This window comes from Pseudorasbora parva, chromosome 21 (assembly GCF_024679245.1).
Source record: "Pseudorasbora parva isolate DD20220531a chromosome 21, ASM2467924v1, whole genome shotgun sequence".
In the NCBI taxonomy this organism is placed as follows: domain Eukaryota; kingdom Metazoa; phylum Chordata; class Actinopteri; order Cypriniformes; family Gobionidae; genus Pseudorasbora; species Pseudorasbora parva.
This window is the reverse complement of record NC_090192.1, coordinates 10,162,270-10,306,448: the sequence shown is the minus strand read 5'-3', so window position 1 is coordinate 10,306,448 and position 144,179 is coordinate 10,162,270. Positions and strand designations below refer to the sequence as shown.

The 144,179-nt window shown below is 36.7% G+C and overlaps 6 protein-coding genes across 9 annotated transcripts in view; 2 read left to right on the top strand and 4 right to left on the bottom strand.

Moving 5' to 3' along the window:
* The window catches only part of smarcd2 (SWI/SNF related, matrix associated, actin dependent regulator of chromatin, subfamily d, member 2), a 20,700-nt gene extending 505 nt beyond the window's left edge, over positions 1-20,195 (top strand). Inside the window, exons 2-13 of the mRNA XM_067429487.1 lie at positions 880-1,076; positions 3,491-3,533; positions 3,767-3,889; positions 5,060-5,179; positions 5,819-5,914; positions 6,320-6,421; positions 9,741-9,902; positions 11,312-11,409; positions 11,744-11,879; positions 18,573-18,695; positions 18,793-18,894; positions 19,000-20,195. Coding sequence (XP_067285588.1) covers positions 880-1,076; positions 3,491-3,533; positions 3,767-3,889; positions 5,060-5,179; positions 5,819-5,914; positions 6,320-6,421; positions 9,741-9,902; positions 11,312-11,409; positions 11,744-11,879; positions 18,573-18,695; positions 18,793-18,894; positions 19,000-19,053 — 1,356 coding nt within the window. The 3' untranslated portion in view covers positions 19,054-20,195. The remainder of the gene's footprint in view (positions 1-879; positions 1,077-3,490; positions 3,534-3,766; positions 3,890-5,059; positions 5,180-5,818; positions 5,915-6,319; positions 6,422-9,740; positions 9,903-11,311; positions 11,410-11,743; positions 11,880-18,572; positions 18,696-18,792; positions 18,895-18,999) is intronic.
* Positions 20,196-22,170: 1,975 nt separating this feature from the next.
* psmc5 (proteasome 26S subunit, ATPase 5) lies at positions 22,171-31,045 on the top strand. The gene is made up of 12 exons (XM_067429867.1): positions 22,171-22,256; positions 22,773-22,844; positions 23,020-23,089; positions 23,198-23,295; positions 23,385-23,441; positions 25,915-26,145; positions 26,258-26,384; positions 27,362-27,552; positions 30,208-30,306; positions 30,446-30,556; positions 30,687-30,773; positions 30,899-31,045. The coding sequence occupies exons 1-12, from the start codon at positions 22,224-22,226 to the stop codon at positions 30,950-30,952; spliced, it is 1,230 nt and encodes a 409-aa protein (XP_067285968.1). The 5' UTR covers positions 22,171-22,223; the 3' UTR covers positions 30,953-31,045.
* A 9,776-nt stretch (positions 31,046-40,821) lies between these two features.
* On the bottom strand, positions 40,822-97,836 carry mpp2b (MAGUK p55 scaffold protein 2b). 2 transcript variants are annotated; one of them, XM_067429141.1, is made up of 13 exons: positions 97,490-97,836; positions 85,427-85,500; positions 59,395-59,495; positions 55,778-55,930; positions 55,523-55,678; positions 54,840-55,067; positions 49,395-49,526; positions 48,673-48,775; positions 45,499-45,567; positions 45,014-45,175; positions 42,493-42,695; positions 42,166-42,294; positions 40,822-41,777 (listed from the first exon to the last, which is right to left on the bottom strand). In XM_067429141.1, the coding sequence occupies exons 2-13, from the start codon at positions 85,455-85,457 to the stop codon at positions 41,601-41,603; spliced, it is 1,644 nt and encodes a 547-aa protein (XP_067285242.1). In that variant the 5' UTR covers positions 85,458-85,500; positions 97,490-97,836; the 3' UTR covers positions 40,822-41,600. The 2 variants fall into 2 exon arrangements, with proteins under 2 accessions (XP_067285242.1, XP_067285244.1); XM_067429143.1 differs by having other exon boundaries at positions 45,499-45,552.
* Positions 97,837-99,076: 1,240 nt separating this feature from the next.
* pyyb (peptide YYb) lies at positions 99,077-109,283 on the bottom strand. 2 transcript variants are annotated; one of them, XM_067429144.1, is made up of 4 exons: positions 109,148-109,283; positions 101,852-102,039; positions 99,456-99,533; positions 99,077-99,334 (listed from the first exon to the last, which is right to left on the bottom strand). In XM_067429144.1, exons 1-4 carry the CDS (start codon positions 109,169-109,171, stop codon positions 99,313-99,315), a joined length of 312 nt encoding a protein of 103 aa, XP_067285245.1. In that variant the 5' UTR covers positions 109,172-109,283; the 3' UTR covers positions 99,077-99,312. The 2 variants fall into 2 exon arrangements, with proteins under 2 accessions (XP_067285245.1, XP_067285246.1); XM_067429145.1 differs by lacking the exon at positions 109,148-109,283 and adding an exon at positions 102,266-102,323.
* Positions 109,284-115,478: 6,195 nt separating this feature from the next.
* Positions 115,479-130,860, bottom strand: tut1 (terminal uridylyl transferase 1, U6 snRNA-specific). Its single transcript, XM_067430096.1, has 10 exons — positions 130,655-130,860; positions 129,836-130,026; positions 126,852-127,052; positions 126,653-126,767; positions 125,912-126,036; positions 125,580-125,806; positions 125,346-125,455; positions 123,710-123,832; positions 121,642-121,734; positions 115,479-116,936 (listed from the first exon to the last, which is right to left on the bottom strand). The coding sequence occupies exons 1-10, from the start codon at positions 130,728-130,730 to the stop codon at positions 115,792-115,794; spliced, it is 2,406 nt and encodes an 801-aa protein (XP_067286197.1). The 5' UTR covers positions 130,731-130,860; the 3' UTR covers positions 115,479-115,791.
* A 752-nt stretch (positions 130,861-131,612) lies between these two features.
* On the bottom strand, positions 131,613-143,699 carry ndc80 (NDC80 kinetochore complex component). 2 transcript variants are annotated; one of them, XM_067429563.1, is made up of 17 exons: positions 143,577-143,699; positions 142,936-143,045; positions 142,718-142,798; positions 142,088-142,214; positions 141,514-141,686; positions 141,253-141,355; positions 139,558-139,647; positions 139,338-139,431; positions 137,307-137,407; positions 136,549-136,693; positions 136,180-136,385; positions 134,229-134,375; positions 134,032-134,121; positions 133,181-133,273; positions 132,901-133,031; positions 132,718-132,820; positions 131,613-131,896 (listed from the first exon to the last, which is right to left on the bottom strand). In XM_067429563.1, the coding sequence occupies exons 2-17, from the start codon at positions 143,022-143,024 to the stop codon at positions 131,771-131,773; spliced, it is 1,899 nt and encodes a 632-aa protein (XP_067285664.1). In that variant the 5' UTR covers positions 143,025-143,045; positions 143,577-143,699; the 3' UTR covers positions 131,613-131,770. The 2 variants fall into 2 exon arrangements, with proteins under 2 accessions (XP_067285664.1, XP_067285663.1); XM_067429562.1 differs by having other exon boundaries at positions 143,459-143,666.
* Positions 143,700-144,179: the final 480 nt, after the last annotated feature.

The window sequence follows — 144,179 nt, the reverse complement described above, 5'->3', positions numbered from 1 at the left end:
TCATTAGCAACATTGACGATTTATTAGCAGATTTATGACATTAAAATGTTGGAAAATAATCTACAAGGATGCTTCTTTACAAAACTACGAATAAAAATGTTGTTAAAACACTGAAAGAGCGGTGAGGCCCACGAAGAATAAACATATCTACTTCCGCATTTGGGTCAACCATGAAGAAAACGCGCGTGCTTTACTTTGAATAACTCGACAACTAACAAAAAAGTTTTGTGGTATTACTATTCCATTTTGTTATATACCATGGTAATACGATTTTCCTTCGACATGTAACATGACCAGAATGTTTGAACATGATTACCACTCAAGTCAAGTGCCATTTAAATGAATATTAATTTATTAAATAATTCTTTCAGTTCAGTTAATTAATTAAATAACTTATGGGAACTTGTTTAGTGTAGCAGTGATGATATCAAATAGCTTGTCACGTGCCATTTAAATGAATATTAATTTATTATCTCATGATATCCAAGTTAGAAGCTATTTGATATCATCACTGCTACACTAAACAAGTTCCCATAAGTTATTTAATTAATTAACTGAACTGAAAGAATTATTTAACATTACTTACAAAAAAAGTTTTTCAAATCCAACAGTTAATGTTAGTTCATTTGCTCGGGTGCATGAAATAATATTAATATACAACTTGATTTTAATAATTAATTATTACATGTCAAAATTAACTAACTTCATTTAATTTGCTATGTACTCATTTTAAAGTTGGAATGTTGAATTGCCATAGGCTATTTTAGTCATGAAGTCCTACATGAAGTTTTTGCATTGATAAACTTTACCTATAGCAGTCTGTTATTTGTGAGTGTTAAAAGAAGTAATAATATTTCAATCCTCCAATTGTACCCACAGCGCCCAAGTATGCCACCCAGCCGAGGAATGCCAATGGGAGGCATGGGGTCTATGGGTTCCCCTCTCCCTGGTCCATCTTATAGTGGAGCCATGCCTATGCGACCCGGGATGCCTCAAGCCACGATGGACCCCACCCGGAAGAGACTTCTTCAGCAGCAACAACAGCAGTCCGGGGGTCTTATGGGTCCAAGAAGGGGGTTAGTTAATTTAGTAGTATTGTTTGTGCATGTATGGTCAAAGTATTTGACGTTACAGTAGCTTCACAAATCTCTGTCTGGGTTATGGGCCTCATGAACAAAGGATTGTTTTATTTTTAGAGCCCCAAGTATAGTTTTTTTAGATGATGTTTAAGTCAGTTAAAGTAATTTATCATTTCATTTTAATGGAATATTGCAGTATTTATTATAAATTATTTATTTTTGTCCATCATTATTTTTTTATTTGTGTGTAAATCGGGCTGTTGCAGTAAAGGAATTTCAATATCGCTATAATGTGATATCGCTATATAAGTATTTTTTATTATTTTGCTATATAAAGACGTTGGCTGGGCTAATCTGGTTGAACAAGACGCTTTTTTTTAAGTTCTAATATTTCAGAAGTATACTGACATGTTGCCACAAGATAGTCTCTGGAATCCAAAGGCTTCTTTGTCCTTTTAACTCAGAGGCTTATTTGCTTTACTTTGCCAAAGAAATGTAGCATAGCTGTAAATTTACAACATTTTAGACATTTTAAAGTCTCAACCATGGGGCTGATGAATTTGTTATTACTGATATTTGCTTAAGCATTTTAAACAAAACCGTATACTATCTACTAGAACAGTGGTTTTCAAACCTGTCCTGGGGACCCCTCACCACTCCACAATTTGTATGTCTACCTCATGAGACATACCTAATTCAAGTCTTGCAGTCTACTAATAAGCTTAGGAGTTGAATCAGGTGTGTTAGATGAGAAAGACATGCAAAATGTGCACTGGTGGGGGGTCCCTGGAACAGGTTTGAGAACCACTGCACTAGAGCCCTCAACCATGGAGCAGATGTATTTGTTATTACTGATATTTGCTTTAGCATTTTGAACAAATCTGTTTTAGTTTACCAAAAAATGAAAATGTATTAGTTACCCTCATGTCGTTTCCAGACCTACATGGCTTTTCTCCTGTGTGTTGTTGTTTGTTCAAGTGCGAAATGGAACTCGATTCTGTGCTGTTTGTGTGCATGAGAATGATGGCGGTTTTTCTGTGCGCGTTGTGTGTGTGTGTGTGTGTGTGTGTGTGTGTGTGTCAGGGTGTGTCTCAATCAGCTCCTACCTTCCTAGGTCATGAATCAGTATATTGTGTACATGAATCTCTCTCTCTCATTAGTATTTGCTCCCAAGGGCCCTCTGCGCATCCTGCTTCATACCACCGTAATGTTAATTAAACTTAAATACAGTCACTCATTCATGAACACGGAGTCCCGATTCCGTCTGATTCCTTTCCATCGGCTGCGGAGGTTAAGAGTCAAGACTAGGGATGTCACAGTACCAAAATTCTAGTAGTTGGTACCAATACCATCAAAAATTTGACAGTACTCTGTACCTCCTTATGGATTCAACGGGTACCACTCATCTCCACTACAAATAGGAAAAAGAAGCTACAATTGACACAAGCTCACCAAAATTGGACAGTTGAAGACTGGGAAAATGTTGCCTGGTCTTATGAGTCTCGATTTCTGTTGAGACATTTAGATGGTAGAGTCAGAATTTGGCGTAAACTGAATGAGAACATGGATCCATCATGCCTTGTTACCACTGTGCAGGCTGGTGGTGGTGGTGTAATGGTGTGGGGGATGTCTTCTTGGCACACTTTAGGCCCCTTAGTGCCAATTGGGCATCGTTTAAATGCCACGGGCTACCTGAGCATTGTTTCTGACCATGTCCAAATTGGTTTCTTGAACATGACAATGAGTTCACTGTACTAAAATGGCCCCCACAGTCACCAGATCTCAACCCAATAGAGCATCTTTGGGATGTGGTGGAACGGGAGCTTCGTGCCCTGGATGTGCATCCCACAAATCTCCATCAACTGCGAGATGCTATCCTATCAATATGGGCCAACATTTCTAAAGAATGCTTTCAGCACCTTGTTGAATCAATGCAACATAGAATTAAGGCAGTTCTGAAGGCGAAAGGGGGTCAAACACAGTATTAGTATGGTGTTCCTAATAATCATTTAGGTGTGTGTGTGTGTGTGTGTGTGTGTGTGTGTGTGTGTGTGTGTGTGTGTGTGTGTGTGTGTGTGTGTGTGTGTGTGTGTGTGTGTGTGTGTGTGTGTGTGTGTGTGTGTGTGTGTGTGTGTGTGTGTGTATAAATAAATATAAATATTTCTGATTATAGTTTAAGTAATTCAGTATTTTTGCTCAATAAACCTTAAAAAAAATTCATCATTTTCGAATTTTTATTAAAAATGATTTTCACTGTAAATCTTATGAGGAAAAAGTTTGTTGGAGGATAATTATGTGGCATGCACTTTAGATCGGCAATACTCTAAACTTTGCACTCTGTAATTGAAATAATAGTTTAAAATATGTTTGTGTTGAGTCATGTTTCTTACACATCTGCTCTACATTTTCAGAGTGAAGAGGCGTAAGATGGCTGACAAAGTGCTCCCACAGAGGGTGAGTTTAACCAGAATAGTATAAATTGTGTGTGTGTGTGTGTGTGTGTGTGTGTGTGTGTGTGTGTGTGTGTGTGTGTGTGTGTGTGTGTGTGTGTGTGTGTGTGTGTGTGTGTGTGTGTGTGTGTGTGTGTGTGTGTGTGTGTGTGTGTGTGTGTGTGTGTGTGTGTGAGAGAGAGAGTGAGTGATGCGATGCCGAAGTACATAGTTTCTCATGGTTTTGGTTTTCCTCAGATCAGGGATCTAGTCCCAGAGTCTCAGGCTTACATGGACCTTCTGGCCTTTGAGAGAAAGCTGGACCAGACCATAGCTCGCAAACGCATGGAGATACAGGAGGCCATTAAAAAGCCGATCACGGTAGATGTAATAGTGAACTAGCATTTCAGAAATGAATTCATAGTTTAGCTTGGTTTAAAGGGATGGTTCACCCAAAAATGAAAATTGTCATCATTTACTCACCCTCATGTTGTTCCAAACCTGTATGAGTTTCTTTCTTCTGTTGAACACAAAAGAAGATATTTGGAAGAATGTTTGTAACCAAGCAGAAAGAACAGCCATTCACTACCATAGTAGGGGAAAAAATACTATGGTAGTGAATAATTGCTTTGTATGTTTTGTAGAGTCTGACAGGACATGAAAGTTTGCTTTTCTGAGGTGAGAGACTTTTTATTTCGTAACAAGTTACGAAAATAATGTTAGAATAATGACATTGACATACAGCCTGACCGCAGATTCTAAATTGGGACAACAATTTTTTCTTAGAAATTCTTTACTTAAAGGTGCATTATGTAGTATTTTGGCAGTAAAATAACCACTAGGCCAGTGTTATATATTTCGTGCAGTTGAGTACTTACAATATCCCAAATGTTTTCAACTATTTGTAAATTTTGAGAAAATTGGTATTTGAACCAAGAAGCCATGGCATCTGAGGGATTCTCCTGTCAGTTGTCATATCTGCGTCAATCTCGGTTTCTGGTTTTATTTGGCAGAATAAACGGCAGCTGCTGAGCGAACGCACAGAGTAACGTCATATTTAAAATGCATTCAAATCATGTCCCAAGATGCTGCGCTCAAACTCGTCATCAAACTACACCTTTCTTTTGAATCAACCCTCTAGCAGACAGAAAAGTTGCATAGTGCGCCTTTAAATTGCATCTGACAAAAAAAAAATACAAAGGCTTTCATGCACAACTTTCAAAATAAAAGTCTTGCATGATGAATACACAGTTATGTTTGTTGTTGTTTCGTGCACACTCCACGACCCAATCATAACACTTGCGACCGACCAGTTGAGAAACTCTGTTTTAAAGAATGTTGGTAACCAAACTGTTGGTGACCTTTGACTTCCATTTCTCAAAATATGTTATTTTGTGCTCATAAAAAAACTATGTTTGGAACAACAACAAGGCGAGTAAATCAGGGCAGAATTTTTGGGGGGTGAACTAACCCTTTTTGCTTCAGTATTTTCTCTATGCCAGCATAAATAAATTAACCAAATCATCTCAATGGGCTTTTCTACTCATCCAGCAAAAACGCAAACTGAGGATCTACATTTCAAACACCTACACACCTGCCAAGCCAGAGGGAGAGGAGGCTGAAAAGGTGTCATCCTGGGAACTTCGAGTGGAAGGCAAACTCCTGGAGGATGTATGTATTGATTTTCACTATGCTCACATGTTGGCAAGTATGTGAACTCTAGGCAAGGTTGGGCGATCACACAGCGGAGTCCATTTCCAGTGTTTCATGATAAGTAACAGCTCTCAGGACAATCTGAATGTGTCGCCCTTATACTTAATGCTTTTTATTTGGCAGTCTTGAGTCTCTTGGTCTGTTGGCCAGCTTAACTGCACTGGCTCATGTCCTCAGCTCACTCCTCCAAACCAGATGTGCTCTAAGCTGTTCCATGTTCCCAGACTTAAGGAATGGGAATTGAAACTTTAGCCTGTTTTGTGAAATTAGTCAGTTAACATCTAAACATGTATTTGCCAGCTGAAGACCTTTTGTTGTTCTGCTGCCACATGAAAATAAGAAATGATTATTTTCTTCACTTTTGTCTGCCTGAGATGTTATAAGTTTTGTGGTACTGCAAGGGAGGAACAGGCAAGGCATTGCGCAAACACATGCTGGCGCAATAGCTGTGTGCTGCCTCAAAAAAAAAAAAGAACTCCAGTGCGGTCAACTCCAAACAATGCAGCATCAATCAACGGAATGAACTCATTGAAAAAGATCTCATGTTCTCTCCCCCTTTCCCTATTTCTTTCTCTCTATCTTTCTCACTGTCCTTAGCCTGGGAAACTGAAACGAAAGTTTTCATCCTTCTTTAAAAGCCTGGTCATTGAACTGGACAAAGAGCTTTATGGCCCAGACAACCACTTGGTGGAGGTATGACATTATAGTGTTGTTATGATAATAATGGGGGAGGGGTATTCATATAAGTATTAACTGACTTTAATGGCACATACATGAGATAATAGTGCTCCACAAAAGCTAAATATTCACAAGTTACATCCCATAATTACTGGCATAAAAATTAGGATGGGGTGTCAATATTTCCTAGGCGTGATTATAGTAATTGCAATATCTGGATAATAATAACTAGGTACTAATTCTGAACTGACCCATAAACCTAACCTTAACCTATGTAGTTACCTCATATTACCCATTATTTTCTTAGAGAAGTACACTTAAGTACAGGTACTGTAAAATAAAGTACAACCTATAGATGTACTATCTTGCAGTAAATCCAGTCATTAAATCTGAAGTCATATCTTTTTCTGTGTGTCTTAGTGGCACAGAATGCCCACAACTCAGGAGACAGATGGATTTCAGGTGAAGAGACCAGGAGATGTGAATGTGAAATGCACTCTCCTTCTCATGCTTGACCACCAGGTATTACATACACATCTCACAAGCACATACACTACCAGTCAAAAGTTTGGAATAATTAGAGGGATAGTTCACCCAAAAATGAAAATTCTGTCATCATTTAGTCACCCTTAAGTTGTTCCAAGCCTGTATGAATTCCTTTCATCTGCTGAACACAAAGGAAGATATTTGAAAGAATGTTTGTTACAAAGCCGATCTCCGCAGCCGTTGACTATCTTAGTATTTTTCCCCCCTTATGGTAGTGAATGGCTGCAGAGATCTTCTTTTTTTTTTCTTGGGTGAACTATCCCTTTAAGATTTTCTTGAGTCTAAGATAATTAAGTCTCTTAAACTCACCAAGGCTGCATTTTTTTTGATGAAAAAATGCAGTAAAACAGTGAGAAATATTATAATTTAAACTAACTGTTTTCTGTTATATAATACATTTTATAATGTATTACATCTCCAGCATCACATAATACTTCAGAAATATTCTAATATGCTTGATTTTGTGCTCAACTTTTATCAGTTATTATTGGTGCTTAAATATTAATAATGGCTCTTATCAAAACAGTATTGAAAACAGTTTTGGCTGCTTAATCTTTTTATGGCAACCATTTTGGAGATTTAAATTTTTTTTTAAATAGAAATCTTTTGTAACATTATCAGCCGGTTTCACAGGTAAGGCTTAAACTTAATCCTAGACTAAAATGCATATTTGAGCTGTCTGAAATAAAAGCAACTTGCACAGACATATCTTAAAATAGTCAGTGTTGTCTCAATATGCACACCAGTATTTTTTTTATTTTTTTTACTAAGGCACATTTATAAAAGCTACTTAAAGGGGTACTTCAGCGCTGGGAAGCTGAATCTGTATTTAAACTGGGTCATCAATGTTGTAGAAATGTGAAATTATTTTTGAATTTAGTGCTTTCTAGACTGAGAAAAGACAGAAAATGTACTTTTGTCTCATGGGGATGAAAGACTACAATTCCCAGAATGCTTCACTGCCCTACGAGGCCACTCCCAAAGCCACCGCTACTGAATTACTGTGACTGAGTTGGAGAAGACACTTCAATTGAATGCTGAACGTGTCTATTCAATATAATGAGTGAGTCACCGAGCGAGTGTCACAGCACTAACACTGCAGGAGTCAGATTACATTTAACGTCATGAGCTGATGAGCTCTAATGATGAGAGCTGAGGTAATCGCGACCACATTCGCAGCATACATTCACAATGCCTGTTCAGTCTGGCGCGTTTCAGTTCATGCCTTTGGAAGCTTAACTTTCATAGAAATTTGAGAAGTTAAAACGCATTGCTCAGCATAGTTCATTTTCCATGAATGCCTGCAGCTGCGAGCTGAGCTGTGAGTGTGATCTCCCATCCCCCATGCGTGGGTTGAAAACATGTGGGAATAGCTCCCTCTGCTGGCTGTAGTCTTTAGCCTTTGGCCAAAAATTCTTCCAGGAATTTTTCCAGGAATAAAATGCATAAATCTCTTGTCTCTGGGATATGAGAGGGGGGAGCACAATCAATTGAATATACTCCAGGGTTTCTACTGATACAAAGCCATATGCTAATCGCTGAAGTAACCCTTTAAATGTCCTAATTGAACAAAGGCTTAATCCTGGTTTAATCTAAGCCTTGTCTTTGAAACAGGCCTATATGTCTTTACTGTCACTTATGATCAATTGTATGCATCCTTGCTGAATAAAGTTTTTTGTACTTAACATTTTAATTAAACAGCAGATAAGTGTGTTCAACATTGATAATAATAAGATTCTAAGGCAGCAAATCATCATATTAGAATGATTTCTGAAGGATCATGTGACACTGAAGACTGGAGTAGTGATGCTGAAAATTCAGCTTTGCATTACAATAAAAATAACATTTTATGTTCAAATAGATTAGAAATACAATAACTGTTCAATGTATTTGTATTAAATAATTGCATGACATAACATAAGACAGTAATTATTCCAAACTTGACTGACAGTGGGTATATAAGTATTTTTTCATTGACACTGTTGTCTTTAGTTTACACAGAATCATTCAATAGACTTTTAAAGGACAACTCCGGTGAGAAATGAACCTAGGTGTAATTAACAGATGGTTACAGAGTAGATCGTTCTCTGGGATGCGTTTTCATGGAAGTCGAATGTAAAGAGTTTTATCTCTAAAAACAGATTAGCTTATAACGCTAGTCTATGGAGCACAGGGTAGTGAAATTAAATCGCTAGTTAATGCCACTAACAAGGCTAAAAATAGCCTCACACTAACACGGTAGCATTATGAGGGTCCCTACATGCAAACCAAAGCAATGAGAACTGTGTAAGTGTACAAACAGTTTAATAAGAAGATACTTTATAAAGACAGTGGATTACGCTAAGGCGCCATCTTGGAAAACTGGAAAAAAATCTTGACAAGTCGATCCACGAGCGCACTGCTAAGTGATGAACTGTGACTTGGAACCTTATATGGTCCGTTGTTTCCGGAAGAAAACACTGAACGCAACAGAGAAAATAAATAAATAAAAATAAAAATGTCCATGTTATTACATTTCACAAACTTAATTCCTATCGACCACCTAACTTAGAACAGCACTCGTGGATCGACTCGTCGAGACTGTTTTCCAATACGGCGCCTGTCCGTGAACACGTATTGCACTGTCTTTATAAAGTATCTTCTTATCAAACTGTTTGTACTCTTACAAAGTTCTCATTGGTTCGGTTTGCATGTAGGGACCCTCATTATGCTGCCGTGTAAGTGTGAGGTTATTTTGAGCCTTGTTAGTGGCATTAACTAGCGGTTTAATTTCACTACCCTGTGTCTACCCTGTGTCCTATAGACAAGCGCTACAAGCTAATCTGTTTTTACAGATAAAACTCTTTACATTCGATTTTCATGAAAACGCATCCCAGAGAACGATCTAGTTTCATCATATTAGAATAATTAATCATCTGTTAATTACCCCTAAGTTAATTTCTCACCGGAGTTGTCCTTTAAGGTTGTAAATCATGCTACTACCACGTGATAGTCTGAAGCAGGTGACATGGTTAGATACGCCCATGAAGCCAAGATGCATAATCGTTATTTTTTGTTACATTTTCCCTTTACCTTAAATTTTTAATTTTAAAGTTTGTTTTGTCTACTTTTAGGAGAACATATTCCATATAGTCTTAAAGCTTATAGACATGGACTAAAAGCCAAATAACTAAATTAAATAAAAGAAAAGAAAACTTCAGTCTATTATTTTCATAAGTTTGTTTGTTACAGAATATATGGTTGTCTTTAATGATATGATGATTTATCATCTTACTTCTCCTTCTACTTGACCTAGCCTCCGCAGTATAAGCTGGATCCACGTCTGGCTCGACTGTTGGGAGTCCACACTCAGACCAGAGCCAGTATCATGCAGGCCTTGTGGCTCTACATCAAAAACAACAAGCTGCAAGACTGCCATGAGAAAGAGTACATTAACTGCAATCGATACTTCAGACAGGTACGCAAAATGGTTAGCACTCCTAGAAGGAAATTTCTGATCTCACCAATTTTTTTTAAATCCAGTGCCTGGTTGCAACAAACCAATTAACACAATTTTTTTCAGTTTCACCGTTTTTAATTACCAATTAACTATCACTAAGGTTGTTGTTTTTTGTACTTAATAGGTTTTCTGTGACAGCCTGCAGAAGCTCAGTCTAAAACTAATTAGAATAGAAACACTTCAGAAACCCTAGTATCTAAGCTCTGTATTTGACACTGTCTGCCACAACATGCTTTCACTTGCCTCTAAGCCATTGGTATTACTGGCACAGCTATGCACGAGATAGATAGCATTTTTTTCTTTTTTCCAGAAATAGTAATTTTCCACTGCCCCTGACCTGTCAACAAAAGTGTCCCTCAGGGCTCGGTTCTTGGCCCAATTTTCTTTGTAGTCTGTATGCCTTCACTAAATTGTAGTTCCTTGAAACCAATGAATTTATATTACTTGGTTTAATTTTCCCACTATGCTGATGACACTCAAAACTGCATTATCTCTTGTTACTTCCGTCCTTCCTGTTAATGTCAGATCTCGCTTCAAACTGCCCATGTATACAAAGAAGGAGAGAACCAATACAAATGTAAGTTGTTTGATTATCATGAGGGGCTTTCACACCAGAGGAACCTTTTCATAGTTTCTATTACTATTGGCAAAAGTACCCGGATTTTGGCGTGCATGAACTAGGAACGATTTTAGTTCTAGGAACTCCTTTATGGGGAACTAAAGTAGCCTTCACTTCAGAGTATGGTCTAACCCAGCACAATAGTAACTACCACGCTAATTGGCCGGACACACATGTAACACCAGCACCCACCATTTTATTAAAAAAAATGTACACACAGATTACAGCCTTTATATTTACACCAAAAAACTAACTCTACAAACATAAAAAAAAATGATAGACGGACATCTCAACCTTTACACTAAAGAGAAAGTCCAACGAAAATTTGGAGGGAACCAAGCAAAACATGTTTATGTATTTATGCTCAGCTGGCTACAACGGGCATCAGCCACACAATGCAACGAGTAAAATGGCCTTAGGGGTTCCTTTAGTTCTTAAAAAAAACACCCTGGGGGTTAGTTTCTAGAACTGCCTGGTGTGAAAGGAAGCCCCTATGGTTTGGGCCCACCTTGCAATGCCCTTGTCAACAATTCAGAAAACCTTAGCAAACATACAGAAACACCCTGCATAGTGTCGGGGAGCTTTTGCACAGGGAAGTGCCACTCTCTTTGTCTTTTGCATTAAGTTTAGAGCTTAATCTGAGATGTTTATAGCATGCTTTGTGCAAAGACAACCAAGGGATAGGTGATTGACCAAGAACTCATTGGTTACAGACTGAGCCATTTGTCACTGACCTGTAATCTTGCAGATTTTTGGATGCCCCAAGATGAGATTTTCAGATATTCCCATGAAGCTCGCCAGCCTCCTTCAGCACCCCGACCCCATCGTCATCAATCATATCATCAGGTGTGTGGTTATTGTTTCTGTTTAATTTCTCTTTTTTGATTGTTTTTAATACAAAATGCAAATGACTTATTTAACCTACCAAACCAACATTTTATCACACTAATGTATCTGAATATAGATTGCACCTACAAATTAATTTCTCAGTAAAACTAAAATTGTATTTATTTAAAGTGAGTTTGAGGGAAAGAAAAACTGCCAACTCGTGTCCAGCATTGATGATAATTTTTTTTTTTACACAGTTGAAAATGTTCAATGATATGATATTCAGTATATCTTCTTTTCCACTTTTCTTAAATGTATTTGATATTGACCAATTGCTGTATCATTTTGTCAGTGTGGATCCCAATGATCAGAAAAAGACTGCATGCTTCGATATCGATGTTGAAGTGGACGACCCTCTGAAGGCTCAGATGACCAGCTTCCTGTCATCCACAACCAATCAGCAGGAGATTGCTTCCCTGGAGATGAAGGTATGTGTGCAGGAACGTAAATAGTAAATTATTCTCCATTTATTATGATGAGTTATATATTTTTTAAGTTTAATGCGTTAAAAATATTTAATGCAATTAACGCATCTGTTTTTGTATCATCCTTTGGCTAGCATTACATTATATGTGACCCATGCTGGCAAAATGAGTCAGAGTGCGCACAGCCTAATTACGAGCTACAGAAAAAAGTGAAAATGTTATTTGGGTAAAATTTGAGCTTTTTACCAAAATTAGTTTAATAAGACCTTGTCTAACAACCCCAAATGTTCCAAATGGCAATTAAACATTTAAAAGTATCTTTATTTGTAGCTTTTTTCAGAGTCCATGAAAAATGCCATTTTTCTCTGCTCACAGCGACTGTGATGTTGGTGTTGAGCAGAACAACATTCCAATTTTACGTCTCATTTTGCCAGAACTAGTCACATATGATCATGTTCTTATTCATGATAATGCTTTAAAAACCATTTAAGCATGACAAGACCCAAGAGAATCCTCCTCCAGTATCGTGTGCACCAGAATCGAGTTCTCTTTTGCGCTTGAACAATCACACCGATTTGTGTCAAAATGGCCGTTTTGTCAAGTATTCGCACAAGCAATCTTAATTTAGTTAAATAATGTCTTAATTGATTCGTGAGAAAATGAGATGTGCATGATAGTGCATCATATACATATGTGATAGCGACACATCTTAAAGTGACAGCAGTCTAATAAACCTGCTGCTGTGATGTCTGTCATTAATGTTAATGTTAAAAAACAACGGTAACAGAGAAAATTGTAGCTTTAATTAGGATTAATATATATTTCATTTATAATTCATGCAGTTAAGAAAAGTGTTTGATAACTTTTCATTTTTGATAACTATACAATTTCTGTCTATATATATGTCTAACAGGTAGGAAGGCCACAGGTAAATATGACATTTATTATAATGGATTTATGTGAAGATTGTTTTAGGTTCACTTAAATTAAAGTTATTTTTTAAAGCATAATAAAGATAGCTTTAATGTGTTGTAATGTTGGATGTGTTTCATTAGTTGTTTTTTAAAATGTATTTCATAGAGAAATCAGTAGCAGTATTAGTATCAGTGATTTTGGCATTGATTCATAAAACGATGCCATTACAACAAATATTTTAAATTTACTGTCTATAAGTTGTTTCTACATTAATTTTGAGCGTTATTGAAATTATTACAATATAAAAAAATGTATTTACATTTTTGCAATTAATCATAATTTATTACAGATCAAATGTGCAATTAATTAGTTTGTGTGTGTGTGTGTATATATATATAATATATATGTATGTGAAATATAAAGTATGAAGAGAGTTGACTCAGGAACCTGCCTCTCCTCACTTGTTTAATTTACTCCGAATGAATATTGTTAAATACATATCGTGCCTGCGGAACGTTTATAAAGGTGACGATTGCTAGAAGGATCGAGTGAATGATCTGTGAGCAACATATCTATATTTGTATTTTGTAATGTAAAATAATATTACCCTTTGTCATTAGACAAACTATTTAGTTTTGTATGGTACTTGGAGTTTCCTGTTGTTACTATACTAGCATCTTGCGTTATCTAGACAATGCGGTCTCTCTAAGAAACTTTCAATTTAATCAGAAATTGTTTAAACAGTCAATAAGTGGATAAATCTCTACTTACTGCTTGCATGAATATAGTTGTATTTTACCCTTTCTCCAGTTTAAGACACTCAGCGAAGCTTGCTTGAAATGGGCCAAGCAAACAAACGATTTTGAATTAAATTGTTGTGGTATCCGATTATAATAAACATCAAGAACCAAGACTGTTGACATGTTTTGTCTGTTGGAAGGGTATGAAAAGTCCTCACGTCTGCTGCACAGCCTGGAACATGACACTTGTGTCCGTGAGAGTTGCCGTTTTGCTATCCTCCAGTGTCGCTTGTTCACCTGCAGTCCCGATGATTCGGCTCCATCAGTTCCGCCTGACAATGAACATGTTCGGACATATGAAAATGTTCGGTGCGCACATATTAATGATCCCAGCGACTGCATCACAGTTGCCGTTATGTTGAGAGTCATTTATTTTTCCGTGGTGTTTTTCATGCATGAGATTTACATGATTTTTTAAACAGCTAGACAATAAGTGCATAAATCACGACTTACTGCTCGCAGGAATACAGTTGCCCCTTTCTTCAGTTTAAGACGCTGAGTGAAGCTTGCTTGAAATGGGCCGAACAAATTAACGATTTGTTGTGGTATCTGATTATAATAAACCTCAACCATGACTGTTGACATATGAAAAGTCCTCTCCTGCACAGCCTGGATCATAATGTGTGTCCGAGCTGCCGTTTTTGCTATCCTCAAGTGACGTTTGATAATTCGGCTTCGTCAGTTCCGCCTGCAAATGCTGGGGGCGTGCATATAAATGATCCCTAACGCTTGCGTCACGGTTGTGTTTATGTTGAGAATCACTTTTTTTTTCCATGGTGTTTTTGATTCATGAGATTTACATAAGAAGTAGGAGGCAATGGTGTTTGAGACTCACAGTATGTCCATGTACTGAACTCTTATTATTTCACTATGGCAAAGTTATTTAAATGTTTAATTCTAGGGCACCTTTAAGTAGGGATGAAACAATACAGTATGTCCACGGTTCAATACATACCTCGGTATGTAGACAGGAACAGAAAGAGGTTAGGGAGAAAATATTGCAATACTCTTTCTTTATTTTACATAAAAGACTTGGAAAGCCTTACTTAAACTTAAAACATTGTATACATTCCTAGTGTGCGCGTGTGTGTGTGTGTGTGTGTGTGTGTATGTTTGTATATATATATATATATATATATATATATATATGATTTACAGTTGCTGCTCAGAGATGTACAGTAGCATTGAAGTAAGTTTAAGTAAAATTAAAACTACATAGTCTTTAATATCCAATATACATTGATTAAAAGCTACTGTATTAAAGTTTCTTTTTTAAATAATTATTAGTCAAGAGCAGTGATGGATTTCTACTTGTCTTTTGTTTATTAACATAATTTTAGCGGTGAACTGTCCCTTAAGGTCGGTGTTTTCTTTTGGCTGCGCTGCTGTCAATTTAAGACATTATCGCATCTCATATACAGACACACGATTTTACTTTCACTTTAGACATTACCGACTGTGTTTATATACGTTAACCTTGTGTGTATTCGACAGTATTAGCGCCGACTTAGTCCAGTAATCACATGTGTTTGACAGGCTTTTAGTTTTAGTTTGCGCATTCAGCGCATGTAAAACAGTGCATAGCATGCAAATTAAATGTTTAACACTCAAGGCTTTAGACATCATTTTAAAGGCTTTCCATCACACATGAAAATAATAAACTTTCGTGATTGTGAAAAAACTGTTTTCTGTGAGTATAACTCTCTGACACCAGCATTTCAAGCGTGGCTAAACACCCCCTAACCTTAGTGCATATGATTGGATATATGCTTATATAACCGCGTAGACTCTTGTAAATAATTAACTAAATGCAAAACCGAAAAAACTACTTTTTGTATTGAACCGTGAATGCTGTAGCGAACGGTTCAATATTATATTGAGCATTGTGGCATCCCTAAGACCGAAGTAATATTATAATTTTCTGAAATACTGAATTTGGGATTTTCCTTAGTTGTCAGTTATAAGAATCAAAATGAAAAGAAATAAACATTTTAAATATATCAGTCTGTGTGTAATGAATGAATATAATATACAAGTTTCACTTTTTGAATAAAATTAGTGAAATAAATCAATTTTTTGATAATATCATGTATGTCATCATGTATGCAATATCAGTATGACCAGCGCACGCACGCACGCACGCACACACACACACACACACACACACACACACACACACACATATATATATATATATATATATATATATATATATATATATATATATATATATATATATAACAGTGAGGAAAATAAGTATTTGAACATCCTGCTATTTTGCCAGTTCTCCCTCTTAGAAATCATGAAGGGGTCTTAAATTGTCATCGTAGGTTTATGTCCACTGTGAGAGACAAAATCAAAAACAACAAAAATCCAGAAATCACAATGTATGATTTTTTAACTATTTATTTGTATGATACAGCTGCAAAGAAGTATTTGAACACTTGAGAAAATCAATGTTAATCTTTGGTACAGTAGCCTTTGTTTGCAATTACAGAGGTCAAACGTTTCCTGTAGTTGTTCACCAGGTTTGCACACACTGCAGGAGGGATTTTGGCCCACTCCTCCACACAGATCTTCTCTAGATCAGTCAGGTTTCTGGCCTGTCGCTGAAAAACATGGAGTTTCAGCTCCCTCCAAAGATTCTCTTTTGGGTTTAGGTCTGGAGACTGGCTAGGCCATGCCAGAACCTTGATATGCTTCTTACAGAGATACTTCTTGGTTATCCTGGCTGTGTGCTCTTCGGGTTATTTTCATGTTGGAAGACCCTGCCTCGACCCATCTTCAATGCTCTAACTGAGGGAAGGAGCTTGTTCCCCGAAATCTTGCAATACATGGCCCAGGTCATCCTCTCCTTAATACAGTGCAGTCGCCCTGTCCCATGTGCAGAAAGACACCCCCAAAGCATGATGCTTCCAACCCCATGCTTCCCAGTAGGGACGGTGTTCCTCTGGATCATCAGAATGGTCATTGGCAAACTTACGACGGGCATGGACATGTGCTGGTTTAAGCAGGGGAACCTTCCGTGCCATGCATGATTTCAAACCATGATGTCTTTGTATATTACCAACAGTAACCTTGGAAACGGTGGTCCCAGCTCTTTTCAGGTCATTGACCAGCTCCTCCCGTGTAGTTCTCGGTTGATTTCTCACCTTTCTTAGGATCAATGAGACCCCACAAGATTAAATCTTGCATGGAGCCCCAGTCCGAGGGAGATTGACAGTCATGTTTAGCTTCTTCCATTTTCTAATGATTGCTCCAACAGTGGACCTTTTTTCAACAAGCTGCTTGGCAATTTCCCCGTAGCCCTTTCCGGCCTTGTGGAGATGTACAATTTTGTCTCTAGTGTCTTTGGACAGCTCTTTGGTCTTGGCCATGTTAGTAGTTGGATTCTTACTGATTGTATGGGATGGGGGATCTATCTATCTATCTATCTATCTATCTATCTATCTATCTATCTATCTATCTATCTATCTATCTATCTATCTATCTCTCTATTTATCTCTCTATTTATCTCTCTCTATATATATATATATATATATAATATATTTATAAAAGCAACTGCCCTGTGGTTGGTTGATTAGATAATTGCATTAATGAGAAATTGAACAGGTGTTCCTAATAATCCTTTAGGGGTGTGTGTGCGTGTGTGTGTATATATGTAATTTTTATTTTATTTTATTTTTTAACATACACACACTCTCACCTAAAGGATTATTAGGAACACCATACTAATACTGTGTTTGACCCCCTTTCGCCTTCAGAACTGCCTTAATTCTACGTGGCATTGATTCAACAAGGTGCTGAAAGCATTCTTTAGAAATGTTGGCCCATATTGATAGGATAGCATCTTGCAGTTGATGGAGATTTGTGGGATGCACATCCAGCTCCCGTTCCACCACATCCCAAAGATGCTCTATTGGGTTGAGATCTGGTGACTGTGGGGGCCATTTTAGTACAGTGAACTCATTGTCATGTTTAAGAAACCAATTTGAAATGATTTGAGCTTTGTGACATGGTGCATTATCTTGCTGGAAGTAGCCATCAGAGGATGGGTACATGGTGGTCATAAAGGGATGGACATGGTCAGAAACAATGCTCAGGTAGGCCGTGGCATTTAAACGATGCCCAATTGGCACTAAGGGGCCTAAAGTGTGCCAAGAAGACATCCCCCACACCATTACACCACCACCACCAGCCTGCACAGTGGTCACAAGGCAGGATGGATCCATGTTCTCATTGTTTACGCCAATTCTGACTCGACCATCTAAATGTCTCAACAGAAATTGAAACTCATCAGACCAGGCAACATTTTCCCAGTCTTCAACTGTCCAATTTTGGTGAGCTTGTGCAAATTGTAGCCTCTTTTTCCTATTTGTAGTGGAGATGAGTGGTACCCGGTTGGGTCTTCTGTTGTTGTAGCCCCTCTGCCTCAAAGTTGTGCGTGTTGTGGCTTCACAAATGCTTTGCTGCATACCTCGGTTATAACGAGTGGTTATTTCAGTCAAAGTTGCTCTTCTATCAGCTTGAATCAGTCGGCCCATTCTCCTCTGACCTCTAGCATCAACAAGGCATTTTCGCCCACAGGACTGCCGCATACTGGATGTTTTTCCCTTTTCACACCATTCTTTGTAAACCCTCGAAATGGTTGTGCATGAAAATCTCAGTAACCGAGCAGATTGTGAAATACTCAGACCGGCCCATCTGGGACCAACAACCATGCCATGCTTAAAATTGCTTATATCACCTTTCCTTCCCATTCTGACATTCAGTTTGGAGTTCAGGAGATTGTCTTGACCAGGACCACACCCCTAAATGCATTGAAGCAACTGCCATGTGATTGGTTGATTAGATAATTGCATTAATGAGAAATTAAACAGGTGTTCCTAATAGTCCTTTAGGCTTATATATACACACATACATATATACATATGTATGCATATGGGGCAATTTTTAACCAAACATTTACATTCTCCATAAGATCCATGAGACTATTGAATCCATCAACCAGTTGAAGACCCAGAGAGACTTCATGCTCAGCTTCAGTAACAACCCGCAGGACTTCATCCAGGACTGGCTCAAGTCTCAAAGCCGAGACCTCAAGGTACGCTGAGAGCTTGTTCCATGATTTGGATTTCCCTCATTGGATTTGGCCAATCTGAATTTTTTTCCATGTGGATGTTTTGCTTTGGTTTATACAGTTGATGACGGACACTGTGGGAAATCCAGAGGAGGAGAGGAGAACTGAGTTTTATCACTCACCCTGGGTCACAGAAGCTGTTGGACGCTATATATTCTCAAAGGTGAGTGCTTGGTATTTCTTTCCATTACAAAACACATCAGATGCTATAGCATCTTTAATACTATAAAAAATGTATATTTATATAAATGTTTATTTGGTTTTTCAGGTCCAGCAGAGGAGACAGGAATTGGAACAGGTACTGGGAATCCGACTCACTTAAGAAGATCCAAGGAATTAACTCAAATACAGATGAGAATAAATACCATCGGTGTACGGGCCCTAATAATAAAGTATAATAATAATAATAAAAAAGCCAATAGAGGCACTTCATATAGAATTTTTAGGTGCTAGAATATTTTGGTATTTTGCACTATCATAAACGTCTTCTCAGCTGCAGCATTTGCAGACTGTACCATAACAGACACCTGGTCACATACAATTTCAAATGCTGTTACGTTAACTGGAATGCTTCTGTATGTATCTTCCTTTGAATTCAATCTCTAATCTTCTCTTATATATTCTGAAAATGTAATATGAAAATAAGCCATCCAGTCCATTTTCTTCATCATTCAGTTTTAGACAAACATCTTTACTTTTATTATATCCTGTTAATAGGGCTCTTTTTTTGCATATTTTACAGTAAGAAATACTGTACTGTAGCTAATTGGCTAAAACCCCTATAGGTAACAGATGCAACACAGCTTCTACTTGTTAATTCATTGTGTTTATAGTTCAATAGTTAATTAATGAATAATATAGTTAACTATGAAGTTAATAAATTAGGAATTGCTAAATTCTGTCTACATTTAACTTTTGTTTCTGAAATGTTTTAATTCTCTCCGCAAAGACTGTTTTCACAAATCAATTGCACAATTTTGAGTCATGATGCAGTAACTTATAATTAGGTTGGCTAGTAATGAAAATGCGATTGTTTTTCTTCTTTCAATATTGTGGATTTTTCCATTTGGACTCTCAGGAAAATATGTGCTGCACTGAGTTCAAGAGCCATCTTTTTGTGTTTCCACCCCAACGGGAACTCCAGCACATTTGGTTGTCCAGCTGGTTTAGTTCATTTTACCAGACTTTCTGTCTTCATCTTGTTAGTGCGTTTACAAAATTTCTTTAGCTGTTTCGTGTTCTTATTTAGTGTTCAAAACAAGTCTGCTGAAGTGGTTCAGACCGTACAGCAGTAACTGAATTTGTGTGCCAACCATCAGCATATTCTTTATTTTCAGGTATTCAAAGCCATATTTTTTTCTTTTTAATAAGTAGTTCAGTTCAGTGTGTACTTCTACATTCCAACAGCTGATGGAAAATTTCTTTTTAAGTGGGTTTTAATGTTTTCATTCATATTGGTGTTAAGTATATGTGTTAAGTATATTGATGACAGCAGTTTAATTTTCAAATAAGGAATATAACAGGTTCAACATCTGTGATTAGCTGCTGATCACAGAAAATTACTTTTGACTTTCCAGTTTAGAAAGTGGTCAAAAACTAAATGTGTTGCCAGTTTTGTGCTTAAAATGAGATTGTGACTTGTTGACTTGTCAAAACAGCTGAATGGTTTCATTTTGTTTATAGCTGAATTGTTCAGACAGTATTAATGCTGATCTGATATGCAACAAGCTCTTGTACTTTTGATTTACTTTTGAGTGGATTGAGCCTTTTTTGTGTAAGTGCCAATTAAGTTCTTACAACTTAAGTTCTGTGTTATATTTTTGTATCAATCAAATGCTTACATTTTGTACTTTTTTTTACTGGGAAATTGGAATATTTTAAACAATAAAGTTGTTTCCATAAAAGGGAATTCACATGTGACTGAATATAAAGTATGTTATGATCAAAAATACAATGTCTGAAGAAAAATGAATTAAGAATATGTGAAGTCTGAAAAAAGGAAGAATCTGATATGTCTGTCTACTAAAGGGTAGATTGTTTGATAAAGCCAAACACCAGTCAAGTTGATGCATGTAGTGTCTGTTGTCCTGGTTAGTCTGGTAATACCGGTCTCCATTCGTTTTTTTTTTTTTTTGTGATTTCTCAATGTGCGCCTTACTTTTTCAAATCTTTTCACACTGTTCTAACCAACTTTCATCTTGTAACAGCAGGTAATTTCACATTCAAAATGCACTTAATCTACCAAAACATTTCATACAGGTAGCAAAGGTTTTAGGAGGGCTTCGGCAGGCATATTGTACAATATCAACAGCAACTAGAATGTATGTTTCCTGGAGGAAATGTGAGTGGTGCTTGCAATGGCAAAAATCAGCACGGTTGCTATAGTGTCTGGCTAGGCTACACAGTTACCATGGTGATATTTACAGATGGGTTTCTCACAGGAAACAAAAGAGCACATTCCCATGTCTGTACCATGTTCTGGTGCTGAGATGTGGCTTATTCATGTGTTTGTATGGTTGCTAGGGTGTGCTTATACAGTTTATGGTAGGGGTGTCAAAACTTTTTTCGAAGGGGGCCAGGGGGGATGTTTTGGACACACTTGGGGGCTGGTTCCTTTTCTATAGTGTGTGTGTAAGTAATATAATATTACATTGTTTTTTGAAAAAACAAAAATCTTGAGCTGACAGTATAGGGACACAGATGTAAATTTAATACACAATGTAAAAAAAATAATAATAATAAAGGACCTTGTTTTTAAAGGGTGAATGTTTGTTTAGTTAGAACTCTACTTTTATTTAAATAAAGAAGCATCAAATAGAATATTATATTTAGATCACCACAGGAAAAATATTGTAATATCTTGTGTATAGTATTGTTTCTTTATCTAGAATGGCTTAAATTTATGGTATTTTGTATGAACGCATTTAATATAAATACAACATGCACAAAACTTGGAGCTTATGACAAAAAAAGTTCTGTAATTTGGCCTCTATTACTCATTTAGTACATGTCTACAGTCATACTAAAATATATAGATTAAGAACATTTCTGACAAGATGCCAGTTAGGCTTACAGTTACCACAGTAAATTTATAATAAATGTTGAATTTTTGGTTGAAAAGTATTCTAACTTCACCGTTGTGGCTCAGTGTTTCTCCTGGTTAGTGTTGATTAAACCAGCACTGTTTCAAATTAAATCTTAAAATATGGCTTGTAGGCTTCAATGTTGCTTTATGGTTGCTAGGGTGCTCTAAACGGATGTTAGGGAGTTGCTATGAAGTTTTTATCTCTCTACTTAATGGCTGCTTGATAGGCCGAGTCAAAAGAGCCCAGTCTCAAATGTACATGTTCTCTACCACGTCACTCATCGCGGTTAGATGTAATGTGTCTCTCTCCAGCCTGTCGGTGGCGCTAGAGATCACATCCTCTTCAGCCTGCATCACTCCCGAGGAAAACAAGGCGGAAAAAACGCCGCTGACGGACGGAAGTTTGCATGTTCAAGATGGCGTTGGACGGGGTTGATCAAGTAAGTGTTTTTTGTGTGTGTGAAATCTTCTAATATGAACAATATAGTTCAACTGTTCGCTGGCATCGCACATTTCATAGATGGCACCTGCTGTAATTGTAGTGTTTAGAATTATAAGATAAAATGGCTGGATTTAACGCGCCTTCTCCGAATGAAGCCGAGTTTGCTGTCTCATTGTGTCACTGAGACTGATCATAACATTGGATAGCTGGATAATTACATGACAAATTATGAATATTCCGCTATTACATGCAAAATCACTGTTTATAACAACAGACATCTTTCATGACTAATAATAAATTAATATACTTCTAATATACATCACAGAAATGTACTCTAGAATTATAACGTGAGGAATGTTTCGTAATAACGTTACTTCATAACATGGTAATTGTATAATTTAAGAACCTCGTGAATCATCACTTTAACGTTACTCCACCTTACACTGTTACATTACCTGACCGTTAATAACCCAACTGTATGTGGTATTGATATTATTGTTAATCATTTTTGCAGATGGATATTGAGGAGAGTAAAGGAGGCTCTGGTCTCCGACAGTATTACCTGTCTAAAATCGAGGAGCTTCAGGTGAGAACCATCAATTGTAACTTGGTTGAATTGATTACATTTTTTTTGGACTTTCTATTATTAAAATACACTTTAAAGATTTGAAGTCCACTCCAAGTGCACATGCAGTACAATCAAGCGCACTTCTTTTTCACAAAGGTAAGTTATGTCTAAATGTGCTTGTCTCTTTACTCAGTTGACAGTGAATGATAAAAGCCAAAATCTCAGACGTCTGCAGGCTCAAAGGAACGAGTTAAATGCCAAGGGTAAAGCTCTACCAACTTTATTATGAATGGAGATCAGATACAAAAACCAAATATCTTATGCTAAAAATATGATCAGTATGGCATGACAGGCTCTTTTGTTTCCTTTAGTGCGGCTCCTGCGCGAGGAGCTTCAGTTACTGCAGGAGCAGGGCTCTTATGTAGGAGAGGTGGTGAGAGCCATGGACAAGAAGAAAGTGCTGGTCAAGGTTTGACAGCCATTGTTTCCTGCTTTTCTCATGAGTATGATCAGTGCTGAGATTGTTTATTCATTTGTGTATTTATGCTTGGTTTTTAGGTGCATCCTGAAGGAAAGTTTGTGGTGGATGTGGATAAGAACATTGATATAAATGATGTAAGTGTTTTTTGGGGGGTTTAACCAAGGCTGCATGATAATGGTCAGGCTGTTAATCACGGTTATTTTGCTCAAATTATAATCAATTTTTCTCATTTGAGAAATTTCCTTTAACTTCATCAGAATTATTGCTGTTTCGCATAAGAACAAAAGGCAGGGTTTATTTTACCTCTGTTAACTAGTTTGTTCTGTTTTTAATTATTCACATCAGCATACTCTTTACATTATAAAAACTGGTAAAAAAGTAAGAAGCTTCTCTCAAAAGCTGAAACTGAAATTCCTAATATTAATTCTGAATTCTGTTTCTATTAAAACAAAAACACTGTTTTGTGGCCGAGAGGTTCAGTAAAGCTAAAGTATACGAGTAAGCGGGGTCTGCGTATAGTGTGCAAAAATTTGTCACCAAAATAGTATGCGCATACTGTATGTTACTGTAGATAAAGATGGAACTTTCTATTTTCTGCATTCGCACTAGGGTTGTGTCGGAGAATTACCATCGTGATGCCACGTCCCCCGTTCCGAGTGTGACACACACTAATCCTAGTCTCTTCTATAGTTAATCTAAAAATTTAGCAGGGATTGCTCTGTAAATTAAATTGAGAACATTACTAATGCATATATGCTATTTTAAATAGTCTATGCCAGAGATGTGACGTGTAAAGGCTGATTTATACTTCTGCGTCGGACCTGCGCCATAGCCTCTATGCCTTGGGCTACGTGTCGATATTCATTTCTTCTTATGCGTCCTTGTCCACATTGACATGCAGTACACATGCAGAGAGAGCATGTATACCCTGAGGGAAGGGTTCTGGCAGACCAATCACAGCACTTGCGGTCCGTGTAGAATCGACACGTTGTTACATTTTTGGAGAGGTGTACGTCATAGGCTACATGTGCAACACACAGTCTACGGTGTTGCTACATTCGACGCAGAAGTATAAATTGGGCTTTAGTCTGTGAAAATACCTTGTCTGGGAAACACACAAATTTCCATCTTGACATTGTTAGCCTCATGTCTTATGCTGTACATTTATCTTAAAATATTGAATTTTGTACAAGAAAACAGCCCTTATTAATGAATTATAAGTAGTCTATTGTAGTGTCTCAGGAAATCTTGCTCATTGTCAAAGCTCTTCTGTGGCTACTGCACTTCAGTGAACGTCAAATAACTTTTGTCTGGTTAATGCTTTTAAAGACAGTTTGCCTTTAATGAAAGATAATAATGAAGCCATAATGAAAGAATGAAGGTGATTCTGATAACAGCCATCTATTAAAAAACAGAAAAACAATGAATAAAGAACAAGATTACAGGAACAACTCAGACAGAAACTCTGGATTTACATTTTACTTATAATATAGCACAATTCACTTTCTGTCGTGCAAAGCATAGCATAGGTTACAAAATAAATTATGCTATTGAAATATTGTAAAGTGGTCATATGAACTACACCATTGAATGTTTAAAAAAACAATATGCGAAATCAAATTTGAATATCTCCGTAATGGATTGGGAAAATTGCATAAGGTCTAATATTTTTCACCATAGTCCATGTTTAAATTTTGATATTTGTTCAATGGAAAGCCTGGGTGAGTCATTAGTTGGGTTAGTAAAATAACAAAATTATAGTTTTAAAGTAGAAAATAGGGTTTAGCTAAAGAGATGTTTTACTGTAAACATTGTCAACTGCCAAACTGGACATCGCCCAACGCTTGTTCGCAAGATTATGTTTGACTGTACATATATGCTAGTGTGCAAGTAAAAAAAACAGGTATACTGTGGGCTTAAGTGCATTTGTTCAGCAACTACAATCAAACAGTATAGTCGAGATTCATGTTTGGATGTATTAAAGTTCGTCACTGAGAAGGTTTTCTTGCAGATTTAGTCACGACACATAGCACAATCTGCTTCTTGAAGAAACATTCTGCTCTAATGAAATGTAACACAGCCAGTCAATCGATCTGCAATGGATCTATTATTTTATAATAGCTAAGAATAAAGTCTCATTTATTAAAGTAATATTGTGAATTTATATATTGTAAATATATTTCAAAATGTAATTTATTTCTGTGGCAAAGCTGAATTTTCAGCATCATTATAAAGAATAAAATAATAATAATGTTCCAAACTTTTATCATATTTTCTGATAATCAGCTGTGCAGATATTTTAAGTAAAACACTAGGCAGAAAAGCTCTGATTGGGGGATTATAACTCTTGGCATATGGCAACACCAAACAGGAAAGCTTATGACCGATGTAAGATCATGGAAATGTCAAATGGGGGAACTAAACACTAGACAGTTATGCTTGCTTAATTGTAAGAGGCAGAAATTGTGATGAAAAGTAGGAGTACACCTTAACCTGAGGTGTCGTTCATGACTTAAACCAAGGGCTGCATGATTACAAGAACTGCAAGAACAATTAAATTGTGCTTAATCATGCAGACTTTGTAATGTAAATTCTCATTTCCACTAGGTAACTCCAAATTGCCGTGTAGCACTTCGTAATGACAGTTACACGCTTCACAAAATCCTGCCAAACAAAGTGGACCCACTCGTCTCGCTGATGATGGTGGAAAAAGTGCCAGATTCGACATACGAGATGATTGGAGGGCTGGACAAACAAATTAAAGAGATCAAGGAAGTGATTGAGCTTCCAGTCAAGCACCCAGAATTATTTGAGGCTCTAGGAATTGCACAACCTAAGGCAAGTGATAGCATTGCACATTCTTATCGGGTCAATCATGTCATTTAAAAAAATGCTACCTTCTCAATAGTAGGTCTGTTGGGCATTATGTAATGTGTGTGTTGGTCTGCAGGGTGTGCTGCTGTATGGACCTCCTGGTACAGGAAAGACCCTGTTAGCCAGAGCCGTGGCCCACCACACCGACTGCACCTTTATCAGGGTGTCCGGATCAGAGCTGGTGCAGAAATTCATAGGAGAAGGTTGGTGGGCTTCCAGACAAATCAGATTTTACTAGCTAGATGTTTTACATGGAATGTAAGAACAAATGAGAAACTCTACATAAATATAATATAAAATATAAATCAAAAATATAAAGATATAAATCAACAAAATCAAACGCTATTGAAGTCAAGTAAACAGTCTGTAATAAAATAAGAGTAAATAATCAAACTATAAGCACTGGCATGAATAAAGAGAACAAAGATGCAAATGAAATAATCAAATTTAAAATAACACTGCTTAGTCTTCATTGTATAAATTGTATTTAAAACAAGCTTATTTTGGGGGAAAACTCTTCATTTAAATGTGCTTGTGATTTTATTATGGGTAGCTGCTAATTTAAAATGTACACTTACACAACTATCTATAACAAATTACATTATTAGGGCCATAAAGTCAACACTCATAATTCATAACGAGTAAATTAATTGTTTGGCATAAATGCACAGTATTCATTAATTGTGAATTGCTGTAAAACAGCGAGCCTGTAAAACTTCATTTGCAAAAGCTTTATGTTTTTACTTTGAATGTGCAGCAGCGCTTACATTTATTAAATTAAATGAATCATAGTTTTTTGAAGTTTAATATTCACATTACAGACTATTGAAGAAATGTAATAATTTTAATTTCATTAAAATTAATTAAGTTCATAACTTTTTTTACTTACAAATTTTTTTGTATTTACACATGCTCCATAATACAATTTAAAGTTCGCACGCATCTAAATGTGAGTGAAGTGCTCGTTCGGGATGCAGCGATTAACCGATTTCTCTAAACAACACGGTTGACTAACCGTAAAGGCTCTGCTATATTGAGTGTTTCTTATGTATGGAATGGTTGGAAATGCAACTTGCGCAAAACAAAAACAAGTTCTACTGCTAGAGCTATATCGGTCTGATTTCTAGAGCTGGATTCCTTGTCGTAATATGACTCAACATTCTCTCTGTGTTGATTCCAGGAGCTCGTATGGTGCGTGAGCTGTTCGTCATGGCCAGGGAGCATGCGCCCTCCATCATCTTCATGGATGAGATCGACTCCATCGGCTCTTCTCGGCTGGAGGGCGGATCAGGAGGAGACAGTGAGGTGCAGAGAACTATGCTGGAGCTCCTCAACCAGCTGGACGGATTCGAGGCCACCAAGAATATCAAGGTGAGCAGCAAACATCTGCACAGAGAAAAGTTTAAGATTGCAAACTGTCAGTTGCTAATTTTATTACGGGCTAAACACTGAAATGTGCACCCAGTGGTTTTAATTGTTTGTTTGTTTTTTTGTTTTTTAAAAGCTTTCTGATATAGCAAACATTTTCCGTGGGACAGTCCCATTTGAAATATTATTATTATTAATTTTCCAAGGTTTACTATACATCTTGTACAGGGATGGTTAAAATGCAGGCAGAATGACAGAATCCAGTCATACATTTATTTACAGTAAAAAGTGGAATGTCACAGAATTTGTCACATTTTAGATGAATAAATCAAAAATAGAGCTGTGTGTCTATGAATGCAAAAAGACTACACTGTGTGTGTGTGTGTGTGTGTGTGTGTGTGTGTGTGTGTGTGTCAGGCACGTCCAGAGGGAGCTTTAGGTGCTCGAGCCCCTGACCTTTTTCAAAATAAATCAAAAGTGCCCCTCGGACAAATATCAATTATAATATTTGTGTAACATGACAATGTGTACAATAGTAAAGAACGGCTCAAAAGTCGGAAAATGTCTGTTTATTTTTTCTTATCAGTCGGTCTGAGGCGTTGCCATAACGTGTTGCGTGAAGTTTTACTGGACGATTTTCCACAGTCTATTCGGAAATGGCTCTCAAGCCATATGTGGTTCTTTCAGAGAGTGTCTGTGGCTTTACGGGGAAAAGAATAAACCAAACATTTTTTTTCATCAATAATCAAAGCTACATTTAAACAACGTACATTTAAACAGCTACATCAAATATCTCCATTATATAATATTAAATATTACATAATTCATAAATGCACGTCATGTATAATAACATTACACCAACCAATCGTGATCTGGCAAAACAAGTTGAAACAAATCAGTTGAAAATTTTATAAATCAAACCGCATTGCTGACAAACAAAAAAACGAACTGCATAAAACCATGCAGCACAAAGTCGCATTAATGGTAAGTAGTGTTACTTGTATTTATGAATATTGATACACTGTTTACTATTTGAGGAAACTATCAAAGTTACTGAAGCCCAAGTGCCACCGGCACCTACAGGCCTGTTATGTAAAGTGTAGGCTGGAGAAATGGTGACATAAAAAGACTTTATATTACCATTTTTGATAATTATGCAGCATTAAGAAAGAAGTCTCTTATGCTCATTAAGCCTGCATTTATTAGATCAAAAACAGCAATATTTTGAAATTTTATTAAAATAATGTTTTTCTATTTTAATAGACTTTAAAATATAATTTATTCCTGTGATCAAAGCTGAATTTATCATCATTACTCCAGTCTTCAGTATTGATCCTTCAGAAATCATTCTAAAATGATTTAATGTCAATGTTGCAAACAGTTGTGCTGCATAATAATTTTTTATAACCTGCTGTAAAGCTCTTTAAGATTTTTTGATTACTAAAAAGTTTAAAAGAATATCATGTAATAATATTTCACAATATTAGGCAACTACTTTTGATTTTTAATTAAATAAATGCAGGCTTGATGAGCATAATAGACTTGTACGTATAGTTACTATTAAAATAAAATAGTAGCCTATCCTGTGTGTGCATGTGTGTGTGCGTGTGTGTGAGTGAGTGAGTGAATGAGTGGCGGCATTTTATCCCCTAAACTTACTCAAGCATGTGACACTCATGCTGTTTTCAGTGCCTGCCGTCTCACTATATGAGTACATGAACTTCATCTCCAGAGCTGCTCGGAGAGTCACTTCACCTGCATTTGATAAAACAATCAACATATAAAACACAACCAGAAAATCAAAGATCTTCATGACAACCGGTCAAAATAAGTTTGGTTTAACTTGAAGAAATTGTGACAACATATATTGTACAGTAGAATTTACATCTAAAAGTAATAATAATAACAATTGAACAAAAACAAATATTTAAGGAATTTTACAATTGTACCAGTAAACTTCTGTTTGCAGCACTTTGTTTGGCAAAAAATCTTAATTTTCATTTGATTACATTTTTAAAAGACTAATTAAATTGTTAGCCTTTATTTGATTACCACTGTTTTTGATGATCAATTTGTATTAAATCATAAATCCAGACCAATTAAAACAGACAACCTACAATTCATAAAATAGAATTAAATTAGTTATCAGATAACTATCGAGTAACATCATTGCATGAAAGTGAAAATGTGATGTGGCTTAGTGTGATTATCAAATTGCAAAGATTGCGATTTAATTTTTTTAAATAGTCTGGTGTGCTGCACATGAAGAACGGTACTGTGTTCTTTTACATCCCTCCTTTTTCTGCCTAAAATAAAGCTCTATGGTTTAAAAAAAGTGTAATTGTAATCAGTAAGTGTTGTAATCTTAATGTTCAGTAAAATTGTCACATTATTATTATTATTATTATTATTAAATGCTCAGTTTTTTTTTTTTTTTTACATTTGTAATAGTAATAAACTGTATTTTTATATTTATATTTTAATAAAATAATACATTTATAAAATAGTATTTGAACTGCCTTTCCAATCATCACCACCAGGGGTGCTTTGACCAAACAGAGCTAATCACATTCATGCCATTGTTGTGCATTGCTATGTTTTTAAAATATTTCTATAAGAAAAGTATGAATTCACTGAATATTTTCTTGTTTCCTTCAGGTTATCATGGCAACAAACCGTATTGACATTCTAGACTCTGCACTTCTTCGACCAGGCCGCATTGACAGGAAGATTGAATTTCCCCCTCCCAATGAAGCGGTAAGCTGGGATTGTTACATACGTTTAAATTATCTATATCATCTTAATGCTGAAATACATCCTTGTATTTGTATGACTCTCTAATATTGAAGGCATAAATACTAGCAGTAGCCTCATAGTGTTATGTTGTTCTCTGCAGGCCCGTTTGGACATTTTGAAGATCCACTCCCGTAAAATGAACCTGACGCGTGGTATTAACCTGCGCAAGATTGCAGAGCTGATGCCAGGAGCGTCTGGCGCTGAGGTCAAGGTGAGGTCAGGGGCTCAACCTGTACGATCATTGGCAGTCATTTACGGGCGTCTCTGCGGCACTTGTTCAAGAGAAGCAGTGCTGAAATCAGCATCAATGTAAGCTGTTTTTATCTGTGCTTGTCTGACAGGGTGTCTGCACAGAGGCAGGGATGTACGCCCTGAGAGAGAGGAGAGTCCATGTTACCCAAGAGGATTTTGAAATGGCAGTGGCAAAGGTACTAAAAAAACTTTTTCTATTTGTGCTATTAGTACCAATCCTAATATTAGAGCCATTTGTTTTCATGCATATCTCATAATGCATAATTGCATGCATAATTTATAATTGACTATATTTTCACAGGTGATGCAGAAAGACAGTGAGAAAAACATGTCCATCAAGAAACTCTGGAAGTAAACATTAGACTCTGTAATCTGCAGGTTTTTTTGTCTTTAAGTTGCTTTATTGTCATCACCCAAATGTATTCAAAAATAAATTGTTTCTCACTTAGCACAGTCGTTTTTCCTTTCCACTTTGTAGAAAATAGACCTCTGTGAAAGCTTGTTTCTGTGACTTTTTCACGCAATGTATACCTCACTATTTGGACTTTAACTCGGTTGCTATTCTGATTTTATGTTTTGCAATTGGGAGTTTATAACTAATAATTCAGACTAGTCTCAGGATCATGAGATACAAAACTTGTAATTCAGTCCAAATTGGGATATATAAACTAGCAAAGAAATAGTAAGATTTGTGAGAAATAGTCACACTTACCTTTTTTTTATTTTGTGGTGGAAACAAGTTCCATTAACCTGTACTCTAAGTGCAGAACTGTACATTTAAGACAAAGGGCAATGATAAGAATAGCACAGAATCTTTGAACCGAACGTAACCTTGACCTAATTTAGAGTTCTTTTGAGCAAAGAAGCTTTGAAACAATTTCATGATTATGAATCTTATGTAGAGATTCTTTTGTCAATATTTTTCAAGTTTTGGTTCAGCCTGCCCTGTCTGGGACATTGATTTTGGAGTGGTGCATTTGATGGCTTTCATATGAACGCATCAAAGGGTAGATTTTAAATTTACAAGACAATATATGTACATTTGAATGAAATGCGTCACATGCAGACTGGGATGTTTAAAAACAAAACTCATTGTGTTAGTTTTGTGGTAAAGTGTTGACTGTTTTTTCCCTGGTATCTAGAATATTTTTTTCTCAACTGATGTTTCATTAAAAATAAGTTCAATACTGTCAAAATCATTATTAAAGAATTCAAAACTAATTTTTACATGGAGCCCCAAAAATGTCCACCACTTTGTTGTCAGATATCAAAATAAATATGCAATATTGATTGCATAATGTATGTAGATTAAACTGGAGCACTGTGGGAAATTAATTCTCCTTCCACCATGAGCCAGCCCATAAACTGACACTATATTGCCAAAAGTTTTGGGATGCCTACCTTTATGTTCCCACCCTTTGCAGCTATAAAAGCTTCAACTCTTCTGGGAAGGCTTTCCACAAGGTCTAGGGAGTGTGTTTATGGTAATTTTTGACCATTCTTCTAGAAGCACATTTGTGAGGTCAGGCACTGATGTTGGAGGAGAAGGCCTGGCTCACAGTCTCCGCTCTAATTCATCCCAAAGGTGTTCTATCAGGTTGAGGTCAGGACTCTGTACAGGCCAGTCAAGTTCCTCCACACCAAACTCTTATCCATGTCTTTCTAGACCTTGCTTTGTGCTCTGGAAGGGGCCACCCCCAAAGTTGGGAGCATGAAATTGTCCAAAATGTCTTGGTATGCTGAAGCACTAAGAGTTCCTTTCACAAGCAGTCAGGTAAGTTCTGTTCTCCTGCTAACCGCCAAACTCAAGACTCATCCATGGGATTCTCATCCAGTAGCGGTGTACTTTACACCACTGCATTCGACACTTTGAATTGCAATTGGTGATGTAAGGCTTGGATTCAGCTGCTCGGCCATGAAAACCCATTTCATGAAGCTCTCTACACACTGTTCTTGAGCTAATCTGAAGGCCACACAAAGTTAGCTATTGACTGCAGAAAGTAGCCAACTTCTGCGCACTGTCACATGCGCTGACCCCACTCTGTGATTTTACGTGGCTGTTGTTCCCATTTGCTTCCACTGTTATAATACCACTAACAGTTGACTGGAATATTTAGTAGTGAGGAAATTTCACAACTGGATTTATTACACAGGTGTCAACCTATCATGGACCATTCTTGAATTCACTGAGCTCCTGAGAGCGACCCATTCTTTCACAAATGTTTATAAAGCATCTGGATGCCTAGCTGCTTGATTTTATACAACAGGGGACATGGAAGTGATTGGAACACCTGAATTCAATGATTTGGAGGGGTGCATCAATACTTTTGGCAATATAGTGTATATAGTTACAAATTTTCAGATTGAAACCGATTATTAATATAATTAAAAATTAAATGTATTATTTAAAACAACAGCATTCCATTTTGATTCTAATTCTGTTGATCATAATTGAAATTAAAAATCTTGTGTGATGTCTCTATTAAAATTGAGGAAATTAACTGGAATTGAAAAGTCATTCTCCGTTCTGAATGCCGTAAATCCTGGTGTTTACAAACCCAACCCCGGATGACTGCTGCCAGTAAGTGTCCAGCTCAAAGTCCTCTACGGGACGTCAGGCAGGGGCAGTTATAATCACTGTCAGAACACACGTACAGCCTGACTGACTTTAAGTTCCACTTTCTTCAGGTTTGGGTCTGATGACATACATTTGTGAGTATGACATTTCTTTAAGAATACTATGTGAAAACAATTTTGTCTAAACTAGTCAAAGTTCCTGGAAAATAATTAAGATGAAGTATAACTTCAGTGGTGGTTATGAAACTTGCTTAAGGTTACGTAAAGCATGTTGGGATACATTTTAAACAAATTGATGGTGTTGACATGGAATACTTGATGGCTGCTTTTCCCTCGCAATCCACTTCACCTCAATTTCTTTTTTAATTAAAAACTTGTTTTGTGTAGCAGTTTGTATGTAGCCATAATTTATATTTCTCTACAAAAGTGATGTTGATCATGTAAGATGAGCCTTAAGAACAAAGGGTTTTTTAAGATATTGAAAGACATACATTCAGTCCTGTAATTTAAAAGAAAGTTACATTTTTATTATTTAAAAAAAAAATCATATATTTATTATTAATATGATTTTTTTATATTTTAAAATAATGAATTATATATATTCTATTATATATAATGCTATTTAATGTGTATTAAATACACAAGGGCGAGATGAGGGATTGTTGTAACTGTCAATTTGACAAGTCAGAAAAGAGCAATGGTGATGTCATCAATATCATACACTCCCATCACCTTTCTGATCTCATGAGATGTAAGGTTTAGAAGATTTTTTTTGTCTAACAATCATTGTATTGCAGATAGCTGTTTCTCTAGATTAATTTGATGTTTTGTATTCATGCTAACTTCAAACTTACATGCTAACACTAACATTTAGCTATGTTTATGGCTGTTATGGGTGGGGGATAGTTGTAACCGTTTATTAAAAATGTTACAACCAACCCCTTATGACGATTCCAGTAATCAATCACATCCCCTGTTTAGACAAAATTACACATTTGACAACCTGAACACTACAGGGATGAAAAACTACAACACAATTGTTTTTATATGTGTTTATGCTATTAATTAAATCAATAAAATAATAATTAAACTACATTTAAATAATTTAAGTAATTAAATAAACAATACATCTAACAGTACAGTAATAAAGTGAGTAGGAAATAATGTAATATTGTAACTAATTTTGCTCTGCAGACATCCCAGGCCGATTCAATGGCTGATTATATATACTACTATCTCCAGTACGTACAACGCGCTGGGACGGCAAATCACCACACACTTCATAAAATCATTCTGAATGTAGGCAATGCATCAAACTAACAGATGTTTGTCTCATGATGTGTAGGACGTTGCTGACGCCACTGCTGGGGCTGACTGTGGGTCTGTGTATACTGAGGTACTGCTGCAAATTCTGCAGCAAAGTCTCAGACACTGACTCAGATCTGGACCTGTCAAACAGCGACCGTGTCTATGTGATTCCAAATCCCATTCATGTGAGAGAAGAGAGAGACGAACGAGACGAGACAGACTCTAATGGAGATTCTGAATACACACCACCCCCATATGAGCTGGTGTGTCCACCACCGTCATATGCAGAGGTACAATGATCTGTCTCTCCACCCATCCGTCAGTCTTTTCATTCATCATCTGTCTCTGTCCGTCAAATCGTCATTTATCTGTCTGTCATTTAATGTCCATCCATCATCTATCTGTGATCTAGCCGTCTGTTTATCTGTCCATCATCTTTCTGTCTGTCTATCTGTCTTTCTGGTCTGTCATCTATCTATCCATCCCACCGTCTGTCCATCCATCCATTTATCTATCTATCCGTCCGTCCATTCAGCCATCCATCCTCGATCTTTGTCTGTCCGTAATCTATTTGTCTGTCTGCCCATCATCTATTTATCCTTCTGTCCGTCCTTTCATCATCTATCTATCTATCTATCTATCTATCTATCTATCTATCTATCTATCTATCTATCTATCTATCTATGTTCGTCCGTCCGTCCGTCCGTCCGTCATCTATCTGTCTGTCTGTTCGTCATCTATGTGTCTGTCTGTTCGTCATCCTTTTCTCTATCTGTCCATCCTTTTCATCATCTATCTATCTGTCTGTCCGTCCGTTCGTTCGTCCGTCCGTCATCTATCTGTCTCTGTTCGTCATCTATGTGTCTGTCTGTTCGTCATCCTTTTCTCTATCTGTCCATCCTTTTCATCATCTATCTATCTGTCTGTCCGTCCATTCGTCATCAATCTCTGTCCGTCCTTTTGTCATCTATTTATCTGTCAGTCCGTTCATCATCTATCTATCTGTCCGTCTGTCATCTATCTATCTGTCTGTCCATTCGTCATCTATCTATCTGTCCGTCTGTCATCTATCTATCTGTCTGTCCATTTGTCATCAATCTCTGTCCGTCCTTTCGTCATCTATTTATCTGTCAGTCCGTTCATCATCTATCTATCTGTCCGTCTGTCATCTATCTATCTGTCTGTCCATTCGTCATCTATCTATCTGTCCGTCATTTTATCATCTATCTATCTGTCTGTCCGTTCGTCATCTATCTATCTATCTGTCCGTCATCTATCTGTCTGTCCGTTCGTCATCTATCTATCTGTCCGTCATCTATCTGTTTGTACGTTCGTCATCTATCAATCTATCTGTCTGTCTGTTCATCATTTATCCGTCTATTATTTATATATAGACAGTCTGTCTGGTCTGTCATCTACCTATCAGTATGTCATCTATCCGTCCCTCCATCTATCCATTATCTGTCTGTCCACCAGAAAAGAAAACAGCTGGGCTGGTCTTAGGTGGTCTCCCAGCCTGTTGGCTGGTTTTAATGCTCTTTAGATGGTTGAATGGACACTAGCTTGAACCAGCTTAGGCTGGTTTTATCTACGGAATGTAAATCTCTGTTTTTAACTCTTAATCATGTTTTGTTTTACAGGCCAGCTTTAAATTAGATATTTCTGATGTTGGAGTGACTCCAGACTCAGAGATGGAGGCCTCCCACATGCCTCCTCCACCATACAGCCCACCTTTACCATCATAGTCATCCAGCCATCAACAATAGACTAGATGTGTGTGTGTTAGAATAACTTAACTAATAGAACTATTACGTTTTGTCTTTACATATCTGTAAATGAGTTTGTGAAAGTTCATAGCCAGAAGACAAAGTCTGACATGATTACTCAACAATCCCACAGGAGGAGCTTTATAGTTTTACGTCAGAGATAATTCTTATCTTAAGAAAGAAAGTTTACTGCTTTTGTGAACCATGCCAAGAGGCATGGCTGAAGTAAAACTCCTCACATAGTTCTTCTAACCAACTTTCAGCTGGGCACAGTAGTTCATTTCACATTCCAATTTCAGTAAAACTTCCAAACCACTTCATACATGTCTCAAATCAACTTGCTCTTCTACAACACTAGCTGAGGTTTTCAACCAACAAGCACACTCATAAAACAAAGACCTAAAAACACAAACAACAGGCAGCAGTATACAATGTTTTCTTCTGTAAAAAAAAAAGAAAAAAAAGATTTACTCTCCCTATTATGTTTATAATTCACAGCAATATGTTACATGGGCCATGTTTACAAAATTACAGTACAAAATTATTCCTAAATCTCCCTTTTGTTAAGATGGCGATGAAACTGAAGTTCAGCTACATCTAATTGTTTTGATAGTATTTAATTTTTTTAATATTCAATATATTTCAGTATTGTATTACTGTAGAAATGTAGCAAATTGCTGTCTATAGTTTTGTATTAAGTTAAACAGGTTTGAAAAGAGTGCAAACATGCAAATTGGCCTGTTTATAGTTTAGATGGTGGTTGTGTAACAATAATTGTAATTTGTAGTTATTGAATGTATTTGGGGCCAAAGCAATGATAAATGATCCAGTTTAGCCGACAGACTGATGTTGTGCTCTCTGTGTGAAGAGTTTTGAAGAAGTGACTTTAGTATTGAGAAATGGTCCTTATGATTTATTCCAGGACTAAACGTGCTTTCTCCTTATTAATTATTGTTCCGCTTTAGGTTGTTTTATTCTTTATCTTGAATGTCTGACTGCATAAAACACCCATACTGTAACATATTTCAACTTTTTTGACACAAACACACACACACACACACACACACACACAAATGATGTTGGACTTTTGTAGATGAACTTATGTTAAACTGCTATATAAAAAAATACTACCTCATGAAGTGAGATACGATGAGAATAGAGATGTATTGTGGATAATGATGCTGCATATTAGCTCCACTGAATATTTTGAGATCATTGGTAAGACAGGGTCAGCTCAATGCTCCCCACTTTACAATTTGAATGTACAGCTGCTTTTCAATAAAACATTGAAGTTTCTGTGTAAATTGTACTATTCTTTTTCTAGTACTCATGATGCTTGATGCAATACCAAACCTCCTGTAAATCACCCATTCATAAAATCTCAAAGAATTTTGGGGGGTGGGGGGGGGGGCACTGTGTACAAATGAGTACACAGTGTATTTTGAGATTCTACAAATTATTTATATAATCTGATATACTGTACACCAGTAATTAAAGACCAGTAAAAAGATTTTGTAAAAAATGTAAAAAGCTTAAAAGGGGTAGTTAATTGAAAAATGAACTGTCATCATTTACTCACCCTCAAGTTGTTCCAAACCTGAAGGTCTTTCTTCTGCTGAATAAAAAAGAAAAAAGTTTGTAACCAGGCCCCTTTTGGGCACCATTTACTTCCATATAGGAGAAACAAGACGTCAATGGTCCCCCAGGACTGGTTAGTTTCACACATTCTTCAAAATGTATTCCTGTGTTCAACAGAACAAAGAAATGTATACAGGTTTTGAAAAACATTAAGGTGAGTAAATGAGGATTGTGTGAATTATCCCGTACGTTTAAATGCCATTTTAAATCAGCGTAATTTCAACAACAACAAAAAAGCAAACCGCAAACAGGGTAACGTTACATAAGATGCCCTCCCTTCAGAGCGTATATCCGCCTCAAACACACATGAACGCGCACAGCAGTCTGTAGTTAAACTATCCTAAAGTTCATTACAATAATAATGAACGTAAACAACTTACAGAGCCATTGTCTCTCGTTCCAGAAGAGTTTGGACGTGTGAATATCCCAAAATGTCCCACTTAAGACCTCCGTGAGTTCCAGGCAAGAACCTTCACGTTCACGCCACACGATGTCGCCACCACACAAGAGCATAAGATAAAATCGCTTCGAAAACAGCAGACGAAAAGCAAAAAATTACGGTATATTACATCAACTTAATTTCTAATGTTAAAGTTTGTTTTTATGTTTATGCTCATTGGAAGCAGGACTTGCTGACATCTTGAAAGTGACGTCAAATGACGCGACTCAGGGTTGCTCGATGTAACTTACCCCGAGTTCACACGCTAGACTTTGAGTGGCGTTCCAGACGTTATATTCTAGAAGGAGGTGAAAAAATAATCCAAATTCCTATCTAATTGGAACACAACAAGATTGTTCGACTTCAAGCAGCTGCATGCCAGATATAAATTTTGTTCGGCTTGAGGCAGCGCCAACGCCACCAAGTGACGTGACTGTAATGTATGCCATCAGTGCTGAGAGCAGCCGGCTGGTACATTCTGCGCAGGTTCTTTCTTTCTTTTTTGTTAAATCTATTTATTGTTTATTGCTTTTAAAACAACAGTTACATAACAGTAAGGAGGCTAGCTTCAAACAACATTTCGTTGCAGTGTAGGCCTACTTGTACATTAGCAATGGCAAATAAACTTCTATCTATATAAAACAAGACAAAACATAAATAATTAAGAAATTAAGAAAAATCCCAGGTTTGAGCATACACAAATATAAAGCACAAGAAAGTTAATACAAGAATAATAGACCAAACAAACAATTCCACGGTCAACTGTTAGTGTTATTAGAACAAAGTGGAGGATTTGAAGTATTTTAGAACACTCTTCAATTCCTCCAAACCTCCAAACTTTGTGTGGCCTTCAGATTAGCTCAAGAACAGTGTGTAGAGAGCTTCATGGAATGGGTTTCCATGGCCGAGCAGCTGCATCCAAGCCTTACATCAACAAATGCAATGCAAAGCATCGGGAGCAGCATGTAAAGTACACCACCACTGGACTCTAGAGCAGTGGAGACGAGTTTTTTGGAGTGACAAATGCTTCTCTGTCTTGCAATCCAATGGAGGAGTCTGGGTTTGGTGGTTGCCAGAAGAACGGTTCTTGCCTGACTGCATTGTGCCTGCATTGTGCCAAGTGTAAAGTTTGTTGGAGGGGGAATTATGGTGTGAGGATGTTTTTCAAGGGTTGGCCTTGGCCCCTTAGTTCCAATGAAAGGAACTCTTAATGATTCAGCATACCAAGACATTTTGGACCATTTCCTTTTCCCAACTTTGTGGGAACAGTTTGGGGATGGCCCCTTCCAGTGCACAAAGCAAGGTCCATAAAGATATGGATGAGTGAGTTTGGTGTGGAGGAACTTGACTGGCCTGCACAGAGTCCTGACCTCAACCTGATAGAACACCTTTGGGATGAATTAGAGCGGAGACTGTGAGCCAGGCCTTCTCCTCCAACATCAGTGCCTGACCTCACAAATGTGCTTCTAGAAGAATGGTCAAAAATTACCATAAACACACTCCTAAACCTTGTGGAAAGCCTTCCCAGAAGAGTTGAAGCTGTTATAGTTATTATAATATAGCCAACTCCTACGGAATAAGAATGTGATGCCATTAAAGTTCATGTGCATGTAAAAGCAGGCGTCTTTAGACACAATATAGTGTACACTCACAGATGCATGCAATTACGTCGTGTTGGCTATATTTGCTGAACCTGGTTAAAATGATTACATTATTCATAAATGAAACTAGCTTTTAAAGGTCCCGTTCTTCGCGTGTTTTCGAAGCTTTGATTATGTTTACAGTGTGCAATATAACATAAGTTCATGTTTCGCGTGTAAAAAAAAACAGTATTTTTCACACAATTGACTTATCTGTACAGCGCTGTTTCTTCTGTCCTAAAAACGGCCTGATGATTTCCTTGTTTTATGAAGTCCCTCCTTCAGAAACAAGTAACGAGTTCTGATTGGGCCAGCGCTTCCTGTGTTGTGATTGGACAGCAGCTTAAGCGCACTTTGCCCGGAAAGGTCCCGCCTCTTACCATAACGGGGAGATGCAAGCTGAATGCGCGCTCTTCTCCACGCCCCCTATTTTGCTTGTTCTTGTGGGCGGAGGGTTAGTCAACAAACTGTTCTAGTGACGTCATTCCTGAAAAAAGTGCAGGGATGTAGTCCAAACCGGCCGTTCGCTGTAGGCTTTGAAAGGGAACTTCTGTTAAATAAAATATCTCGCTTGGCATTGAACTTTGAGCTTTATAATTTTACAGGTATTATTTATGCTCTAACAGCAACATTACACACTAACTAAAGTTTGAAAGATGGAATCGCGAAGAACGGGACCTTTAAGTCACATTAATATGTGGTTATTTTAAATAAATAATTTTATTTAAATTAATAGTAATAGCAATTGTATTTAATTTCTTCATTGTGATACAAATGCACTGCATTTTCGCAAACTTTAAATATTAGATTATTACATTGAGTTACGCCAAATAAATAAATGGACATGAATTATTGATTTGAGTTGACATTATTTTATTATGTGAGAAGAAAGCGTGAGGAGTGATACGAGAGACAGTGAAACTAGTACATCTGTAGGAAATCACTTTTCTTAGGGCAACTGTCAATTATATAGTTTTGAGTCATTATAGAAAAATATATGACTGCAGAACACTGCGACTGATCGGTCACAGTGAAGTATTTTAGAATTATTGGGATGGGATAATAAAATTTTAATCTCTGAACCTTTTATAATGCATACAGTCTAATCCATTTCAAACCACATATTTCGCAAAAATATTTGGCTGTTATTTTCTAAACTGAAATGGATTTTATACTAACAAATGTTACAAGAAAAGACCAACAAATCAGAACATGCAGGAGAATATGACACAACCGTAAACACGCCAAAAAACTCTTCAATTCTGCTTTTAATACATCAAAACTAAACAATCCCTGCAAAACACTACGTAATCATATAGCATTGATACATCCAACGTGTTTCTGAATATCTTCATTGTAGGGTGCTAAAACATATTCTACATTTTCTATACAAATATACAGCCCTACTCTCACAGGAATAACAAACATACAGCACTGTACAGAACTCCTTTAAAACAAATACAGATATACAGATCAGTTTCGTTTCTTTACAAAATAATAAACTAGCTTTGTATTGTCATGATTTTTTGTGCAAAAATCTAAAGAACAGGCAAGTTCACATAGATTACAGCAGTTAACTAGACTCATAGCCGCTGTGAGAAACGCGGACCGCAGAACCTAACTGGCGAATTGCTCTTAGAAGACCCAGCTGACAGGAACCCACTGGTGTTCTGTGTTGAGTCTGTCTAGTGCCCTCTTGAGGTTGCGGTACGCTCCGTCTAGGTTATCGTTCACAATGCTCAGGTCAAAATAGTGACTGTACGCCCTCTGGATCCTTTCGCTCTCGTCCACTGTCCGTTTGAGTTCTGAGTCCTAGAGACAGAGACCATCAACATTGAGGGAACTAAGAATTCTTAGGATTCTAAGTGTTCCCCTTTTTGTCTAGATTGATAATGACATTGAAGGACTAACATCTGTGTAGGTGTTTAGCTACATTTAATTGCTTCGATTGCATTTCATTTTTTAATTTGGAATATAATTCTATATGATATTATTGTAGAAATGTTTTGAAACAATTTTGTAGACAACATGCATATTATATCTAGAATTTTGGCATTGTTGTGTTTAAGTGCGTAAAGAATTCATGTACTTTGAAAGACGTATAGTTATTGCATGCATTTTGTACCAAAGCAATGATGGATAATCTACCCTTTAGTCCACAAATACTGCTGTTATGCAAGACCGTAAAGAAAGAAATTACCGTCATCTGTTTAGTAACAACACCAGCCTCAATGGCAGATCTGTTCATGTCTTTCAGAACCTCAAAGTTTGGGGCTTCGATGAACACCACATATGGAAGAAACTCAGCTGTTCTGAGAACTTTGAGAGCCTGTAGAAGAACAATGTATGAAATTAAAAGTATATTAAAATGGGGTGATAACTATAAATGGAATATTTATTCGCATTGCTGGAAAATTTCCCAATAGTCTAGACTTCAATTGAAAGCATCATAAATTAGATGTATTCAGCCTAAAATATTTCTGTGATCAATCATTGTAAATATGACATAGAGCATTTCAAAGGGCACCTGTGGATTGACATCCAGAATGCAAATCTTGCCGGAGTCCACAACCTCATGGATGGAGTCGATCTTGGTTCCGTACAGGTTTCCATCATATTCCCCATGTTCCAGAAAACGGCCACATTTAATGTCAGCTTCCATCTCGCTGCGAGACATAAACAGGTACATCTGCCCTTCCTTCTCATCCACCTTGGGCTTACGAGATGTATCTGTCCACAGGGACAAAAAGTGCAAGGTTAATGAAATGCTGCATGTATCAGTGCAAATAATCTGATTTATGCAAACCAGTATATTCTATTTCCAAACAAATATATGTTAAAATTTTAGTGTCATTTTTGGATGGTTGGTTGTTTCTGATAGGGCCGTGTTCAGGGCATTAACACCAGCCAAATGCAGGTGTATTTGATTGATATATATTTAATTATATATATAGAATATATATAGAATATGACATATATTTTATATTATACATATATACAGGTCCTTTTAAAAAAATAAGCATTTTGTGATATAGTTCATTATTTTCCATGATGTAATGATACAAATTTAACTTTCATATATTTTAGATTCATTGCACACCAACTGAGAAATATTTCAGGTCTTTTATTGTTTTAATACTGATGATTTTGGCATACAGCTCATGAAAACCTCAAAAAAATTGCATATCAGGAAAAGGTTCTCTAAACGAGCTATTAACCTAATCATCTGAATCAACTAATTAACTCTAAACACCTGCAAAAGATTCCTGAGGCTTTTAAAAACTCCCAGCCTGGTTCATTACTCAAAACCGCAATCATGGGTAAGACTGCAGACCCGACTGCTGTCCAGAAGGCCATCATTGACACTCTCAAGCGAGAGGGTAAGACACATAAAGAAATTTCTGAACGAATAGGCTGTTCCCAGAGTGCTGTATCAAGGCACATCAGTGGGAAGTCTGTGGAAAGGAAAAAGTGTGGCAAAAAACGCTGCACAAAGAGAAGAGGTGACCGGACCCTGAGGAAGAGTGTGGAGAAGGACCGATTCCAGACCTTGGGGGACCTGCTTAAGCAGTGGACTGAGTCTGGAGTAGAAACATCCAGAGCCACCGTGCACAGGGGTGTGCAGGAAATGGGCTACAGGTGCCGTATTCCCCAGGTCAAGCCACTTTTGAACCAGAAACAGCGGCAGAAGCACCTGACCTGGGCTACAGAGAAGCAGCACTGGACTGTTGCTCAAATTTTGCATGTCATTCGTAAATCAAGGTGCCAGAGTCTGGAGGAAGACCGGGGAGAAGGAAATGCCAAAATGCCTGAAGTCCAGTGTCAAGTACCCACAGTCAGTGATGGTCTGGGGTGCCATGTCAGCTGCTGGTGTTGGTCCTCTGTGTTTTATCAAGGGCAGGGTCAATGCAGCTAGCTATCAGGAGATTTTGGAGCACTTTATACTTCCATCTGCTGAAAAGCTTTATGGAGATGAAGATTTCGTTTTTCAGCACGACCTGGCACCTGCTCACAGTGCCAAAACCACTGGTAAATGGTTTACTGACCATGGTATTACTGTGCTCAATTGGCCTGCCAACTCTCCTGACCTGAACCCCATAGAGAATCTGTGGGATATTGTGAAGAGAAAGTTGAGAGACGCAAGACCCAACACTCTGGATGAGCTCAAGGCCGCTATCGAAGCATCCTTGGCCTCCATAACGCCTCAGCAGTGCCACAGGCTGATCGCCTCCATGCCACGCCGCATTGAAGCAGTCATTTCTGCAAAAGGATTCCCGACCAAGTATTGAGTGCATAACTGAACAAACGTTTTGGTAGCCTGTCTGGTACAGCCCTGGGACTAGTACTATTACATATAAAAAAGACATTTTATTCACATAAGTCTGTTGCACCATTCCTGTCGGATCCAATATAGAAGGCACAATATTATGTCTGCAAATCCAGCACATGAGACTTGTTTACAAACGATTCAGCAGTGAAATGAAGCAAACACACAAACTTTCTTCCCCATGTGAGCTGGATCTTCATTAAAAATAAATGCAGTATCACACATTCCCAATATTATGATCCGAAGGAAGCTTATGCAACGACTGTGTTCTTCCACAATATCTTGCTATCTTCTTCCACATTGTTATTGCTGCTGGCTAGTGATCGACCGAACAGCTCCGTGAGTTGGTGGTCGGGGCTACTGAATTACACGTTCTGTAGAGGTGTGTTTTGTCATGCAATGACGTAAGAACAAAGCTCATGATCGTTTTCTAGGCCTGGTGTCTATAAAAGCTTTTCTTTGACTAAATAGGAAGTTTTCAGCTCTGAAACTTACAGGGTAATCTTATATTATCATGACCTTTTATATATCAAAAGCTCAAGGGAAAGTTGATTTCTCAATTCCTCACCCCTTTAATTTAGGTCAGTTTTTGGTGAACAGACATTTAATGTAGTGCAAGAAATCTCTCAGATTTCTTATGGGTTTGGAACGACATTAAGGTAAGTAAATTATGATTTTTTTATATATAAATATTGAATCAGAATTATAAATATGTACTGACAGGGTGTTGTGGTTCCATAGCGATGCGGCTCCGACACCAAAAGCTTATTTTTCAAGCTGCGGCGGCCCACACCCTGAGCTCCAATCAGAACCAGCGTCTTCCTGCGGAATGGAGGCACCTTGGCCACTTCCTCGTAGATCCTCAACTCATGTCGATCAAACTCTGGTGAAGTGAAAACATCTCATCTTTTGTTAGTCTGATTTAGTTGCTATAACCATATTTATTATTTGTCAGTTACAGTTCAGTTTTATAGAGGTTCAATGTACTGTAGTTCTCATTTTCTTTGAATAAACAAATGCATTTCCATTTATGAGCTTGGAACATCTTTCCTGAAATGGAATTGACTGCAAACTCATTACAAATGATTTTAGCTTGAAACAAACTCATAGAACTGACTTCAACAACAACAACAATCACAACAGATATCAAGAGATGACACATTCACTTCATCTGTTGCACTGGAAAGATGGAGCAGTCATCTTTACCAGCGTTCTTGGTGGTCAAGTACATCATCTTCTTCTTCTTCTTACCCCCCATCCCTGCACACAGAGCCCCTGCGGACATCAGCACACATCCTGGTAGTATAGACACACACAGCATGACTCCTGTCTACTGCAGGAGTCAAACACATTTAACCTCAGGCCACACTTATCAAACCTTTCAGTTGGTTCTAATGTCATTGCCAAGTGCAGACAGAAAAATAACAGCATACAGGTTTGGAATGACATGAGGATGGATGCATAACTAATGGCCTGGTCCTTTCTATCATCTACACCAGAGCATTCTGCTTTACCACACTGATCTTCCCCCGGGGGGACAGCGCTACTCTCAGTTCAGCATCGCCTTAGGCGTTGGCAGATCATTTCAAATCTGACTATTGAAGTCATGTTAGTGACAGTCTATGGAAAGATATTAAGGTCTTATTTTCTCATAATTTATTATATCATGAGAATGAGCTCATGCTCCTGCAAAAAAAAACAAAAAAACATTTTATTCAAAGGTCCAAACTGAGTAAAAATAACCAATTTGGTGCAGAAATTTGTATTTATATGGAGATATGATGCGAGATACAATTCTGATAGATTTATATATATACATTTATTTCTATAAATGAGATCTTCATAACACTATTGCATATAAATATCAGTCACTATATCTTGCTAAAAGTTTTAATTGTGGGGGGGGGGCGTATAATACAGTACAAACGATGATGACCATATTTTAACACTATTTTTCTGAAATTGATGTATGGATAATCAAATAAACCTAATTTGCTTCCGCCCAGTGAATATTAATCTTGTAGTATATAATAATAATATATCAATTAATCTTGCATTTACTTTATAAAAATCATTAAAGATTTCACAGCAAAAAGACATGTACCACAACCTGAAGTTGGCATTTTTATAATTATAATAAAAGTTATTTTACTAGCTTAAAAGTATCAACTATCAGTCAAATGACAGAAAGCATGTAGAAGATTGTGTACAACAGGTTTTAGAAATTCATGTATGGAATATGATACAGTAGGCTTTATAGGGTTAATAAACCACGACTGAGTCACTGGACATTTTTTGACAGTTACATTTATGTACAAAGTATATGTAAAACATAGGGTTGGGCATCGTTTTGATTTGAACGATTCTGATTCCGATTCCGATTCTTACTTTCGATTCCGGTTCTTTTCGATTCTCGATTCCGATTCTTTGAGGGGTGGAGTCAAAACATGTCACATCGATATTCAATGCTATTTTCAATAAAACGGGGGAAAAACGCTGCATATACTGTCAATTAGATGTTTTTTATATACATTTTTTTTTTGTCTGTCTTTTGAAAGTCTAGGCAATCAAACATTTCTTCTGAAGAGATCACTTTATATGATAAAGCTTTTAAGCTTTTTCTCATATATAAACATTGATCAATTACTATTAAAATATCTCACAAACATTTGTTAACTCAATGTATTTTTTACAACGGGGTAATTGTGTTGCAATAGTTTACACACAGCACAAGTAAGCTTGATTTTGAATGGTAAATTGAATAAACAAAGATACATATTACAAAAAATAGCACAAATAAATACAATAGAATAAAAGATATAAATGAAATAGACTGCTTTATTTTTTCAGGTAGGTCTAACATTCAGGTAAGAAACTGAATAAAAAACGCAAAGTGGCTAAATAAATTTAAAATAACATTGGATAATGTTTTTGCAAAAAATTAAATAGTTTCATATAAAACCATTAAAGTTAGACAAGTTGATCAGTCAAGAGCAGTATGATCGTTTGTCTTTTTGTAGTTTGACTTTGAATAACAAATGTATGTACACTTGTATGTCAGGGGCGGCTTTATTACGGTAGGCTATGTGTGTGTGTGCGCTTCAGATGTGAGCTTGAAATCTGCGGGGATTCGTAGAATTATGTGCAATCCCGCGCGAAATTCAGACCGATCACACACACTAACACTAACACGCTGTCGTAAGGAAAAGCCCAGCAGAACGCGCGTCCGTCGTGTTCAGAGGTTAACCGGCTGAATGAGAATATGCGGCTGCGTGTCAACTCGCTGACGGTCAGAGAAGGAGAGGAGAGGAGAGCAGCTGGGATCGATTGTGTAGGCTGAGCAGGCTATCGTATCTTTTCAGATATTTCAGTATCGATATTTTTGACAACACTAGTTGCACTGTGCCGACCCAGGCTTTTAAAAGTGAAATAAATCCACACTTCAGAGCCGCTTACCGGGCTTCCATGACTAAAAGAACAAGCGGGCGCGCAAGCACCGGAAATCAGGTGGCCATGGAAACCAAAACTTGCGCGCTTGGAACCGAAGATCGGAACCGAAAATAAATTTTCTAAACGATTCCAATGGAATCGTTAGTTTTTAAACGGTTCCAAGTTAGAACCGGTTCTCGATGCCCAACCCTAGTAAAACAATCACAAGTCGTAAGCTGAATGTGGTAATATACTATAAATAAACTAGCATTCAAAAGCTTGGGGTCAGCATAAGATCTTGGCTGCATTTATTACGTCACAAATACAGTAAAAAGAGTAATATTGTGAAATATTATCACAAATTGAAATAACTATTTCTATTTGAATATATTTTCACATGTAATTTATTCCTGTTCAGCCATTAATCCAGTCTTCAGTGTCACATGACCCTTCAGAAATCATTCTAATATGCGGCTTCATTATTCTTATTAAAAAAAAATTAAAAATAAAAAGCTGTGCTGCTTAATATTTTTACATTCAGCTTTGCCATCACAGGAATCAATTACATTTATTTAAATACATTTAAAAAGAGTTGTTATTTTAAACTGATATTGTAAATTAAATTATAACAAGCGGTGAAGCCTGAAATCTGCCCCAATGGCTTTCAATTAGAGCACGCTGCAGTTCAATTTTTCACCAAAGATTTCCATTGGATATTTGTGAGGCGCTGTAGAGCTTAAGAGGGGCTTCGAGATCAGCTGCCCTGCTTAGTATCATGATACATTTACAACTTCAATCGGTCTAGAATAATCTAGACACATTTACACTTTATTATTAATTCAGTGTACAGAGGTCTATATTTGGATTATTATTTTACAGACGAGCCACGGCTGAGACTCTTGTCTAGCGTGAACGTATTGTATATTTATTCTGTAGTCCCCTGTGTCCTACCTGTGCTAGTGAGCTCCAGGTCTCTCTTGACAAATGCTTTTCTCTTCTCCTCTAGCAGCTGACTGGGGATCAGGCCTGCACTGCCCCCTTCCAGATGACATGCCTACAGGTGAGGCCAGAGTCAAGGTAAGACCACCACAGAGAGTTAGAGGGTCATGGCTATTTATACACACACACACACACACACACACACACACACACACAAACACACACACACACACGCACGTTGTGTTTTTGTTAATTGGGGGGACTTTCCATAGTCGTAATGGATTTTACAAACTATCCCCCTACCCTTCCCCTGCCCCATCACATAAAATATTCTGCATTTTTCTTTAGTATGTTTATGAATCCATTTACATAGTGGGGACCGCTGGCTGGTGATCTCAGGTTTATATTAAATTGTGGGGACATTTGGTAAACAAGTACACGCACACACACTTTCCACATTTTATGGGGACTTTTCATAGATGTAATTTTTTTTATACTGTACAAACTGTAAATTCTGTCCCTTTACACTACTCCTGAACCTACCTATCACATACAACTTTCTGCTATTTTACATCTTCAAAAAAAGATAATTCTGTATGATTTATAAGCTTGTTTCCTCATGGGAGCCAAAAAAATAATAACCATAAGGTTAAAAATGACTGGTATTGCCATCTCTGTGGGGACATTTGGTCCCTATAACGATTACGAAATTGGGATTACCAGGGCACACACACCTGCCACCAGTTGGGGTCCTCCTGGTTGAAGATCTGAAGGATGTCTCCACTGCTGAATTTAAGTCCAGCTTCTTTACAGGGGATCAGGTTGTCATGAGTGGGGTCATAGTCAAAGTGACACTTTACAAAGGCCTGCAGACAGAGAGAGAGGGAGAAAGACAGACATACAGTAAAACACAGAAACACATTGTTCTTGTTACTGAATATGTCTATCCATCAGTGTCATATTGTCAGCCTATTGAAAACCTTAGTGGCACTTCCACAGTTAGCTATTCTTTACTGTCATCACCGGGCGGCTGACTGAAGAGTTCGGTGTGTATGTGTAGAATGAATGGAGGTGGGCATATTTGTATCTCTAACAAACATACACTCACTAATTCATATTTCATTTTTATGCTGATTTGAGGTCGATTGATTTGAGGTTTTAGTCACATGAAGGTCAGAATAAAACTTGTTTTGTACTTGTCAAATGTATTTTATGTTATATTGCATTTCTGTCAATAGAGCCTCATAAATACAACACACTGCATCTACTTAAAGGGTAAATTCACCCAAAAATTTAAATTCTGTTATTAATTACTTACCCTAATGTCGTTCGACACCCATAAGACCTCCGTTCACCTTCGGAACACAAAAGATATTTGACAGGCCTCCATTGACACCAATGTAATTTCCTCTCTCAAGACCAATAAAGGGCACTTAAAGACGTCGTTACAAAGCCCATCTCATTACAGTGATTCTACAATAATTTTATGAAGCGACGAGAAAACGAAATAACGACTTATTTAGTGATGGGCTGATTTCAAAAAAAAGTTTTGAATGTTATGGATCAGCGTATTGATTCATGGATTGCATTGTCAAACTCCTGAAATCACATGACATTGGTGATTGCCGAATCATGAATCAATACGCTGATCCAAAACGTTCAAAACTTTGTTTTGAAATTGCCCGTTAATTAGTTAAGTCGTTAATTAGTTGTTTATTTTGCGCACAAAAACTATTCTTGTTGCTTCAACAAAAAAAAATTGTAGAGCCACCGTAGTGAGATGGGCTTTGTAACGACGTCTTTAGTGCCTTTTATGGGTCTTGAGAGAGGAAATGGCATTGGTGTCAATGAAAGCCTTTCTGAGCCATCGGATTTCAACAAAAACATCATCATTTGTGTTCCGAAGATGAACGAAGGTCTTACGGGTGTCGAACGACATTAGGGTAAGTAATTATTGACAGAATTTTCATTTTTGTGTGAACTAACCCTTTAAGAAAACTAACAAGAAAACATTACAAGTTAAAGGTCCCGTTCTTCGCGATTCCACCTTTCAAACTTTAGTTAGTGTGTAATGTTGCTGTTAGAGCATAAATAATACCTGTAAAATTATAAAGCTCAAAGTTCAATGCCAAGCGAGATATTTTATTTAACAGAAGTTCCCTTTCAAAGCCTACAGCGAACGGCCGGTTTGGACAGCAGGAAGTGCAGGGATGTAATGACGTCACTAGAACCGTTTGTTGACTAACCCTCCGCCCACAAGAACACGCAAAATAGGGGGCGTGGTCTTGTTGCTCTCCCACGTGGAGAAGAGCGTGCATTCAGCGCTTGCATCTCCCCGTTATGGTAAGAGGCGGGACCTTTCCGGGCATAGTGCGCTTAAGCTGCTGTCCAATCACAACACAGGAAGCGCTGGCCCAATCAGAAATCGTTACGTGTTTCTGAAGGAGGGACTTCATAGAACAAGGAAATCATCAGGGCGTTTTTAGGACAGAGGAAACAGCGGTGTACAGATAAGTAAATTGTGTGAAAAATACTGTTTTTTTACACGCGAAACATGAACTTATGTTATATTGCACACTGTAAACACAATCAAAGCTTCGAAAACACGCGAAGAACAGGACCTTTAACACCTTTATATTCACATGGTGCATTTTAAAGCACTTACAATATGAGGGTGAGTAAAGGATTTTAATTTTGGTTAAACTATCCCTTTAAGACGAATGTTAGCGTTAGAGCCAAAACTCTGTTGTCATGGCAACTGTAGTCACCTGCAGTACAGTGGAATGTTGCTATTAGTGCTGGAACGTCAATGTCACAGAAAATATGCCTGGATTACAACAGTCAAAAAACAAGCATACTCCACGCATAACACATGCCAACAATACCATCTGCCATCACAAACACCTACAGCAGCAAATACATGAATATTCCCACCATGCAAGCGTGATTCACATTAGTAACATAAGACTGTGATGTCCAGTCCCATATTAGCAGCAGGCACAGGAAGCTGTTCGTTTATTTTGGGATCAAATTAAGACAGGCACAGATGGGACACTGTGAGCATTGCACCATATGGGCAGACAAACAGAACTTCACTCATTTCATTCTCATTTAATAAGCAGCAAAGATGAAGATCTTTGACATGCAGAAAGCGGGTGAGAACCGCTAAGAGTAAATAAGGGCAGACTTGAAGATTGTCTGTGTCTCATCTCAATTGCTGGGGTGGCACAGTGTCAAAAACAGGGAGGGCTTTGGCATAATTCACTATTAATCTCCCAGCACGCTCTGGAGTGGAGACAGGTGCCCAAACCTAGCAGGGCTAACCAAAGTTTAAACTCAAAGACGTCAATTTAGAGCATGTTGAACCAAGGTTATTACAGTAAATGTTAGTTACATGTGTGTTTGCATGTTTGTGTCAGCATGTATATTGAGTATTTTGGTCCCGTTACATCTGCTATTAACAGCCACCCGGGTGATCCAATTGACCTTATAAATGACTGACTGCCCGAATAGCCAATTGTCTGTCGAGCTTTAAAGCTTGCTAAACTGTCAGACACATTCAAACCTCCTTTTTTGGCCAATTCATTTAAATATGGTAAAAGGGTGGGGTTATGTCACATGTAATTTGGACACTAGGGACTAGATTTATGAACAGCTTTGGTCTGGATTTACTAAAGATAAATGTTTACAAAAGCTTTACTAGTATTTGCGCCATTATTTAACAGCCTTCCCCCATTTTACACTTGACATGCCTGAGATAGTTGTTGCTAGGAGGAGGCACCTAGAGAGATAGAGCACACTGTAGAAGAGAGAATTTTCTCCCCTCATGTTCATTTATTCGGGATGCCCAGGGCCAGCCTGCGGCATAGACAGAATAGGCAAATGCTAGGGGCGCCGCACATCCATAGGGATGCCTAAATCAGTGAAGTTTTTTTTATACTAATAGGGTACAACAAGATTAAAGGCACACCAGGGTAAAGGCGTATTTGACTTTATTCTCTTTTTAACCACTAGATGGGACAAAAATCCAGCTCAGCACTTTTCTTAAAGACCACCTGTGGTGAAAATAAAGTTTTGAATGTTGTTTGTATGTCTATGTGGTGTTTTAAATATGCTTTCAGACAAACTCACAAATTCACAAGTCAACACCATTAACCGAGTATTTCCTTCTTAAAGGGGTACTTCAGCACTGGGAGGATGAATCTGTATTTAAACTGGGTCATTAATGTAATAGAAATGTGAAATAATATTTGAATTTGGTGCTTTCTAGACTGAAAAAAGACAGAAAATGTATTTTTTTCTCATGGGGATGAAAGACAACAATTCCCAGAATGCTTCGCTGCCCTACGAGGCCACTCCCAAAGCCATCGCTATTGGTTTACTCTGACTGGATCACTTTCCCATCGCGTTCATTTGCATACAATCGGTTCAGTTGGAGAACAGACACTACATTTAAAAACTGAATGTGTCTGTTCAATATAATGAATGAGTCGCCGCGCGAGTGTCACAGCACTAAAGCAGCAGGAGTCAGATTACATTTAACGTTATGAATGAGCTGAATGAGCTCTCGTGAAGAGAGCTGAGGTAATCGCGACCGTGCTCGCGGCATATACTCACAGCACGTGTTCAGTCTGGCGCGTTCTGAGTTCATGCCTTTGAAAGCTTGCCTTCTTAACTTTCATAGAAATTATTTTGAGAAGTTGAAACACTCACTTTGCTGGGCACAGCGCGGTTTACAAGAATGCCTGCAGCTGCGAGCTGAGCTGTGAGTGAAACAACCCTCTTCTGGTTGTAGTCTTTAGCCTTTGGCCAAAAATTCCTCCGTTGACGCAAATATTGTCAATTTGCGTAATCAGAGGAATTTTTCCAGAAATAAAATGTATAAATCTCTTGTCTCAGGGGTATATGAGATGGGGGAAGCATGATCATTCAAATATACTGCAGGGTTTCTACTGATAGAAAGCCATATGCTAATCGCTGAAGTAACCCTTTAAAACATGCCTTGAAAAAAAACGTGGTTTGACATCACTGGTGTTTCTGATGTTACAGACTACCTTGTAACCAATAATGTCAACATGTGGGCAGCATTTAGCATATCATTAACTGTGCTGTGAAGCAGGGGAGTCTAAAGAGAAGCCATAAAGGTATATTTTTCTGTGGCTATGAAAAATCATGTACATTTAGCAATATAACAGGTAAATGTATATGATTTATATTACGATGTTATGATGAACTATATGCCTATCTTCACTGACATTCTAAGTTGTTCAAAGTGTTTCTTGACAGTGCGTTCACACCAGATGCGACTTGCGCAAATAAATCACGCTAATCATGCATAGTTAGACGCTCGAACATTTGGAGATGTGAATTCGCATCTTGAAAGGGAATTCCCGCTTCTATAAAGTAGGACTCATTCGCGCAAATCTCAACGCAAAATGTCTATTCACACTTTGCATTGACTTAACATGTGAATCACTCGCGCTTAACTCGTCATTACTTCCGTTAAGTAAGGTGAAAAATACACTCATCCAACCGATCCGCGCCATCCGCACAGGCACTAATAAGGAATATATATATATATATATATATATGATTGTATCTGATTATAATCGGCTCTGCTTGTCTGGGACCGAATTTGCACTGCTCTGGGTGGACTGCGTAGGTCGTTTTGGAAAGGAGCTGCCTGAATTTATGTTCTTTGATTTGTGCTTTTTCTGTAGAAGAACTGTAGTCGCAGAACTTTCCACTCCCATCGGCACTTTTAATGGATTGTAATCTCACACTAATTTGCCTTTCAGTAAATCTGGCCCTAGGTATTCAGAGTGGCTAGTTGATGGAGTCGCATTTGTTGCGTCCTCAAAATCAGCCAGTAAACTCAGTATGCTAAATGAAAATGGGCTTTATCCAAGATAGTTGTGTATCTATTGACTTTATCTTTTGTGTGGATTATTCCAGGCATGCTGAATGGACTCAAAATTAAATGGAACAAGCAAAAACGAACTTTATATTAAGAAAAACAGGTTTCCCTTTTCGGATATAAAAACCACATCATTTACATTTACAGTAGCATGTCTCAAATGTGTCTCTGTGACCAGTTTTAATGTGATTTTATTGAGAGGATAGTCTAGATGCATTTACAATTACTAAAAAAAGGACAAAAACATCTGAATGTTGCCCACCTGTCGAGGAGTGTGTGGTTCTTGGTAACTGGGGAGGATTTTGAGGACCACACTCCCGTTGGACTCCTTCAGCATGTTCTGAAGAACCTTCGGGTCGCTCCCGACCTCTTTTCCGTTCACCTCTTTGATGATGTCACCCACATGTAGCAGACCCTGCTGATCAATCATGCCCCCGTGCAGGATCCGAGCAATCACCAGCTCTCCGCCCTCCACCCGAAACGTCACACCCTGGCGGAGTAAACAGGATGTGATTCAGACAAAAGTGACACTATTTTCTTTTCTTTTTTTTAAATGCGCTAAGAGCTTCTTAAATAAAAATATCAACTTTATTAGACTAACTTACATTGATCAATCACTTGGGTTGAAGTGAAAGTACAAAATAAAGCTACAGAAGTCTAAAAGTGCTACAGTCCATGTTCCAAATCTGGAAATGTGAAAGGGCTCTATAGAAACAGTCGTTGTTTTTGATATTTGTTTTTGTTCTGTTAGTGGCAAAGAAATGGCACAATTCTTCTTTAATGAGAAGCTCACATAAAAATGCTCGTTTTATGAAAGCAAAATCCCGTCTCACTTATGAATATTCAGTTTCGGTTCAGTTTATTAGCATAGCGCTCACATTATTTACAGCTCCAAAAGAAAACAGCAAACAGTTTGCCAGGTTACTGCAGATTGTGAGGTCTTACCAGGTGCTCTCCAGACACTTTGCGGATGCCCACCATCCTGACAGCATCAGGGGGCACGGGCTGGTTGTTGAACGCAGGGTCCATAAACGCACAGGGACTGGGAGGTGGAGTCTCGTAGGTTTTAGAAGCTACAGAGTCATGTGTTTCAAGTAAAGACTGAAAAAACAGGTATTGAGGGAAACCACTTTAAAAATCTAAATGAAACACAATTCAAGTGATTGCTCTAGACTGAATCTCCAGCATTTGTGCATGTACCTGAAAGTGAGGCTCTTTGAGGATGCAGACGAGCTCGTGTGCCGCCTGACAGTGAGGTGAGAGGGTGGTAAGGTCTCTCAGGATGTCCTGCACTAACTCCAAATTATTGTCCCTCACTGCCTCCAGCTTTGGCTCTTCATAGTGCTCTCGAGACTGCGCAAACAAAACATTACCCGGTTCGGTAACACTTTATAATAACTACACACTTTGAAGCATTAGTTAAGCATTAGTAAATAGTCAATTCATTATTTATAAAGCATTAATATACATTAATGGGCAGTTTATAAATACAGATATAAATGCTTTGTGCTTGATTTATAAGCATATCTATAATGTGTTTAATAATTGTATTGTCCTACTTTATAAATTATCAATTTATCATTCCTAAATTAAGTATTACATTATTTACAGAGCAGTTATTTCGTTGTCGTCAGTGGTTCATATGATCATTTAGAAAGTGTAAGTAAAGGGTTAATAAACTATTTTAAAGCTGCAGTCCGTAACTTTTTGCACTCTAGTCGTTAATAAACAGAACGGCATGCGTCTTGTGGAAGAACATTGCAGCCGGAGCTACTTCTCTCTGTTTATGTCTATGGCGTAAGGGATAGGGACTGTGCTCCTCCGCAGCGGTACCTACCAGTCTGGCCTGAAATAGTCCCAATATAAATACTTAAGTGTACCATAATGATTCAGGGTAAGACAAAAACACGGTTTGGAAAATGGATTCATGTTGTACAGTCTCATTACACAAAAAAAGTTACGGACAGCAGCTTTAATGTACATTTATACATCATATTATTTAGACATATAGTAATAGATACTCAGTGTGTTAATAAATACTTTATTAACATGTATTCCTACTGTAGTTCATGATTAATTCAGGTAGTTATAAAACATTTAGTAGTTGTCAGGTAACTATTTCTGTGAGCTCATCTAAAGTGAGGACTATTTATGCCTCGTAAGGCTTTTACAAAGGCTCAGCTCTCTTTTGAACAGAAAAAGGATACAAACACAACACAGAGGAATATAGCACATAGAACTATTTATTTCAAAATGCAAAAAGGGAGACTGTACAACTAGTGATTTAATATCAAATTTAAATAAAACCTATTCAATGTCATAGAAAATATTATTCCTGTAGACCACCAGAAACCATAACTGCAGTCAAATGAAACTAAGCCTCTGCAATCTGATATAAAAATACATGTAAAGTGTAAATATTGCTGAATAAAAATGTACCAGTGGATTACACTGGATTACAGGAGTGGCAAATACAAAAAATACAATTATTATAATAAAATAATAAAATATTTTGCAGTGTCAAAACAGTACTGACTTTAAAACATTAGAGAACAGCAGTGCAGAAGAGAGCTGAGCCTTTGTAAAAGCCTTATGAGGCATAAATAGTCCTCACTTTAGATGAGCTCACAGAAATAGTTAACTGACAACTACTAAATGTTTTATAACTACCTGAATTAATCATGAACTACAGTAGGAATACATGATAATAAAGCATTTATTAACACACTGAGTGTAACTATTACTATATGTCTAAATTGTAAGATGTATACATGTACATTTAAATAGTTTATTAAACCTTTACTTACACTTTCTAGATGATCATACACTCTAAAAACTGCTGGGTTAAAAACAACCCAAGTTGGGTTGAAAATGGACAAACCCAGAAATTGGGTTGTTTGAATTGGTCCCTTCAATGGGTTCAAACAACCCAATTTCTGGGCTTGTCCATATTCAACCCAGCTTGGGTTGTTTTTAACCCAGCAGTTTTTAGAGTGTATGAACCATTGACAACTCCTAAATAACGGGTTTGCAAATAATGTAATACTTAATTTAGAAATGGTAAATTGATCATTTATAAAGTATGAAAATGCAATTATTAAACACATTATAAATATAACTTTAAATCAAGAATAAAGCATTTATAGTTGTATTTATAAACTGCCTATTCATGTCTATTAATGCTTTACAAATGATTAACTAATTATTTACTAATGCTTAATTAATGTTTCATAGTGTGAGTTATTATAAAGTGTTACCAAACGTTCTTTAATATGAAGAAAATGTGGAGTTTCAAACAGGATAGGGAAGATGATGGTGGGATTTTTTGCAAATTACCTGTGAAAGTTTTGAGGTATAATTGGAAAATTTAGACATGAATAGATACTTTTTTTGCCAGTGGTTTCTTGCCACTGTTGTATCTGGCTTGCTTAGTTGGGAACACATTCAGCGATATTGCTGATTTGGCTGTACTGATGCTATTGGATGGGAACTGAATTGAACTGGATGGTGACAATTTTCTACAGAGCTGCTTTATAGTTAAATAACTATAACAAACTATTGAACAGAATTGAACACTAAACTGACCTTAGCTTAACAATGACACTATTTTCTTTTAAGAGCTTCTTTATAGCAGAATTGAACTCTGTTTGTATCATTGAATCACTGTTTTCTTGTTATCTCTGTAAAGCTGCTTTACAGAGCAGAGCATCCTTTGGATGAGACGTTAAACCGAGGTCTTGACTCTGTGGTCATTAAAAATCCTTCACTCTAAAAAATTCTGGGTAAAAACAACCCAATGTTGGGTCAAATATGGACTAACCCAGCAATTGGGTTGTTTTAACCCAGCGATTGGGTTGTCTTAAGCAAATATTTAACCAAACCGCAGGATTAAAACAACCCAATTGCTGGGTTAGTCCATATTTGACCCAACATTGGGTTAAAACAACCCAACATTTTTTAGAGTGTAGGATGTCCTTCATAAAAGAGAAGCAGTTTAACCCCGGCATTCTGGCTCAATCATCCCCATATACTGTTTGGCTTCATCACTCTGTCTCCTCTCAGAGATCAGCTGGTGTGTGGTGGGCGTTCTGGTGCAATATGGCTGCCTTCGCATCAACAAAGGTGGATGCTGCACATAGGTGGTGATTGAATACAATATGACATAGTAGTTCCAGCCACCTACTGTAAAGTGGGGCCAGACGGGTTGTATTGTATAAAGCGCTATTTAAATTAAAGTGATTTGACTATTATTTCTAAGACAGAAATACATTTATTCATGTAATACAACATGCACTTGAAAAAAAAAAAATATATATATATATATATATATATATATATATATATATATATATATATATATATATATATATATATATATATATATATATATATATATCAGACTTCTTCACTTGCAAGAATTAAACCCTCAAGCTTTCATTTTGATGGAAAACTACAGAGGCCTTTTAAGTTCTTGTGACAATAGGTTTATAAATTATACTTATTACAGATCTATGTAAAAGCATGATACGCTGTAATTATCTGTCCACAAAAACATTGGAAATTGTGCAAATGTGAAATTAAAGCCACACACTAAATTCCAACTTGTGGTTAAACAGCACAGTAAAAAAGCCTGTACATTTTAGGCAGTACACTGGAGCATCAGTATTCTATCCATCATTAACTAAAACCGTTGTATAGGTTTCAGTTTTGATAAATGGATAAAATATGATAACTATCTCCTGACAGAGACCAAACTCTTAATTAAAGAAGGTTCATGTGGACACATGGACATCAAGTTTAAAAAGTGGGTGGCTCACCACTGGACTCTCCATGATTCCTTTCAGGAAGATGAGGTCCAGGTCATTGGCTGTGGTGGAACTGGTGCTGTCACTCAAGGTGTCCAGGAGACTCTGCATTGCTGAGGACAAGAAATTTTGGAACTGTTTATTAGGCAGTCTATGCCATTGCCCCATTGCCCTAAGGTTCAAACTGATGAAGTCTCAGCTGCAAATACTGCCTTTTTGTTCATAAAGGTAGTAATAACATCATTAAAATAGTCCATGTTACTCCAGTGGTTCAACCTTAATTTTATGAAGCGATGAGAATACTTTTTGTGCACAAAAACATACAAAAATAACGACTTTATTCAACAATTTTGTTCTATCCTGTGTGAGTCTCCTACGCAGTTTCCGTTGTAAACAGTGCAGCGTTTTCGAGTTCTTCAGCAGCCGATGCTGTTCACATGAGCGCCTTGATGCATGTGTAGGATGAGGATGCGGGAGCTGCACTTTATTTACAACGTAAACTGCGTAGGAGAATTAGGAACGAGGGTGAGTAAATATAATGACAGAATTAAATTTTTTAGGTGAACTAACCCTTCATGCTTTGAACCACAGCATGAGGGGACACTCAAACTACAGTTAAAATTCACTATACAAATGTTATTCACAATTCTTGTTTTTTTATGGAATATTGAAGTATTTATTATAAATGATTCATCAATGCAGACCAAGATTTTATTTTTTTAATTCACGTGTTCTCGTAATCTTTCATCAAAATAACCTCCTCTGACATCTTTTCTCCTCTCCAATGATACGTATATATATCTAATGATACGACTTCAAGAGTGTGCACACAAATGACAACTTCTGGAGGCAAGAAATTGTAGCGACCAAAATATTTATGAATAAAACATGATCGTTATATTTATAATTTCAGAAGAACTTCCCTATACACTGTTAAAATGAGAGAAATGTCGATGGGAAATAGATGTACTTCCCACTGATCAAAGTTCTTCATCTTCAGCGTGAAACAAGCTACTCATTATTTAAAGGAGCCTCATTAAAAGCGTCTAACATCATGTTCCCGGGCAGATCATTTATAGAGACAGCAGATGATTTATAGTCTTCTATAAGTCATTTTGCTAAAATAAAGTTTATAGATTTCTTGAATAGTAATAATTATTTATCAGTTGAAGTCCTTTGTTCATACTTAAGATGCTAAAAAAAGATATTTATTTTCATACTTGAGAAGAACTGAAATAACCATGAGATAAGATCAATGCAGTGGACAACCATCAAAGGTGAATCTCCTCATAATCAAACAGAGTTTATTTTAATTAAAAAAAAAGGTTCTAGAGAGATCCAAGAGACCCTTATATCTGCACAGCACATAACTCATTCATGTTTCCACTGTGTTCTCAACTCTTTCAACATTTTTCAGCCATGTTGCATAATCTGCTTTAAACCAAACTGAGTGAAACATGAAATACTGTGTGAGGGTAGCCAGTGTTTTGTGAGATTGGTAGTACTGGAGGAAACGGCAAAGAGATTGAAATATACAGTGAAATGACTAGGTAATATTTTACCCAAAATTAAAAAAGAAGAAAAAAATAAAGATTGTAAGATTTTGGATGAAAAGATCAAGCCTAGTATAGCACCATTAATATATTTTGCATTATGACATTACTGCCATGACATTTTTCCGCATTCATTGTTTGGTTTTAGGCCGTCGGCAGAGCTGTCATTTTGTTTTTAAACCACGAAATCAACAATGTCACTAAAGGAGTGTGTGTTTGGCTGTTTCCCAGTGTTAAGGAAACAGAGGATACATTTTTTTTTTCAGGAACAGCAACCGAGTTCTGCAAGTGTGTTTGTTTATTCCCGTTCCACACAAGTGCATATAATGTCAACAACAGGAACGTATTGTGATTCGAATTCAGAAATAATGCCATGATGTATTGTTTGTGGGCGTGTGTGCGTGTGTGTGCGTGTGTTTGTGACTCTTTAGCTCCGCCCACTGCATGCCTGCACAAGTTCGGCTGTTTTCGGAAAGAATGGGTACAGCGTATCTGTCTTTTATAAATATGTTAAATTTTATTTATGATATTTTAAAAATGTCAAAGACATCAAATCAAAAAACATAAACATACAGATACAAATCTGTGCGTATGCACGCTTCAGTGTAGAGTAGAAACCCCTCTGTTTAAGCATGTGCAGAATGAGTCCTGGCTTAGCAGGAAAGATGTCATCTTGATGGCAGTATAACCCTTTGTATAATCCCAATATACGTCTCCAAGTCAATGGCACCTTCACACATTTGCAAGTCACCCATGCCTTTGCACTGATGCACCCTCATACTATGACAGATGTTTGCTTTCGCACCTTTTGCTGATGAAAGTCTGGATGGTGGCTTTCGTCATAGGGACTGAGAACTCGATGTCTGTTTTCCATGTTCCAAAAACATTGCATTTCTTGATGCAGCGGCAGACTGTAGTGACAACGTTTTTCCAAAGTACCCATGTGGCTGTATTTAACACACTAGCATGATGTTTCTCATGCAGTGCCATCTGAGGGTTTGAAGGTCATGCATATTCAACACTGGTTTACTGCCTTGCCTTTTACAGGTTGCAATACTTTGAAAAACGTGAATTGAATTGCTTGACAACTCTTTAATGAAATTTGGCAGAAAGTGATGAGCCATGACCCATCTTTGATTGTCTCTGGTAGATGCTACTATTATCACAATACGCTCACCTTTTACCAGTTCACCTGCTAATTGTGGACTCTATCAATACAGTTTAACCTGGATATTCTATAATCTTTTCACTGTCCCAACTTTTTTGGAATTTGTTATAGCCATCAAAATCAAATTTCGTTTTTTAATAATAAAATAATTGTATTATTTAATATTTAAAAAAACGGTATTATTTAAAATGTATATAATTTGTTTATAATATGTCAGCAATGGAACACAGTACCGGAAACCATTAGAGAGTCTTTGTCATTCTGTTTTTTCAAAAAGAATGCAAAAAATGGCTTGTAGAGAACCAAATATGTGGACACAAATTCTTTCTGTGTGTATTTATATATTATATAACTAATTTACATGATTTGTATTTGCTAACCATAATGTATTATATGTAATTTTATTTTGTGATTTTATTGCGATTCTTTTTAAAGCAGCACTAGGTAACTTTTCAACCTTCATAATATATTTTTTAAGACTCTTGTGATGATAAATCGACTTACAATAGGTTGAATGACACGTCTGCCATAGCCTGATGGGGTCTGTATCGTTTTTAATCGTACTTTTAAACTTCGGGTTTCGGGTAGTAACCCGAGAACAAAAAGAACTACAAAATTCGACTGCTTTACGGCATATACGTCACTTCCACCAACACCCACACTTCCTTAAATTCGGACATGCGAGCCCAACTTTGTTCGTCGGATAATATAGTCATGTCCGAAGCAGCAGAGACAAATAAGAAAGAAAAGGTTTTGTTGGAGGAAAGCAATAAGAGGAAACGAGAAAGTGATGTGATTAAAGGCAGGACGAGGATCAACATGTGACCAGCGTTTGCTCGTCGGCGTGAGCTGAAGGAGGCGTGCCCGACCGATGCTGTCCTGCTTGTTACGGTGATTACCTACCACTCAAACATTGAACTGAAGTATCATATAGATTCTGTAAAACGGTAACGAGGGCAAACGTGAGCATCGTGATTATTTGGCGATTGAAAAAAATAAAACCCATGAAATTATATTCATATGACCCGCTGAAACATATGCCACTTACTGTAACGTTACCTGGGATGAAGACATTTCACACGCGACGCCAGAAGAACTCTGAACTCCTCTTGCAGTGTTCAGGGGAACTGTTAGTGCTGCACCAACCCGCGGCGCCACTTTTATGAAGTTATTTGGCCCGCACCGCACCACTGTATATATTTTTCCAACCCGCCCCGCACCCGCGACCATTAAATAGACATACGGGGTCCGCGGGTTATGAGACGACCCACGCATCACTAGTTCAGGGCTATCAGGGTTGTAATGTCAACAAATGCACGCACGATGGCATCCCCTGTTGTAGGATGACAGATCTTACGACAGTAGTTGAGGACATTATTTTTTCCAAACTGTAGGGGGACCCCGAGAGCAAAAGTTACCCAGTGCTGTTTAAGGTTGCCTTTCTGTACACCTGGCTATGGACTGCTGATGAAAATTAGCACTTTTGAGCTAATTTGGGTATGCTTACATTATTGTAATGTTGATTAATGTACATTGTCCTCTTTTAAACAAACAAACAAACAAAAATTTGCTCAGTGAAAACATTGAAATGTTTATCTTTGGTATTTTGTCAGTTAAATAAAGGTTCAAGAGAATTAACAAATCTGATGCTTGATTTTATTGCATTTTACAAAATATCCCAACCTTTCTGGAATCGGGGTTAAAATCGGTGCCTTTACACACACATTATAAATCAGTCTTTATACAATTTATATTATTTATATAACTCTATATGACTCATTTCTTTTTTAGATTCTTTTGTGAATGTTGATATTGTCCGTAAGCAAAGAGGATCAGTTCGCATAATTCTGAGAGAGTCCTGCGCCAGCCACACAACAACCTTTGAGATTAATGCGTATGCTAACTGATAGCCCACTCCAGGTATTATAGACCACTTTGCTATAATTAATACCACAAGAAGCTCTGTAATGTATATCTCTATGGAAGCTCATCCTACTGGTGTCTCTATGAACAGAAGGGTCAAGCTCATTACTATCTTAGGGTCGACATCCTGCCGAGACTTAGTGACATTTCAGAGGAAAGGACACACTAAAGAAATACACACATTTATTGAGTCTGAGCCCTGAGACCTTTAAGCTATGATTGATTAGAATTCCAACACGTTTTATGGAGAGGAGCTGTAAATAAGGTTTGTGAATAACTTATTTACCTTGCAAATTTACCTTGCCTTAAAGGGATAGTTCACTTTGAAATTAAATTTTGATATGTTTTAGCTTACCTCATGGGCATCCGGGATGTAGGAGTATTTGTTTCCCCAGTAGTTTCAATTTTGATCATTTTAGGTCAAACCGTTCTTGTCTGTACCTCACATAATGCAGGTCTATGGTCACCACCTCAAAGAGCATACACAGAGAAGTCCAAATTAAACAATCCCCCATCGTAAGTACACACTGATGGCCTAAGACACGAAACGAGCGGTTTGTGTGAGAAAACGTACAGTATTTATATCGTTTTTACCTCTTGTACACCACTATGTCCGACTGATCCGAGGGCGCGTGTGCGTGTTTCCTGTTGTGACATTCGCGTGTTCTGGCTTTAGTCTGCGCAAGCACGGAAAGCGCCGGAAGTGGATCTCTCGCGCGTGTATGTCTCTCATTGTTTACACAGAAATTTGGGAAGTGTTACCTTTCACTGTGAAGATCTAAACATATTTAGACGTACAGGACATCGCAATAGAAGAAGATTTCGATATATTAACAGACAACGTTGAATTTTTTCCACAACCATATTTATTTGAACCAGAATACACTGATCAAGAATGTGATACCACTTCCGGCGCTTTCCGTGCTTGCGCAGACTAAAGCCAGAACACGCGAATGTCACAACAGGAAACACGCACACGCGCCCTCGGATCAGTCGGACATAGTGGTGTACAAGAGGTAAAAACGATATAAATACTGTACGTTTTCTCACACAAACCGCTTGTTTCGTGTCTTAGGCCATCAGTGTGTACTTACGATGGGGGATTGTTTAATTTGGACTTCTCTGTGTATGCTCTTTGAGGTGGTGACCATAGACCTGCATTATGTGAGGTACAGACAAGAACGGTTTGACCTAAAATGATCAAAATTGAAACTACTGGGTAAACAAATACTCCGACATTTCAGATGCCCATGAGGTAAGCTAAAACATATCAAAATTTATTTTCAAAGTGAACTATCCCTTTAATGTTCAACAGGAATCTGTCACTGTATACTGTCACATTGTGTCTTTCTCACACTGCAGCACTGGTTAGATTCAGGTCACAGATGTCTGTAATGCTTATCTATATGTAAGAGATGCTGTTTATTTTCACAGCTCAGGAGTAGCGTTGAGTGTTTGGATTCTGACTAATTTCCATTCCACCACTGAGAAAGCATGTAGTATTCAGTCCTTTTCTGGAACTATTCTAACCTCCCCTTACACTCATACTGCTTGAAGCCTGGATGACAAAACAAATTAGGTTAGAATTTGGCATATTGCTGTAATGCTCATTTTCTCACGTAGAGCTCAAACTCTAACACTCAACTCATTTCCGAGAATAAACATGTGGCAAATTATCTCATATATTTCATATTGCATAAGTAACCAAACATAGTTTTTCATCATTAGAGATGGTTATGTAGCTAAAATAAATTCAACCATTCATTACCTCCATAGACTCGTATACGTTTGCAGTCCAAAATACATTTTTGCTAATTTGATTTGCTTAATGAAAGAATAGAGGACATTTTTTAATCTATGGCTGGCTATTTAAACTATTTTATAGTAGTATATATATGACCCCCTTTCGCCTTCAGAACTGCCTTAATTCTATGTGGCATTGATTTTAACAAGGTGCTGAATGCGTTCTTTAAAAATGTTGGCCCATATTGATAGGATAGCATCTTGCAGTTGATGGAGATTTGTGGGATGCACATCCAGGGCACGAAGCTCTCGTTCCACCACATCCCAAAGATGCTCTATTGGGTTGAGATCTGGTGACTGTCGGGGCCATTTTAGTACAGTGAACTCATTGTCATGTTCAAGAAACCAGTTTGAAATGATTTGAGCTTTGTGACATGGTGCATTATCCTGCTGGAAGTAGCCATCAGAGGATGGGAACATGGTGGTCATAAAGGGATGGACATGTTCAGAAACAATGCTCAGGTAGGCCGTGGCATTTAAACGATGCCCAGTTGGCACTAAGGGGCCTAAAGTGTGCCATGAAAACATTCCCCACACCATTACACCACCACCAGCAGCCTGCACAGTGGTAACAAGGCATGATGGATCCATGTTCTCATTCTGTTAACACCAAATTCTGATTCTACCATCTGAATGTGTCAACAGAAATCGAGACTCATCAGACCAGGCAACATTTTTCCAGTCTTCAACTGTCCAATTTTGGTGAGCTCGTGCAAAGAGTAGCCTCTTTTTCCTATTTGTAGTGGAGATGAGTGGTACCCGGTTGGGTCTTCTGCTGTTGTAGCCCATCCGCCTCAAGGTTGTGCGTGTTGTGGCTTCACAAATGCTTTGCTGCATACCTCAGTTGTAACGAGTGGTTATTTCAGTCAAAGTTTCTCTTCTATCAGCAAAGTGCCCATTCTCGGCCCATTCTCCTCTGACCTCTAGTATCAACAAGGCATTTACGCCCACAGGACTGCCGCATACTGGATGCTTTTCCCTTTTCACACCATTCTTTGTAAACCCTAGAAATGGCTGTGTGTGAAAATCCCAGTAACTGAGCAGATTGTGAAATACTCAGACCGGCCTGTCTGGCACCACAAACCATGCCACGCTCAAAATTGCTTAAATCACCTTTCTTTTCCATTCTGACATTCAGTTTGGAGTTCAGGAGATTGTCTTGACCAGGACCACACCCCTAAATGCACTGAAGCAACTGCCATGTGATTGGTTGATTAGTTAATTGCATTAATGAGAAATTGAACAGGTGTTCCTAATATCCCTGTGAGGTGAGTGTGTATACATACATACTGGAACTAAGGGACAAGCAAACCCAACCCCTGAAAAACAACCCAACACCATAATCCCCCCTCACCAAACTTTACACTTGGCACAATGCAGTCAAGCAAATACCGTTCTCATAGCAAACAGCAAAACCAGACTCGTCCATCGAACTGCCAGACACAGAGTATGATTCACCACTCCAGGGAACACGCCTCCACTACTCTAGAGTCCAGTAGCGGCGTGCTTTACACCACTGCATCTGAAGCTTTGCATTGCTCTTGGTGATGTAAGGCTTGGATGCAGCTGCTCGGCCATGGAAACCCATTTCATGAAGCTCTCTACGCACTGTTCTTGAGCTAATCTGAAGGCCGCACCAAGTTTGAAGGTCTGTAGCTATTGACTCTGCAGAAAGCTGGCGACTTTTGCGGACTGTGTGCCTCAGCAAGCGCTGACCCCTCTGTGATTTTACATAAGCAATGAATTTCACTAAATTATCATTTATTATAATATGACATACTGTTGTAATAAACAGTATCTACATATAATTTTTATGGTATCCACTGAGAAATGTTTGTATTTCAAAATTAAGTCACTTTAACCTCCGACTCATTTCTGCAAGTGATCTATTAAATGCAATCTGTTCTTTCCCTAGAGCCCAAATTATTACTCACATTTATTCCTGTTCTCATTTACTTGCATAAAAATGCCTCAACTTTTAATTACACACTGCATTTCCAAACCCCTCATGGGTTTTAATGGATCGTCTTCAAATCTTCTGGGCTTTAATCATGATCATTTCTTAGCTTTAATGGTTCTCGTCTTATCTTTTACTGACGATCATATCTTGGATTTGTGGCATTTGGTCCTGTACATATTCATAACAGTGGCTATACTTAAAAACAAAAATACCTTACAATTAAAAGACCCCCAAAAATGTATTTACTAATACTATACTAAAGGACAAAATTAAGCCCCTGGCATAATTTAATTCCATTGTACTCTTTTAAGAGCCCTCCAAAAACGATAACTGCATGGCAAAATATGACAATGATTTTACATTGTACTTACATTTAAAAATAACTGCATTAAAAATACATAACATCTGTAATTGGTTTCTGTGTTTACATCTATAAATACACTGTTGACTCTTCCCTTAACCTTTAACCCACCCTTAGTTTGATTGACTTAATTAAATTGTCTTGATAACTGGGCAGTGAATTTCTTGTTCCCAGCATGCTTTGCATAGGACTCGATAAGGAGAATACATTTTGAAATTTTAGTTTTGTTGTTTGTTAAGGGAAAGACCGTTTACTGTTTAATGCTGTAATGTTTGATATTTAAGAGTTTCTGTTAGTTAAGTTTTTGTTAGTTTCATTCAAAGTTGTTAGAACTAAAAATATATAAATGCAAACTGTTGTTTTTGTTGTTGTTTAGCCAACACATTATTTTTAGAGTGTACTTGCGATCCTTTTATGAACTATTTACAACACCAGATGTATATCTGATCCACAGAATCCAATATTGTCAGGAAATGCATGTAGTAAATATTCTTCTAATATATTTCCCACCCCTATAAACCTTACAGAGACACTCAGGTATTTTTAATATGAAAGGATTTAAGTATGCAAAAACATAACCTTAGTTAAAATAGCAATTTTCTCACAATTTACAAATTGTTGAAAACATTTGGGATATTGTAAGTACTCAACTGAACAAAATATATAACACCGGCCTAGTGGTTTTTGAATATTTAAATACTACAAAAATACTACATAGTGCACCTTTAAGGAACATGAAGCACATCATCTGCCGGAAATCCTTAGAATCCAACTACTCAGATGACGACTTTGAAACTCCTGAAGTGTTTCCCATTTTGTGTGCCTTATGCAAGTTCAGCCAACAGTCCGTGGGTGTGATTTCTTAGGATGAGTTCACACTAACAATGGTTAGGTGACCACTGCATGAATCAAACTCACATTTCTGACAAGATTTAACATATAGCATTAGGCTATTATATTCCTGCATGTGTGAAATCACATATCACTAATCAAATCTCCTTCGCTCCATCTGCGATCCCAGCAGTAGTGAATTACGATCTTTTGAGTTCTTAGACGCTGACTGTCATTATTCCATAATTCCCTTTACTGATTTCTTAACAGTTTGACACATCGCACCTAGAATATTAAAAGACTCGTCTTGTTGCCCTTTCATAAATTTTGATAGGAAATGTCAGCCCTGCTATGCATGCAATATACACAGCCGGCCTACAGGTGCAAGCACGTGATTGAATGTAATCGTGCATAATTCAAAAGGCAGATTGAATATTTATGAGGCCGATGCTACTGTGTTCAGGAAGGACACGTTTTCAAGATGTTGTCAACCATAAGTGTCATGGGAATAGGGTTTAATTCAGAATAAAAAGTTGACAGTCTAATAATAATGCTTTATATCCAAGGGAATCTGGAATCAAGGGTATTAGAAAACTGCATGCATTCGTTGTGCAAAGATGCAATGGAATGAATTCCACTTGTAAATGACTGTATTTGAACCTCAGAGAAAGGGAGTAGCGAGAGAAAGAGGAAATCTGGAAATAAAGGACTCAGACTCATTCTCTCCAGGCAGCTGTAACAAACACAGGATGTGCTCTCATGAACAAAGCTAATTGGACACTGGTTTGTCACTTCTCTTTCAATGCACCCCTCCCTGTCTCTCCTCTCCACATGCACACACACACATTCTGTGCTACAGAGAGATGAATGTTGGTAAGATTTTCAATGAAGGAAATAGCAACATTTAATAGGTGATTCATCCATTATTATAGTTGCATACAGTTACAGTAAAACTACCAAAACACAATAAAAACAGAAGTCATATATTCCTCCGGTGACATCACAGCATGCTTTTAAAGAGCTTCTCTTATGCTCTCGGTGTCTTACCTCCTGGACCCTCTAGAGATCTGATCGATCCAATCTCCTCCAGGGACAATCTGTTGTAGAGACTCCCAGCCATAGTTCAGACTCTCTGAAACCTCTTTTCCTGCTTTTAATTTACGCGTGCCTTCCCTATTTTCTGTTTCTTCACTTCTTTCACCTCCTTGACGTCAGCATCAGTTACCAGAAAGCCCCCCACCTCTCATTCTTTCTCTTGCTTTTCCCCTCCCTAGATATTCAATATCCCTCCCTGTCTGGTAACACCTCAGGCTTCCTTCCTTTTTTTCTTCTCTCTTCACCCCCTCCCTAAAAAAGGTAGTTTGAGGCAGCATAAACAACTGGGCGTCTTTGCATTCTGCCTCCTAATTTGCTTCTATCTGACTCTAACAGCACTGTTTCCAAATACACAGGTTGCCAGAGAATTTCAGCCTCCTCCCCATCACTCTCCCACAGCTGCTGAAGACTGTGTCTGTCTCAATGCCTGATGGATCCACTGAGAAAGCTAAAAACGAAACGCAGAGACCTATTAAGAGGAGACAATTCATAAGAGGGAAAGACAGAATACAAACCGAGGAGGAAGACAAAATGGCTAATACCATTGGAAATTCTCTGTATAGAGAAGAAGACTCACTTAAGAGAGCTCTATAAAATCTAACTTCTTTCATTGTTTCTCGTTTGAAATAACATTAAGAGTAAATTAAGTCTTTTATTTAAGTCTCTTAGATGTCAGATGCTGTAGAACGTCAGATGAGCTCTCAACAACACCTCAAACCCACATCTCAAAAGATGTGTCTACAATCAGAGATCTCAGTATTAACTTTTCATGATGAGCTATCCACATTGTATGGCTATCACCAGAACAAGCTCAATTTAAAATTGAACATTGGTCTGGGAAGTCGGCTCTGTATTTTCTACTGCACAAGAGGTGTGATAAACAAGCATTATTCAAAGTACTCTGTACGCAATTGGATAGTCCTTCAACCAATCATACCACAAGACGGCATGATCAACAGGCAATGATCAATCACTTCTCTATCCGCCATTGTGTTAAACCCGCCAATAGTGTGCCAGGTGAATAAGCCAGTCTGTGATTGGTTCCTCGCAAAAGGGTAACAGAAGTAGTAGAAATTAATGTACAGGTTTCCAGACTGAGTTGCAGGGCGAAAACAAATCACCAGCAGATCAAGCTGGGTTTACCCCAGTCTACTATCCACACTGAAATTATTAAATTAAAGGGGGGGTGAAATGCTGTTTCATGCATACTGAGCTTTTTACACTGTTAAAGACTTGGATTCCCATCCTAAATATAGACAAAGTTTCAAAAACTAATGTTGGACGTTTGATGGAGTATTTCTGTGTCAAAAATACTCCTTCCGGTTTCTCACAAGTTTCGGAGAGTTTTTTTTCGAGTATGGGTCGGCTTGACGTTAATAGAACGGAAAGTCCTTGTATGGGCCGTACGGGCTCTTCTCCCGGTAAGGTGCGCGCGCGCGTGACTAGAGCGAGAGAGTAAACACTCTCTCAGGTGCAGATCCAGTCGTCCGTGAACACTTCTGTCGTTATAGTCCGCGCCGCGCTCCACTTTATTCCTATGGGTGACGTCGAGCGACTTCAACGCTTCAGCACAGCATTCCGGGAAGGCAGCGCTGCATTTGAACCGATTTGAACGCAGAAATGACGGGAAGCTTCACAACATCGCTTCAGTCGCGTCGCAAAGTGGATTTCCACGCCACTGCTGTCACAGGACTTCACCAAATCATACCAAAGAAGTGTGTTTTTGACGGAGCGGTCCCAGCGATAAAGGTTCGGTCCTGCTTTGGAAGCAGCCGGTGAGTAAAACTGCTTCAAATGTCTCTGCTATTGGCTATCGTTGCGTGAGTAAACATCAGTAAAGGACACGATCGCGTGCTTCGTCATTCAAATGCGCTAACAGTTACTCCATTGCTGTTCTCTGTATAATGTTACACTAGTCTGACGTGCAAAACCGTTTTGCTTGCTAAGGTCTAACGTTAGTCGCATACAATAGTCCATAAACCGAATCATGTCCTCATAAACTGCTAGTAAAGACACAGAAATGTTGAGAGGCCACTAAATACAGTACATACCACAGAGACGGACGTCCTGATGCTGCTGTTTCTCCTGTTCAGTTTATTTCTGCCTCAGATTTGATTGTGGATCATATCTGTATTAGCTGAGATAGCCATGGGTTCCTCCACGCTTGAGGACGTCACCGCTTTGTTCGCGATCGTCATTCTTTAGCTCCGCCCACACGATACGCCTCCAGGCGCTCGTTTTTTTCCGGAAAGACTCGGTACAGCCCATATTTCTTTTATAAATATAATAAAACGAAAGACTTTTCGGAGATATGAAGGATGCAATACTACTCTATAGGTACTCAAGATTGACAAGCGATTGACTGAAACTGAGTGTTTCACCCCCCCCCCCCCCTCCCTTTAAGTATTTTCATTCAGATGTATGTTTTTCATTTAAATTAAGAAAATTTCACAGACAAAATGAAGTCAAATACTAATAGCTAAGTGAATGTGCCACTATTTTTCTTTTTTAAAGATTCCTAATTTAGTTTTAAATGTCTCTTCCAATAGATTTACATCCATCCAAAGTATTAAAAAAAAGAAAGCCCTGAAAAGGTTTGATGAAGGATCCGGTCTCTCTTAACCCCTCCTTTCTTAGAGCCTACTCTGCTCTGAATGGTGGCCCAGATGGCCCAGTCTGTTGTGATTGGTCTACTGCTTACTGCTTGTGACGAGCTTTCTCGCGATATCGCCACAAAGGAGCGTGAGGTGAAAATCTTGTGTCTCGTCTCGTCCTGTGAGCTAAATGTCTCATCACACCCCTAGCATTATCTGAATATCTGAATTTCAGCTCCAGAGGCTTCCTCAGCACCTGTATGCACAGTGATATGAACTGTACATTCTACTGTGTTTTACCATATCCATTTGAGTCCAATGGAAGTGCATGCACAGTGGATTTGCTTTCGCAGCGCAGAACAGCTTCTGCTTGACATGTCAACAACACAAATCAAACTCTTTCAGGCCTCAGCTACAACTACAGTGTTTGAAGGCAGCTCAAAGCAGACATTAGGTGTGTTTGACTTGATGCGGCGCTGTGCAGATCGATCTGTGTATGACATCAAGGTACTGCGAGAACTATTCGAAAGCATAAAGAACGGTCTGCTCTCTAATATCTCAAGCGGTACTTTGATTTCATACACTGATCGGTCTGAGCAGCGCCGCATAAAATCAATCATATTGTTTGCGGGCAGCCAATACCATAGGCTATAGGATTACATTACACTGCAAAAAAATATTTTCTTACTTAGTATTTTTGTCTTGTTTTTAGTCCAAACATCTAAAAATTATTAAAAAAGAAGTATTTACAAGACAAGCAAAAGTAATTGTCTTGTTTTGGGGAAAATTAAGAGAGTTTTTGCTTAAAATAAGCAAAATAATCTGCCAGTGGGGTGAGCAAAATAATCTTAAAACAAGATTATTTTGCTTACCCCACTGGCAGATTATTTTTAAGCAAACACTCTCTTAATTTTGAGTTATTTTTCCCCAAAAGAAGAAAATAGTTTTTACTTGTCTAGTAAATGTTTCTTAAAGGGGGGGTGAAATGTTTTTTCATGCATACTGATCTTTTTACACTGTTAAAGACTTGGAATCCCATACTAAACATGGACAAAGTTTCAAAAGTTAAGGTGGACGTTTGATGGGAGTATTTCTTTGTCAAAAATACTACTTCCGGTTAGTCATAAGTTTCGGCAAGTTTTTTTCGATCATGGGTCCCCTTTGACGTTAATGGGGGCGGAATTTCCTTGTATGGGCATTACGGACAATTCTACCGGAAGAGCGTGAGAAAGAGAGAGGGAGAGCAACAGGCTATGCCCATCAAAGCGCTGGCTCGTAGGCTGCGCTGCACAGGTAATGTGCACAATTAACCATGACATCAAAAAGTGCGTTTTTGGTTGCCAGACCAAGACAGTCCTGCACAGATTCCCCAAAAACCCTGCGGTAAGGCAACAGTGGATGGAATTTGCTTTTCCGGATCAGCAACTGAGTTGCGCGAATGTTTATATCTGTTCGCTGCATTCCGGTGCCGACTGTTTCATAAACAAGGCCCAGCTCGACGCCGGATTTTCCAATCGCCTAATGCTGAAGGATGGAGCAGTCCCAACGTTAGAACCGCGGGCGGTGAGTTAGACTGCTTCAAATGTCTGTGTTTTTGCCTATGCTCATCAAGTAGCCCAAACATGATCACGTATAGTTACTATATATATTACTATATATAGAAATTGATCAATACATTTGTTTAGCTGGCCACTATATGTGTAACTTTATGTTTGTGTATTGTAAAAGCACTCCAAACAACAATACACAAAGAGTGGGGAAATATGTTGAACTAAATAAGCGCGCTTGTTCATTCAAATGCGCTACTATTCCGTGTCTTTCTATGTAAACACACACACACATGTGCACAACTGCACTTCCAACATGTACACCTTCAAAGACAAAAATACGACGATATAATTCAAGTATAAATATGTAAATAACACAAGCCGCTAAGCATATTATATAGTTAGTGTATAACTTGTACCACATAGAGACGTCCTGCTCTAGTCGTTTTTGCTGCTGCTCCTGTTCAACTGCAGCCTCTGGGTCTGATTCCGGATCATAGATGTATGGCTGTATCTGATTAAAAGCCATATTTTTATTTTGAATAAAGTTTTTTTCCCGCTGTTAGGGATGACACAGCTTTACGACGCACTCAACACAATAGCAGCGGCGTGCACACGTCATTATTAAGTTCCGCTCACACGACACGCCCCCACCCGCTCGGCTTTTTTCGGAAAGACTCGGAACAGCGCATCTTTCTTATATAATTATTAAAAAAATAAAGACTTTTCGGAGATATGCAGGATGCAATGCTACTCTATAGGTACTCAAGATTGACATGACACTGACTGAAACTGAGTGTTTCACCCCCCCTTTAATGTAAGAATATGTAAAAGTTTTGACTAGAAACAAGACAAAAATACTAAGTAAGAAAAGCATTTTGTGCAGTGTATGCAAATTTGTTACAAACCTACGTAGGTTCGTGCAGGATGCAATTCAGAAACGGTTCTTTCTTCTTTATAATCTTTGAAACTTTGCAAACCTTTCACACAAACAGCTATTATACACTGCACAAAATATAATATCCAAAAAAGCATAATAGAGGCACTTTAAGTCAAATTTACAAAGCAAATATTTACATACTTTCAATTTTACTTATTTTCAAGGCAAATGCTAACATAAAAATTGTTTATCTTAATTTCAAATAAATGTTTTATTTTTAGTATGTCACTGCACTGACATTATCACAGCTACTTTTAATGAACGAAAAAACAATCACCACTATTTTCATACAACTTAATCACAAGCTCTTCTTCAGCACAATGGTGAACCACAAAAACTTCAACAAAAGATTCTCCAACATATTATAATATAATGTATAGGTATACAAAGACTCAGACGTGTAATCTCACGCTAAAAGATGAGCCACTTTCATGGTGCCTGAAACCCACAGTTGGTGGAAACATATGCCTATCCACCTAAACAACTTCATGGTATAGTCCCTAGGCTTTTGCCTTTACTCAAACACTAATAAAGTAACAATTTCAACATTTACTCTCCTAAATCAGTAGTAGCAAAGCATGCTGGGAAACTAAAAGGCATACAAATAATCAATGCGGTTTAATAATTTAATAATCACACTAGTTAATCTGTAAATGAAAACACAAGATGACTGTAATGCAATCACAGATAAATATTGTGGTTCTAAAGAACAATGTTGATACAGCAGTCATTTCCTGTTCCTGTTCATTGTGAAATCACGGTACACTTTTTAATGTATATTTAACTGCAATATGTATTGTAGAAGTACTACTGTAAAATATGATTGTACAAGGCAAGGCAAGTAACAACAAGTTTATTCATATAGCAGATTTCATACAATACCATTTCATCAAATGGTAATTTAAAGTGCTTTATTAAAGGTATTAAAATAATGATAACACAACATATGCATAAGAAATAAAAATCATGATTCACTAAATTCGGGACGCTCACTCATATGGGAGAGATTGAGAGTCAGGTTTGTGATTTTACACTATAACTTGTACTGCAAATACCTAACAAATACCCCAATGCATGCAGTTATTTTACAGTGTACTCTAAACATAACCTTGCAAACAGTAAATCTAAACCTTGTAATGAGGAAAGTGAAAAATAGAAAGTGCACATTTCTAATAACTGGCTAAAGGAGTTATGTCATGCTGGATAATCAGTCTGTTAGCCATCGTGATGTTGTCACCTAGTGTTTACTTGTGGCAAACTGAACCTCATTATCTCAAGTGTCAACTGCTAAATGAGGACCCTGGATGGCACTTCAGTAATGGCAAGGAAAGCAGTTCATTTAGGATGGAAAAGCAAAGGATGGAAGCCAGCAGGTCCTGACAGTGATGATGCAAGGTGTTGAAGGTCAGTGCTCACAAGCTAAGTGGAAACAACGGGCAGCAAAAACTAGAAGTACTGAAATCCCTTTTAATGAAGACCTTTGACAATCTTGTCCCAACCCACCTTAGAACCTAGATCAGCTCAAGACATTCTGTCCAAGAACCCTTTTGCCATGCACTTCATTCAGTGAGTAATCGAGCTGGCCTTCTGGATCAGCGTGTTTAGGTGCTTAGAATCTGCTGGAAAAGCATTGCTCCCTCAGCACAATGCAGAAAAACATGCTGGATACTAGAGCCACAGGATTTGAAAGCTACATGTTTAAAACCTGAGCAGCATTCTAAAGTACAGCCAGCTATATATGAGCAGATTGCTTCTACAATGCCAGCAGGTGGTGAAGCCACAGGAAACGTTTGAGCACCAGAGGGCACTATTGATTGACAGCCAAAACTTTGGTTTAAAATCACCCAATTCACAGCGCAGCACAAAATTAGTTTTAAGGAGATGCGTATGTAAAATAATTGTTACTTTGCACGTTATCTCTTATGTTTATGGTTATTTCAAGCAGGATTGGCAATAATATAGAAGTCATTATGATGATGGGTGTGTCTGCTACACAACCCAACAAATTTTATGTTATACGTACATAATTATGCAGAAAATATTTAACACAAATTTATTATATCTGGGATTATTAGCAAAAAATGGATTTGAATACAATAAACATTATAATACAAGTCTCTCTGTTAAATTAGCATAAGATACAATTTTAAATAAATTAGATTAAAATAAATTAATAAATTATACACAATTTATTAACACAAATTAGATTTAGATAAACAAATAAATTATATTAACTATATTATATTAATTATTTATTAATTATTATTATAAATTATTAACTTAATAGAAACTAATGTTAGATATATAATATACATTTTAATGTATTTATTGGGTGTTCATAAAAGACAGTCTTAAAAGTCTTTTAAATTTCAGGATGAGTGTTGACAAAAATATGTTCCTCTGTGGGGGTCCGTGGCATCTAAAAAGTTTGAAAAGCCTTGATTTAACCAACGTTTAAGTTGTTATCTAAAATGATTTTGAATACATGCTGTTAACAGAATCATTGTTGAATCATTTACAGTTACTAGATACAGTATTGTATAGCACAATATAATTGCATAACCACAGTGAATAACTGTAAAAGGTCAGTTAAGTTGTTCGCCCACACACCTTCCAAAGCATGAATCTATCTATATATATATATACATATACACACACAGTGGGAACAGAAAGTATTTAGACCCCCTTAAATGTTTCGCTCTTTGTTATATTGCAGCCATTTGCTAAAATCATTAAATAAAATCAAGTAAAAAAAAAAAAAAATCTCATTAATGTACACACAGCACACCATATTGACAGAAAAACACAGAAATTAAATTTTTGCAGATTTATTAAAAAAGAAAAACTGAAATATCACATGGTCCTAAGTATTCAGACCCTTTGCTCAGTATTTAGTAGAATCACCCTTTTGATCTAATACAGCCTTCTTAGTTGAGTCTTTTTGGGAAAGTTTTTCACACCTAGATTTGGGGATCCTCTGTCATTGCTCCTTGCAGATCTTCTCCAGTTCTGTCAGGTTGGATGGTAAACGTTGGTGGACAGCCATTTTCAGGTCTCTCCAGAGATGAAAAACACCCCCACAGCATGATGCTGCCACCACCATGCTTCACTGGTTGGACTGTATTGGACAGGTGATGAGCAGTGACTGGTTTTCTCCACACATAGAATTAGAATTAGAATTAGGGCCAAAAAGTTCTATATTGGTCTCATCAGATCAGAGAATCTTATTTCTCACAATCTTGGAGTCTTTCAGGTGTTTTTTTAGCTAACTTTCATGTGTCTTGCACTGAGGAGAGGCTTCAATCTTCCATAAAGCCCCGACTGGTGGAGGGCTGTAGTGATGGTTGACTTTCTACAACTTTCTCCCATCTCTGCATCTCTGGAGCTCCACCAGAGTGATCTTTGGGTTCTTCTTTACCTCTGTCACAAAAGCTCTTCTCCCCCAATAGCTCAGTTTAGCTATAGGAAGGTTTAATGGTCGTCCGAAACGTCTTCCATTTTAGGATTATGTGATTTAAGGACACTGTGCTCTTAGAAAATTTGAAAAAAAAAGTGCAGCAGAATTTTTTTGTAACCTTGGCCAGATCTGTGCCTTGCCACAATTCTGTCTCAGAGCTCTTCAGGCAGTTCCTTTGACTTCATGATTGTCATTTGCTCTGACATGCACTGTGAGCTGTAAGGTCTTATATAGACAGGTGTGTGGCTTTCCTAATTAAGTCCAATCAGTATAATCAAACACAGCAGGACTCAAATGAAGGTGTAGAACAATCTCAAGGATGATCAGAAGAAATGTACAGCACCTGAGTTAAATATATGAGTGCCACAGCAAAGGGTCTGAATATTCAGGAACATGTGATATTTCAGTTTTTCTTCTTTAATAAATCAGCAAAAATGTCAACAATTCTGTGTTTTTCTGTCAATATGATGTGCTGTGTGTACACTGATGAGAGAAAAAATAACTTATTAAATTATTTTAGCAAATGGCTGCAGTATAACAAAGCGTGAAAAATTTAAGGGGTTCTGAATACTTTCCGTACCCACTATATATATATATATATATATATATATATTCTTATTCTTATTTCATGTTAGCACATCTATAACAAATGAAAGTTAAAAAAGTGATAAAAAGTTAATAAAGTGATACCAAACTTCTATACCCTATTGTCAAGATGCCATGTGGTGTAATCATCAAGTAAGATAATTTCCCTATACCTAGAATGCTTAATCACTTTTTTTTCCCAAAACTTTTTAACCAATTTTTCAAGGTAAAACGTATTTTTCACAAAACTATTAATTAGTAGGTTTTTGCGAAGCCACGCCAAATTATATTTTTCAACCTGAAACTGGTCATAAAATATCAAATTATCAGTTTGTTTTTTTTAAAGATCAATGGAGAAAATATTTATAGGAAATTATAATAAAAAGTGCCAATTACTTAATATGGTTTTATTTTCATCAAGATTTCTTTTTATTGGACAGTTGTATCACCCTGACATTTTTTTTACTTCATTTCCTTAAAACATCTAAATAATATCCAAATATTTTTAAATTCAGATATGTAAAATAGCTAACCACAGAAGATATGTATTCAAGTCACTATATGTTTTTTTAAATGTTTTTTTTATTTATTTATAAATTGGTAGATAAAACTAAAGACTGATGACAAACATCATTGATCAACTATAGTCCCAGTGCAGTTCTTCATGTTGTGCTGCTGAAGCACTCTATCTTGTCCCTGTGGAATTTCTTCCTCTATAAAAAGAGTCTTTAATATACGACTCATAAATCATGTTTTAGTATGTTTCCTTTAACTCATCCTGTGAAGCAAATTTAGCCTATATGCAAATCTAATGACAGGATCAATAATGGCATAAATTAGGACTAAAGTCATTGTGTCTCTTATTTTACAGTCTACAAAACCTTTTTCGTGACTAATTAGACATCAGAAGCTAAACACGTCCTGAGGGAGTAACATCTGGGTCACTAACCTGTGAATAACAGTAACTTGTCCCAGGTTGCTGCACCAATTGTTATTCACAGAAAAATGGCAACGCTCACCTAATTTTTCTTGGTCTTTTTTCTGTCTGCGTGCTCATTCAGTGCGATCAAAGAACTGTATCAGCTCTGAACCAAGATTCTCTGCGGTGTAAAGAGATTACAGTGTTTTCTCATGGCGGCAGGTCGGGCACTGTGAGAACATTACGTGCATCTTAATGGATGGATGGTAATGTCAGTTTCTGTTAAAAGATACACATGTGATGGTGACACAAGGTGATGATGACTCACAAGGTACTTCCATTAAATATATGCTCTAGGGCATCTTTATTTTAATTACCGCACTTCCAAACATTTTATGGATTGAATTTATTACTATGGTCAATACACTAGGTATTAGGTAATAACATTACAGCATTTATTAATCTGGGGTATTCAATTAAAGTTCCAAGAGGTCAAGTCTCTATATTTCCTTCCCAGCAGTAGTCCAGACAATACTTTTTTGGAACAATTATACATTTCCATCAGGGCATCATAGTCATTTGTAAAAGAAAAAAGGTTACACTCTATTTTAAAGTGTCCATGTTACAGTGCAATTATACATTAAATTACTCAGTAATATTAATTAACCACATGTACTTATAGGTTTAGGGTAGGATTAGGGTTTGGTTGAGGGCTAGTTACATGTAATTATTGCATTTAATTATGCATAATTAACTTTTATTACTATGGTATGTACATGCAACATAACAAGAACACTGTAAAAAAAAAAAAAAAAGTGTTACCAGAAAAAATCCTAAGCACTAAAAATAGTTACAAAGATAAGAATCTTGGGCCCTGCGATGTCTAAGAATTTTTACCAATATTTACCAAAAAAGTAAATATTTTTCCCAACTGGATATAAATATATGCTATTTATATAGCATATAAATATATATAACCCTTGGGACTGAGAAAACATACTGGGGGTGCAGGATTTACCAATTAAGAAAAGTATGGAATATTTTTATATTTTGATCAAAGTAATTCTACTAAAAACAAACAACGTACATAATCTAATAATCAAAACCTCATCGTGAGCACAAAACAAAGTTAACTTGTAATTTCAAAGTTTTGTTTCTCCCCTTGCAATCTCTAGTCATTTTCTAAATTATAACACTGTTTGTTATGAAACGTTCTTAATTTGCTGATTAATATTGCTAAATGTACGCCTATGGGAGAAAAAAAGTCAAAAGGCATTAATTTGTCTCAAACTTGGTTTAGCGGTCAGATCATCTGTATGACACATCAAAATAATTGCATTCACTGCATTCTCATGTTCTGCTGTGTTTTAGTATCTATTTTGCTCCAAGCTAGGGTACAGATCCGGACAGCGGTACGCCCTTTGAATACCACTGATATAGGTTAATGAATTCATAAATATAGTGTGCATTGTTAATTCATGCTTGTTAAAAATATATAAACTGTTAGTTTGTACAACTTTAAAAAAAAATCTGTTACAGTGGGTCGCATGCTTTATGAGCTTACTGGCGATGGACACCATAGAGAGAGTCCCCGCGGCCCACAGCAAGTCAGGGTTTTACAGACACTACTTCCTCATTCCGAAGAAGGAGGGTGCCCTAAGCCCGTCCTCGAAGACAACTTAACTAAACAAATCCTCTAGCAGATTTGCACAGGGTATCGGTTTTTATTAGTGGATCTGAAAGGTGCATACTTTCATATTCCGATATCCCCTACTCATAGAATGTTCTTGAGGTTTGCATTTAAAGGGGAGGCTTACTAGTTTATCGTCCTGCTATTTAAACTTCCTGGGTTCAGTTTTCAACTCTGTCCAGATGCTGGCCTGGCTGTTACCGGAGCACACGTTCATTGCGACTGGTTCAAAGCTGGTCTCTGCCATCTAAAGACATTTCAGAGTTTGCTGGGCCTCATGGCCTCAGTCCTGGCTAAAATCCCACATCCAACCCTGAGCTTGGCGAACAGGTCGCTTAAACCTCAAGGTGACCCACTGTTCCATCAGGGCTCTGCCACTTTGGCGGACCCCCCCAATTGAAGTGGATTTGTGGCTGATCTCCAGATAGAAATTGGTCACGACAGACATCTCAAATACAGTCTCAAACACAATGATCCACTGACACATCAACTGCCTTTCTGCTAGATCTGAGAGGCCACCACGTCCTGACAACACAATGGTGTTAAACCGGTGGATGCCTCCTCCTGTGGGCACAGCAAATCCTCCGCTCAGTGAGGACAGTGCACATGACGGGTAGGCTGATTTCCTCTCCCAAGCAGCAGACTCAATTTGACCCCCCAACCGGAGTTGTGGAGTCTTGTGTGGCTTCGACAGGGGCCTTAGTGCCTTTCGTGAAGTGTGCAAAATACCATTGCGAAGACGGGAGCCACATCTCCAAGGTGCCTCTATTCCCTTAAAGGGTTACTTCAGCGATTAGCATATGGCTTTGTATCAGTAGAAACCCTGGAGTATATTCAAATGATTGTGCTTTCCCCCCTCATATCCCCCTGAGACAAGAGATTTATGCATTTTATTTCTGGAAAAAATCCTCCTATGATGCAAATTGACGATATTTGCATCATAGGAGGAATGTTTGCCCAAAGGCTAAAGACTACAGCCAGCAGAGGGAGCCATTTCCGCATGTTTTGAATCCGCACATGGGGGATGGAGATCACACTCAGAGCTCAGCTCAGCTGCAGGCACTCATTTAAACGGAGCTATGGTGAGCAATGTAAGTCTTCTAACTTCTCAAATTAATTTCTATGGAAGTTAAGCTTGCAAAGGCATGAACTGAAACGAGCCAGACTGAACTCCGCGAGTGTGAATGTATGCCGCGAGTGTAGTCGCGATTACCTCACCTCTCATCACGAGACCTCATCAGCTCATTATTTCACTCCTGCAGTCAGTGCTCAGTGCTGTGAGACTCGCGCGGTGACTCACTCATTATATTGAACAGACACGTTCAGTTTTTAATTGTAGTGTCTTCTCTAACTCAGTCACTGTAATCAAGTTGGTGGCTTTGGGAATGGAGCAAAGCATTCTGGGAATTGTAGTCTTTCATCACCATGAGACAAAAATACATTTTTTGTCTTTTCTCAGTCAAGAAGGCACCAAATTAAAAAATAATTTCACATTTCTACTACATTGATGACCCAGTTTAAATACAGATTCATCTTCCCAGCGCTGAAGTACCCCTTTAAGTGGTCTGTCTAACTGGTGCGCGGTCCGGAATCACGATATTGTAACTTGTGATGTGACGTCAATCCTTTTTTTTTGTACACGAGTGGTTGGACGGTGGGCAAACCCTGGCCACGTTTAAGGTCTAATGTGCTGTACCATGCCTCCATTGCTTGGCAGTTGTTGAGTAGGAACAATAATTATTAAGTTCCCTAAGGGAGCCCAAAGACTAAACTCATCTCGCCCCCATAAGGTTCACACTTTTGGACGTGTCCACCTTCCTAAAGGACCTCCAAGGCCCCTCTCTTCAGCGATTAGCATATGGCTTTGTATCAGTAGAAACCCTGGAGTATATTCGAATGCAACCCCCCACCCCCCACCCACCCATATCCCCCTGAGAAAAGAGATTTATGCATTTTATTTGTGGGAAAAAATCCTCAGAATATGCAAATATCGAAATTTTGCATCATCAGAGGATTTTTTTGGCCAGAGGCTAAAGACTACAGCCAGTAGAAGGAGCTATTTCTGTAAGTTTTCAACCCGCGCATGGGGAGTGGGATCTCACTCACAGCCCTTGGTTCAGGCAGCTGCAGGCATTCATGTAAACGGAGCTGCCGGCGGAGCAAAGTTTCAACTGTTTCAACTTCTCAAATTAATTCCTATGAAAGTTAAGCTTCCAAAGGCATTAACTAAAAATGCGCAAGACTGAACACACGCTGTGAATGTATGCCGCGAGCGCAGACGCGATTACCTCAGCTCTCATCAAAAGAGTTAATTCAGCTAATTCATTATAATGAATGTAATCTGACTCCTGCAGCATTTGTGCCATGACACTCCCTCAACAGCTTATTCACATTATATTGAACAGATACTTTCAGTTTTCAATTGTAGTGACCGTTCTCTAACTGAACTGATTTTATGAAAATGAACGCAGCGGGAAAGTGATCCAGTAATCCAGTAGCTGTATAGAGTCGGTCAGATTTTGGGCACTCTCTCTCAAAATTGCCCTTTTGCTAGTGCCTGCTTTGGTTAAGTGAGTTGATTACCTCTAGTCACTTTCTATTAGTTCATCCTGTCTTGAGTTTGGGCTGAATGACTGTAAGGTCATCCTTAAGCCATGGCACAGTTATGTGCCTAAAGGTAGTACAAGGGGCGTGATTTTTCCCCCAGAACCAGTTCAGTGGAAATTCCATCCTGCAACCAATTTCATTGCCTGAGGTTACAGTGACGGGTAGGTTTATTGGTCAGGGTTGGGTGTAGGCAATCTTTATTGTGATTGACATGGCCAATGAAAGTTTTAGAATCCACTGAACTGGATTAGTTGTGGGATCATTCGTACAAAGGTGTTTATGAGCGTATAGTGACCTTTTCCGAAAAGTTTGCTTTGGTAAGCTGTTTCGAAATAAATTAAAATAACTTTTAATGGTTAAAGGTTAAACATGTTTTGAATACTTTCCCATCTTCCATTGTTTAGAAAAAAAACAGTCCCACCTCAAACTACAAAAAAAGCACACTTCTCATATCATGGTGCCATGAGGTATAATTTAAAAAATCTAAATTGATGAATACCTATATGGACAAGCAATCTAGATAGTTTCTATTTTCATTCACATTTTTGTTAAATTATTTTACATTTATATTGAATCTATTTTAATTATTGTTCTTCTACATAATCTTAATTCTTTAAAAATATGCACCTGCTATAAATTGTAATTGCTTGTCTTTTATCACTTGTCTCATCACATCATCCCTTCTCAACAGAATGTGATTCATCTCTCTGTTTTTCAACAAAAGAACATCATAACAGAACAACACATTGATTTCAGAGAAATGCAATGATATTGACTCAAGTGTCTCTCCAGTGAAAGCTAGGTATGATGCCTGGCGGATGTGTGGATGCTCAGTGAAGCACAAATATTTAATCCCAGTTTATTGTGGTGTTCCAGCCAGAAATGGCTGACTAGCTTGTTATGGTTGACACTGACATTCCCTTCTCATTATTTCACAAAACCCTTTTGTGGACTAACACGATTTTGGAATGGTAACAAATTCAGATAATTATTAAAAATAAAGCATCTTACCTGAGTCAGAGCTGGCAGACGCCACTGGCATTTTCGTTTTCGTTTGTCTCTGTCCGTGTATCAAATTTGTCCAACTAAAAAAGGAGAGAGAGAGAGTTTCTGTATGAAAAGCAACTTCATCACATGGTCAGTCCAAGTATTTACCCCAAATCCCCCCTCTCTGCAGGGAGCTATAATACATTCAGTTCTGGGAAGATTACTTACAAATTGTAGTCCATTATTGAATACAAATTACATGACGAAAATTGTAAAATAATTTATTAGATTACACATTTTGGGTAATGTATTCTGATTACTTTTGACCTAACTTGTTTATCACAAAGATTTGAATAAGATTATTTTGTACCATGTATATAAAAAAACAGGAAAAAAATTGTTTTCCATTTATTATCAACAACACAAGGTGCATTAAATTACAGGGTTTCCCAAAATAGGGTTTGCATAGTAACTGCAGGGAGTTTATGAGATGAAAGTTGAATAAATTAAATCATAAAAAATACTTTTAAAGAAAAAATAGATACTTTTAAAACAAAAACAATACTTAAGACGTTTTTTTTATTGCATACCAGTGTAACCATTAAACAGCATTAGAGAACGGTGAGCATGCAAATGTGTTGTCAAATTATTTATATATTAACTTAAAATCTTATATAATGCATATAATAATAATGCTTGAATAATATGTAACCATACAACCCATCTGTTTATAATCTGATTATAATCATTTTAAAATAATATAATCTAATTACAAGTACTTAATTTTTGAAATCTGATTACATAATTCAGATTACTCAGTTACTCTCCAGAACTGAATACATGACTTTTTTTATCATAACAGTTTCAGGTAGCAAACAAACTCTTCCAAGAGTTTCTACATTTGACATACACAGAAATCATTGCAGCATTTAGTGTGTTTTTCTTTCCCGAAAAAGAAACATGTTACACTATCCTGGAGGGAAAATAAATGTGTGAAGCCATGGTCAAATTTGGCAAATATTTCACACAATTTCGGATACCTGCACACCTGGATACACACACAGCTGAATGGCACTTTATTACAGGGAGTTTAAAGGCGCTATCTTACAGTGTGACACATCTACTACACACACACTATGTTAAATATAGCTCTCACTGAAGCTGTTAAACTCTGACTGTGCACCTCAGCAATACTTTGCATAACCCAGCTGAATGTGCACGAGAGAGAGAGAGTGTGTGCCAGTGTGTGTATGCTCCAGTGCTCTTAAACATTCTCTTTAGCTTAATGTCAAAACCAAACTCTTAGCACAGAGCACGGAGAACCACAAACATGATACTGCAGGGTTTCTGAAGACTGTGAGCAATAATATTAATGATAACAAAGCAAAACATAAATCAAGAAGTTTCCCTTCGGTTCACAAGACAAAGAATAATACACAATAACAGCAAACTTACAGTGTCACTACCCACCAGCAGTTAAAAACATGCAAGAACTAAACACCTTATTTATTCAAAACCACTCATAACGGTAATCCAGTGTATGAATCCATAAAATCCTGCTGAAGTATAGAAGTTCCAATAATATCATATATCATTTAACAAATTACAAATAATATATAAATGAGAATTCTGAAAACACACACACACACACACACACACATATATATATATACATACATACATACATATACATATATATATATATATATATATATATATATATATATATATATATATATATATATATATATATATATATAATTAAAATATAATTATATTATATTATATTAAATATAATATAAAATATAATATATATATATATAATTTTTTATTTATATATATATATATATATATATATATATATATATATATATATAATGTTTTCAGAACGATCATTCGAATATACTCCAGGGTTTCTACTACAAAGCCATATGCTAATTGGGGAAGTAACCCTTTAAGATTGCCCTCAAAACAAATGTTAATTATTTTGAGCATAAGGGTTTTCAGCAAACTGTTCTTAGACTCTGTTTTTATTCGATAAATAAAAATACCTAGGAACATTCATATGATGATTGTAGTCACTGTCAGAGACTATTTTTCTAGCAGAAGGATGGAATTGGAAAGGATTTTACTTTGTAACATCAGACTGTTGTGACATGGATTTTCCTCAGTGGCAGATAACCCAGCAATCAGCTCTTCCTGCCAGCACAGGAGCCTGAACACAGCTGTGTGTGTGTGTTACTGACAAGTGATAGATAAGCTACAGGAGCAATAGGCAAAATTACATCTCTTAACACAAGAGAAGCATGAGAAAAGTATCTGTTTCTTCAAGCAATGGAATGAGTACATTCTGAAATACAGAGTACATCCTAAAGCAATCCTGATCACAGTAAAGACACACTCTATTCATTCTTAACAAAGCTCAGTTGTCTCTACAAATGAGGTGGAGTCTGTGCCATTAGTGTCACCAAATGAAATTCCTGATTTTATTGTGCTGGATTCATTGGTGTAAGTAAATTGTTTTACTTTATGGCTGATACAATACTCTCGTGGCAATTCATATAGTTTACGCTATGGCAGGCTAAATTCTTATTTCATACAATCTCATTTATACATTTTCATAATCTCCTTACACTGCTACACTGCTTACATGTTTACCTGGGGTGCCCAAACTTTTGATCCCCACTCTATGCAAGTATACCTTTATCTACCTGCAGTAATGTGTACAAGTATGTATACATACAAAAGTATGTAGAGCAGTCTGTTTGTATCATGTGTAGTCTTTCTGTAGCTAAGTTGAGCATTTAGGACTTGATAGTACAATCCATTTGAATAATCGGCACTTTCTTAACATCTTGAGTGGATAGGGGTAATCACTTCATGGGGGTCATCAGGTGGGCAACCTCCTTCCTTGGTGTTTCATTGATAGGCCCACGACACCTCCAGAGGGCTCAACAGCAACACCTGGCGTCCCAGGTGTGCTCCCATTTGCTTTTAGCCCTCTTGTTCATTTTACAGCCCATTTGGGGTCCTTGCTTTTTAGCCACAGCCAGTTGCTGCTTTGCTCTGCAGCCTCTGACAGCATTCTAACAGCTTGTTGGAAGGCCTGTTCTCTAACTCCCAACCCCTTCAATAGCTTTGTTGTTGTTGTGGCTACAAACCCTCTGCAACCAGTCTCTATTGGTATTAACTGGGTTCGCCATTCCCGTTGTACTACTTCGGGTGCTAAATCTGAGTACTTCAGGCTTTTGCATTCATTCGCTTCACCAACTGTAGCCTCTCACGGCACAGTTAGTTCCACAATGAACAGGGACTTTTGAAAGGTCCCGGGCAGTGTCCAGTAGGGTCGATTCCACTTTAGGAAGTTGTCCTGCTCTCATGAATGTAATGAAGTTTGAGCATACACGTTTTGGAGGGAGATCATTGTTGATGGTTCTCCTTCCTTCCAGGATAATCGCCAGTTGTCTCAGGACCTGATTGTGCCTCCAGGTGTAACGACCTTGGGAAAGACTCACTTTGCAGCCGACAAGGATGTGCTTTAATGTTGCTGGGGTTTGACAGAGAGGACATGATGGATCTTCTCCCATCCATTGGTTTAGGTTCTTGGGTGTAGGAAGAACATCGTAGGTGGCTCTAACAATAAAACTCAGCCTGTTTCCTTTCATCTCCCAAAGATCCTTCCAGGTGAGCTTGCGCTTCTCCAGATTTTCCCAGTTAGTCCACAGTCCCTGTTTGGACAGTGAAACTGCCTTTGTCCATCTCTCTGCCTCCTCTTGCTGCCGGATCTCAGCTACAACCAGCTTTCTTCTCTGGTACCATATAAGCCTTGTACCATATAGGCCGGCTTATGCCAAGTCCAAAACCCCCTTTTCCTTGCTGCACCTGTCCTACAATGTCTCCATGTCTGAGAGCAGATTTAGCTTGCTGTATGGCCTCAGTTGTGGTCCACTTTCTCCCAGTTGCCAGTCTGGGAGCAGCCGCTTGTATTACAGCATCTTGGGATTCTGTCAAGGTCATGTCCAGTCTCAAGAAAGAAAGAAAGAAAGAACGAAAGAAAGAAAGAAAGAAAGAAAGAAAGAAAGAAAGAAAGAAAGAAAGAAAGAAAGAAAGAAAGAAAGAAAGAAAGATGTGACCAGAAACAGATCCAGAGAGAACAAACGTAACAGTGAGACAAACGTAAATAAATTGCAAAGAAATAAGACAAAGTCCAAATGCTGGAGCCACACGGACCCTTTATATCTGGAACAGAGCTAATTGGACCATTTGAATAGATTTTAAACTAATGGATTTTCTTCCCCCTAAAATCTCAGATTTCTCACTTATCATGCATTACATGAAATGGGCTATGGATTAAGGAAAGAACTTGCAATTTCACAAACAGACATATTTTTTCTCTTAATGCTAAAAGATTTGGAACATCTGTAGCTGTGAATTAAAAAAAAAATGAAAAGGACATATCTGAGTAGTTTCTCCAAGCTTAATGTCAGTAGTGTATGAGTCAAATGTGATGTTTAAGAGCAAACCCTTTCCACCCTTTTAATTATAACTGGCATTGTAAATTTATTATCATAATATATTTTCAACAATTTTCATTCAAATTGTTGTCACAGTTACACCTTGGTAAAATATCATGATTGTAAATGTCATCATTGCAAAATAATATTGACCCTGCCCTTGATAAAACACAGTGGACCAACACCAGCAGCTGACATGGCACCCCAGACCATCACTGACTGCGGGTACTTGACACTGGACTTCAGGCATTTTGGCATTTCCTCCTCCCCACTTTTTCCTTCCCACAGACTTCCCACTGAGGTGCCTTGATACAGCACTCTGGGAACAGCCTATTCGTTCAGAAATTTCTTTCTGTGTCTTGCCCTCTCGCTTGAGGGTGTCAATGATGGCCTTCTGGACAGGGTTGGGTCGGCAGTCTTACCCATGATTGCGGTTTTTGAGTAATGAACCAGGCTGGGAGTTTTTAAAAGCCTCAGGAATCTTTTGCAGCTGTTTAGAGTTAATTAGTTGATTCAGATGATAAGGTTAATAGCTCGTTTAGAGAACCTTTTCATGATATGCTAATTTTTTGAGATAGGAATTTTGGGTTTTCATGAGCTGTATGCCAAAATCATCAGTATTTAAACAATAAAAGAGCTGAAATATATTTCAGTTAGTGTGCAATGAATCTAAAATATATGAAAGTTTAATTTTTATCATTACATTATGGAAAATAATGAACTTTTATCACATATGCTAATTTTTTGAGAAGGACCTGTAATGTTTTGGCTCATCAGTAGTTATGACAGTACAAACTGAATCCTATTAGTGAGTAAAAAGATAACCTAGAACACAAGATCAGTCAAAATAACAGAACAGTAGACCAGAAGTAAATTATCTAAAGTTCTAAACCACTTTATCTGTTTTTTGTTACTTGCCATTCTTTGATGCTTTTTATCCAGATTTTTTTTCTTAACATATAATAGAGCAAAACTGAAGTTCTGAGGTCAAACTTTAAACAAACCGACCAATCTACTGAATATCAGCCTGCCACCACCCCATTAAAGTCTTATAGTCAAGGTTCCAAACAGGTTCCTCTGTCCGGCACTGTTCGGAAAAAAACAGGTCATCTTCAGCACACAGCTTGCAAATGACTTAAAGTACTTTCTGCACATTAAGTTTACATTGACAAAATTTCACTCCAGGCTAGCAGTATAACCGATTTTAGCTTAATGTAAGAATACAACTGAACAAACACATGTTCAAAAAATCCACAGGTCCTGGTGAATATGGGCTAAAAATAGCCCCTTTCCGTTCCCTCAGGTTGGGCTTCTCATTACTTTACATGGGAGAATGGTTGTAACCAAGACAACCATAAGCTCCCCTCCTCGCACACACAGCTTCTATTTTTTCTTTTCTTCTTTGTGTTGGATCACCATGGCGATGACAGAGACATTAGTACAATAGTAATTACAAACTACACCAAGTGGTGGTTTTTGAGCAAAGGATTGGGTATGTTTACAAAGAAATAAGTTATTAGTTACTATAAAAAATGTTGCTACCATTGACAATTTAACACACCCTCAAATACTATTTATAAAATGGTTACTAGAGAGTTTCAAAAACTGGGGTATGAGGGAACTGCAGGAGGTTGGATGGAAAGCTAATTAATTAAATCAAACGTAACATTAAAATATAAAATGGGGCTGCACAATTAATTTAAAATCTGAAAACTTCATCAATCTTATAACAGGGTTATCAAATTAAAGGCTGCAAAAGAAACATATAGCTAGTTTCACAGTGAAGAGCATCACTATGTTCAATAACATACATCATGTTTTATGTGACATTAGTCTATTCATCATTAACTTACATCAGAGAAAGTGTGAATGTGTCACTAAAGTAACTGGCACTTCAGTGGGTACTTGCAACCCATTCTCACTCCCAAGGCGTCAAAAACCGAAGCATGGTCAAGTGCCTTCCGCGTCAAAATAAAGACGCTAAAGGTGCCCCAAGGCGTCATGTTTCGACGCGCTGGGTGTTCCATTCATTTCAGTGAGAAACCTTTGGCGTCATACACAGACGCGCTGGGTATTAGTAATGTTATCGTCATGGTGAAATTGTATTAGTTTATAATTTTGCCATTATGACATGTTGGAGTGTGTTTTTCAATTTAATCAGCAAGCATAATTTTATTTACATTTATTTTATTTACGCTATTTAGACATGCTTAACATGTAACCCAACCCCATCCCATCCCTAAACCTACCCATTTGTGTGAACATGATATAAAACACAGGATATAACACACGACTGCATCCACGAGTTATTCAAAAAAGTTAAATAATCCCAGTTTTCCGAGGCCAAACGATTGATTTGTATGAAGAAAATCCCCAAAAGCGATCAGCATCTCCATCCGCAGAAGATCATCAACAAACACAATCAAATTTCAAATATTGGCGCCCGTTACGTGAGATTTCATAGTGAAATTGCATTGGCTCTCGTATGTCTTGTGACCAATTGCGTCATTACGTCAGCATTGATTGTAAAATGTCATTGGCTCTCGTGTGTCTTGTGACCGATTGCGTCATGCTCAGGAGTCTTTTGAATTATTTGAATGAGAAATGAATGAGTTCGTTCACGGGGCAGCGGGATCATCATTTCAGCGATTAAAACATCAAGATCGACTCTGTTCTTCACATGAAGATATCGTATGACTTCAGAAGACTTGGAATGCAACATGAGTTAATACTTTTATACTGCTTTGGTCAGTTTTTGCAATAAATACTTGTGACTGTACATTTATTTGCCTGTTATGTGTTTTATATTGTTTAGATATGGGTAGGTTTAGGGTAGGAGTGGAGTTAGGTGCTCCAAAATATAAAAGTAGCCTTTAAATATTAATAAAATCATGTCTGCTTTTATAAACGCAAATAATTAAATGCGTCTGTTTAAGACGCCAAAGGTTTATCATTGTAATGAATGGAGCAGTCCCCCACAGGTAAAGTAAATCGGATTTCTTTGCTCATATGTGACTCAGATCCTTTTTTTGTCATGGCAGTGTGTACAGCACAAATCACATGGAATCGGATCTTTTCAATTATGATTTGGGCCACCTCCATATGTGGTCCTAAATCTGATACTGGTCAGACGTTTTGCAATGTGACCTCAAATATGAACAGTCATATCGGAATTCATACGTGCAACATTCACCACAATTCTACACACATGAAGGACAGTGACAGCTCTATAAGAAAGCAATACATGAGGGCTCATATCGTAAGTGTTTAAAAACTTAACTTTTTTCACACATCCTCCAAGCTTTACTATAACTTGAAGTCCAAAAAAGTGCATCCATACATTATAAAAGTAATCCACACTGCTCCGGTGAGGTTAATAAAATTGTTCTGAAGCGAAGAGATGTGTTTTTGTATTAAAAAAAAAAAAAAAAAAAAAAAAAAACTTTATAAAGTAAAATATCTATCTTCTGGCAGAGCGCTTCCATATTCCATATTCAAAGAAAGTGTAATGCCTCTCGCAGTTCAAAATGCTTGCGCTACATACATGACATGCACAGGTTCCGTTTTTTCCGTAAGTTGAATACGGAAGGCAGTTTGGTGGAACCAAGATATTTTACTTAAAGGGTTACTTCAGCGATTAGTATATGGCTTTGTATCAGTAGAAACCCTGCAGTATATTCAAATGATCGTGCCACATTTCTAATACATTAATGACCCAGTTTAAATACAGATTCATCTTTCTAGTGCTGAAGTACCCCTTTAATATGTGTTTATATATGGATATTTTTCTTACACAAACCCATCGGTTCACTTTAGAAGGTCTTTATTAACCCACCGGAGCCGTGTGGATTACTTTTAAAATGGATGGATGCATTTTTTTGGGCTTCAAATTTTGGGCTGCCATTCATTGCCTTTAGGAGCTTGGATTAGCCAGGACATTTTTTAAAGGGGGGGTGAAATGCTGTTTCATGCATACTGAGCTTTTTACACTGTTAAAGACTTGGATTCCCATCCTAAACATAGACAAAGTTTCAAAAACTAATGTTGGACGTTTGATGGAGTATTTCTGTGTCAAAAATACTCCTTCCGGTTTCTCACAAGTTTCTGAGAGTTTTTTCGAGTATGGGTCGGCTTGATGTCAATAGAACGGAAGGTCCTTGTATGGGCCGTACGGGCTCTTCTCTCGGTAGGGTGCGCGCGCGTGACTAGAGCGAGAGAGGAAATGCTTGCCCATAAACACTCGCTCAGGTGCAGATCCAGTCGTCCGTAAACACTTCTGTCGTTATAGTCCGCGCTGCGCTCCACTTTATTCCAATGGGTGACGTCAAGCGACTTCAACGCTTCAGCACAGCATTCCGGGAAGGCAGCGCTGCATTTGAACCGATTTGAACGCAGAAATGACGGGAAGCTTCACAACATCGCAGATCTCGACGGTCACTGCTGTCACAGGACTTCACCAAATCATACCAAAGAAGTATATTTTTGACGGAGCGGTCCCAGCGCTAAAGGTTCGGTCCTGCTTTGGAAGCAGCCGGTGAGTAAAACTGCTTCAAATGTCTGTGCTGTTGGCTATCGTTGCGTGAGTAAACGATCAGTAAACGACACGATCGCGTGCTTCGTCCTTCAAATGTGCTAACGGTTAATCCATTGTTGTTCTATGTATAACGTTACACTGGTCTGACGTGCAAAACCGTTTTGGTTGCTACTGCTAAGGTTTAGTCACATACAATAGTCCATAAACCGAATCATGTCCTCATAAACTGCGAGTAAACACACACAAATGTTGAAAGGCCACTAAATACAGTACATACCACAGAGACGGACGTCCTGCTGTTGCTTTTTCTCCTGTTCAATTTATTTCAGCCTCCGAATCTGATTCTGGATCATATCTGTATTAGCTGAATCTGATTGATAGCCAAGGGTTTCTCCACGCTTGAGGACGTCACCGCTTTGTTCGCACTCGTCATTCTTTAGCTCCGCCCACACGATACGTCTCCATGCGCTCGGTTTTTTTTACAGAAAGACTCGGTACAGCCTATATTTCTTTTATAAATACAATAAAACTAAAGACTTTTCGGAGATATGAAGGATGCAATACTACTCTATAGGTACTCAAGATTAACATGAGATGTAATATACACCTAGGATGGCTTAAGGGTGAGTAAATCATGGGGTATTTTTCATTTTTGGGTAAACTATCGCTTGAATGTTCTTTGAGTGTACTTCCGTATGACAGTGTGCTGCGTGACGTCTTTTTAACGTTCTTTTGCGCATACAGGTCAGTTCAGAACCATGATCTGTTCGCACTGGAATCTGATATAGGCCACGTTTAAAACAACAATGTGAACAGCTATACCAAAAAATCTGATCTGAGCAAGAAATCAGAATTAAGCACAAAGGCTTGCAGGTTGATCAGACGTACAATGTTTGCCTTTATTGACTTAAGAAGGACTTAAAGTATCAAGAGACCACAAAACCCTGTTTCCACCTGACACATTTGAAACATGTTAATAACAGATGCAAACAGCACCACACTTCAATCTTCAGCAAAAATACATTATTATTATTACTATTATTATTATTTTGCTAGTGCTTTTGATTTACGCAGATACAGCCATAATAAACATACACAAACAATTACACACATATGCTCAATTAGCTTAACCAAAGGCAGTCAGGAGAGATGACAGTGAGAGGTCAGCACTAACAGTACTGTAGCATTAACTCTCCGGCTGCGCAGCTGCAGCGGTGGTTGCCTGGCAACACATGAAATCCCAAGAGCCTCTACTGTAGGGTATTTCAATAGAGCAAAGGAGCTAGAAAATTGGAGAGTAAATCTTGTTAATGGTGCAGTTCTGTGTTTAGGCATGCAATTTAGACATGTTAATTGATGATCTTTATTACGAGATTGTGATGTACATTATTTAAGTAACTGGCTGGTTTTGAGTTTCAGGACAATCTGTGGTCAGCTTTTAGAAATGTTCATGGTCTGTCTTTGTGTGTCTACACACAGATAATTTAATAAGCAAATTTGCCTCTTTGGCAGCTGTTGTGCCACCTGGTACAATAATGTGCCAAACGAGTGACGACTGAAAACTTCTTTCCATGCATATTGTTGTCTCACTGTATAGTATTATTCAATCGAAGACATGTAAATGACCTTATAGCCAATCACAATTTTAAAATCAAAGCAAAATCAATCCAATCCCAAACCTTAAATACCACATCTTGCAATTTCACTTGTTTTTATTGAGTGCACTGACTACATCGCCGGTTTTCATGGAAACAGTCCCTGGAGCTGCACACGTGGGTAAAGCTGTCACACACCGAGTGGAACAGAAGCAGAGAGGTCATGTCATGTTTATGAATGAGACACAGAAAAGAATGTAGGAGTTGAAGAGGTGTCGACTTTCCCACAAGCCAGCAAACACATGTTAAAAGAATAGACCATTGATTCATAGCCAAATATAGGGACACGAAACTCTGCCAAGTATAGGGACATACAGGACATATGGGACATGAACTATTACAAGAAGAAAAAAGGTTCAATAAAAGAGAGAAAAAATACAAACGTTAAAAAGAATACATTCAATAGTAACAGAAATATTGTAATAGGAATATAAATGCTTATAAATAAAAATAAAAAAAAATAGTGGAAATGGACGAAATTCACTAGGCAGACTCTAGTTTGGAAAGGTGTTTTTTGCACAGTTTAAGAGGTCACAAAAACCTTTTAAATAAATTGTCCTCAGGTTAAAGATAATTTAAAGTAGAATATGTTGGAGGGTTGCTGTAGGCACATCTCGGTTAAGTGCTTTAAAAATTAACAATTATTAAACACGTGAAGGTGAATCTAGTTGTAAGGCAGTATATGTTTGAAATTAATAATAATAATTACTATATTTGCAGGGGGGGAAAGTCCATTACTAGAAACCAAACTCTGGACAAAGCATGAGTGAATCTGTTGTTGTTTTCACTTATGGCTACTTGTATACAGTATTTCAGTTATAAACATAATGAATTGACGGCACTTAGTTTTAATCAAATTACAGCATCTATCTTTTGTAATGATTTATGACGTAGGGGAAAAAAATCTCATAAAAGTAGTGTGATCATATTAACCTTACAATGTCTTCATGATAGACGACGTCATTGTAAATTAAGCGAACAGTTAATTAACTTTCAAAATAAATATATCTACTCAAAATGCATGGTTCTCGTTCTAAATACATCCTGAACACATTAAGTAATAAGTGGTACGTATGGTAGCCTACAGTGATGTATCGGATGGGAAAGCATGGTGAGCTAATGAATATCCGTAGGGTAACGTACTGAACGATTCCTATTTTCCTTTTTCGTGGTAAATTATATCTTCACCAAAGAATCCCATATTACTATCATATCAAATGTCTAGAAAAGGCGTTGTATTTTTTGTGCGAGCACATTGATAAACAGACTCGCATTCAGTTCAGCTCAAACTCTATATATCCTGTTTATCGCGTCGCGTAGCTCGCTGTGTAGAAATTAGTGTAATGAGCTGTTTGACTATCTGTCATGAACGCCTTTGACTCACCTGTGATGTCTGACAGGGTGAAATAAACCAGCAGTGCACGTCTTTCACTTTTTGCAGACGGCGGTCATGATGATGGTCGCTGAATTAACGCGTATAATCCACAGGCTTTCCGAATCATTAACAATTTCGCGTTTTATTGACATGCACACACAAACACCTGATAACACAGCAACCAGTGCGTCTCACAGACAAGCAATATTACAACACGAACACTTAGTTTCAACTAGATTATCTCCTCAGTCAACCTCTCGTCCCCTGATAACTACACGAAGATTTAAACAATCTGTGTAACTGCTTTACATCACGTATCTGGCCGGCGGCGATGCGCTTTTGTTGTATATTGAGATGCTGTGAGTCTTAAAGGGGCAACACATTCCACGCCTCTCTGCGGACCCCACAACATCCCTAGCTCTACCTTGTATTAAATCATTCAAACCTTTACAGTTTTAAGAACAATTCACCACATACCGCAGTCTCTCTGTCTTTACATAGGCTACTATTACTATTACATTTCATAGCCTATATATATATATATATATATATATATATATATATATATATATATATATATATATATATATATATATATATATATATATATATATATATATATATATATAAATATATATATATATATATATATATATATATATATATATATATATATATATATATATATATATTACAAAACACACTATCCCATCAGTATGCTTCCTGAAATTATAGTGCACTTGAAATTGTGGTAAATACCAAAGTACAAATATGGTAATAGCAAGGACTATTTCTATTAATTGTCATTTTTATCCTCATTTGTAAGACAGAAATATAAATCATTAGATCAAAATAGCCTAAACATTTTTATTTCAGCTTATTTAAATACTATATGTGATGTAAAGCATATTATGTACCATATAAAGTTAAAGAATGTCCAGTTTTTGTTCAGTGCAATATAAATATTTATGGTATTTTTTGGTATTTGTATTTATCTTATAACAATAAAAAAAACTTCCAAACTGTGATCATAAAACAACGACACTGGCATATTTAATAATAATAATAATGATAATAATAATAGAAATATTGTTGAGTTCCTCCATCTAGTGGTATACAGATGTAATAGTTCAGACTCAATCTTTATTTATTTAAGAAAAGGTTAATTCATAAATTACTGTTGTCAAATGATTAATCCCATCCAAAATAAAAGTTTGTGTTTACATAATATATGTATGTGTACTACGAATAGTTTTAATGTATAATACACACATGCATGTGTATATATTCAAGATTTTTTATATATTTATATATAAAATATTTATATTCATATAATATAAATTATATAAATATATAAAGTATATACATACATGCAAATATTTCTTAAACATATACATGCATGTGTGTATTTATATATGCATTATAATTATAGGCTACACAGTAAACACACATATATTAAGTAAACATAAACTTTTATTTTGGATGTGATTAATCGCGATTGACAGAACTAAAATAAATACAATTTAATGCATAAATAAAGCGGAATCAAGCGTTCAACATTCAGTTATTTTTATTATTATCATCAATTTTGTCAGATGAATAACCAATTATTTACAATTGTCTTTCACAAAGCGTAAATTAAATCATAGAAAGAGAAAAAAGAAAGAGGTCGAAAGAGGCTGATTGAGATATACAGATCATGAGGTGTTTTTGGAGCTTCTTTTTGAAGAGAGTTTGGCTCATGCTGGTTTCTGCTGTTCATTTATTATCTTAGAGATGAATGGATGAAGAAAGCCAGTGCATCGGCCACACAGTAGGAGAGAGGAGTCACATCACCATAACAAGTCTTCCACGCTGCACAAAAACAAAATCATTCATTTTATACTGTGACTGTATAAGGAGGAGTATTGATATCTGTGATTAAATACAACATGCAGTGACACAAAGCTATGATATAAAAGTAACCGAGATTCACCGGGGCCTGGCGTCCTGTTCATCATCGCCGAACAGCAGTTCAGCCACAGCGGCCTCAGGGGTGGATCGCTTCCCATATCTGAAGAATGAGAAGCAAGATGTATGAGCATGATTTGAGGAGTCATTCAAGTCTGAAGAACAGTTTACGTGCATATAGCATTTGTTCAAATTCCATTACCCTAATTGTGAGCAACAGCAAAGTGCTGAACAAACAAGCACCAAAAAGGATTACAATCTGAAAGATCTTCAAGATAAATGTAGATCAATTCAGAGAAATAGGGAAATCAAACAGAACCAAAATAACACATGAACGTCATTTAATTGTGGCCTTTTAAGGTTAAACTTGATGCGGAAAATGCGGATGCATTATCAGAGACGTTACCAGACATGTTAATCCCACTTAATAACAATCTATCTTAGCGCACAGCACAATAATGAGGGGTTATGTACAGGTTGAAGGATATCTGGCTACTCAGCCCACCCCTCGCACACATGTGTGTTCAGATAAAAACATAGCAACGCACAATTTGGTAAAACCATGAATGCACAATAAAAGGAGGTTTTGTTTAAACTGTAAGACAGATTCTGTTTATTCTCATATGAACCCTCTTGCATTAGAATAAACAGAATATATGTATTTGACTGTATTCAAATCGATTTAATTTATTTGTTAAGTGCTTTTCACAACACACACTGTACCACATTGCCAAAAGCAGCTTTACAAACAATAAAGATTTACAGACAAAAGGAAACTTGAGAACCTTAAGGACTAACATTGACATGCTATAATATTTGTGTTCATATTTTGAATATATATATATATATATATATATATATATATATATATATATATATATATATATATATATATATATATATATATATATATTCTAAAACATAGGGTTTAGTTTTTAGTTAAGTCGTTTTTTGGTTAATTTTTAGTGGTTAATTTTAATTTTGTTTGGACTATGGTAATCCTTAGATGACTCTTGAGTACCATGTAAATATCATGGTACAGGAATATAAAAATGAAAATCAAAGTGTGGTATCAACATTTAGTACCATAACTGTACCTTTTTGTAAGCAATATATAAATATGTTTAATAAAGGCTTAAATAACTCATTGACTGGAAAATGTGATGTGACTAATTCACAGTAAATTACGTTATTATGATGAGAGCAAGAGAGAAAGACAGAGAGCTGTGTTATAAATGATTCCATTAATATGGGCATCATACTCTCCATTATCATCTGAAAATCTTTGTTGGGCCATTAGCTGTTTTCTGCTTTTTTCCCGCAGAATCATATTTCAAGAATCATCTGAACTTACTTAGCTTGAGTTGCATCTGTACAATGGCTTTAATCGTGAGTGACGAGCAGGAAAAAAATGGTTTTGAAAAATAATTCTTAAAGATATTGCTGCATTTAGTCCAGTGTGACATTTACGTCAGATACTTTTACAAATAATTTACAAAGAATTACTCTTCTATGGATTATGATGGCCTCTAAGACAATTTTATATTATATTATATTATATTATATTATATTATATTATATTATATTATATTATATTATATTATATTACATTATCTTTTTAATAACAAAAAAATCAATAACTTACAATAATAAGAAATTAACAATGTTATTCAGTGTTAATTGATGTTCATTCCTAATAGATTAACTGATGTTATATATTAGTAAATGCAGAATTTAACATGAATCTACATTAATAAATGCTGCAAATATTTTGATCATAAATAGTTCATGATGACTAATGTATTACATTATGTTAAATTAAACAAAATACTATATATATATATATATATATATATATATATATATATATATATATATATATATATATATATATATATATATATATATATATATATATATATAATGTATTGTGACATTTACTTTTAGTAGTTTTAACTACAGCTTATATCATGTTCTGACAATTATTATTAAAGCGTATTATTAAGCGCTACTAATAACTAGTCATTAGCATCTAATCCTGATTTACCTGCTAAAATCTGCACTGACACACGTGTAATGCAACGCTTTTGGTTCCATTAGTTAACATTATTTAATATTAACTAACAATGAGCAAACCATTTGTTGCAGTATTTATTAACATTAGTTTATAAAAATACTACTTTTTATTTTTAACTTTTTTATTTTTAACCTTGTTAGCTCAGGTCTAATAAATAATATTAGCAGATGTAATTTTTGATTTTGATAATGTATTTGTAAATGTTGACATTAACATTAGCTGAGATGAATAAATTATCACTGTTAGATCATGCAAACTAATGTAGTTAACTAACAAATGGAAGCTTATTGTAACGTGCTACCCATGTAATTGTACGTTGCACAGCCAGGTCATTGTAGCCATACCTCTGTCGTGTGATGAGGTTGATGTAGTGTCTTAGAGCCGTGTGGTACTTGGCCATCTCCTCTGGACCCACATCTCCCGCTGGAGGTTCAGGTTTGGGCGGGTAAGCTTCAGCCAGGCTGCTGAGACATACTATGACACATAGCACAAGAGCCAGCGGCACAGTCCAGGATCGCAGTGCACTTGCCATCTGATAGACAGAGAGAAAACATTTAGTCATACCAAGTAACATGCACCTTTGATCCAGATGTGTAGAGCAAGTCTCAAAGTCTCAAACACTGATAGACCCAAGAGATGCTCAATGCTGAACAGTTTTGTCAAGTTCACTCATTGATATATTTTGTAAAAGAGCTATCCATGGTCCTGTTTCTGATTCCGTTATGTTTAAGTTATCATCAACTAAAGATGCTACTTACTTTGCAATAGATGTTCAGGCTCAGAGGGATTGTGTAGAGCTGATGTTGGTTGTTGCTGTTTATCTGCTCCTCTCTCGCCAGACCATGATGCTTTTATAGCTCAAGAGACCCCAGAGGGAGGTCCAAACCCCACCCAGCACTTACACACAACCAGAGTGTTAATGATGAACTAATGAGTCATTGGCAAAAGCCATCCAACCCTGTGATCTCAATATCTACGAGACTCTGGACATTAACAAGACAGCTGTATAATACTAGAACTACATTTGCTTAAACTTACATTTTGTTACTTTTTGTAACTTACATGTTTGCGCCACAGGATAAAAAGTGTTTCTGACTTTCTCGTAATTGCGAGTCATAACTTGCTGACTTTTTTTACTCAAATTGTGAGATATAAACTTGCAATTGCAAGTTATAACGCCTGAAATGTGATATATAAACTTGCTTTTGGAAAAAAATGTTGCAATTAGCCTTTTTATCTTTTATTCAGTGGCGGAGAAAGTATCCAAAATGTTATGCTGTTGCATAATTCAGCAATAAGGTAAATATTGTTGGACTATTATTATAATGAGATAAGCACAACTAGCAGGGGTATATTCACAATACAGAATGGCCTTAAGTGCCTTATAGTTTTTAAAACATGGTCGCTGCATAATAAACATATTAAGAGCATACATTTTCATTAAAACACAATTTTATTAAGCAACATCATTTGACATTCTCCCACAGGAAGTTATATTCCCTCCCTGACATGTAAACTAAGGATAATAGTTGTCAATGAGTTTTGTGCAGTTATGTACACAGTGTTTATGAAGTGTATTTCGACTTGAATGGACTGATGTAGGACAATTTAATATTTCAGATTTTAAAAAAATCTGATGTGATTAGCTGTGTTTGAAACCATTGTAAAATAGCCTAGTCCACACACATGCACATCAGTTGAATTTTACAAGAATATAGGCCTACAAATTCACAATAGGGGAATCAAAAACAGTGTTTGAATATTACTTGTTTATGGTTATTATTAGAAATACTATTTATTTAACATTTGTGTGTTTTTATTATTATAATGCTATCTTGCTTTGCACTGACTGAGACAAACTGATGTGTTCAAGCTTATCCTTTGGTGGCTTATTGACCTTTTTCTCCATATTTTTGTGAATGAAAATAGGGCGTTGAGGACCTTACTGTCTTAATTTCCGAATATAATGTCTAATTTGAATTAAAACACGTTTCCGGTAACGTTTTGTCTCACGCACATTTTTTGTTTGTCAATGATGAATGATCAGCAGCACATAGCCCATAGTAAACCCCGCTGATACCGTTTCGTTTAGTAAAAGTAGCATTGTATACGGTATTTTTGAAGATTAGTTGGCATTTTGCACTGTGGAATGAATAATATTCATTGGTCGCGTTTGATATAGGGCCCGCTAAAAAAAATAATGTAAAATGCTTGCGTAAATCCACTAGAGGGCGGAGCTGAGAGGACACACACGGCGCGTGCTAAATGCGTGCGGACACGTAGGCCTACGCAACGTGGTTCATGTTCTGACCTTCATTAATTCAAATTGCGTCCGACTAACAAAGTAACAAAAAAAATGCTTTTTACACTATTGTCTTACCATCACAAACATTTGTAACAAGTGGTACAAAGGAAGTGATCCTGATCTTATTCTCTGGAACTAGACATAACTGTATGATGGGCGTTGATGAATTTCTCTCAAATCTCTCAATGACAGACGTTCATTTAGAATAAAGACTCTGGAAGAAAATGAGAGCTGGAAATGTTAATTATGCTTCATTGATTACTAAAGAAGGCAGGGGTGGTCAATCAATAGTCATCTTGAACTATCAGTTAACTAGCCAGTGGAATTAATCTTCAAGTGTTTTAATGGCACCATCAGAGCGCTCAAATTACATATATTGACTAACAACTCGATTATGTTTCCTAAGTGTCGGGAATTAGATTTGGGAAAATGTAATAATATGCAAATAATAAGGTTGAACAGAAATCTAAACTCTCTTGGCAGTTAGATGTAGCCTATTTTATGTTTGAGTAGAAGTGGCTAATTCATATGAATTTGTATGATATCATTCATACATTTTCATATGATCTGCTTTTATGTCCTGATGGTTAAGGTTAGGGATGAACCTTCTTCATGCTTACATTTTTTGTAAGAATTATTCACACAATAAGATCAATGACATGCAATTGGCATGCACGGTTAAATGTTTCTCATGAGATTGGGTTGGAATTTACATATTTCTGTATTTTTTTTTTTTTTTTCAGATTACTTCCTAATGTTAGCAGAGTGCTGCAGTAATAACATATTTATCGACCAGTTCCTTCTTTTCCATTGGCCCGAATACAATCAACAGAAGTAAAAAGCTAAATGTAGGATATTCAATAAACAAAGAAACCGAGGTCGTCTGACATCAACGTCACCAGCTTCTGACAACGTCTTATTTTAAAAACATTTCTCTCAGTAGTTCCATTAAGCCAACTAGCAACAGTCTTTTTCAAGACAAATAAAAGCTTTTAAAACCACAAGGGGGTATTACTGATAAAATGTTAAAATATCTTGAGCTTGTGTACACCACAGACTTTATTTAAGACTTTTCACCCAAATAAAAACATTCAAAAAACCCACTGACTTCAGGGCGATGGAATCAGAAATGCTAAAATGCTCATTCATTTCGGGGTTTTGGCCTACAAAAACACTTCATCCATGCAGCACTCCATTTCTTATTATGAGGCCATTAATTATCATAGACAATATACAAATTAATCTGCATTCATCTCATGAATAGCAGTTAAATTGCTATTTTGACCTCAAGTCAAGTCACTTTTATTTACATATCACTTTATACAAAAGGAGTGATAACAGAAAAGTTGCATTTTAGCTGTTGTTCAGCTGAAAACAATTCAGTGTTGATTCAGTTCCGTTTGTAAAGAAAGATAATCAATTATTACATTAGTTTATCTCATAAAGCAGTTCTGCAAAAAATGATGGCATTGCCCAGTTCAATTCACATACAACAGCATCAGTTCAGTCAGATCAATAATATTGTTGAATATTAAGTAATATCGTAATAGGCCTAATTAATTACTAATATTCAACTATTGAATCTACGGTACTCATATTCTTTATTCAAGAACTGAATAATTCATCTTATAACTTGCTTTTAGATTGCATATTACATTCTTCCAACATAAAGGCACATGAGCGCTTTCTCTGTGAGCTCCCATAAATGCAGGAAGAGTAAATCCTCAGGTCATGAAGGCATATAGAAATTGTGTAAATCTCAGTGGTGGTCCATACATGTTTCCTTGAGAACATTTTCTTCCGCAAATATAAATATTATCAGCCTACAAGATTGATACAGATTGCTTGCTACTCTGTTTATATTACGCATACAATTTACAGGAACATTTCCTGAGGCTTCTGTTGTAAAATTTGTAGGATTGTATCGGTGGTTGGAGTCGCCCAACCAGTGCAACCATAAAAGTCAATGAGGAGAAACAACACACAGTAGATATTGATACTCACACTTCAGCTTATCAGTGTGAATAAACACTGAGAAAGCCACGGTAGATAATACAAGCACAAACTGATTGGCTGAGTGTTTACGCTATGATAACCCTACAAATAATATCCTCTGACGCGGTGATTGTTGAGCGGATGAGAGGGTGTTCGGATGAACTCGATAGAAGAAACGGTTTGATCTGAGAGTGCTCTGCATGTATACTTTCATATGAAAATGAATGGTGTTATAGTTTCTGATCAATACTGGGGACACATTTTACTATGCAGCTTGTTGTATTGATTTTCGATTTTAGCAGGATTGTGTGTAATAATTCCACTAGGCATACAATTAAATTATATGAAGAATCATAAAACTGTGTGTGGAGAAAGGGAATGATATACAGAATAAACATGACAAAATAATCAGGTTAAAGCATATTAAGCTAGTGAAATGGCACACACGGCATGAAAAGAAAACAGTTTGTTTATTGCTGTATTGTTTATGTTGTACATGAATGTAGCCTATTCTATCATATAGATTAGAGCAGGGGTCACCAAACTGTCCTGCAGAGACAACCTCCATAACACACCTTAACCATACATTAGTCACACCTTCACCATGAAGTCCTCTGTCTCACCTACGGCACACCTTACCACTGTCCTACTGCTCTCATACATATCCTGCACCACTCTAACATTTCTCTGCCACTCCAGACCTCCTCATACAATGTCACAGCTCCTCTCTTGGCACTCTGTCATATGCTTTCTCTAAATCTACAAAGACACAATGCTGCTCTTTCTGACCCTCTCTGTCCTTCTCCATTAACATTCTCAAAGCAAATAATGCATCTGTAGTGCTCTTTCTTGGCATGAAACCATACTTCTGCCCACAAATGTCCACTTCTCCCCTTAGCCTTGCTTCCACTACTCTTTTCCACAACTTCATTGTATGGCTCATCAGCTTAATACCTCTGTAGTTTCCACAACTCTGCACATCTCCCTTGTTCTTTGATGGACTTTGTCCATCGGATTTCAACAGAAATACCTTAATTTGTGTTCCAAAGAAGAACAAAACTGTTATGGGTGTCAAACGACATGAGGGTAAGTAATTAATAACAGAATTTAAATTTTTGGGTGAACTAGCCCTTTAAGTTAGACATCAACCTTCTTAGAATTCCTCAATCAAATCATTATGAACACTATAACAAAATAATACAATTAACTAAATAAGAGAGATCATACAAAATGCCTGTAAAATGCCTGCATCATAAAGAGGAATATGTGACAAAGAAGACCTAAGACACTTGAACAACTAGAAGCCTGTATTCGACAAGAATGGGACAATATTCCTATTCCTTAACTTTGAGCAACTTGTCTCCTCAGTCCCCAGACGTTTGCAGACTGTTATAAAAAGAAGACGGGATGCCACACAGTTGTACACATGGCCTTGTTCCAACTTTCTCTCTCTCGTCCCAACGAGCCTCTCCGAGTGCAGTGACTCTCAGAAGTCAAGATGGGCAGAGGATCACCAATTCCCCCAATGCTGCTGAGAAAAATGGTGGAGTAATATAGGAACATAGTTTCTCAGAGAAAAATTGCAAAGGGTTTGAAGTTATCATCATCTACTGTGCATAATATTATCTAAAGATTCAGAGAATCTGGAACAATCTCTGTGCGTAAGGGTTAATGCCGGAAAACCATACTGATGCCTGTGATCTTCGGCCCTTAGACGGCACTGCATCACATACAGGAATGCTACTGTAATGGAAATCACAACATGGGCTCAGGAATACTTCCAGAAAACATTGTCAGTGAACACAATCCACTGTGCATGAGTGTGTGTGGCATGGGCAGCTTATACATCTGGAAAGGCACAATCAATGCTGAAAGGCATATCCAAGATCTAGCTCCCATCCAGACGTCGTCTCTTTCAGGGAAGACCTTGCATTTTCCAACATGACAATGCCAGACCACATACTGCATCAATCACAACATCATGGCAATTACAACTTTTTTGAGTTGCAATGTGTTTATACCATGAAATTTAAAATGAACTTATTTTCCCCTTAAAACGATACATTTTCTCAGTTTAAACATTTGATATGTCATGTATGTTGTATTCTGAATAAAATATTAAAATTTGAAACTTCCACATCATTGTATTCTGTTTTTATTCACAATTTGTACAGTGTCCCAACTTTCTTGGAATTGAGTTTGTAAAAATGTGGGTAGGTCCAGTAAAAAAAAAAAAATTATTCTGAAGAGTCCATTATATTCACACGGTATGGGCCGAATTTTTACATCAGTTAAAAAATATTGATGATTGATTGTGAAAAAAGTTTCAGCAGTCTTTGAAATCTTTGTGAAATTAGTATTAAGCATTTATTTATTTATTTATTTGGATATGGTTATGTTCATTTGAGAAGCCTATCAAACAAACAAAAACACTTGGAAAATAGACACATACAGACAGAGGCAAGAAAAGTTCACTGCCATAATTTAGACAGACAGAAAGGCGCCTAAGAGAAAACCCCTAGGCTAAAAAGCCATTTATGACCATTTATGAAAAGCTTCAATCGTTCATTGTTTAAACTTTGCTACCGTTCCACTTACGCACACAGAATCCTTAAACTTCCTGCATTTATGGCTGTACTCCTGTCTCAATGTTATAGAGAATCAGAGGAAAACATGGAATTATTATCAGTCTTATCATGTGTTATAGCCTCACTAATGTGAGCAGAGTGCTTTGGTAGCAGCGTAGCATATTTACATGAGCTGATTCCCTTCTGAGAGACCAGCTGAGAGAAGAAGAACACTGATAGCATAATCTCAGTCCAAAAGACAAAAAAGAGCTAATAATAAGACATTAGAGAGATAGAGAAGGAACATTTCCAAAGAGATTAACATGCTTTAAATTATGAATTAATTTTGTTTATCAGGCTAAATCACATGTAGACTAACATAAAATGCTAAACAATGGAATAAGGAAGGTCATAGTGAAACTTGCTACTGTTTTTATGATGTAACTTTGTAAAACTAATAGCAGTATTGTGGTCCTACAATGAGGAGATTTACTATTTCTTCTGAAAAAGTTACTACTGAACTCTTATTTTCCCACCTCAGATCTACCAGGCCAACCATCCATCCATCGAACCAACCATTGAGGGACCACAAAAGGAGGATACGTCGATACAAATGTTCAAATTTGTGAAAATACAAATGTTTTTCCAGGGGCTGATTCTCAATCCTTAAAAGCATGAATGTTTTGCCACAGATGGATCTCTACCTGTCGCGAAAACACTCCTGATATTAGAGTAACGATTACAGAAGAATAAAATAAAGCATATTTTGTTACCTTTTTGAGCTTGGAAGGGTTCATTTAGAGCAGATGTTTGATACCATCATCACTGTCGCTGTCCTCTTCACTTCATTTCCCAGTACATTCAGCATCTGGCTCATATTCGCAATCTCAAGCATATTCTCATATTTTCAACATCTTCAAACGCAATATTTTGATGGCTGACAGCTCCTTCTCCAGATCCAGCAATTTTAAGTTTTTTTTTTTTTTTTTTTTGCTGACGATTCTCCCTGTTCTTTGGTTTTCCTGCGGTAACTATGAGTGAAGTCATTTCACCAATGTGGATCAGACATTGCCACCTTGTGGAATAAATGTGATAAAGAATTCATATTCAATTATTGCTGTGCAGAAAAATATACCTAAACTATTACATAACTCGGGTCATTAGCGACCCAATACAATTTTTTAAAAAAAATGAATGGGACAACAGACATTCTTTTATTTAAAATATATATATATATATATATATATATATATATATATATATATATATATATATATATATATATATATATATATATATATATATATATATATATATATATATATATATATATATATATATATATATATATATTTTATATATATATATACACTGTAAAAAATTATTTAGAAAAAAAGTTACCTGGTTGCCTTAAAATTTTGAGTTCATTGAAATTAAAATTTTGAGTTAATACAATGAACATTTCTTGAGATTTGACAACCTTTATTAAAATATTATTAAAAGATTTTTTAAGCATATTGGGTAATCGTGTGTTTTATATTTCTGATGATGCAGTGAAACATGCCAAATAGTGCTATTTTCATGATTTATCAAATTTTTTATGTGGTTCAGATACAAAAATATTTTGAGTTTCTATTTATTAAACAAATTTGCTTCATTGTATCAACTCAGATTTTTAATTTCAATAAACTCAAAATTTTAAGGTAACCAGGTAACTTACTTTTTTAAGTAAAACCAACAAAAACCAACATTTTTTTAAAGAGTATATATATATATATATATATATATATATATATATATATATATATATATATATATATATATATATATATATATATATATATATATATATATATATATATATATATATATATATATATATATATATATATATATATAACTAACAGCGTATCTAAGTGTATGCACACTATACTGTCCATGTCCAGAAAGGGAATAAAAACATCATGAAAGTAGTCCATATGTGACATTAGTGGGTTAATTAGAATCTCTTCAAGCATCGAAAATAAATTTTGGTACAAAAATAACAAAAACTACGACTTTATTCAGCATTGTCTTCACTTCCGTGTTTGTTTTCAATCCTCAAATAAAGATTCAAACGGTTATGAATCAGCGTATTGATTCATGATTCGGATCGCATGTCAAACTGTCAAACTGTTGAAATCACGTGACATTGGCGATTCGAATCATGACTCAATACGCTGATTACAACCAACACAAGAAGGTAGACTGGGTAAACCCAGCCCGATTTACTGGGGATTTGATTACGCCCTGCAGCTCAGGCTGGAAACCTGTACATGTTGTATACTGCTTTTGCTAAAAAATTGCGGGGACCAATCACAAACCGGCTTATCCACCTGGCACACGATTGGCGGATTTAACGCAATAACGGATAGAGAAACTATAGATTGTTGGTCTGATTGGTTGAAGGACTATCCAATTTCGTCATTTGAGTCATAAAGAGTCATTTGAGGATAGTTCAAATGATTCTTTATGACTCAAATGACGAAATTGGATAGGTGACCATTGATCACCATTTACCATTGATCACGTCTCTTCTGCAGTAGAAAATACAGAGCACACTCCCCAGACCCATGTTCAGTCTTAAAAGATTGAGCTTGGTCTGGTGTTAGTCAGACAACTAAGAAGAACTAAAAATTAATAAGGAGTAGGGTAGTGAATGACATCATGTCAATAAAGGCCCGAGGTCTGTGTTTAAGGGTTAAACTGCAAAAGTTATTAATATTAATCCTGACACTAAAACGCAAATAAATGTATATACTTCTGTTGCACTTTATTTTACAGTATGTGCACTGACATGTACTTATAAAGTACTGAGTAATATAAGGTAACTACATGGGTTAAGGTTAGGTTTAGGGGTTGGTTCAGGCTTAGTACCAAGTTATTACCTCATTATTGTAATTAAATAATAAGTACACAGTATGTACATGGGGACCAAGAGTGTGAAATATACTGCTACCCTTCAAAGGGTGTCTTAATCACACATTATACTTTAAAAATGATTCAACAAAAAAAAAAGAGACTGCTGTGCTTTATTTTTTGTGACAACAGAGTCAAACTTTTGAGCTTGACAAGGACAATATACATGAAAACAACATGAAATACTGATGAAAGAGAAACTAATCTTTGTTTTAACCATGTGGTCAAAAACATGATAATATGTCATAATGATCAAAACATTATTTTAAAGGGGGACTACTATAGCATAACAGGGAGAACAGAAAGTACAAAGACAACTTCTAAAGTTTAGGTGGGGAGGGAAACTACATAGACATTAAAATCATGATATTTTAATTTGAATCATTTTTAAATAAATAAAATGAAATAATTTTTAAATAAACTAAATTATTTACACTATAGAACTCATTCAAATGTAATGGGGACATGCAAATTAGGTGATTTTCATATGAAAAATAAAATATATGTTTTACTTGAAATTTACTTTGCCTTACACACCAAATAAAGACAAGTATATCATTGTGAATAAGTTCATTATTTTGTAAATTAGAGTAGTAAGTCATGGGAACAATGGTGTTAAATTGTACTGCTAAGGGTTAACCACGTGTCAGAATATGGGAACTGTTTTTACAGACACTGGTTACCCACAGTTAAAAGGTAAGGAAATGCTCTCTTCACACTTCTAAATGCTCACTATTGTGAATCTGTTTCATTGACATTTCTTAAATCGCCCACTGGGAGATAAATAGCAGCTAACAACAAATGAGTTTAGTGACTCAACTGACTCGTAATGCACACAACCCAACTGATTTCCCAAGAGAGTCAACCTCCGCGTATAGAACCACGTAACTCTTTCTTCTTCAGTTAGCATTCTCTTATTAAAACAGTTAAAATACCAGTTGATGTGCCGTTAATGATTTACAGCTTAAATGTGTTTTTTTGTGCCTGGTCTAGGGTCCATAAATTGTTGCTATTAAATTTCTCCACTTTTCGACAATAAAATCTTTTCAAAGTCACATTTATAAAAGCTATACTTAAATGCCCTAAGTGAACCTAATCCTAAGAAACTAGCCTGTGAAACCACACTGTAAAAAAAAAAAAAAAAAAAAAATCTTTTTTTTTTGGTTGAGAAACCTGTCTGTTATCGTTTGGGCTCATGTTGTGCCAGAGATAATATACAAACCTGTTTCCAAAAAAGTTGGGACACTGTACAAATTGTGAATAAAAACAGAATGCAATGATGTGGAAGTTTCAAATGTTAATATTTTATACATAATATAACATACATGACATATTAAATGTTTAAACTGAGAAAATGTATAATTTTAAGGGGAAAATAAGTTCATTTAAAATTTCATGGCATAAACACATTACAACTCAAAAAAGTTGTAATTGCCATGATGTTGTAATTGATGCAGTTTGTGGTCTGGCATTGTCATGTTGGAAAATGCAAGGTCTTCCCTGAAAGAGACGACGTCTGGATGGGAGCTAGATCTTGGATATGCCTTTCAGCATTGATTGTGCCTTTCCAGATGTATAAGCTGCCCATGCCACACACACTCATGCACAGTGGATTGTGTTCACTGACAATGTTTTCTGGAAGTATTCCTGAGCCCATGTTGTGATTTCCATTACAGTAGCATTCCTGTATGTGATGCAGTGCCGTCTAAGGGCCGAAGATCACAGGCATCAGTATGGTTTTCCGGCATTAACCCTTACGCACAGAGACGTCCCAGATTCTCTGAATCTTTAGATAATATTATGCACAGTAGATGATGATAACTTCAAACCCTTTGCAATTTTTCTCTGAGAAACTCCTTTCTGATATTGCTCCACTATTTTTCTTCGCAGCATTGGGCGTTTTGGTGATCCTCTGCCCATCTTGATTTCTGGGAGACACTGCCACTCTGAGAGGCTCTTTTTGTACCCAATCATGTTGCCAAATGACCTAATAAGTTGCAAATTGGTCCTCCAGCTATTCCTTACATATGTACATTTTCTGGCCTCTTATTACTACCTGTTCCAACTTTTTTTGGAATGTGTAGCTCTCATGAAATCCAAAATGAGCCAATATTTGGCATGACATTTCAAAATGTCTCACATTCTACATTTGATATGTTATCTATATTCTATTGTAAATAAAATATAAGTTTATGAGATTTGTAAATTATTGCATTCCTTTTTTATTGGCAATTTGTACAGTCCCAACTTTTTAATAATCGGGTTTGTAAAAAAGAAAGAAAGCTTTTAACAAAGTTCAAAACAACTATCAAACATATTTGTCTGGTGCTTTAGGGTGTATTTACTGTACAAACTGTGAAAAATGTGATCAAAATCCACTTGGCTTAAAAAGTGTCATGTTTTAAAGGGCGAACACGCATTCAAATACATAGAAAAAAAAATCTACATTAAGAAATATTTAAAAACTCAATGTTTTAAATATAATATATTTCAATGGTGATGTAATTGAAAAATATTTATTAAATGAAATTATTTTATTGAACTATTTAATTATAATTTATGTTCAGTTGTATATCAATCACTTTCAATGACAAAATATGTAGTTTAATAATAATAATTCAGGTATATCAGTATTAATGTCTACAATGTAAAAATATTTTTCAAAGTTGTAATAAAAAAAAAGACAATTGGAGCAAGTTTTTAAAAGAAAATACTGTCAGTCTTTCTACTTCACAATGGTGTTTAATTCAATACATTACTTGCTGTTTCTTTGTTATTAATGGTGAAATTTACTAGCAATTTCTGAATGGAAATTATTTCTACACCATATTTTCAGTGTAACAGGGTGTGTCTGCATGGTTTGCTACATACATTTTATTTAATCTGTAAAAAAAAAAAAAAAAAAAAAAATTTGATTGTCCTCTTCCTAAATGGACCTTCTGATGCAACAACTAAGAGAAAAAAAATTACAGATGTCACTAATGACGTCATCTGTAATGCACCATAAAAGAAGCTTGATACCCATAGATAAATACATGCTCAAAACCAGTAAATACACCAGAACACCACAGAATATTGACATCATGTAATATTAAATGCATCAAATTTAAATAAATAAAAAACTAATATTCTGCACAATATGAAACATTTGAATCAGGTTTATTTTATGTATCTCCCCTACATTGCCCAACAATAAAAATGAGAAAAGTACTACTACCTAGTAATATTTTATCTCTCTTAATTGCTCCACGTCAGACAGCATGAAATAAGCGCTGTTCATTTGTGAGTGACTAATCCTCCAGTGTCATATACAGCAGGTGTAATGAAGCAGCAAGCCTTGTTGTATAATTACAGTCATATATCACACACCTTAAATCCTCATTCCAGAGTTCTCACGTTTTTCCATTCTAACCACGTCTTAAGGCCATAATGTCAACCATATAGACATCAGGCTAATGGGAACACCACGTCTTGAATATTAACATGGAAAGAAATCTTCGAAAAGTAATTAAGTGAAAAAAACTTAAGTTATTGAATTTACCACAGGCGAGTAATTCCTGTTATACAGTACTTTTTCCATGTCACCATCATGTCTTAAAATATACTGGATAAAACATTAAACTCAAGTTGTTACTATTGAAATTGTATTCATTTTCTAGTCGTCAGTAACATCATATCACTGTTAATGGAGTACGTATATGGGTCTATTTTATACCACCAATTTTCATACTTTTTCTACACATCAAGATATATCGCAAATTCACAATACAAAAAAAGCACCAGTTCTGTATAGTGGCAATCTGTATTGTGTATAGTTCACCTAAAAAAAAAACTAGAATGAAAATGAAAGTTTACAGAGTTTTAGTGCCAATACTACATTAAACTACTAATGCTATATACAATGTATAATAATGCAATGGGGACATTTTTGTGGGTCCTATCATGCCAAACGTCTTGTGTTACCAGTAAAAAGTTGAATTTGGAAATATTAATATAGATATAATTAATAATAATAATAATATAGAATTTGACAAACTCATGCAAATACCAGCTAGTTCACAACAGATCTCAAACAGTGCATCAAATCAGATAATGAAATCACAACTATCCATTTTATGAAGAAAGCTACAGTCCAAGTCTCAGTGGTTAAACTTTCAGTTTAAATTTTATTGTGAGAATTCACATTCATCATATTTACATTATAGAGAGGCAAACATGCCAAAATTATGAGAAAAAAAAAAAACTAAAATCAAACAAAACAATTCAGAAAACAGGAAATACATTTCACCTCAAAACATGCAATAAAAAAAGCATGTAGTATATGGTTACATTCCCAAAACATAAATCACTAAAATATAAGTTTTTTTTTTCCTTAGAAGGTTTGACTTCTTAGATCTACTTTAAAGTATGCAGATTTTATACAAATTCAACGTTGAACCAAAAAAATCAACAACAACAATTATGACATTTCTGTAACATCATCTGCTCTCCCTAGGATCGTTTCTGCCATCTTAGGCAGGAAGGACTCGAGAAAATGGAAGAAGTCTTGAAAGACGCCTGCAGAATAATGGCTGGGGTGAAAATGGAGGACAACCTTGGTGCTTTCATTTCCGCCAACAACTTCTGCATCTACTTTGAACTCCAACAACTCTTGAAGTTTCTCCTCTTTCTCCACAATGCTCTGTGTCACCCTGCTTTCAATGTCAATGCAGCCACCTTCAGGTTTGGAAGTCTCATCACTAGTCTTCAAGAGATCTCTCCGCACTTTCCGTCGGCCTGCCCAAACGCGGTTCCTTTGAGTCCAAGTCCAGTGGACCGGCTCAGGGTGCTCCATATCAACATCAAGTCTCTGTCTTTTAGCTTGTATAACAGCAGAGGTTGATGGACCCTCCTCCGTTACAAGAGGCCTCTTCTTACCAGCTTCACTTTTGGCTTGAGGACTAGCATCTTCAAGACTCTGGTTATTATTCACCTCCATTTCATTTCCATCTTTGTCAGCTCCATCCAGACTTTGACAAAGGTCTGCAGTTTGAGTCTCCTCTGAGGGTGAACATTTTAAAATTTCTTGAAACACCATCTCTACAGCAGAGCAGACCTTTGCAAACCAAAGACCCCTAAAACCCTTCCCAGCCTTTGCCAGTTGGACACGCAAAGGTTCTGGAAGAACGGCTGTCTTGAAAGGGATGCTGACCTCCATAATCTTTTCAGTCTCGACCTTTGAACGCGGTCCTGCTTCACTTGGCGGTGCAAAGAGCCGCACGAGGCCCCAGGATTTGCCTTTGGTTGATTTGCGCTGGTACTGCAAACTGCGGCAGTACTTCTCGGCCTCGCAGCATTCTCTCTTGAAGTTCTTTTGTGTTCGTTCGTTAAGGTTCCCGGCCACATTGTGGTTCAGCTCAAATGGATCCAGGACATTCATAGGGCCCAGTTTAGGGGCAGAGGAGCGCTTCGGTTTGGAACTAGAGGCCTCCGCAGCGTTTACTGTTTCCTTGTCACTTTGAAGGAAGTCTGTAATAGGCAGCACATGGCCGTCTCGCAGAGACACCACTGATGCAGGAAAATCAAAATTTGAGTAAAAGGTGAAGAATCCAAAAAGCAAAGTGCCTGAGGGAAAGGAGATAGGAAACGTTATAGGGAGAATAACAATTTGCTTGTCCATGGACATAATTTACATCATATGCACGTCTACTGATGCCTGTACAAACAGTAGCACACTCAAAAACAAAATCTAGCAGTGTGCAAAAAGACTGGGCAATATGTAAAAAAGGTCTGAAAAATATCTGATTATATTAGATGACTGAGGAGAACCGGTAAAGAACATTTTAGGTTAATAGACATTCTTATGGTGATTAAAATGATCAATGCATGTTGAATAGTGTTTTTCCAGGACTAAGACGATGACGAGGCGACACAAACGTCATTAAACGATAAATGTGACTATCAACACGTAATATTGTTGACGAAATAAGACTAAAACTAACATGTAGTTAAAAATAAAAACTTGACCAAATCACTTGTTTTTGTTGTAGACTGTTTTTCAAGCTGCTACGAGCGCTCATGCTTGCAATTGCCAGATTTCAAGAATTAAAAATGTTCTTTTCCGTTAAAATAACAGGTTTTCTACCCAGTGTTTTACTTCATCTTTGCAGCCTTAATCATGCGCACATGCTCTCTCTACACTGCGGAAAAGGTGCAGATGATCAGAACAAACAAGAAAACTGTTGTTTAGCAATCTCCATTGGAGATGTTCTGCTTAAATGAAAGTCATTCAGTCGGTCAATCACGAGCCGCTTGCGATGTTTGCTAAATCTGCAATTGTGATGAACTGTAATAAATCCAAACACAGATCTCTTGACTATTTGTGATTGAGTTTTCTGAATAACTGCACTTACTCAACCTCTGTGGGCTGAGCTCACCTCGTCAGCCTTGTACACCCAATAAGAATTTAGTCATTGATATATTGATTTTTACAATTTAGGCATTGATATATTGATTTTTACAATTTAGGCATTGATATATTGATTTTTACAATTTGGGCATTGATCAAAAACCAATCTGAGATGGGCTGTGTTGAAAAAATTTGATGAAGTGCTGTAGGAATGTCCCAATCAAACAATCAATCAATCAATCAAAAAAAAAAAAAAAAAAAAAAAAAAACACCAGAACATTGCAGTGTTTTTCTTTTACTAGCTGGACGGAGCGTGGACCTAATATAAGTGTAAAAAATGCATAAGCATAGTTCAGTTGAAAACTTGCTGTTAAACTGAATGTAAAAGGCAAACTGTGTGCTTAAAAAACACTAAAATAAGAATGCACTGTGTGCCTTTAGATCAGTTACAGGGAACTGTCCAACACATCCGTTTAGCACATCTTTACATTGGAAAAAAAAAATGAGTGAGTGAGAGAGTGAGAGAGTTAGTGAGTGTGAGAGTGAGTGAGTGTGAGAGTGAGTGAGTGAGTGTGAGAGTGAGTGTGAGAGTGAGTGTGAGAGTGAGTGAGTGAGTGAGTGAGTGAGTGAGTGAGTGAGTGAGTGAGTGAGTGAGTGAGTGAGTGAGTGAGTGTGAGTGAGTGAGTGAGTGAGTGAGTGAGTGAGTGAGTGAGTGAGTGAGTGAGTGAGTGAGTGAGTGAGTGAGAGTGAGTGAGTGTGAGAGTGAGTGAGTGTGAGAGTGAGTGAGTGTGAGTGAGTGAGTGAGTGAGTGTGAGTGAGTGAGTGTGAGTGAGTGAGTGTGAGTGAGTGAGTGTGAGTGAGTGAGTGAGTGAGTGAGTGAGTGTGAGTGAGTGAGTGAGTGAGTGAGTGAGTGAGTGAGTGAGTGAGTGTGAGAGTGAGTGAGTGTGAGAGTGAGTGAGTGTGAGTGAGTGAGTGAGTGAGTGAGTGAGTGAGTGAGTGAGTGAGTGAGTGAGTGAGTGAGTGAGTGAGTGTGAGAGTGAGTGAGTGAGTGAGTGAGTGTGAGTGAGTGAGTGAGTGTGAGAGTGAGTGAGTGAGTGAGTGTGAGTGAGTGAGTGAGTGTGAGTGAGTGAGTGTGAGTGAGTGAGTGAGTGTGAGAGTGAGTGAGTGTGAGTGAGTGTGAGAGTGAGTGAGTGAGTGAGTGTGAGTGAGTGAGTGAGTGTGAGTGAGTGAGTGAGTGAGTGAGTGTGCGTGTGTGTGAGTGAGTGAGTGAGTGTGCGTGTGTGTGTGTGAGTGAGTGAGTGTGAGCGAGCGAGCGAGCGATTTATACAGCACATTTGCTATTTACTACTGTACACCCAAAGCCCTTTACAATCATGTCAGGGATCTCTCCTCAACCACAACTAGTGTGCAGCAGTTGGATGATGCAATGGCAGCCACAGCACAAGAGCGCCAGTGCATTCACTACACACTGGCTATAGAGTGAGTGATCGAGGCAATTCAGTTAATGGGGATTATTTGGAGGATTGATAAGGGTCAATAAGGGGAATGTGGCCAGGACACCGGATTTACAGCCCTACTCTACTTTTAAGTGGTTCATTTTTTTTAATGACCACAGTGAGTCAGGACCTCAGTTTAACATCTCATCCGAAGGACTGCGCTTTATACAGTATACTGTCCCCGTCACTATACTGGGGTGTTAGGACCCAGAGGGTGAGCACCTGCTGGCCTCACTAACACCTTTTCCAGCGGCCACCTAGTTGTTCCAGGAGGTCTCCCATCCAGCTACTGTCCAGCTTCGGGCTACAGGGCGATATTGCTGTGGCATGTTTACATTTTTAAAAGGAGTTTCTTGTTTTACCAGTACATAAAAAATAGCCTATAATAAAAAATGAAACTAGATAAACCATGTGTATGAGTTGACATTCTCTTGATTTGTGCTTATTCTGATGAAATATAAAAATACTTTCTCAAATTACAACAATTGTTGTGATTATCATTTTGAGCAAAGTAATTGGTATTATCAATTTAACCATTATGCAGGATTATGAAAATGTGAATTTTTCATTGATGAAAACTAGAATAAAATGCTCAGAAATGTACTTGACTAAATATGATACAAACTAAAAAGTATATACGTCAGGACAAAAACTAAATTTTAAAATAGCTGAGAAATTAACACTAAATGCTGAATGCACATGCATCTTAAATACATTTTTTTCATAAGGTTGATTTTCCGCTCATTTTCTTATCACCCGAGTTAGACACTTTGCTATAAACCTAATTTCAACCTGTTCATCATATAAAGCAATTGAGTCTCTTCAGCAAAACCAACCTGCTCAATTTATATGGATTAGTTGAACAATCTCTTTATGAATTTTCTGAAGTGGTCAAAGTGGTTGTTTAGCCGTCAATGGAGAGACAAAAGCTCTGTTTTTCCATTCTTTTGTTCATTTGTCATTTTTCTGATACTGTCAATAATTGTCTTTTAAATGACACTTGTGAGATATCATAGAAAATATTGACATATCTAGTCCTAGTGCGCAGGCATCCACAGTGCTCACAGTAAATGCAGCATACTTTGAACGGCAGATAATTGAGGGAATTATCAAGGCATCTCATATTGACTGAAATACTGTTCATGGGCAGAAACTCCATTCTTACGCCACAGTCACAATATCATTCACATGAAGAACATAAGACTTGACTAATGCCATTTGATTCACTTGCAACCATTTAGTAGACTAATAATCACAATTTCATTCTAACAATGTTGTGTGAAATAACCATTTGCAATTAATGAATAACATTTATCTTATAACATTAGATTTCTATGAATATTTTCAGTATTGAACGAAAACTAGCTCATGTTGACTACACCACACTAACTACACCTTTACACTGCATATATAATGGGTGTAAACAATGTTCAGCATGTTCCTTATTGTTTCAAAAGCAGCTTTGCATTCTGACAAAATAAAACAGTTACCAAGGAACAAATAAACAATATTTAATATTTTGCTGGATAAATTATATTACTTTAGAAAAAAAACCTAATTGAGTACAGCAGGGTGGGTCAACATTAGCCAAACAATTACCATTTAGATAAATGGCAATCCCAAAGGAAATAAGGAAACATTTCCCTATTAAAGACAGAAATAGGACATAAACGGAAAAATTAAAATAAGAGAAACATTTCCCTATTTATTCTGGGATTGCATTACCCTCAGAGAATACATGCAATGCTGCCTTTGATCACAATTACAAAAAAAGCTTCAAATAATATAGTGTATTAAAATACGGTTGACAACCAGTCTACAAAACATTTTAAATATAAGATTATTACCTAGAAAATATAATTAAAAGGAGTATCCCACTCTGTATCCAAATTGTAAGTTGCGATGTTAAATGAAAAATGTAAACCTATATGGACTCATATTCTACAATGCTTGTTGATCAAAAATTTAATTCAGCTTGACTTTTAAACTGTACAGCTGCGCAATATGAGAACAGTAACCAGACAGAATGCTGGTTAAAGGATAGTTTATCTATTCTGACCATTTATTTACCCTCATGTAGTTCCAAACTTTATGATTCTGTTATGTGGAACACAAAATAAAATATTTTGAAGAATCCTGATCACCAACCAACCAAATGTTCCATTGACAAACCAAACTGAACATTTTTAAGAATATCCCTTTTTTAATGTTCAGCAGAAGAGAGAAATGCATAGAGGTTTGGTATGACATATGGGTGAGTAAATGATGCCAAAAAAAACCAAAACATTTTCTTAAAAAATAGGTTAACACATGTACATGGGCACGTACTTTGTCACCTTAACTGGCATAACAGATTTGGGAGTGTTCATGTAAACACTCACTGAGAAGTCAACTGAAACGAGCTAAAAGCATGTGTGGTACTTACAAAGATCTTCAGTGTTTTTGCTGGGTGGTACACGAAAGGGCTGACTAGGAAATGTACAATCCCAATCCTCAATAACACACTCTTCTTCCTCACCTACACAAACAAAAAACATTATTAATAGAGCTGTGGAACATAATCTTAGACATTTAAAAAAAACTTGAACACAGTTATTAAGTACAATAAACCACGAGTGAGTGAATGAGTTACTCAATGCGTTACTCGCGCTGACTGACACACACCCAAAGCATGCGCACAAATCCTGAATTCAGGTCTCTTTAGTGGCATAATGCGCTTGAACTGTCAGATAATCACAATCATTTTCAAAACATCGGTCTAGATGACAATTCATGTAAACATTGTCGGTTATGTCCTAAGTGAACGTTAACAGGTGAACATTATATCAGCTGTGTGCATTAGTTCTTAAAGGTCCCGTTCTTCGTGTGTTTTCTAAGCTTTGATTATGTTTACAGTGTGCAATATATATATTATATTAAAGTTAGTGACAGTGACTGTGGTAGAGTTCAGCTCAGGTGAAGTCTGCAGGCATCAGCATTCACATGATCTAACACAGCAGCATCAAACAGTATTTTAAAGGTCCCGTTCTTCGCGTGTTTTCGAAGCTTTGATTATGTTTACAGTGTGCAATATAACATGAGTTCATGTTTCGCGTGTAAAAAAAACGGTATTTTTCACACAATTTACTTATCTGTACAGCGCTGTTTTCTCTGTCCTAAAAACGGCCTGATGATTTCCTTGTTCTATGAAGTCCCTCCTTCAGAAACACGTAACGAGTTCTGATTGGGTTGTGATTGGACAGCAGCTTAGCGCACTTTGCCCGGAAAGGTCCCGCCTCTTACCATAACGGGGAGATGCAAGCCCTGAATGCGCGCTCTTCTCCACGTGGGAGAGCAACAAGACCACGCCCCCTATTTTGCGTGTTCTTGTGGGCGGAGGGTTAGTCAACAAACGGTTCTAGTGATGTCATTCATGAAGGAAGTGCAGAGGTGTAGTCCAAACCAGCCGTTCGCTGTAGGCTTTGAAAGGGAACTTCTGTTAAATAAAATATCGCTTGGCATTGAACTTTGAGCTTTATAATTTTACAGGTATTATTTATGCTCTAACAGCAACATTACACACTAACTAAAGTTTGAAAGATGGAATCGCGAAGAACGGGACCTTTAAAATAAACCTGCTGCTGTCTGTCAATCAAGCAACAAAAGAAAAGAGGGGATCACTCACTGCTCTTGACTAAATTTTGATGCTTTAATAATAATCAATGTGTGTAATTAATACACAAAAGATTATGCAGTGATTATTCTTACTTTTTATTATTCAATTTCTGTATTTCTTACGCGGCAGCTTTTTAATAGATGTTAAATTAAAAAAGTAAAGCACTATTAATTTAGTTTCATTCTATATTATGCATTTGCATCTTTTCTTATTTTAATAACAACAATAAAATACCTATTGTGATTATGAATATATAATTATTATTAATAAAAGAATTGGAGGAAAAGATGCATTGTGATGCACTAAGAACAGATAGCCTCTGAATCGCAATCAAATCAAATTATGATGCAAGAGAAGATTCACACCTCTAATTATTAATACGCATCTCATACTCCCATGACAGATACTGTTTAGTCTGGCTTCCTATCACTTCTGAATTTAATATTTTTTTGAAAAACAGTCAACAAAATATGTATTAAGTAGTGCTGTCAAACGATTAATTGCATTCAAAACAAAAGTTAATGTTTACACAATACAATAGTGTATAATTATTATGTATATATAAATACACAAATGCATGTATATATTTATGAAAAATTTGTTATATTCATATAATATAAATTATATAAATATATACACACAGTATACACATGAAAATATTTCTTAAATACATACATGTTTGTGTGTGTATTCAAATATACATAATTTCACACAGTACAAAAAAGTTTTTATATTTTGGATGCAATTAATCATTTGACAGCACTAGTATTAAGTAATAAAATACAGATAAAACAACTGATAAAGGAAGATAAATGAACCGAAGTCCTGGTTAACGCACAGGCCATGTTCTTGAGCTGATTCACAGAGGGAAGCACAGGAGGGTCTCGATTCTGAAGGTAGAAGATCACCAGCAGTGTAAGAGCGTAGTTGTTCAACAACGGTCCAGGGCCAGACATGCTCCCTATGACAGAAACGTACAAGGTTTAACTCAGAAAACGTTACAAGCAAATTGCATGAAAACTGTCAAAAGCTATGTTTCCATCCACCTATTTTTATGGGTATTTTTGAAAATTGTTGGATAGAAATGCCAAGATGCACATAAACACTAAAATGTGCATAAAAACCTGTGCTCTCCATGGAGTCGGATAAACGTTTTATTCAATAAGAAATGTGCATAAACTACGAAGGAAACACATTTAATGAATAATTCCTCTGCGCACATCAAAAAAAGACGTGACTTTTTGCGATGGAACGGCATAACTGGACTAACCACAGAATAATCTTGTTGCACAGCATCTGAAAATCTGGTCATTCTAAAATGCTTGAGCAAAGTCTGTCATCAAAGTTGTTTAGTATAAATACATTCCAGAACTGTCTTACAGGACTGCGCTCCCAAACAGCAGGCATCCGCCTCCAAAAGCAAGATAACTATTACTAATTCGGCTGCACGCTCTGAGGTGCAGGTAATGTATTACATGTGAAAATTATTAGTGCCTTCTCCTACTTTTTTTAAAGGTGCATTATGTAACGTTTTTGTCCGCTACAGGGCGCCTATGCAGAACAAAGGCCTAGTTTGATGACGCCAAATTTGAGTGCAGAATCTTGGGCATGTGTTCTTCATCTCACAGACGATGGAAAAGAATCCGTTTTAACTACTCAGAATTAGTTAGTGGATGTGAACTTTTCATAAATTTAACATTCATTGAAAAAAGCGGTGCAAAAATAAGTGTGGTTAAAATTATGTTATTTATGTTTTTGCGTAATTAATTAACGTGTTAAAGTCCCGTAATTAATTAATCTTAATTAACGCATTAAAGTCCCGGCCCTAATTGTAAGTACTCAAATGATCACAACATATAACACTGGCCTAGTGATTTTTGGATATTTTACTGAATTTTAAATAGTGCACCTTTAATGATATTATCAGGAAGTGATGTGGAATAATTGGTGCTTTATTTGCAAACAATTATGCGATATTCCAATTTTGCGCACAAGTTAAATTTGCAACTTTGGAAGAAAGCATAGCTAGTAAATGTCCAGGTCATATTGTATATCAACTCAAAACCAAAAGGAAAATTAGTTATGTTGTATAAGGAAAATAAAGCTTTGTTTTAAAACCATTAAAAGTGTTTGCATTTTGATATTATTATCGTGACAACAAAGGTAATTTTTTTATCCCCTGCCTCAATCTCATTACTGTAATTTAAATATTTTTAAAATGTGAAGCATGTCTGAATTTCTGAAATATTTTACACAGATTTTAATTTTTTTTTTTTTTTTTTAAACAAGAGACAAGAGGAAAAAGTGTAATTTTACAGTATTGACAAATAATATTTTGCACTAAAAATGTATGTTATTACCACTAATATGCTGTAACAATGAAAACAAACTTAACAGCACTAAAAATATGCACTTATGTATTGCAAAATATTTAATTACAGAATGTACCTTTTTATCATATAAAACTATATTACCTGCTAATTGTTTCTGCTTAGCCCATAATCGGATGGTGTAGACTAAGGGTCGCAGTCTGGAATCGATGCCTGAACACATCTGCAGAAATCGAGTGTTTCTTACTGCCAATCTGGCACAAAAAGGGAAGATATTATAGACAAAGATGTCACAAACCTGAAGTCTACTACTGTCCAATCGGTGATATCTTAAAAGTTGTTCTTTTTACAAAATGGCCAAAAATAACTGTTTTTAACCTATTGTTAATTGTGATGTCTCCTTGGAGGTTGAGCTCTCGATGACTGAACTTGACCACAGGAAGTCGGGCAGTGCTGAGCGTCTGTACTTTGTGAACACCTGGAACGCACTTCCTCAAAATGGCTGCAAGAAGCTCCAAAATTTCGGCAGGAGTGGCAGTGGACAGGTCAATGTCGGATAAAATGGAGTCTTCAGAATGGCAATCCTCAGACTGATTTTCTCCTGTCTGTTGAAATGGATGGTTTTAGACATTTTACAGATAGATATAAATGGATTCATTATGTGATGTGTTTGAGGTTATAGATGCCCAGTGTTAGTGGTGCTAACTCACAGCTCCAGAAGACTTTGCACGAGCTTGAAATGCTTTGGTGTTCTCAAGGTCGAGGAACAGATCAAGGTCACAGGAGTGAATCCCAAATGTGTTCACAGAGGAGCCAAAGGGCACAATCTGGCAATCTATAACACATGACACAAATACTTAGCAAAGTCACATTTTAATTTTAAAACCCCATAACTTTTTCAAATATATAATATTTACAAAATTAAAATTACAAAATTTTGCACTTGATATTTTAGTGTGTAACCCCTTCATTGTTGTACACTTTTTTCTGCATCGTGGCTTATTTGATCACCAAAAAATTCCCTGAGTTTTTGTATTTTTGCATATTTCCCATTCATTTCCTATGTCGGTCACATTGACCGCAATGGATACAAATGCGACCTTTTTTCCCCCCATCCCATTAACATAACCGAATTATCTCCATTATTTTTTTGTGTTCACATACAAAAGTCACCAAGTGTAGCTGGTTGACTTTGTAGCTGGACTTTGAATTGGACACAAGCCTATTTTTAATTGTGATAGTGTCCACATTACATTCACACTGGTGTTTTTGGGAATACATTTAAAACAATAATAATAATAATTACTATTAATAGTAGTAGTTTTATCTTTAAAATGAATACAAATGCATGGTTATAAAATTACAATCAATAATTACAATATATAATTATCACATTTTATTTTAAGGGTGCAATGATGGAAATCTGGTTCAAGTTTGAGTTAAAAGTAAACCTGGAAAGAACTCTGTGAAGACTTCCTGTAGCAGCTGAACTAGGAGATCTCTCGCTTTCTTTTCATTGTCTGTCAGCTCAAAACTCTCCACCACCTTCTGAATCTGCTCATTTACCTTTTACACACAAAAAGAAAATAAATATAAAAATGAAAAGGCTTTAAAACAAGAAAGCTGTGTGAATGTGGAATGCTCCCTTACAGATGTAGCCTTGCAGATCTCATAGTTGAGTTTGTCCAGGCTGATCTGAGTGTTTTTGGGTTTCCCTCTGCTGGCCAGTTTGAACTCTTTCCTCTCTCTGGGCTTGACACGGAGCTGGAGTCCATTGAGCTGATGCTCTAGTTGTGCCAGAGCTGTCTGAGCGTTCTGCGGCTCGGAGAACTCAACTATAGCATACACACCCTACACAGAACCACAATCAATGTTACACATGTCTTTTTGCTGTGAAATAATTACTGATGTTTGTTAGTAATACTTCAAGATGAACCTTAAAGTATGAGGCTTTTAAAGAATGTTTATTTGTTGATCTCTCAATCGTTGCATTAAATTGTGTTATACGTTTTGCCCCAACAATGAAAAGTAGAGATTCAATCCACAAAACTAATCTTGTAAATATCATCTTTATAACACGTATTATTGGGAGATATAGACTGACAGCTGATATCAACATGCATTTTATGCAAGAAGTCTGCTTCTATACCTCTATAAAGAGCTCATTGATTTACATTTTAAGTTATCATAATTACATCTATTTTTTTGCCATAAAAATATGAGCAACTGCAACAAATTGCATACTTTTGCTCAGTTTAAACATTTAAAAACAAAAAATTCTACAAGTTAAAAAAAAAAAACCTCAAGTTTGAGCTCCATATTACCCTATATCATACCATATGAGCCATAAAAGCCTGATCTATCAAATATGATGGTCAACAAAAAAACAAATGTGACCCTGGTCATAAGTCACACAGGTAGATTTGTGGCAATAGCCATGAATATATTGTATGGGTCAAAATTATAAATTGTTCTTTTTTTTTTTTAAATGTGCCAAAAATCATTAGGATAGTACAGATCATGTTCCACGAAGATATTTAGTAAATTTCCATTTTTTTAAACATTTATTATTAGTAGTAATATGTATTGCTAAGGACTTCTTTTGAATAACTTTAAAGGAGATTTTCCCAATATTTAGATTTTTGCACCCTCAGACTCCAGATTTTCAATCAAAAGCTTATTTATTCAGGTTTATGATGCACAAATCTCAAATAAATAAAAATTACCCTTATGGCAGGTTGTGGTACAGGGTCAAAAATATGAAAAAGTTTTTTTTTTTTTTTTGGTTCAATAAACTGTTCCATTTAAATAAGTAAATAAATAAATATACTTCTTTCCTGACTATAATTTCATATCAGGCTTTACAGAGTTAAAACTGTACCAACATTTTAAAATGTTTTATGGGATGCTTTCAAGTCCCTATGATAATCTGCTCTCTAAATATGGTTCCTTACTTCAATGTAATGTATGAAAGTAAAGTATGTAGATAGGTGTCATTTGAGGGTTTTGTTTAAATCATTAAGCCCAATTATAAGTAACAGTGATGCTTTCCTTAGTAAACACCACTGATAATTGGATGACATTAACCACACTTTTTTTTAATTAGAATCCCATTTCCAGAAAGGCTGTTGTAAAATGCAATAAAAATAAAAATCTCAATAATCTGTGATTTGTTAATCCTCTTGGAGCTTTGTTTAATTGACAAAAGTACAAATAAAAGATTTCCAATAATTTCACTTACCAACTTAATTGTATTTTGTATATAAACTTATTTTCAACACACTTCACAAAAGTTGTGACAGAGACAAAATAAAAGTGAAAAGATTATAGAATCGCTGTGTTAAACTGTTTAGAACAGTCCACAATTAGCAGGTGAATTGGTAATAGGTGAGCATATCGTTATTGGGTATAAAAGACTTTGCTATTATAATTTACAAGTAAATTTCAAGAAGGAATTGTCAAGCAATTCAAAAATCACATTTCTCAACAGAAGACTGCAAAAGAATTTGGCCTTTCACCACCTAGCATACATAATAATGTGAAAAGCTTGAGGGAATCCAGATAAATCTCAGTCCGTTAAGAGCAAGGCAGGAAACCAGAGTTAAATCTGCGTGACATTCGAACTGTCAGATGGCATTGCTTGGGAGTACTTTGAAAAACTATTGTCACTTAAGTCTGCCACTGCATCAAGAAGTGCAACACAAATCTCTGTTACGCAAGGAGAAAGCAATACGTCAGTTCTATGTAGAGAAAGCAGTGAGTTCTCGGTGCCCGAGCTCATTTTAGATGATCCAAAGAACAGTGTAAACGTAAGCTGTGATCAGATGAGTCCACGATTTAGCTTGCTTTTGGAAAAAAGTGATATCTATTTCTCACCATCTGGACTTTCATCAGCGACAGGTGCGAAAGCAAACTTATGTCACGGCATGGGTGACTTGCAAATGTGTGAAGGTGCCATTGACTTGGAGATGTATATTGGGATTGTACAGAGACATTTAACACCATCAAGATGATATCTTTCCTGGAAAGCAAGACAATGCCAGGCCTTATTCTGCACATGCTAAGAAAAAAAACGAAAAAAGTTTCTAGACAATCCATAGAAGAAATGTGCTTGACTATGGGTTTCTTAATGAAAATGGCCTATCATGAAAAGGAAAACCAGAGAAGGATGACCACGGACTGGACTGTTGAGCAGCCGTCTTGTATCAGATGGGATAGGGCAAAAACTCCACTTGCAAAACTGCAATAATTAGTATCCTCAATCCCAAAGCAATTAAAAAGTGTAATTAAAAGGAAAGGTGACGTGAGAGTGGAAAATGTGCCCCTGTCACACATTTTTTGGATCAAAATCAATATTTGTCTATATTTAAAAAATATATTTTCTTTGTACTTTCATCAGTTAAATAAAGGTTAAAGTGAAATAACTCACAAATTCTTGATTTTATTGCACTTTATAAATGCCCCAACTTTTCTGGAAAGGAGGTTGTAAATTGGGTATGAAATAACTTCATATTCTGAATTTGATTTATGGCAGACATTACTTCTGTTTTCAAGCACAGATGTAAGCAAGACAAAGACCAAATGATTACCACAAGAGAATTATAACATAGGGTAAAGACAGTATGTATATTAACCTTTTGCTTGTCCATGATCACATCTGACACTGGCCCAAACTGTGTGAAATACTCCTTCAGATCGGTTTGAGAGGTGTCTGGTTTAAATCCGCTCACAAACACACTGTTTTCCTCCTGAGCTTTACGCTGAGCTCTGAGCCGCTGGAGATGTTGGTGCTTCTTTCCTTTAACATGATCTTCCAGGCTCGGCCCTTTACAAATAAAACTTCAGTTAAATGTGAAAGCAACATCACTGATGGAATACTGGTCATTCCAAAAGAAGATTTTCTTACGCATACTATCCATTGATTTTTCTATTTTATTAATTCTATCTTTTAATTGAAGCATTCACATATTACTTCATATATTAACATTCGTCATATTCAAGTATTTAACCACTTGTGTTTCCTTTATTCTATTTAATTTATACACGTGTTTACCAGAAATAATGCATGAAACATATGAAGAATGATATTTAAAATTGCTTGCTTTGCTGTCTTTGTTCAGAAGCTGTCAAAACCACACCACGTCTATATCAATTTTTGCAGCTGTAGCATTTTTACATGACACTTTAGAGCCTCTGTTCATGAATGATTACCATATCCATAATAATAGTATATACAAAACTGAAAAGATGCTGCAAGAAATTCCGTAGTATAACCATGTAATGTGTTAAAACGTACTTTTGGCAAACAGTGCCCTAAATATAGTGACAAAACCTGCACCTACATCAAATTTTCTTAAACATTTTCTTTATAATTATTGTTGTATAACAAGTTTGCAACGTCTAGAAACGTGGCTCACTTGTGTTAGCGCTGTTTTTAGTTTATTATAACTTACTGTTGGGTATATTAACATGGCAGAGGTTGCAGTGAAACCCTTTTTGCGTTGTCTGGATGTCATTATCGAGCTCCATTGAGAGGCTGTGCTGGTAATTCCAAAGAAAAGCGTCCAAGTTGCTACATAAAACAACTCAAATCTCCCTCCATGATGTTCCGCTGCGTCCGTCCCAGTAATTCTTCCAACAGAAACGCTGAGCGGGACACTTTAGTTCCATCTTTCAGGAGCGTTGCAAGACACGGAATGTTAAAGTTATTTATTTTGTATAAATATTATGCGACCAAAAATAGATTTTAAATTCGAATTGTGCTACCTTGTGTTCTGTTGAGTTGCATGACTTCTTTACAGTCATTATCAAAAGGAGAGTTTTAAAGTGTATTAATTATATCACAATTTGCGATATTTAGATGTGCCGTCATATCTGTAATACAACAATTCTGTACTCATTACATTTAGCATATTATTGATATTGTACACCTTTTGTAATTATTACTCAATGAAGCACAGCCCTGTAACTAGAAAAACCTTTCTTATTCATGTTCTTCTATTTTATGTCGTTATTTAATACACAGGCTATTCTATTTTCAAAACATTCCGTGCTTTATTTCTGATTTTACAATTGTTATATATTGAGGAGCTTCCACTTATCTTGAAAATAAACGTTATTTTGCATTTTCAATAAAAATGTGTATAAAAATGTAAACCTTTCCCAAAGAAAGATGTTACAATCAGTTGGTATTACCTTTGGTCCACAAGGCACAGCTAAATGCAGTGCGGCATATGAAACCCAAATATCAAGCTATAGCAGTAATTTACAAGGACAAATCAAAACAATTCACATACAATTACACTCTAGAGAATGTACAACAAATGCAAAATGTACTTAAAATGCCATTTGAAAATAGCATGATACTATAAACCTATGTAAGCAGTGTAAACAAACACTAGCACAATAAACCATGTTTTGAACTACAATTTAATTTTTTAGTAAACAAACATGTAAATACAGGATAAATATACAAAGTATGATTCTGTCTAAAATGGTGCCAGAATCAATCAGTAAAAAAAAAAAGAAGTCTAACAGTAAAAGTATTTACAAATTATAACTATTAGACATTACAAGCTGTTTGCTTTCTTCATGAAGTTCTCCAATAGATCCGTCAGCCGTTTCATGTCAGCCTCGTCCTCACGGATGACATCCTTCATCTTATCGAATCTTTTCAGTTGCTCGTGGCAGTGTTTCTAAAGAGACAAAAAACATTTTTATTTTATTTTTGCTTAGAGGTAGAATTTACACAAACCTGGTCATATAACCTTTTAAAGTACAGATGTAAATGCATTAAAAAATTTTAATCCATGACATGGCGGCAAAGATTCTTTACGGGTCCACTAAAATCAAGTAATGCACACCTAGTCATAGATTATCCTGCTTAAACCATGGCCACTTGCCAGCACTTATAAGTGTTGTTTTTGCAGCACAAAATTAACCGCAAGAGCGCCAAGTCCACACAATAACTAGATATCACTTTTAGAATGATTTTTTTCTAGCTGATGAATGATAAAATCATCAACAGTCAATCAGAATCCACCTGACTTTACAGATCTCAAGCATTTAAAGCATCAGAACTGTAGCATGCCCTATTAATAAACAGAACATTATTGTGTTAGTGTGGATGCTGACATAGGTACTTTTAGTTTTCATTCTTGGTGTAATTGGCTCTTTAACATACATCTTCCAGCCAATTAGAATAGAGTATTCAGACAAACCATGGTATAACTTAGTATATTTCTCACCATTATGTTTACACACACACACACACACACACACACACACACACACACACACACACACACACACACACACACACACACACACACACACACACACACACACACACACACACACACACACACACACACACACACACACACACACACACACTTTCCCATTTACAACTAATTTAATTGTGCCTGTTTTTATTTTAATTCTTACACATGGTATTCTAATTTCTTATGCATGTTATCACTATTCTTATTAACTATTGTGTATGAAAAATGCTTACTTCAAATGCAAGTAAATGATCTGCTGCTGAAGAGAAGATTTCAGTCAGATTCTTGTTCACCATGCGCTTCTCCTCATTAGTCTCCTGCACGACCACATGATACCTGATGGAGAAGTCCAGATACATAAAGTGAGATGAACCGGTGACGCATTTAGAAGAATAAAGTGGGAAATAGATGCTCACTGTTGTTGGGCAGCTTTGCATTCCTCCTCAGCTTGCTCGCATCCCTGCGTCACATTCTTTTCCAAGCGGTTCTTGTGGGTTTCAGCAGAGTCCACCTCAGCTGCCCACTTCTCATCCTCTTGTGCCATTTCCTACACACAGCATATAACTAGTTCATTCAATGAGTTACAATTTCAAATGTGTCATTAAAGAAAATCAATTAAAAAGGCCATTCACTAATTTAACATATGCTAATATATTGTAGCATGTTTAAGATCAGAGATATAATGATGCATTTCACCTGCATGTCATGCTCCAGCTGTTGGTCAACTCTGCGAATCTGCTCCTTTATCTGCTTGATGTCATTCTCCTTATCAAAGATGTTGGACTTCACCTAATAAACAGACGGAGTGGGAAATACATGAGCTCACTTCTACACTGACTTCTACATAGAAAATTGCCTTCTAAGGTAGCATCATTAATGAAACTCATAAATGACTGATTTAATTTGAAGTACTTTACATTGGCAGCAACAAGGTATCTATCTGCAGTTTTTTTAAATCAAATTTACAGCCTGCACAAATTAAATTAATACTGTACAGTATGTTCATAAAGAAGACAACCCATACAATTAGTCTCATAACATGAGGCAGGACAGACAGACGTTTTGCATTACATGCCAGGTACAGTATATTGTGTAACCAACATACCAATAATATCTAGAAAGAACAAATATCCTACTCTCAGCTTCTCGTTCAAAAATATGCACTCTTACAACAATGTGCAACAAGTTAAACACCATAAACAATCATAATTCATCACCATTGATCATTAACAATACTCTAAGCTAAATATTAGTAGAATAAATAGACGTCACTAATAATTGGTAAAATAATATTATAGTGCAAATAATAAACAGTAGTCTTAATTGTATCAATATATTCTTTATGCAAAATAAAATGTTATATATTTTCCTTGTTGATTTGGGAGTGAAATATGACCTGTACATTTCTTGACAGATGTTGTGAGTTTCACCAGAGGATAATCATGGGTCACATCAGTAATTTGGTATATTTATTAAGATATAAATGCTTTTTAATGCAAGCCATAAAGAGCAACTGAATAAGAGGTAGAACAAAAAAAGCGTCGCACCTGTTCAACAGTCTCTTCCAAACTCAACTTCACATTAGTGAGTCTGCTGCATTCATCCTCCACGTCAACCATCATATTCTTCAGAGGATTCTACCAGAGTTAAAACAAGACAAATCCTTAAATTATATATATATATATATATATATAATTTTTTTTTTTTTAATTAAGCTTCTGATGGATGGCAGTAGTGACTGTACCTGTATCTGTGTCCTGTACTGCGTGATGGAAGTGGCACTATAATCTGTTCTGATTTCAAAGTCATGACCACAGGCGTTCTCGGCTGACTGTGGAATGAGCTTCAGTTTACGACCCAGTTTATTATACTCAGCAACCTTCAACTCCGCCTGCAACAGAATGTGAAAACTGATGTGTAGTGCATGGAACACAAACAAACCTCTCTAAACCAAGCCTGCAGTCTCCCTCTCATTTACTGAAGCTTTCGCGCCTCGATCGCCCCCCGGTGACCGGTCCCAGTATAGCCGCCCCTCTGTGTTTTCTAATGGACGCGAGGCAAACTAAATAAAATTACACTTCAAAAATGTTTCCCCAAAGTTAGTTTATGTCACTAAAGGCAGTTATCATCACGATGATTTCATTTCAGGTGTTCGTTTTAAAAATAAGTTTACTTTGAGTTAGTTATTTGATGCTATAAAAACGGGGGGTGTGACGTCATGATTGACAGCTGAGATCGACGTCTTCTCTGAGTGAAGTTGTCACTGAGGCACTAACGGACTTTTTTCGAAATTTTTGGGAGCAGATTAGAGCTTTAGCTTTAATTTCTACATTTCCATAACTGTTTATTTCACACCAACATAATTATTCGTTCTGCATCTGCGAGAGTGTGGGCGGGCTTTTGATATCGCGACTGTACTTCCTGCTCTACTTCCTGCGCTCTACTGCGCAACTCCGGTCCCGAAATCGCTACTGCGCAGACTCGGTCCCAAGATGTCCGCGCCGTGCAAGGCCTCCTGAAAGCTTCAAATATGGCAAGCGGAAACGGATGATGTCGAGTCGTCCATATTTTTTTACGGTCTATGCTCTAAACTGATTGGCTGGCTTCACACAACTCCTAGGCCCTGTTTAGACCTGGTATTTGTTCCAGGTTTTGGTCAATCGGATCACAAGTAGACGAGAGACCGGTTTACACCTGGTGATTTAATCCACATCTTCTGTTGACTTTCAGCCGCTTTTGGCCTAATTTCTTTGAGGGTGAGGGGTCAATGGGTAGGTATATTTTTGAGCCTTTTCAGATTTTTCCATCTAATGGATTAAATAAGATCATGCAATTTACATATGAACACGCGTTACATTTAGACTACCCCTGGAAGTGGCACATAGTGGACAATGCTAAATACGGGTGTAAATGGGTTCTAAAACGTTTTGAGCTTGTCCACTAGCGTCTTATGCATGACACAGCATTCTAAAAAATGTGACACGAAGTTAAAAGTTGTTCAACTTTTAAAAAACACATCTCTAGACCTTATGGTTTGATTAGTGCCACTGAACGCTCACTTTTTTTTGAAAATAGGCTCATTTTCCAATCCCTAAGAGTTTTAAACATTTGAGTTTTACCGTTTTTTGAATCCATTCTGTGTGTTGTATAGAGCTGTGATAGTCGAAGGTGTATTCTACCATCATGTTTCACAGAATACCAACAAAAATCATGTAACGAAAGAATCAGTGGTTGACTGCTCTGAACAATAGATATCAAAACACCGGTAGATTCAAACAAAAAGAATGAGAAAATAGTTCCTAGCTATAACGGTCTAAAACAATAGCAACTTTTCATTTTTCGTTGGTCTTAGTACATGATGTAACCATAGAAGAGGCAAGTTTTAAATAGGAAAAATATTGAAAGTCTTTGAAAAAAATTTTGAGCACTGATGCTGATGGTCTAATATGATTCAATGATGTATGCTAAGCTATGCTAAAAGTGCTACTGCCTGATACAGAGATCAGTTGAATGGATTAAAAAAACGGTAAAACTCAACTGTTTAACTCTAAGGGACTTGGAAAATGAGCCTATTTTCAAAAAAAGTGGAGTGTTCCTTTAACCTAAAAAATGTGTAATGTGTGAACCGGCCATTGGTCTGTGAAACAACTCTTATTAAACAGGTTGGGACGTCGGTTTGGGGGTAAAATCCTGACCTTCTCTTTGGTTTTGGACAGGTTGACCTCCTCATTCCAAACCAGCTGCTCAGCCTCCTCCAGACTCTGGCTTAGGCTGTTAACGGTCTGCTGCAGTTCATTCCTCTCTCGGTTAATACGCTCGATATCAGCTGGAGTGAACTTCTGATTCTCCAGGATGTGCTGCAGCCTAGTTCTCTCCTGCTTCAGAACCTCCAACTGCATCTCTGCACAAATATCAGGGACATTTACCAATTGAATTTAACCTTTGTATGTTTATTGTCATATGTACAATAATATACATTGAAATTCTTACTTACCGCAGAGCTAAGACAACATACAATGTGCAAAGTGAACAATGCTTGTAATGCATCTTTTAATATTACTTACCAGCAGCCTCGAGCTCCTCAGACAGTCCAGCAGCTTTATTCTTCAGGCCAGTTTTATGGGCCTCCAGAGTACTTCGATAGTCTTGCAGCTTCTGTAGATCAGCCTGTAATCTGAGCTTCTCTGTCCTCTTCCCTACTAAACGATCCTGTCAATACACACAGCCTCAACATTAATGCAATTTTGTCTTTGTATGTTTAAGACTTTAATGTCCTATGTCACATCTAGGCTTGTTTTCATAATACATCATTTGTTCATTAAAATACGTGCCTGCACACTTACATATTCAAACAAGCTTGCCTATAGACTAAACACTGCTTACGTGCATGCCGTCACCATTCTCAGAATCATGGTTTTCATGGTAAACACAAGGTTGGTAACGGGATCTCAAAACCTGTTTCAGGGTTTGCATTCTCTAGCCGCCGGACACTGTTGCCGTGCGATTAGCGGCCGGAGCGCATTGAGAGTTTTCTATTTTGGTTGAGAATGGTGTCCTGTAAGTGGCCCCAAAGTAAATAACTAATGATTTGTTTACAACGAAAATTATTCAATCAAAAACTTACATTAGCTGGACAATAACTTTTTTCTAGAGCTGATGTACAGCCAATACAATATCTCTACCATTAATGTCCTATTATCACTGTTAAGCCGCTTTGAAACAATCTATACTGCGAAAAGCTCTATATAAATGAAGGTGACTTGGCTAGTAATTCTGAATGAACCTGATAATTGACATGTGAAGGAAACATTTACACACTCACAGTTTGACTTTCCCTTTCAAGTCTCTCCATGTGCTCCATCAGCACCGCATGCTTTTCCTGCTGGGAGTTTAACAGCGCCTCATCCACATTGTACAGCTTCTCTGAAAGAATTTAGAAAATGTAGTGACTATAAATATTTTAGCTATGAACCATATTTTCCAATAGTTTTATTAAAAATATTTAAATAATAAAATATATTTTTATCTTTTAAATAATAATATTAATTCATTACATTTATATAGCGCTTTTTCTAGACACCCAAAACGCTTTACATATAAAAGGGGGGAATCTCCTCAACCACCACCAATGTGCAGCATCCACCTGGATGATGCGACGGCAGCCATATTGCGCCAGAACGCTCACCACACACCAGCTGAGTGGTGGAGAGGAGACAGTAATGAAGCCAATCATTATATGGGGATTATTAGGAGGCCATGATAGACAGGGGCCAATGAACAAAGTTGGCCAGGATGCCGGGGTTACACCTCTACTGTTCATCGAAGGACATCCTGGGATTTTTAATGACCACAGAGTCAGGATCTCGGTTAAACGTCTCACCTGAAGGACGGTCAAGTCATGTTTAAGACAGTGATTATTAAACATGAAAACAATGTTTTTTTCCCCTTCTTATAATTTTTGTTTTGTTATATGTAAGGGATATCCCTCACGAACATGGAGAGCTGGAGAAAAACAGTGGCAGCAGTAAGGGTTTGAGTTTGACTATATCAAACATGTATTATGCTGTAGTTCCTAATAAAACATCTGGTGTATTGTACGTTTTGTTGCGACTGTAATGGTGATCCAAATGTTTCAAGAAAAAAATGCAATGGTTTTGATTAGATGTTGTGACGTGACATTTGCACTCAAAAAGCGGAAGCAGGTGAACACAAACTTGCAGGGGCAGGTTTAAGTGAGTAAATGATTGGAGTAGGGCTGTTTCGAATGCCATTTTTTGAGCTTCGAAGCTTAGGTGGCAATCAATATCGAATGTTCGAAGCTTCGGTGGGTGGGGCAAAATATATAATAATAGTGTCCATTTGTATCATCTTTCATGACTTCACGTTTCACTCTTCGGCATCGTAAATGTGTTGCGGCAGATCCAGTGGAGTGCAGTGTTGCATTTGGTGCAATTTGATCAGGTGGCACACATTCTTTAAATATTAATAAACATTTAATAATCTTTTAAATAGAACAGTTTCCGGTACGCATTACACGGGCAGGTTTATGCTCCGAAAACGGACAGTGCACAAGTGATACAAAACACAAAGTCTGTTGAGAGCAAGAACTTTAATAAGGTATTAATAACGAACCTTTCTTTAAAACAAATGAATCCCAAAAACAGAAATTAAATTATTAACACACAGTGATTTCAACGAACTGTAATAAATAAAGAACACGGTAGCATGCTTATAAACAGTTGAATAAGAATAAATGAATTGTTTTTAAAATGACACAAAATGTAATATCTATTACAATTAGTTTTATTCTATATAAGGGATTTATTTTGTCTTATTCGGACTTTTTGTTAATTTAAATCTTTAAAATGCGTGATGCTTTTATTGAAAGCATGTTGCGGTGTTTTTTTTAATTTATTATTATTATTTCAAGCATGAGTGAGAAAGAGTCCGCGACGGAAGTCGAGCGTTGAAGAAAAAAAAAAAAAAGAACATTCGAATCTCAAAACTGAAAATCGAATGCCACCTCACCGAACGAATATTCGATTATTCTAGTACAGCCCTAGATTGGAGCATATGCATATACGTCACCAGAGGTCCAGTTATGACATCCTGATTAAACTTGAGAGGTTAAAAAAAATAAAAATAAAAAATAAATAAATAAACTGTTTCAAATCACATGCATTTTGAAAATTGGGTTGAATTTTTATTTCATGCCGATTTTTTTTAAATTCTGACTGAAATTTAGAAGTTGTTCAGAAGGTCAGATAGAATTGGCCCCCCCTTAGAATCTTCTCATTAAATTTCCTCCATCCAAATTAGTTCAATGTACACTTTTCATTAACTTTCAACTTACTTAGTTTATTAAGATAGTCGTCTTCCTCATCCTCAAACGTATCTGCTCCCTGCATGAACTTGTTGTAGGTGTCAGAGCAGTAATCCATAAAGAGCTAGAGAGATAAAATGGCACACATACACATTTGGTTAATATATGTGATGTCTACAATGCAGAAGAGTGAAATATGGTTGTCTAACTGCTGAAACTGTCAATGCAGACGTTTTGTCTGATACGGTACCTTGTTGTACTCAGTCCTTTCCTCTAGATCACACAGCTCATCTGAGAAGTCAGAGAACAGCAGCCCCTGCTCTCTCAGACCACTGAAGAGCTGCGGGGACAAAATCTACATATCAGGTAAAGCTGCAATGTTTCTTTCTACATGTTAATACGCATATTTACATTGCAGCCTAAAATAGTAAGCAAAACTCAAATTAATACTTTTATTCAGAAAGGACACATTAAGGGTGTTCACACTTGTAGTTTAGTACTCTTGATTATTTTTGTCTGAACCAAAAAAAAAAGAAACTTAGTTAAATTTAGTCCTGGGTTTCTTAGGGTTTACACTGACATTTAAAGGTGGGGTAAGTTTATTTCAAAACCATATTGCAAAACGGACTCGGGCTGAGTGCAATAACAAACTTGTAGCCAATCAGCAGGTAAGGGGCATGTCTACTATTGATGGTGAGAGGAGAGCGCTAAGTGCATGCATAGAGTGCATGTCATTATTATTTTATTTTTCATTATTCACATTACTTGCATCTTGTGACATCACATCCTGTTTTTGGTTTGTTTCAATGTCTTTGGTCCATGTTGCATTCATATTTAATTCGAACTGCACCAGAATTTGTTTGGAAGTGGACCAAGACCCATATTTTCAGCACTCTCAGTCTGCTAGTTCAGTGCACTCCAGGGTTCAGAAGCCAGTGCTCACACTTATTCAAATGACTACACCACACTAACAGAGCAATAATACCAGAACTTGCTTTAATCGAACAGAACCCACACGTGCTTGCTTTCCTATGAGCAAGAGTGACATGCCATAACTGGTTTAGAGGTCTCCCATATAGCATAACTTGAAATGTAAGCCAGTATTTGTTCTATGTACAGATTATTCTGTCTCATTAGTGGAGTAACATTGTTTTTAAAAAGTGGGTGGGACAGGTGTGGGAGGGTGGTATGATGTAGCATTGCTAATACAATGCCATCTCATATGTAAAATATGTTCAATAACAAGTGCAGACTTGCATTGGGTTTAATTTATTGATATAGAACTCATATTTAATGCAATAGTTTTATTCTTGCATCTTAAAACAATATAACATTAGTGCTGAGATTTTTCACATGAAAACATGCATATATTCGCAAAATTTGTGTCTATTTTCTAATGGTCTAGTAGTGGTACATTATTTTTAAGTGTGTCAGAGGTTCTGGGTTCTAATCTGTCCTTATGGGTACAGGTTTTCCCTCTCATCAAAACCGAATATCATCAGTGATTGTATATCAAGAGCAGGGACAATTTTTTGTGCAATTTGTTTTGTGATTTCAACTGAACAAATAGAAAGTCTCTGCAATGCCATTAAGCAATATATTAAAGCACTCGTCATTGTGAAGACTGCACAGTGTGCACGAGCTACAAGAATCAGCAGGAACTATACCACTGATAACAGCGGAAAAAAGCAGCAGATTGCCTTCTATTAAACAAATGAACAAAACTATGCTACACTAGTTAACTGGAGATGTTTTGTTTGCATTAAGTAGGTTCATCCTGCACGGATTGAATTCTGTGACAATTGAATTTGAAACGTCTCATCCGTGAGACATTTCAAGTGGTAGGGACAATAGCGACCCTGTCAAAAAGTGGAGTGGACATGTCCCACCCGCAAATTACACCCATGTATCTCACAAACATGTTAAAAGGATGCAGAAGAGTCACCTTGACTGTGTCGATGAGCCAGATAAGAGCTCCGAGAGCCTGAGGCCATGTATGAGGAGCACCAATGGAGTACATGGAACTTTTTGAGAGTACAAACGGGTATCTGAAAAAAAAATGACAATCATCACTTGATTAAGACAAAATGAAGGATGGATAACACAGAACAATGTGTTTGACATCAGACTACTTTTGTAGCGTTTTGTACGGAGTGTAGTAATGAAGTAAAATTGCCCTCCTTTGTTTTTGTGGTATTGTGATTACCCCAGATCTTTGAGCATTCTTGGGATCTCCTCCTCCACTTTGGTGGTGGGCATCTGAAAGGATGGTTCCAAAAAAGTGTAGATGAATTCGTATATCTTTAAAAACTCTTTTGTGGAAGGAGACTGGAGAGACTTCACTGTGATGCTGCCTGGAAAGCCTCGTTCCACCAGGAACTAGAAATAATGGGAAAATAAATTCATTGTAAATTGACTTTACTCCCACTTACTTTCTGTTGCTTACAAGGTAAGCTTTTTAAAAATCATATTGTAGAGACTGCCTCTTCAAAGAGCAATTTCTAACTTATGAAATATATTTATATATTTAAAGCTGACCATAACTATATATCTCTGCTCACAATCACCATAGAAAAACCATTGATGCTGAAAATTTTGTTCTGACACATGGAGGCTTGTCCACAGCATACAATATCTCTATTAGAGCCCAAAGTCATTTATATTTGGGATATTTGGTAACGCTTTAGTATGGGGAACACATATTGGTCTGGGTTCCCTTTAACTTTTGATCAATCCACAATATTCCTTTCATGTAGAGATGCAGTCAAAACTAAACATACTTCACAAAGTTGTTTGATACACTGTTGGACAAAAGCTTTGTCATGTAGGGGTCTTGGGTCCTTCATCTTCTCTGTGCCCCCATATGCCCCAAACATGCTGTTCCTCTGGCCACCTGCACCGATGCCTCTGTGGAGAAAGGTGAGGACACAATTGTACAGTTTTATACTACAGTATATGATTAACTAATTGGGGTTTAAAGGGATAGTTCACCAGAAAATGGAAATGCTATCATTTACCGTCCCCTCAAGTAGTTCCAAACCTGTATAAATTTCTTTCTTCAGTTGAACACAAAAGAAGATGTTTTGAAGAATATGGGTAATCAAACAGTTGATTGACCCCACTGACTTCCATAGTACGAAAAAAATACTGTGGAAGTCAATGGGGTTCCGTCACTGTTTGGTTACCGACGTTCTTTAAAATATCTTCTTTTGTGTTCAAAATAAGAATGAAATTCATACAGGTTTCAAAACATGAAAGTGTGAGTAAATTATTATTTTTGGGTAAACCATCCCTAATAAAACCCTATATGACATGATCAAGGATTACAATGCACAACCACAGGTTACATTCCTGATCAGACTCAGAAACCTAACATTTGCTTATCTCCACTGATTCACTGAAAGACTCACTTTCCAAAAAAGCTTGTTCGTCTCTCAGATGTGGTAGACTGAGGTTTAGGTATATTCAGCTTGCCAAAGACATTGTCCTTGCTGTAATGAAATTCAAGTTAACATATTATATATATATTTAAGCATAACTGCTGAAAGCAATGTAGGCCAATAAAACCACTTAAATGTGTACATCTGCATTAATATAATGTAAAAAAGGAAATATAGATGGGTTGTACTTTTGAGGGGTGGCATTGATCAGACTCATCCTGCTGTCTGTCACACGCATGGGCATCTCAGAATATCTGCTGCTGGGCCGCCGACTCATCTTGACCTTTGTAAACACACCCTTCACATGTAGGACAGAAAAAAAGATTCAGTTAACTTACTACAATAGTAAAAAGTATTGATAATAATATCATTATTACTACAAATAAAATATAAGAACACTTTTACGTTATTATTTAATAAATTAAGTTAATATTACTTTAAAAACGTTGAATATTACAACACTATACTGTAATTGTAGTAACGTTATATGTTAGCAATATGAACTTGTAACCGCTTGTTTTGACGTGAAGAACAAGACAGTTAAGCTTAAAAACACACAGACGTCCAACACATACAACCAGGCAAAATTATTGAGAAATAATCATTTTCTTACGAAACTGCATTAGATTAAATGGTGCTAGCTGAATAATGAACTAACGAACATAATAATGTTAGTAACAAAATAAAGAAGAAATATGGACAAAACAATACCTCCGTTATAAACTTCAGCTGCAGAACGATTCTCGGTTAATAAGTAGCGTACTATACTACTGATATGTATATCAGCATACCAGATATATCAGGTACACTCGAATATAAATATATATACCTCGCTATTCAAGCATAATCTTCCGCCGATACTTCGGTTGAATTTCAAAAATTTCCGCGAACGTTGTTTAACGGATCACTGATGACGTCACGCCTCCGTTTGAGCTGCTGTGCGCCGTACTGCCACCTGCTGCTGTGGCGGAGACTGCGCCTTGCATTAAGGCTTCAAGATCTGTAAAATTATTTGGTAACACTTTACAATAAGGTTCATTAGCTAACTACATTAGTTAACATGAACTAATAATTAACTGAACTTATAAATAATTTATTAACCTTTGTTAATTTCAACATTTATTAATGCATTATTAAAATCGTGTTAACATTAGTTAATGCAATGTGAACTAACATGAACAAACCATGGACAGCTGCATTTTCATTAACTAACAAAGATTAACTAATGCTGAACAGAGGTGTTGTTCATGGTTAGTTCATGTTAACTAATACAACCTTATTATAAAGTGTTACCAATTATTTATTCATAAGATTCTTCTCATTTTAACTCACCACTGAGTTATTGAATAACAATTTTAATTAGAATAATTATTAAATAAACCATAAAAACAGCAACGGCTACATGCCTTTGGGACCTTCTGTCTCTTTAATG

Bases quoted from the DNA above. Each gene is read 5' to 3' on its own strand.
- psmc5 (XM_067429867.1), top strand. From the start codon at position 22,224: ATGTTCAAGATGGCGTTGGACGGGGTTGATCAA. The intron at 23,090-23,197 runs GTAAAGCTCTAC...TGTTTCCTTTAG, and splicing joins GAACGAGTTAAATGCCAAGG to TGCGGCTCCTGCGCGAGGAG. The intron at 30,557-30,686 runs GTGAGGTCAGGG...CTTGTCTGACAG, and splicing joins CGTCTGGCGCTGAGGTCAAG to GGTGTCTGCACAGAGGCAGG.
- mpp2b (XM_067429141.1), bottom strand. From the start codon at position 85,457: ATGCCAGTGGCGTCTGCCAGCTCTGACTCAG. The intron at 49,527-54,839 runs GTGGGCAACATT...CTCTGTCTGCAG, and splicing joins AACCACACACTCCTCGACAG to GCCTTTGTAAAGTGTCACTT. The intron at 42,696-45,013 runs GTCAGTACATAT...CCCTGTGGACAG, and splicing joins CTATGGAACCACAACACCCT to ATACATCTCGTAAGCCCAAG.
- pyyb (XM_067429144.1), bottom strand. From the start codon at position 109,171: ATGAACCCTTCCAAGCTCAAAAAG. The intron at 102,040-109,147 runs GTAACAAAATAT...TCTGTCTATCAG, and splicing joins ACCCTTCCAAGCTCAAAAAG to ATGGCAAGTGCACTGCGATC. The intron at 99,335-99,455 runs GTGAATCTCGGT...GTTTTTGTGCAG, and splicing joins GAACAGGACGCCAGGCCCCG to CGTGGAAGACTTGTTATGGT.
- tut1 (XM_067430096.1), bottom strand. From the start codon at position 130,730: ATGGAGCTCGATAATGACATCCAGACAACGCAAAAAGGGTTTCACTGC. The intron at 130,027-130,654 runs GTAAGTTATAAT...TTATTTGTAAAG, and splicing joins CCATGTTAATATACCCAACA to GGCCGAGCCTGGAAGATCAT. The intron at 126,037-126,652 runs GTTTACTTTTAA...CATGTGTTATAG, and splicing joins CTTCACAGAGTTCTTTCCAG to ATTGCCAGATTGTGCCCTTT.
- ndc80 (XM_067429563.1), bottom strand. From the start codon at position 143,024: ATGAGTCGGCGGCCCAGCAGCAGATATTCTGAGATGCCCATGCGTGTG. The intron at 142,215-142,717 runs GTGAGTCTTTCA...CTTTCTCCACAG, and splicing joins CGAACAAGCTTTTTTGGAAA to AGGCATCGGTGCAGGTGGCC. The intron at 141,356-141,513 runs GTAATCACAATA...TTTTTTTTTCAG, and splicing joins AGAATGCTCAAAGATCTGGG to ATACCCGTTTGTACTCTCAA.